At 43.2% G+C, this 126,114-nt stretch overlaps 6 protein-coding genes and 3 non-coding genes across 14 annotated transcripts in view; 4 read left to right on the top strand and 5 right to left on the bottom strand.

Moving 5' to 3' along the window:
* Nucleotides 1-13,290, top strand: part of Matn2 (matrilin 2) — a 144,989-nt gene extending 131,699 nt beyond the window's left edge. For 3 of the 4 annotated variants that reach the window (XM_052747591.1, XM_052747590.1, XM_052747593.1), the window contains 9 exons: nt 1,605-1,727; nt 3,065-3,187; nt 5,338-5,460; nt 7,093-7,506; nt 9,397-9,549; nt 10,385-10,456; nt 10,692-10,826; nt 11,170-11,268; nt 12,979-13,290. In XM_052747591.1, the coding sequence (XP_052603551.1) occupies nt 1,605-1,727; nt 3,065-3,187; nt 5,338-5,460; nt 7,093-7,506; nt 9,397-9,549; nt 10,385-10,456; nt 10,692-10,826; nt 11,170-11,268; nt 12,979-13,034 (1,298 nt within the window). In that variant the 3' untranslated portion in view covers nt 13,035-13,290. The remainder of the gene's footprint in view (nt 1-1,604; nt 1,728-3,064; nt 3,188-5,337; nt 5,461-7,092; nt 7,507-9,396; nt 9,550-10,384; nt 10,457-10,691; nt 10,827-11,169; nt 11,269-12,978) is intronic. The other variant, XM_052747592.1, reaches the window with a different exon arrangement.
* A 6,749-nt stretch (nt 13,291-20,039) lies between these two features.
* Nucleotides 20,040-21,071, bottom strand: LOC128116401 (endogenous retrovirus group K member 5 Gag polyprotein-like). Its single transcript, XM_052747594.1, has one exon. It carries the CDS (start codon nt 21,069-21,071, stop codon nt 20,040-20,042), a length of 1,032 nt encoding a protein of 343 aa, XP_052603554.1.
* Nucleotides 21,072-25,750: 4,679 nt separating this feature from the next.
* LOC128117244 (small nucleolar RNA SNORA28) lies at nt 25,751-25,875 on the bottom strand. Its single transcript, XR_008220735.1, has one exon. It is a non-coding gene; the product is annotated as a small nucleolar RNA SNORA28 (small nucleolar RNA).
* A 2,057-nt stretch (nt 25,876-27,932) lies between these two features.
* Nucleotides 27,933-30,931, bottom strand: Rpl30 (ribosomal protein L30). Its single transcript, XM_052747597.1, has 5 exons — nt 30,907-30,931; nt 30,747-30,799; nt 30,356-30,501; nt 28,707-28,837; nt 27,933-28,018 (listed from the first exon to the last, which is right to left on the bottom strand). The coding sequence occupies exons 2-5, from the start codon at nt 30,765-30,767 to the stop codon at nt 27,969-27,971; spliced, it is 348 nt and encodes a 115-aa protein (XP_052603557.1). The 5' UTR covers nt 30,768-30,799; nt 30,907-30,931; the 3' UTR covers nt 27,933-27,968.
* Nucleotides 28,214-28,345, bottom strand: LOC128117298 (small nucleolar RNA SNORA72). Its single transcript, XR_008220779.1, has one exon. It is a non-coding gene; the product is annotated as a small nucleolar RNA SNORA72 (small nucleolar RNA).
* A 12,417-nt stretch (nt 30,932-43,348) lies between the features above and the next one.
* Nucleotides 43,349-67,260, top strand: Erich5 (glutamate rich 5). Its single transcript, XM_052747396.1, has 3 exons — nt 43,349-43,783; nt 64,163-65,230; nt 66,064-67,260. Exons 1-3 carry the CDS (start codon nt 43,723-43,725, stop codon nt 66,210-66,212), a joined length of 1,278 nt encoding a protein of 425 aa, XP_052603356.1. The 5' UTR covers nt 43,349-43,722; the 3' UTR covers nt 66,213-67,260.
* LOC128117247 (small nucleolar RNA SNORA29) lies at nt 55,884-55,998 on the top strand. Its single transcript, XR_008220738.1, has one exon. It is a non-coding gene; the product is annotated as a small nucleolar RNA SNORA29 (small nucleolar RNA).
* Nucleotides 67,261-77,488: 10,228 nt separating the features above from the next.
* On the bottom strand, nt 77,489-90,115 carry Rida (reactive intermediate imine deaminase A homolog). The gene is made up of 6 exons (XM_052747601.1): nt 89,933-90,115; nt 85,079-85,184; nt 80,530-80,584; nt 80,123-80,191; nt 79,154-79,209; nt 77,489-78,020 (listed from the first exon to the last, which is right to left on the bottom strand). The coding sequence occupies exons 1-6, from the start codon at nt 89,995-89,997 to the stop codon at nt 77,958-77,960; spliced, it is 414 nt and encodes a 137-aa protein (XP_052603561.1). The 5' UTR covers nt 89,998-90,115; the 3' UTR covers nt 77,489-77,957.
* Nucleotides 90,116-90,160: 45 nt separating this feature from the next.
* Pop1 (POP1 homolog, ribonuclease P/MRP subunit) lies at nt 90,161-121,632 on the top strand. 3 transcript variants are annotated; one of them, XM_052747600.1, is made up of 17 exons: nt 90,161-90,267; nt 94,858-95,000; nt 97,369-97,536; nt 98,521-98,696; nt 100,532-100,780; nt 101,593-101,680; nt 102,082-102,269; nt 103,900-104,156; nt 104,436-104,529; nt 106,915-107,026; nt 107,792-107,911; nt 108,076-108,165; nt 112,039-112,154; nt 114,427-114,618; nt 115,971-116,125; nt 119,429-119,773; nt 120,848-121,632. In XM_052747600.1, exons 2-17 carry the CDS (start codon nt 94,859-94,861, stop codon nt 121,488-121,490), a joined length of 3,135 nt encoding a protein of 1,044 aa, XP_052603560.1. In that variant the 5' UTR covers nt 90,161-90,267; nt 94,858; the 3' UTR covers nt 121,491-121,632. The 3 variants fall into 3 exon arrangements, with proteins under 3 accessions (XP_052603560.1, XP_052603558.1, XP_052603559.1); XM_052747598.1 differs by lacking the exon at nt 108,076-108,165; XM_052747599.1 differs by lacking the exons at nt 90,161-90,267; nt 108,076-108,165 and adding an exon at nt 90,368-90,663.
* The last annotated feature ends 4,482 nt before the right edge of the window (nt 121,633-126,114 follow it).

Genomic DNA, 126,114 nt, shown 5'->3' on the forward strand with positions numbered 1-126,114 from the left:
TCAGCCTGGTTTTCACAAGTGCACAAACCTTCTAGTCCCCAGAAGCCACCCAGCCCTATAAACAGTAATGGTGTCCTTCAGTAGTTCAGTCCAGTGACCTCCGAGTCATCCTTGACTCTTCTGTCCTAGCCATATAAAGGTGGACCCTTCACTTCACTGTTGGAAAGAACAGGAGTTGACACAAAATTACCCTTTAGATGAGCTTTATTAGGAGAGATCCTCATGGCCACAAGCATGCTAGGATCAGGCCAGGACATGGGAGAGCATTAGCAGACAGCCACACCAGGGTAGAGAAGCTGCTGGGAGAGAGCCCTCCATTCTAAAGAACAAAGGGCATTCTGGTTCTTAGAGGTTTTCAGGGGAGGTGGCCCGCCTCTGTACCATGTGATCTAGCTGGGCCTGGCACTGACAAAACCAGCTACAGTTCAAGGGTTGTCTGTGGTCTGGGAATCAGGGTGGCTGGGCTTGCTCACAGCTCTAAGAGGGCAGGAGAGAACTACCAGGGAGACAGGCTTCAGGGAGGGGTGGCGTTTCTGGAAGGCAGAGAAGGGTAGCTAGAAGATCTGTGATCTAACGTCAGTCCCAATCATAGCCAGTTCAACCACGTCATCACCAGTGTTCTGGGCCAGCGGGATCATGGCAGTAGGCTGTATCCATCCCCTGTATTCCTTCTCTACCCACACCATTCTATGCTTTCAAAACGCAGCCCAGACTGAGGGATTCTACTGCTCAAAACATCCTGTGACTGCTCTTCTCCCTCAGACATGTCCTGCCTAGTCCTACCATGCTGGGCTCTGTGCCTTCTCTGCAACATGGTGAACATGCTCTTGCAACTGCAGTGTGCAGATGCTCCTTCTTGCCTAGACACCGGCACTCATCTCCTCTCCATCTTCAGGGCTAAGATGCCAAGCCCCAACCCAGCAGCCACTCTCTGTCCCTCTTGTCTTCTATTTCTCCAAGGCACTTTCTTCCCCACTAAGAAGACATGCTTGTCTATTGTTTGTCTTCCAGACCCTCATATACTCCTGACACCCATCGCCAAATGCAAAGTCCCATGGAAGCAAAACCATTTTTTTACTGGTTGTTCTGTCCTTAGTGGCTAGAACAATGCCTGGCCCACAGTAAGAACTCACAACAAATTTGTTGACTATCTAGGTGTGTTCAAGTTTACCTTAGCACTCAGGAGGCTAAAGCAAAAGATCATGAGTTTGAGTTCAAGCCCAGCCTGGGTTACAGGGGGATATCCTGTCTCAAAACAACAACCAAGAGCTTTGCTGACTTTGAATAAATGAATGAATCAGCTAAGTGTTCTGCATACATATGTAGATCCACAGGAAAGTTGGTATTAGACTTATTCTCTCATAGTCATAGACATTTACATTTCCTTTTGAAAACTGTTCCCTTTTTCCTATGGAACTGGATATTTTGCTTTATGTATGTGCTTTGTATATATTAAGAATTTTTGCTCATAGATACTTTCTATCCTGAAATGAACTGTGTGGGAAAAGACACTGTTTTAACTTAAGATGTCTGCAATGTCTTTTATGAATGACTAGGTCACTAATCTATGAGTAATTTTCTTCTATTTCTGTAATTCTAACCAGAACTGGACTCTTGTGCTTTGGGGGACCATGGTTGTGAACATTCATGTGTAAGCAGTGAAGACTCATTCGTGTGTCAGTGTTTTGAGGGATACATCCTCCGTGACGATGGGAAGACCTGCAGAAGTAAGTTTGCTAGTGCTAGTTCATATGGCCATGCCTGAGACCCACCATGCCAACTTCGGTGTGAGACAATTACTCTCAACATCACACAATCAAATGCCATGTGTCTGGATGGGATCCTGGGACAGAAAAGGGGGTGCTGTGTGAAAACTAAGTAATTATATATAATGATATGTTTTAGTAAATAATAACCCGTCAAGCCAGGTGTGGGTTATATGCTTTGATTCCCATTACTCAGAAGGCAGAGAGAGGTAGTTGATCTCTGTGGACTCAAGCCCAGTCTGGTCTACATAGCAAGTTCGAGGCCAGCCCTACAGAGTGAGACCCTCTCTCAATAACAACACACGACAATGAGCCTGGTGATATACCCCTATAATCTTGGCGACTTAGAAGGCTGAGACAGGAGCATGGAAAATTCACAGACTTCCTGGGCTGTAGGCCATACTGGTCTCACTAAATTTAGTGAAACACTGTCTCAAAACAAAAAAAATAAAATAAAATAAAGTAAAAATGGAGGGCTAAAGAGATGGCTTAGTGATTAAGAACACTTGCTGCCCTTCCAGAGGACATGAATTCAGTTCCTAGCACCCATATCAAGTGGCTTACAGGCTTCTCTAACTCCAGCTCCAGGGAATCTTACCCCTCTCCTGGCCTCTGCAGGAAACTGTACTCAGGTGCACATACCCATACACAGACACATAAATAAAAATTAAAATAAATAAATGGACTGGGGATGTAGCTTCATGGTTGAGCATCTGCCAGGCACACACAAGGCTCTGGGTTCAGTCTACAATACCCCAATAATAACAATAACAATCAAAGCAGAGTGTGCAAATCTGGGCAAATGGTTCTCATCTCTGTCAGTCTTCTTTTTCTCAGACTTCTCAAAGCTCTTCCCAAAAAGCTGTGAAGAAAAGATGAGTACCTGCAATCATTACTCTTATTTCCAGACAGGAACGCCAAGATTCCAAGAGGTTATGTGATTTTCCTAACTTATAGATTATGCCAGGGACAAAGGCAAATTTAGATCCCAGTGCTGCTGATCTAAACTGAAGCTTTCTCCTATGTAATCCTACACTTGAAACCAGAGGCCATGTCTGCAGACAGCCGAGGCAGAACTGATCCTGACACTGAGGTCATGCTGGTGAGCGGTGATGGCAATGACACTGAGCAAGTTTGAAGATTCGGCCCAACCTAGAGCCACCAAACTTTACCCCCAGTTTTTCCTTCCTACTCAAGTGGCACTTGAGTCCAGAGGCCAAGATGGATGGATCTTCCAGGGGGAAGTCCAAGTAGACTTTACATTGATGCAGTTGTTTTAATCACTGTATTCTCCTCAGGGAAAGATGTCTGCCAGGCTATAGACCATGGCTGCGAGCACCTCTGTGTAAACAGTGGTGAATCATACATCTGCAAGTGTCTGGAAGGATTCAGGCTGGCTGAGGATGGGAAACACTGTAGAAGTAAGTAGCTTGTGTGAAGAGCCTTTCTCCTGTAGGACTCTGGGTACAGCGCTTCACTTACTCCTCAGTCTTCCTTTGTAGACTTAACGTCACGAACTCAGATTCCAACTTTGGGTGCTCTGAAAGTATTTCCAAGGCGTCAAGTCAGGGATGTCTCAGTGGCAGTCCCAGGTCGTCAGGCTCTTTGCTTGTTTCCTCTCAGCTCTCGGCCTTCTGCATGGTGGTTGGGTGGGTGTGCAGGATCTAGTGTAGGGCCTCACAAGTCGATGGGCAGAATTAGACTCAGTGGTAGCAATGACTACCAGGACCAAAAGGATAATTCCAGTGCTTTTCCTTCTTGGCAGACCATGTATGTGCAGTGAAGGGCAGGAGAGGGGCTGGAGGCAGACTCGGGGTTTTTAGTGTTGGGGGGACTTCAGAGATGTCTCGGTTGGTGAAGTGCTTGCTGCGAAAGCACGAGGACCTGAGTTCAATCCCCGGCAACCATGGAAAAGCAAGCATGGTGGAGTACACCGGTCACCTCGGTGCCAGGAGGGCATTACGGGAGGGTCCCAGACACTTGCTGGCCAGCCAGTCTAGTTGAACTGGTCAGCTGCAGGTTCAGTAAGAGACCTTGTCTCAAAAAATGAACTGAATAGTGACTGAGGAAGACACTGACCTTTGGCCTTCACAAGTGTGCACACATATGTGAGTGTGTATTGCACACACACACACTAGGATTCTCCAGAAAAATAGATAATAGCGTTTATGTGCTGGAGGCACATGTACATGCATGTTGTGGCTAAAAGGAAGAAAGAGGGAGAAAAAGAAAGGGAAATTCATTTCAAGGAACTGGCTCATGGGATTGTGGGGGCTAATGAGGAGGATGTTTGTAAGGAAGGCTGGAAACCCAGTAGAACTGATGTTCAGGTGAAGAGAGTCTTCCCTTCCTCTGGGAATCTTAGACTTTTACCCTCAAGACCTTCAACTGATTGGACGAGGCCCACACACACCACAGAGGGCAGTCTGCTTTACTCAGAACTGCTGCCTTACGTGTTAACCTCATGTACAAGGTACTTTCGCAGCAATCTCTAGACCTACATTTGACAAATCAGCTGGCACCATAACCCAGCCAAAGTTCACATAAATTAGCCGTTAACGCCACCCAAAGCAGCTCAGTGAGGTAGGGATTAGAATACAGGCATAGACTTTCTCCCCGTTCTAGACGGCAGTCCTCTTTAGGGGCTGGGGGTTGATAATACCTACTTGGTTTTGACACTGCTGTATTGTCCTTTCTTGGTTTAAACAAAGTAAGTTCATTTGCTTTTGAGGCTGCTTTGTGGGCAGGTTTCACACAGACTCCCTTGAGAGCATGGGGCATTCCACATGTCAGCAAAGCTAAGCAGGGTAGCCGTCAGGCATTCTTCGGCAGGGGCACAGCTTGTATCTAGTGAGAGTCGCTGTGGGCGGGGCCTGACCACCAGCCTCACCCTGCGCACTGTGTTGCTTCTTTCCTGGAGACCATGCTTCACTCCTCCACGTGTCTGCCTGAGCCACAGTTTTCTATCGAGTCCGCATGTTTTGGTCAATACATTGAACAGTGTGTGAAAGGCACTATTTCTAGCTTTGCAATTAAATCTCAACAATTTCCCACTTCCTAGACGGATCCATAGTTAGAGTCCAATTTCACGTAAGGTTTCTCCTTTTAAAGGGTAGATGAAGCCCAGGGGTGCCTCAGCTGTGCCATCCTCCGGCTGGACACCTTGGATAATCCAGTCGGACTCATGGCATTCCCTGTTTCATTTATCCCCTGTGTATACCTAGCCGTGCCCTAGAGTGTTGTGAGGATTAAAGGGTCATAACTACTTCAAGGAGTTCAAATTACTTCACCTGTGAGACATGCTCATTAGACAACCACATGGGATATTTGGGCTCTCTACTAAAAAATCAGAAGCTAAAGCTTATCTAGTCATTCAAAACCAAGTGACAAGTCCACCCGAGCCAGGAGGAACAGGAGTTCTGAGAGGAGCTGCTCCGTGGACTGCAAAGATGAGCGGTTTAGCCAAGTTGGACTCTTCAAACAGATTACTCCCTTACTCTCCCCTGGCATGACTGTTCACACTGGCTTATTTCTACATAATTGGTTGTTCACCTCCCTGAATTTTCCCCAGGGAAGGATGTCTGCAAGTCGACCCACCACGGCTGTGAGCACATATGTGTGAACAACGGAGACTTTTACACGTGCAGGTGCTCAGAGGGGTTTGTCCTGGCTGAGGATGGGAGGCACTGCAAGAGTGAGTGACCTGAACCAGCTCTCTGTTTCCATTTGGTTTGGGGCATTTTCAGACCCCTTAACCCTGCTTCTCCCACAAACATAGATGTGCACACTGACGGAAGACAGGGCTAAGCTCAGCAACAACAGCCAGAACAGTACATGACAATGGCTGGCTCTGTTCTGTAAGCAAAGGATAGACAGAGGGTCCAATACCCCTGAATCTGCTGGAGAGCCACATGCATGACACCTGAGTCTTCTCTGACTTCCTTTCCATGATTAAGAATCAATCGAGTAATGAGGACAAGCACTTAATGAAGAGAGAAGCCAACCCCCGATGCCCACACACATGTGCGCACTCACAGTAGCATTTTCCACTGGCCACGCATACAAGTATTCTTGCGTATGTGTGTCTTTACTTGCTTTATTATTGTGCTTCACTTTGAGAGATTAGACAGCTGCTTAGTATATAAAAGAGAATATTATAATAACATACTGTAGACTGTTTGAGATGAGATCATTCATTTGGGATTGCTACAATTCTCTTATGCAGCCCCACATAACAAAGTCTCTTAGCATCCAAATTGCATAAAATTTTTCTCTTTTTACTGTCAACCATCTAAGTTGCCCAAAAAGCTTTAGTATGGGTAAAGAATTCAGTAATCAAACATTTTTAAGTCTTAATAGGTCAGTAGGGTACTTATAAGTGTGCTGCCTAATGGATACCACCCTGTTCTTTTATTCTGTCAGTAATAATGTATTGAATACCTATTGTGTGCCAAACATTATGGGCACAAAAATAAATGAGACACAGTATCTACTAAAGAACAATTCAGATGAGGGGAGAAAGACCCATTGTTAAATAATTATCCCCCTATATGATACAGCACATTGGACTTAAGCAACATAGTGTCAGATATCATAATCCTGCTGTGTCCACTGCCTTGCATAAATTAATGTGTTGGGGGTATTTATTCAGAGAGGAGCTGACACAAGTTGGGTTACCCTAGAAGCTTCTTGGGAGAAGTAATGGCTGAGGAAAAATTAGTCATCTCAACTGTCAGTCAAAATACTGTATGTCAATATTGTGTTTATCTGCCTCCCACAGCAAAGCAAAAAACTGCCTTGGTATAGTTTAATCCAGTGGTTCTCAACCTGGGAGTAGCAACCCCTTTAGGAGTCAACCGACCTTTTCACATGGGAAAACACAGATATTTACAATTCATAACAACAGCAAAGTTACAGTTATAAAATAGCAACAAAACTAATTTTACGGTTGGGGTCACATGAGGAACTGTATTAAAGGGTCGCAGCATTAGGAAGGTTGAGAACCACTGTTCTAATCCTTTACCATACTGTATGCACAGTTCCAAGGACTGACTGCTGACAATCAATGTGTGGTTTCCTTTACAGTGTGTGTACTGTGTAACTTATTTAGGGAAATTACTAGTGTTGTTAATTGGTGACTCAAACATAAAAGTGTATCTGGAAACAAGTGTTACTTGTGATATTCCCCACTTGTCAGTGAGCGAGTGAAGAGCAAAGACCGCTCTCCAAACTCAGCCATGCCTCCTGGGGAAGCACGCTTTTTTGTACTCTTGTATGTATGTACCTCTAACTCTGTACCATGTTGCCTTTCCTTTTGTTCCTATAGGATGCACTGAAGGCCCAGTTGACCTGGTCTTTGTGATCGATGGATCCAAGAGCCTCGGAGAAGACAATTTTGAGATTGTGAAGCATTTTGTCAGTGGGATTATAGACTCCTTGGCAATTTCCCCCAAAGCTGCTCGTGTGGGGCTGCTGCAGTATTCCACACAGGTCCGCACAGAGTTCACCTTGAGGGACTTCAGCTCAGCCAAGGACATGAAGAAAGCTGTGGCTCACATGAAATACATGGGCAAAGGCTCTATGACTGGGCTGGCGCTGAAACACATGTTTGAGAGAAGTTTTACCCAAGTAGAAGGGGCCAGGCCCCTCTCTACACGGGTGCCCAGAGTAGCCATCGTGTTCACCGACGGACGGGCTCAGGATGATGTCTCCGAGTGGGCCAGTAAAGCCAAGGCCAATGGTAATATGGGGTGGAGTTGCGGTTTATATTATTCAAAGTTCAGGTCTTTTAAATCCATAACTGGCTTTAGAGGTCAGAGTGTTTGAGTACAGAAAGGCTTTCTGATAACTGCCATTAAAAATACACCTTGACTGTACTGCCACCTAGAGGCCATAATGGGACCCCGGAGATGCTAAATAAACTACTTCTCACAGCCTGAGTAATAGGATTTACCAGCCAGTCAGTGTGTGACCTCCAGTAGAGAGATCACCTCAGCCCACGCTATTAAACTACAACATACAACTGGTCCAACGCCCTGGTATGTTTCTTCCAGAGTCACCCAAAGAATTTTTTTTTTTAATGATTTCTGGAGGCCAGCAAGTTAAGAGCACTTCCAGAGGACCCAGGTTCAATTCCCAGCACCCACATGGCCACGCACAACTATCTGTAACTCCAGTTCCAGGGCATCTGGCACCCTCACACAGATATTCAGGCAAAATACCAATGCACAAAAAATTTAAAAATAAATGATTTCTGGTGGCAACTTTACTGACACAAATACACTTTAAAAACGACGACAACAAAAACCAGGATCTTGGTCCTATAGGTGAACTCCATTCCCCCTCACAGAAAGGCTAATGGTTCCCAACCAATCCATTTTATTGACATTTCTTACCTCACTGTTCACTTAATTTTTCCTCGCCCAAGAGAAAGGGATCCCTGGGTCATCTGAGTGGTTTGTAAAACTGGTTGTTCACTCAAGACTAGCTTGCTAGAGCTCATGTCTAATCCATAAGCTCTGCTAGACTACATTCTTAAAAAGTACGAGGGAAGAATATTTGCCTCCTAAAATAGATTAGCCTTTTATTAGACTCAATAAAACTAGCCCACCTTACACCTCCTGTAAATTGCCCAAAGACTGGTAGGAGCAGACATTTAGTTGTCTGAGTCAGCAAGGTTTATCCAAAGTAACATTCTCCTAATAAATTCGGTCTCCCAGGGTATGGCTGATACAAGCTTAAACTAGTCATTCCCCTTTTGTGGGAAACCACGTACACATCACTGGCGCCCAAATAAGCCAAACTCAGCTATTCATATAGACTCAGAACAAGGTGTCCCCTCACCCCCTGGCTTTCAGGACCATTCTAAAATGCACTCTTAAACCTCTAGTGTGTCAGATTAGCCAAAATAAGACATCAATGCTGAAAACCGTTGGAAGTACAACAGAGCTCAATTGTTGTTTTACTTTCAAATGAGGTAGTGGAGTCTAAAGACTGGCTTGATTTAGAAAAGGTTTTATAGCAACTTCATATCCCTTTGAAATCTAAGAAAGATGTTTTACGTTTCTTCTTTTTCCTGACTGGGATTTCCGATGGTCTGCAGACTCACTCCCATTCCTGCTCAAGATGATGCTCCTCACCCCTAAGAGAGGTGGGCAGAAGGCAGTTCCACTGGACCCCAAGACAGTTACGATTCTCCTTTCGAGAAGAAACCATCCAAGCACTCAGAAGGCTGAGGCAGAGGAATTACATGTTCCAGCCCAGCCTTATCTATATGATAAGAGCCCGTCTAAGGTTCTTATTCGACCTGCCTGGAATTTTCCCAGGAAACCTCTCATTTTAGTAAGCTGTGAGACTTTTCCCTACTACCTAGAAGGCCAATTCAGGGAAAAGCTGCACATTTGCTACTGACCCCCTCTAGAGCTAATCAATAGCTGTCTACCCTCTTCTATATGCTGCATCTCTAGGATCTTTTGTTCATAAGTCTGAAATACCAATGCTGAAAAATATAGAGAGGTGTTGGCATTGATGCTTCAAATCACATCACTTAATACCTAACTGACTTTGGGTATAGCACAATGTCCAGACGCTGGGAATGCAACTGTATCTTATTCTAATTTCTGCTGCCTAGGTATCACTGTGTATGCTGTTGGGGTAGGAAAAGCCATTGAGGAAGAACTACGGGAGATTGCCTCTGAGCCCACCAATAAGCATCTCTTCTATGCCGAAGACTTCAGAACAATGGGGGTGATAAGTGAAAAGCTGAAGCAAGGCATCTGTGAAGGTATTGGAGAATGTGTCTAGGGTCGACCTTAGCCACAGGGCATCATGAACCTAGAAAATCCTCAAACCATTCCTTTGGTGCTCAGAAAACACCTCCTTGCTGACCAAGACAAGTAATACCTGGAGACACTACGGCCAGAGAATGGAAGAGCAGTGAAGACAAATGTGGTAGCTACCATGTCTTGAGCACTTAGCCTGTGCTGAACAGCATGCTAAATGCTAACATGTCTTTCTCAACCCTCAAACCCTAGAGAAGTGATCATTCAGGCAGGGAGCCATTGTTAAAGAAATCAGAAGTACTATTTCAGAAAATTTGTGCAAACAGATGTCTACCCTTTTGATTTCAGACATGTTATGTAGTTTTTCCAGTCCACTAATTAATCCAGTTATGCTTACACATAGGAATTCTACCCATTTCCCCTTTTATTCACATGCTGAGTTCAGACACCCTTAAAATCCAACCTAAATGATGCCTTATCCCTCTAAACACTGGGGTGAAGGGAGATCCAGGGGGAAAGCCTTCCAGATCCCCAAGGGTGGAGTGTGCTTTGCCTTTGGCGCTTTCATTCTCAGTGAAATGTCCAGGCAGGGCCACAGGAATCATTGGATCTTTTAGCAACTTTTTTTCTGCCTTACCTACTTGACATGACGCAGGGAGGGGAGCATTCTTTAGATGTAATTTAAGTCTCTCCAGGGAGATAACTGCTCTACCATGGCCATATATCATCACAGAATCTTTTGGTTACCAAGTAACACCAAAAGACCCTGGGTTCTAACTGTGTCCTAAAGAGCACATGTAAAACGGTCACTCCTTTTGGCCATCTCTCTCCACTCAGCTCTAGAAGACTCTGATGGAAGACAGGACTCCCCAGCAGGGGAACCACCAAAGCAGGTCCACCAGCCAACAGGTGAGCTTCGGAAGGCAGTGTGGTCAGCCGTCACTGGAGCCTTCTGCCTCAGCTACCCTTGCAGATACAAGTTGTACAGTGACAGACAGGAAGGACTTGCTCTGTCCTTTAAACCATATTTGGTAGCTACCACCCCTGTTGACAGTCTATGTCACAGTATGTTTCAGAGCAAAGCATGGTGCTTTAGACCACAATGGTGTGAAGCAGGTTTGAATTCTGTTTTCTCTCTTTACAGAATCTGAGCCAGTCACCATAAATATTCGAGACCTACTTTCCTGTTCTAATTTTGCAGTGCAACATAGGTATCTGTTTGAAGAAGACAATCATTCACAGTCAACACAAAAACTCTTCCACTCGACAAAATCTTCAGGTAATCCAAGTGAAACATCACTACTACATAAGCTGCAGCAGCCTTCTGGCTTGTCAGCAGACTTAGCGTAAAGACGTAGGAAATAAAGGGGAAGTTAAGTAACTAACTAAAAACTAAACTAAAAGCAGCAGTAGTAGCCTTGACCTCTAGTGTACAAAGAAAGCCTCTTCAAGTGCTGAAGCCACCACGGCTCTTTCCCAGCATTTACTCCCCTGGATCTGGATGGATGGAAAAGGCTGACCATTTCTTTCATGGTTTCCTGTGTACTGACTCAGTCTGGTTATTATGTGTCTGGGAAGTGTGGTGAAAGACAGAGGTGAACTCTTTCCATCTGCTTTCTCAGGAAGCCCTTTGGAAGAAAGCCAAGACCAATGCAAATGTGAAAACCTTATAATGTTCCAGAACCTTGCAAATGAAGAAGTAAGAAAACTAACCCAGCGCTATATCCTTTTCCAATAGGATGCTCTGTATGTAATGCAAAAAATACTAGCAAAACTTTACAAATAACTGTGGATTTCATCACAAAGCTAGCAATACTGAATCAGAAGAGGCCTTTTCTATAAAAGGCAGCCTGACAGGTGTTTGAGATTTAAGGTCAAGCCAAGCTTAGTGGCCATGGTCAAGCACTTGGTTGTCATCTGCTAGCTAGTATAGGAAGAGTAACATTAAAGCCAACTAGGCAGTATATAGTGTAAGGGGGGGGGCACTTAACTCTACACAAGGATAAACACTAGGAATGAAGTGCCTCAGAGATCTACGTCTAGGCAGAGTATGTTGTAGAATGAAGAGGCTTCAAGCCCAGTCTAATCTCTAAACCCTCAACCCGAACCACACAGAAGCTGCGTGTATGTGCAGATTTTGAAGAACTGGGTGTTCCCTTTTTCTTTTTGGCAGCCAAGATCCTTTTATATCAACACTCTAGATGAAAATTTCTACCAAAGGAACAGGCCCAGTGACTCATTTAAGCAGGAATGCATGGGGATGACAGAGTGATTGGTGCTTTTACACAGAGAACACATTGCCAGCTGCTCTGAACTTAAAATTACAGTAAGCTCACTAAAGCTGGCTGATACAGATCTCAGTGAGCATCAACTAGCCCATAGAGAAATGGCTTAATTCTGAACGACCCCTGTGCCAACAGGCTTACTAAGAACAGCACATAGCAATTCTCCGTTGGGGGGGTGGGGTGGGGAGGAGGGACTGGTTCCCTATATGGAGTTTTGTAGATTAAGTCTTCGTGACAGTAGATAATACAGATAAAGCTGGGCTGTCACTCTGCCATGGGGTCAGATAGGAGGAATTAAGGGGCTTAACTCCACAACTTCTCCCTGCCCCACTCATAGTGTATTTAAGAAACTACATGTATTTATTACTTGTATATAGTTATTGTACTTTTGTATATAGTTTTTCTTATGTTAGTTATAATCTTTTTCCTTTTTTCTTTTTATTAAAATAGAAAAGGGGAAATATGGTGGTATTTTATTTGTACTGAAATGTGATTTTGCCGAGCGGTGGTGGCGCACGCCTTTAATCCCAGCACTCGGGAGGCAGAGCCAGGCGGATCTCTGTGAGTTCGAGGCCAGCCTGGGCTACCAAGTGAGTTCCAGGAAAGGCGCAAAGCTACACAGAGAAACCCTGTCTCGAAAAACCAAAAAAAAAAAACAACAAAAAAAAAAACAAAAAACAAAAAAACTACATGTAAAAGAGAATAAAAATTCATGGCTACTCACTCCTTAGCTTTTGGCCTTACCTACCATCAATGAACCCCATTCCCATGCCCTTTACTCTGTAAGGCATAATCCATTCATTTTCTTTACATCTCCCAAATCATCAGTTGCAGCTCCCAGAGAGGCACAATGGTAAATTATAAGCAACATGGGTGTGTTAGAAAACCTTTGGAAAATCTTGGGGAAAAGCCAAATTCAAACTGATCTGGCTTTGATGTTTTGAAAATGAGCTTAACATGAACTTTTTTTTTTATGTCTTAATGGCATGTGTTAAATGAATTACTATAAATGTACAAGGGTTTTTAAAAACCAGTTTGTTTTTAATCCCAATTCCTTTTTCTGTAATTTTAGTAGTCAAATCAAATTGTACTTGATTGTAAGCTAAAACAGGCATTCAGATTCCTCTTCCTTAATTTGGGATTTACTAGAAGAAATGACCCAAAGAATGGAAGCCTTGGAAAACCGCCTACGATACAGATGAAGACTGAAATGCTTTTATGGATTTGTACATCATAAAAAGATTTCAAAAACAGAGGTGGAGCCTCAAAGCTCACACCATAGTTAACTCTGTAAGCTGTAAAGCAAAACACAACCAGTACTGAAGACACTGGACTGCTCTACAACAAAGAGTAAATGGAGCCACAGAGGTGTCCAAATTCGATATTGGGGGAGGTGGGGAATCCTTCTGAACTCTCAAGTTTACCATGAGAATAAATAAGCTGTTCAGTGTTCTGTGATGTACTGTGGATATGATTTGCTTCTGCCTCTTTGTGGGGCGTTTACCCATCCACCCCCACAGTTCCCCAGAGTTTTCTTGAGTGCGAGCAGCAGGAAATATTAGATAGAAGGACTTATTGCGGAGAATATCGCGGAGATAAACAGATAGAAAATAAAGGATAGCCTCGAGAGGGCCTGGAACCTATTCCAACGGGCCCCGACTATCTCTGCCCCAGGGTTTTTATAGAGACGCCAAGGGGTGGAGCAAAAGACCTCCTCCCCCAGCACAGCCAAGTGCAGACCATCCCAGACACCTGCACTCAGGCCCGTGGTCCTAATCATCCTCTATGTGGACCTGCTGGGTAAAGCCACGAGGAACCCAAGAACGGGCTCCCACAGGTCCCCCTTTCTTAATATATAAAAAAATAACTATTAATGGCTTACAGCAATCTCCATAGCTGTTACACCTCCCAATATGGGAGTAGAGGATGATAAAGATGGCATTTCTCTTTTGAATTAGGTCCAAGGTGACCACAGCGGTCTTAGCTGCCTCAAGCCCTTTCTAAGCCAAAAACTCTTAAGGTGACTACAAACTTAAAGAATCCCTTAGCTTCATCATTACCATTAACAGGTTAACATAAATATTGCTATACATAGTCACAATTCTCCCAATCTTACAACACAAAGCAAACTCTTAACAGAACCATTTGAATTAGCATATATGGTGCTATATATAGTTAATTTTCTCCGTCTTACAACATTAACTCAATCATTTGAATTTTCTTGCTAACAGAACATAGGAAAAACTTCGATGTATTCACATCAAACTTAAATATTTCCTTAACTCCAAAAAATCAGGGTGCATTAATATCAATAGGGTAAATATAATTTCTGCAAACATAATTCAACCTCATAACTCCTCCTTTTCTTTATAATTTTTTAAGCAAAATCTCAAACCTAGTTTGAAAACCCAAACTTTTCCATTTAAACAGTTCCATTTATAACACAATACCAGTTCTGTAAACAGTTCCACAAAACAATTCATGAATCACCAATTAATAAAGCATATATGCATACACAAAACTGCATCTTGATTCTAGGTAGAAATAAATTTCTTCATTTAAACAGTTCCATTTTTAACCCAATTCCAGAAAACAGTTCCTAGGTCATTACTATGAATAAACTCAAAATTGTCCCATTGCAATGAAATCTCTACTGTTCATTTCATTTCTTAAGTCCCAAAATTCAAATGATAAATTCTGGTACGAGCCTTCCAAATATGAAGAAATCCATAACCAAATTCTTTTTGTAATTTTATCTTATTTTAAGTTCAAAAAGTTCAAACAAGAAATAAATTCTAGTATCAGGCTTTCACTTCCAAATACGAAGAGACGTTTTTCAGCCAAAACTTTTTGCAGTTAACAATTTTTGTTCAAACAAGCGTCTCTGAACTTTTATTCTCAAGCCAGAGACCTTTTTAGGTACAGTAGTATTCTAAACCGCACCGTTTTTGATGTTAGCTCAGGTTTTTCTGTGTTGCGTTGATTTTCCACGGATCTCAGCTGTGGATGCCTTGTGCTGGTTCTGGCCTCCGCCATTCTTAGCTTCTTAGCGGCTTTTGGAACTTTTGAAACCATTCAGACTGCCTACTTTGCAGTCTGCTGGGACACTAACCTTCTGTGTCTCGGGTTCTTTCACCATATACATTAGGAATAGATTCATATTTAACATTTACACTTTTTTACAAATTCACATATAACATTAACATCTACTTATTTATACTCTTTAAGGGAACTATAGAACTACTTTAGCAAATATATTTCTTATTACTTCTTATATACTTCTTATCTTATTTCTTATTTAAACTTACATTTACAACTAGTATGTTCACTTCTTACAAGCTTATTACTACATGTCTTAAGACTACCTTAGATATTTCTTGCAAGCTTATATTCTTAAAGGAACTCTATAGATCTATTTTACAAACTTATATAGGGCTACCATTAGCATATATCTAATTTAGCAAACACCTAAAGATTTCTTAACACAGATCTAACAAGACAGAATTTTTACAAACTCACATATCTTATTTTCATCTTTTTCTATTTCTTATTCTTAATTATTATTACTATCTCTATTAGAAAGATTTTCTTAACTAGACAGGAAGTACGTACATCATTGCTAAAGTTTAGAGTTTATAGTCAGCTTTGTTATAAAGCACTGGGATTTAGTGAGTGTTGTTGTTATAGAATTGTGATAGTTGTTGCTAGGGGACTGTAACCTTCCCAGGATGACGCCACACTCCAAAGTTGCCAGTTCTCTCAGCCGTTCCGGACCGGCAGAGATGCACTGTCAGCGGTAGATGGTTTGTAACTAGAGGCTGTCCCTTCACCCAAATTCATAATAGTTCCCCTAAGTGCTTCAATTCAGACAAACGTTTCTATTACAGCAGTACTTTTGGTTTGTTCTACGGAAAAAACTTCACTTCACAGTGAGGGTGAAATTACCGTATTTAGCTGCTGTAAGGTCTTTGCCAAATACCACACAGCTATTAGGTGATATAAAGTATTTTTCCAAAGGAGCTAGTAAAGCCAAAAGCGGCACAGCTCCGAACTCTGTTTCCTCACTGCCTGCATCAACCAGTGACAAAACCCCAGAAACACTGATCGAGCCACTTTCATTCTGGTTCCTTTATAGGAACATCATTAGAGCTGACCCTTCCTTAGTTCCATGCTCCTTACCAGACGCTCCGGTAACCACCGAGCTTCATTCTCCTCTTGTGAAAAAACACAAACATGTCCTCGACCCCATATTAACACAGGATCGGGACCCTTCCATAATCCTGAGCAGGGATCTTTCCATTTCACTTGAGCAAAAGTTGCTTGGGTGCCACTGTGCCAAAATCTATCTGCGGCAGACTGTTCATAGACATCCATATTCAAAAAGTTCAGAACAAAAAGAGCATGATTTAATGCATTATGTGGCGATAGAGGGTAAATTTCTTCCTTTTTTATATTTATTTTTTGAAGTTGTATTTTAAGACTGCTATGAGCCCTTTCCACAATACCTTGTCCCTGAGGATTATAAGGAATACCTGTTTTATGTACAATTTCCCATTGGGTACAAAATTGTTGAAATGCCTTACTACTATATCCAGAACCATTATCAGTTTTAATAATTTTTGGTAAACCCATATACGAAAAACACTTCAAGCAGTGCATAATTACATGTTTTGTAGATTCTCCAGGTTGTGCACTAGCCATTAAAAATCCTGAATAAGTGTCAATGGTCACATGTACACATCTTAATTTGCCAAATTCTGCAATATGTGTAACATCCATTTGCCATAGATGATTAGGAAGAAGACCTCGAGGGTTTACCCCTAAGTGAGGGACAGGAAAATATTTTGGACATACCCCACATCTTTTAACTATTTGACGAGCTGCTTCTTTGGTAAGATTGAATTGCTTTCTTAAGCTTTTGCTATTTTGATGATGAAGAGCATGTGACTGTTGAGCCATTTCCACTTGGGATAATGCTACTATCTTTGTTAACTTATCAGCCATCGCATTGCCCTCAGCTAAAGGACCAGGAAGATTGGAGTGAGCTCTAATATGGCCCACAAAGCATGGCAGCTTTCTTTTGTGAATAGCGTCTTGAAATTGTTGAAACAACATTTGGACTTGGTTGTTATTAGCGTCAATATAGGGAACAGTTTCTATGACTTGAAGAGCTCTATAAATATATTGACTGTCTGTGTATAAGTTCAATGATCTGTCTTCAAGAACCTGAAAAACCATGTTCACTGCCCGTAATTCCACTATCTGTGCAGAGGCTGGGGTTGTTTGTACTACATAACTTTTTCCATTAATAACATAAGCAGCCTTTCCATTAGAAGATCCATCAGTGAAAACTAACACAGCATCTTCTACGGGGTCTTTCATAACAATTTTAGGAAATACAAAGGAATGCATTTGAACGAATTGCAATAATGGATCAGCTGGGAATTGATTATCAATTTGGCCTGAAAACTGGGAAAAGGCAATTGCCCAAGAATCACTGTTTTGAAAAAGCCAATCAACTTGCTGCTTTGTAAAAGGAACATTAATTACCATAGGTTCTTTACCAAAATAACGTCTAGACTCAATTCTGCTTTTTTGTACCAAGCAAGCTACAGACTCATAGTATGGATTTAATGCTTTAGCTGGTGAAACAGGAAGATGTAGCCATAAGAGAGGCTTGTTTTGCCATAATACTGCTGTAGGAGTATGTCTAGTGGGCAAAATATGTACATACCAAGGTAGGGCGTAATTAATGTAATGTACTTGCTGGTTTTGAATAGCCTTTTCAACTTGCAGAAGAACTTGTCTACCTTTTTCAGTTAACTCTCTGGGTGAATTAGGGTTATTATCTCCTTTTAAAATATCACTTAAAGGTTTCAAATCACCAGTAAATACTTTTAAATAAGGGCGCAACCATTGAATCTCCCCCAATAATTTTTGAAAATCATTTAAAGTTTTTAACTCATCCTTTCTTATTTCCAATTTTTGAGGCTTTATCACCTTAGGGTATAAGACATGTCCTAAATAATGAAAAGGCGAGTGTCTTTGCACTTTTTCTGGAGCGATAATTAACCCTGCACGGGTAAGACAGTGCTGAAGCCGTCCGAAAGTGTCAAGCAAAATTTCTTCATCTTTATGTGCAAGCAAAATATCATCCATGTAATGAATAATATAAGCCTGTTGAACTTGCTCTCTAACTCTTTGGATAGCTTGAGCTACGAATTTCTGACACAGTGTTGGGCTATTAACCATTCCTTGGGGCAAAACTTTCCAGTGGAATCTTTTCATGGGTTCTTTAAAGTTGACTTTAAAGTTGACTGAGGGAACACTAAATGCAAATCTTTGACAGTCTTGGGGAGCTAAAGGAATGGTATAAAAACAATCCTTCAAATCCAAAATAATTTTATAAGTATTTTCTGGTATAGCAGTAGGGATAGGCAATCCAGGCTGCAAAGCTCCCATAGGTTGTATGGTTTCATTAATCTTTCTCAAATTCTGTAATAATCTCCATTTCCCTGACTTCTTTTTGATGAGGAAAATAGAATTCCAGGGAGAATTAGATGGTTCAATGTGACCACTATCCAGCTGCTCCTGTACTAACTGCTGGACAGCCTGTATTTTTTCTTCTGTTAGGGGCCATTGATCTATCCACACAGGCTGATTGGATTTCCAGGTTATAGGATCTGCATGGAGTACAGGCTGCTCAATGACCCTTCCTAAAAATGCTCCATAACGTCCTTATCTTTAGGAGTTAAAGATGACATTTCCATTAACTTTTGGACAGGAACTTCTTGTTCATAGGTAGTTGTATCGGGACTATATAAGTATACTCCCATACGGCTCATAACATCTCGACCCCACAAATTTACCGGCAAGTGAGGGACAATGTATGGTCGAAAAGTCCCTTCATGACCCTCCTCATCTCTCCAGGAGAGCTCATTGCTGCTCTGCTCGGGACACTGAGTTTGACCAATCCCTTGCAGCTGTGTAATAGTCTCCATTTTGGGCCACATAGCAGGCCATTGACTAGCAGATATAACAGATAAATCTGCACCTGTATCTAAAAGACCTGAAAAATTTTTCCCATTTATGACTAATGTAAGTTCTGGGCGCTGTGGTCCTATGGCTTGTAGCCAATAGGCATCTGACGAACCAAATCCAGCCTCTCCTCTCTTATGTCTTTTAATTGGATTTTTTGTTTGTATTTGAGGAAGTAAGATTAACTGTGCAAGTCTCTGACCGATCTTTATTACTGAACTTCTTGTGGGTGAATGAGTCATCACCTTTATTTCTCCCATATAGTCAGCATCAATCACTCCAGGGGCAACTAGAATTCCTTGCATGGTAGTACTACTTCTGCCCAACAATAACCCCACAGAGCCCTGTGGCAAAGGTCCATAAACACCTATAGGGAGGGCTTGCATTCCCATTTCAGGGGTCAAAACTGTATAGATGGAAGAACTGAGGTCTAATCCAGCACTACCTGGTGTTGCCCTATAGAGGTCTTGAATATATTTCTTTGCCGGAGGATTGACTGCTGAATTACCCCAAAGTCTATTTTGTTGGGGCCTGGGGCGGGCCCCTCCGTCCGTTTCCCTGAAACGGACTCTTCTGGGTGTTTGCCCTTGATGTGCATTCACTAGCCTGGTGTTTCCCTCTCCTACATCTTGGGCATAACCCAGGCTCTCTATTTGATCCGAAGCCCCTTCTCTTGCTAGGGCAACTTCTAATATAATGTCCCATCTGTCCACACCCAAAACAACTTCCAGAAGGTCCAGTATCTTTCCCTTGTCTGGAATTAGGGTGTCTTTGCTGGTATAGAACATCCCTAACCGTTTTTCCTTGTAATGCCGCGGCCATGACTATCCCTTGATTGTATGATGGTCCTATATCAGAACAAAGTCGGATATAGTCAGAAATGTTTCCCTTTTTCCTAAAAGGGCGTATCGCGGCCTGACATGCTACATTGGCGTTTTCATATGCAAGTTGTTTTACAAGTAAAAGTCCAGCTTCTGAATCGCTAATCTGCTAGCCGTTTGCATTAATCTGGAAACAAAATCTTGAAATAACTCATCAGGCCCTTGCCTTATCTTGGATAGATCCTCAGTTTGTCTTCCTGATGACGGAAGTGTATTCCAAGCCCTTTTGGCAGCGGCCTGAACCTGCGCATACACCGCTATATCAAAGTTTAACTGTTGACCTGTCTCTCAATATGGGCCTTCCCCAGCGAGCATATCAAAGGTGATAGGAATCTGTTGTGCCCGATTTATTTCAGCTGTGGCCTGACACTGTTCCACGAACTCACTTTTCCACAGCAGATAGTCACCTCCAGATAGACATGCTCGAGCCATTTGTTTCCAATCACTCGGGGGCAAAACTTCTAAAGCCAGGCTTTCTAACAATGCTGTTGTGAAAGGAGCAGTTGGGCCATACTGACTACATGCTGTTTTTAACTCCTTAAGCTGTTTGAAAGGAATGGGAACATGCACTCTTACGATATTACCCTGGCGGTCCTGCTCTTCCAGGACAGGGAACATTTGAAAGCCTTGAATTTCTTCCCCCTTACTAGCAGCTTCCCGGAGGCTAGCTTGAAGAGATGTAGCTTTAACAGAGAGGGTTCGCATTGCCTCAGAGGATCTCTGTGCTACGGCAATTACAGGTGGCTTTTCCATTCTAAAAGACGCCTCCCCAGGTGAGTCTAGTTCCACCCCTACAGAGGGAAGAGGAGAGACTTGGAGAGTTTCTATTTTTTGAGTAAGAGAAGTTACTAGGCTTTTCAAGTTTTTCAGTTCCTCCCTTGTCTTATTCCAAGATTTTTGTTCCTTAAACTTAGCGTCATGGCCAAGAGAAACCGGACCCTGTTTAAGCGGTGCTGTACAAGGGTTTTCAGGTTCTGCTGGCGGAGCAGAGGGTTGTGTCTCCACCTCATCTTCCTTAGGGAATGATCCCTCCTGCTTTTCAGGGTTAGGATCTAAATTATCCCGGATTAATGCCCACAGGCCAAGGGCTTCCACGGGAATATTTTCTGGCCCGTGTTTTTCATAGCCTTTTTTAATTTCAACTCCAACTCTCTCCCAGGAATCCTCATTCAGCTTCCCATATTCAGGAAACCAGGGACACAATTCCTCTACAAACTTTAAGAACCTCTGTACTTGTTGTAGTACCACCTTAACGCCTTTGCTTTTTAGTCTTTCTACAAGTGACTCTTCAAAGGTCTGCTTACTATTTTCCTGCCCCATTTTTATCACGAGGTCTTTATTTTTTTCTTAAAGCGACTCGCAGATAATTCTCACTCTAATCTCCAGGTGATTCTAATCTCGTGCTTCTGAGAGAGGTTAGAGGCTTTAGTTTTTAAGTTTGAGAGAAAGATTAAGGCTTTTTTAGAGATTTTCCCCCCCAAATTTTCCAAGAAAAGCTTTTTAGTTTAAGATTTTTTCTTCCCAAAAGAGAAAGACCAACTTTCCCCAAAACTTCCCAACTTTAAACTTTGGCTTTTTACATCCCCATATTTGCCTCAGGGAGAAATCACTTTCTCCTGCCACTTGGATTCAGCATTTCAGCTGTCCCCAGGTCAAGAAGCTTCCATAGGAAACTTTTTCTTCCCCAAAAGCTCAGAGAGCTTTTACTACCCGAAAAGCCCAAAGAAAGATTTTTTTTCCCAGTTTGCGTTTATAGCCCCCAAAGTTAGGAAATTGTAGAGTTTTTCTGTCTAGTTGCCTTACTTATTTTTTCCTACACAATCTTACACTTCTAAGTTTTTCCTATACTATATTACTACCCTATGCCTTATACTTATTTTTCACAGATAGAAATTGAGAAAGGGATAGAAGATAGAAAATTTTGAGAGAAGAGAATTTCGCTGCAGCATCGGACATCCTTCCAGTCCGCTTTCCTTTTCTCTCGAGGATAAAACCCCTGCCTCTCAATATATATAATAATATATATATTTCCATAATAACACCGGCATGCCTTATCCACTGGCAGGGCTGAACTCAGCACTTTCGCCAAAAACTCTGTAATAAAATTATTATTTTCCTTTATCTTTAGTCCCTATTACTTTGTCTTTAGTCCCTGTTCATTTATCTTTAGTCCCCCCCTTTTTTTTTAGTCCCCCTTTTTTTCTTTAGTCCTTTTTTTTCTTTTTTCTTTAGTCCCTGTTCATGGCGCCATTCTGTGGGGCGTTTACCCATCCACCCCCACAGTTCCCCAGAGTTTTCTTGAGTGCGAGCAGCAGGAAATATTAGATAGAAGGACTTATTGCGGAGAATATCGCGGAGATAAACAGATAGAAAATAAAGGATAGCCTCGAGAGGGCCTGGAACCTATTCCAACGGGCCCCGACTATCTCTGCCCCAGGGTTTTTATAGAGACGCCAAGGGGTGGAGCAAAAGACCTCCTCCCCCAGCACAGCCAAGTGCAGACCATCCCAGACACCTGCACTCAGGCCCGTGGTCCTAATCATCCTCTATGTGGACCTGCTGGGTAAAGCCATGAGGAACCCAAGAACGGGCTCCCACACCTCTTCCTGCCTTAGCACTGAAATCTCATTTGACAACTTAAGTCTCAATTCTGTAGAAAACTGACTCCATGAATTGCTCTGTTTTTGTATTGGAATTTACCTTGATATATATGGACATATGTGTAAGTCACAGGACCTATGTTCCATAATAAGTTGAATTTTTACACATTAAAATTCACTACAGAAAATGGTGTCGAGTAAAATCCCTAGCTTAAATTTGAGATGGGGGGGTTGGTATTTAGCTCAGTGGTAGAGTGCTTGCCTAGCAAGTACAAGGCCCTGGGTTCAGTCCTTAGCTCCTTAAAAAAAAAAAAAAAAAAAAAAAAAGACAAAAAAATTTTGATAGGGTCTTGCTTTTGCTGAGGTGGTAACTCAGGATGCCCCCCCGCCACTCAATTCTCCTGCTTCAGTGTACTGGGAATACAGGCACTTGGCACCAAGCCCAGTCTCACTGTAACTTTAAATATAAAATATTCATAGATGAAAAAAGGCCAATATAACAGGAAAAAAAAGGGTTAGATAATATTTTTTTTTTTTTAAAGCTCATCAGATCAATACAACCACTGTCTGGCTAGTGATGGTTACCAACGTAGAAATACAAGCTCTTGCACACTGCTAGCGAGTGCAAATTGGAACTATAGCAGCTGTTACACCATTTGCTATCAAACCAAGTGGTTTTTTTTATCACATACATATAGGAGACCTGCAGAGGATTGTCACTAAGCAACAATTAGAAATAGACTAAATATCAGAACTGCTTCACAGTATAGTCTATACCACAGAAATACTATTCATTTACAGAAATTCCCCAAATCCCTACCAAGCCATGGTGAATCCCAAAGCTAAGTTTTTTAAAGCAGGATCTCGTGTGTCCTGGGCTGGCCTCAAACTTACTATGTAACTGAGGACGACCTTACATCCTGATGCTCTTGCCTCACTCCTGAGTGCTGGGGTTAAGAGACTCTGCCACCATGTCCAGTTTACACAGTGCTAAGGACTGAACCCAGGGCTTGTGCATGTGAGGAAAGCACTCTATAACTGAGCCACACCCCAGTCCTGAGACCAACCTTAAAAGTCAATGACAATTTGGGAGACAGGCAGGCATACCATTGTGAGTTCTGAGACTGATCTACAGAGAATGTCTTAAAAAAAAATCCAATGACAAAGTCTAGCATTCCAGTAATATCTATGAACTAACATGCACAATTAGCTATTCAGGGATATATGTATATTAAGTACAGGGGAAACTCAGAATATCACCTCAAGAAGGCACTTAGCAAGAAGTGGCAGCTTTAGAAAGACATATAGATACAATAACATTCTTCCCACCAAAGCCACTAAATTTTAGGATATGAATCTTTTATATCCAAAATACCTTAAATAAGTTTATATTGGTACAAGGGTTTTCACTGAATGGCTTTTTACAGGGGAGCTGAGCAGAAAAATATTTCCTCCACCTCAACCTTATCTGGAAAGGTGTTTATGTTGTAACTCAAAATAAGTGTTTTCATCACAAAGTATTATCTGGATGACAAAGACTGAGGCATAAGCTACTCCCAGTTGGCTGTTCCGTTCACGCTCCCTCTAGTGGTACAAAAGTATTCCTACCCCTTTCTCCTGCTTGGTACCATGCAACACAATGAAAAGCTTGGAGGTGCGTGGAGGGGGAGGAGGGGGAAGACCTGAAACCAGTGCATCACTTTACAGATCAGGGACTGGATGAGTATTTGCTGCCAAGCTGGGTTCCCAGTTCCCACATCAGGCAGCTGTGCTCAGTTGCCAGTAACTCCAGCTATAAGGGATTCAACGCATGCTCTTTAAAAAATTACCTTGTCCATTTTGATGTGTGGTGCATGTTTGCAAGTTCCTCATGATAGTTTCAATGTTTAAATTATGTACAGTTTAAGATACTTAGCTTTGCTACTGGTCTCCATCAAGTGTCATCAGCATTGCTTTTGAAAACTTAAGCATTCTGTGTTCCATTTCACTGCTAATTCTGTAAGCCCGTAGTATTCTGTAAAATCAGGTTCACAATTCTGTCTTGTTGGGTTGTCAGAGAATTGAGTACATTCACATTTAGCAAAGCTCAAAACATTTCTTTTTGGTTTTTTTGAGACAGGGTTCCCCTGTGTAGTCCTGGCTGTCCTGGAACTCAAGAGATCCACCTGCCTCTGCCTCCCAAGTGCTGGGATTAAAGGCATATGCCATCACCTGGCAAAACATTTCTCATATATACATACTCTTTTTTTTTTTTTTTTAAGCAGGGCTGAAGAGACAGCTTGGTGGTCAAGTGCACTTGCTGCTCCTGCAGAAGACCCAGATTCAGTTTTGAGCACCCACATAAGTCACAACCATCTCTAACTGCAATTCCACGGAATCCATCACCAGTACCTGGTGCACTAAATTCATGTAGGCAAGACACTTATACAGAGAAGCAAATAAACCTTTGTGCTGGAGATATGGCTCAGCAGTTAAGAACACTTGTTCTTGCAGATGATCCAGGTTCAGTTTTCCAGCACCCACACAGCAACTCCCATCTACTAACTCGTCCTAGGGAATTCAATGCCCTCTACTGGCCACTGCAGGCACCAGGCATGCTTGTAGTGCAAACATAACAGCAAGCCTAACACTCACACACATCAATCTTCTAAAACAATTTCAGGCACATGTGTAAGTGAATGCCATGTATGCCAAGTGCCCATAGATTCTAGAAGAGGGTGTGCAACCCACCCACCTCCCTCTCCCGCCACCACACACACACATTTTAAATGCTCATATTAGCTGTGACATTTTTACTTTTCAGCAAGATGGGGCTTAGGTGGGTTTATACTGAGTAGATGAAGACAAAATGAATTCTTTGTCTTGACTCTCTGAACCAGATGGGAGATAGCAAATTAAATCGTAAATGTATATAAGATATTGAAAAGTTACTATTATCAAGACAAAATGTTTGAAAAGTTCTGGACTAGATAATCACAAGTATAATGGGGACCTGTTTTAGCACCAGAAAAATATTCACTCAAATTTTTATGTAGTATCAAGTTGAAAATGCTGAGTCCCTAGGTCTCTAGGACCACAGTTTAGTGAGAGGCAGATGTGACTAATGCTATTTAAAAAAGCAAAAAGGCTCAATTTTAACTAGGTGGCACCTAGCCTCGACTGGACTACTGGACTTATCTTCAGATCAAATACAGGTAAGCCCAGAATGGGAGCAGGAAACCTGCCACCATGGGCAAAAGCACAGCAACGGTCCAGAGAAAACCTTCCCATGAAACATGACCATCTTCCACATTATACAACTAACTCCATTCATGACTTGCCTAAAATTTGGTTTCTTCTCCACACACCACCATTGGCTGTTGCCACCATTACGTAATTGTAATTCTTTGTCTCTTAAATATTGTTTGAGCCTATATAACGGCTTGTCTCATGAGGAAGAGAACACCGGAATAGGTTAGACTTTCTTGCTATAGCAAGCTCAAATTGTGTCAGATAGTTTGTTCATCTGCCACAGAGTGTTGCTTGCAGTTTTTAACACACTCAATAGCCAACGTCTTTGGCACTCGTCTCCACACCTAACAGGAGTCCACTCGGCTAGAATTCCCTGCAATCCCTCATATTAAAGTACCCAACTGAAATCTTAGTTCATTTGAATTAGAAAGGAACACCTTAGGATGCTGACTTCTACCATCCCCGATGTAGCAGCACACTGGCACTTTGTCACAGCTCCTCCACAGAAACACACCCGAGGAAGGTGTGAACTTTGAACTTTCATTTTAAACCATCCTTGCAGACACAATGACTAGACAAAAGTATGCATAAATTAAAAGCCAAATTATCTTATACCATATTAACACTACCTACAAAGCCCTAGAAACCACATGTTAAAAAAAATTCTAAATGCCTGTAGCCAAGCTTTGAAATTCAGTACACCATACATTAAGAAATTAAATAGGAAGTAGTTAATTTGGAGGGGAAAGTAATTCAAAATTACTCAAAGAGCATGAAAGGTCCACTGTAGGAGACAAACACACTAACTTTAACCAAGACACTGACTCTGAACCATGGAAATAGCTCTAAAAAGCACACCTAACCAATCTGCATACAAGATCTAATACCTGATTTTGAGCACACCAGTTTTAAGTATGGAAACACCAAGAATTGAGAACACTTAAAATCCTCAACTCAGCCAATACTTCTTAACCTGGAAACATTCTAGTTTAAAGTCGGGGGTGGGAGGTTGAGGGAGAAGTCACCATCTGGGGGTGTTGTTGCAACAAGATGGAAGAATCAAAAATGAGAAAGGCTGGTTCTTTACAGCCCCTCCCCCCTGAACTGCTGATTACAAAATGTTAGCGCTGCTCCCAAAATGAGACAGGACAATGAAGCTCCAGTCACTCTTTGAAGTACATCCACCTTAGGTTAACTTCTGAAACCATTTAACATGTTACCTTGAAAGAAACCAAACTCCTCACTGTCACACCAGAGTTATGTAGCTATTACGGATAATCAACTTTGACTCTGGATAGTATAGAGAAAGTATCTTTGATGGATAGAAGGAGAGCCTAAGAAGGAAGCCTTTCTGATACTCCTGAAGCTTCCTTCAAAGGCTTAGCAGATTACATATAGTATACATACCAAGCCCATTTGGTTCTGTATATAACAGAATACCAAGTCAGTATTCTCCCCCAAATTAGTTGGAGTCTCCCCAAAAAAATATTAACATGGGTAGGATCAGGGTCATATGGGATGATTTTGGGGACATTCACTTTTTAGAACTGAAGGATATAAAACACACCTGGACAACCCGATACACTATGAACTGAAGACTAGGCTTACTCTCAAGTTGTACAAGCTTTCTTTCCACAAGCTCAGGGAAGGGCTTTTAACAGCATTTCACTCAATCCCCTTGCTACATAGCTTTGGTCAATCACAAATTTTGCTAAACCAATGCCTCTCAAACACCCTGCGACCAGAATCACAAGCCTGTCTTCACAGGGGCTGGGAATAACAGCTCAGTGACAAAGCTGAAGCTCAAACCTCCAGGATCCATGTAAAATAAATAAATGGTGGATGTGCAGGGTAACCAGCCTGTGATTCTATCACTCAGGAGACCCCATGAGGAAGCTGGCTAGCTAAACTAGCGCTGGAATTGCCAAACTCTACCTAGGTTTAAGTGAGAGACCATGACTCGGTATGTAAGGTTAGGTTAGGTATATAAGGTAAAGAGTGATGAAGGAAAACACCGGTCAACCTCTAGCCTAAACACACCTACCCACAAAAAATACCAAAGAACAAGGCCTTCTGATTAGATATATATCATATAAACACTAATGTGTATTCAACATTGGAATTCTAAACTCGGAAACACCCCTGTGGTCCCACTCATTTTGTTTGCAGCGATACAGTGTTTGTTTAAGAAAACAAAACCCCACAAAATGGAAACCAGGCAATGTAACTTCACCTAAGTCCTGCCACCAGACCTTGTGGTTTCGATGGCTCTAATCCTCCATTCAAGTGTAAGAGAACCAAAAGTTAGGAAGAAAACAACCCAAAGGGACACAATGTTTTTAAAAGGAGCTCTGGTAAAGTTTTATTAAAGAAAAACTTTCCTGGTTTACTTTTCACCAGTCTGTTCTGGCATGCTTCTAATAATATCAGAATCACCTAGAAAATAAAAATAATAGTTTTACAATTCATGTAATGGCAACTGACAGTCACAGAAGGTCCCTGGAGTGGCTGCCTGTTCTTTAGCTTAGGAGGCAGATTAGCACTATCTGCAAATATCACAGTAGTTGCTGTCACTCTTAGAACCTCCGCCATCCTACGATCGTACAGAACAATCACAATAAACCAGACCTAGCTTGTCACCAGCACTGAGAAAACCAGACCTAGGTAAAGAACCAGGCCTGGGGACACATGCATGGTCATACTATAGCGAATGTCTAGCCTGTCCTGATTATCACAGAATCAGAACAGCGAGAATATTCGCAGTGTTCTACGACTTCCAAGTGCAAAACACAGACTGTGTATTTGTAGGCACTCAGCCCAAACTGTTTATTCCCAAGCAACAAAGATTACTTTTTATTTCACCTGCTATTTCCACCTTCTAACAAACTAGTAAGTGTCTCATTAACGAAGTTCATAATCTCAAAGTTAAAAACTTTTTATATTTAGGGCTAAGCCAATTACATTGTACTGGCATGCATCATCAATTCTCTACAAAATAAAATTATGACATCTCTCTTGCAATATTAAAATTCTAATGGTCTGAACTCAGGCACCAAAGCCACTGTCTAGTAAGGAGCACTAACATTAGAAAGGAAGAAAATATTTTATGATTTAAAAAGCATACCTGGGTCAATGATAGCCAGTGTGCATACTCTGTAGTATTTTCCACATGCTGTGCCCAATTCAATGTTATTGCCACTGTAGTGATGAACACCAGTTTTCGCCAACATGGCGTAGTATTCTATTTCAGATTTCCTTTGGGAACAACAAAAAAGTCAAATAAATACCATATCAAAGTACTGATAGATGGTTACCAGAGTAACCAGATCTCTTCCAAGTGTAGCCTGCAAATCACCTACCGAATACTCATTTTGTTTAGGTAGTATTCAATTCTAAGTATGTTGTATTCATGTTTCAAATCACTAAAGTTTAAAATGTGTAAGGTACTTGAAAGGGGGGGGGGTTTGCGGGATGAGGAGGATATATCTAGGTTAGTAAAAGAGGTTGTAACAGACATTTAAAAAATGGCTGGGATAGATAGCTCAGGAAAAGCTGGTATCGCCTACAAAAGACCCAAGTTCAGTTCCCAGCACCCAGACCAACCACCTCACAACTGCTGCTCCAGGGTATCTGACACCCACTCCTGGATTCCCAAGGGCGCATGCATTCACTCTTTCTCACAAACAATTACAAATAAACTTTAAAAAAAAAAAAGGGTTGAACTTAGCAGTGTCTGAAACTTTAACAATAGGTATTATGTACTCCATTTTAACTAACAAAAAAACTAAGGCAAATAAAAGTGAAGGGTAAGAAACTTTAAAAAAAAAGTTAAGCCTTTTAATCACCCACTAGCACCCCGAAGACTACGTAAGGATTGATACTATTACTTAAAGAGTAAACACTTCAGTGCCAGCTCAATGGACACAAATGGTTAGGATCTCAAAGTCCCACAGACCATCAATAGTGCCACAAGGAGCTTCTAAAATGGAACCGGAACCCCATCCTGCCCCCGGCCCCGAGTCTGAGCTTATATTTAACAATGGATGTCTATACTGTTACTATAAATAGTAGGTTAAAAATATAAAGAATAAAAATCCCCTATAAACTTGAAAGGTTTAGAATAAGACCAAACACTCCGAATTCTGCCACTAAGTACAGACACCCGCCGGGCGGTGGTGGCACACGCCTTTAATCCCAACACTGGGTAGGCAGAGCCAGGCGGATCTCTGTGAGTTCGAGGCCAGCCTGGTCTACTGAGCGAGATCCAGGAAAGACACAAAGCTACACAGAGAAACCCTGTCTCGGAAAAACCAAAAAAAAAAAAGTATAGACACCCTACACAAGACTGAAGAGACACTCAACTGCCACCGAAAAATCAAGGGGCTTATATTTTGCAAGTTTCTTTAGCTTATTTACAATGCTCACTATGTTCAAGCTCAAGTAGTTAAGAATAAACATATGTTCAGAAAATTGGACACTGCTAAATGGATGGTTTTATACCTTCACCTCCATAAACCAACCAGAACTTTTCTAAACTAAAACAGGCACATGCAGTGGAGTGTAAAAAAAAAAAAAAATAGGGAAGCACAAAATACAGAGAAAACATGCCCCTGTGCTGCCCTGAACTGTCACGCACTGTGCTTCAAAGGTACGCTTACAGAAGAACACACATCAGAGAGCAACAACCATCCTAATAATCATTCTCCCCAATGCTGGATATTCGTCCACAATGAATTTACAGTCGGCCACACACACTCGGGGTCCCTCCATTACCTCAAAGCTGGACAGTTGTTGGCGAGGATAACCAATTTCGCTTTGCCCTGTCTGATCATCTTCAGAGTCTGTTTGTACCCCAGCACGTACTTTCCACTTTTCATAACAAGTTGGAGCCTAGAGTTGATAGACTCCAGAGACTTTTTCTACAATGCAAACGTTTGAGACTTGAAAACCAGGTGCAGCCATCTCAAAAATCAAATCCAGTTCCAGACTCCTGGAACTGAACCCTTTAATAATGCCTGAGAAGTCACAGAGAGCCTCTCGGGTTCACTCTGAATCCCTGGAACTGCGCGGCATGCTGACGCCCCAGTGTGCTCCTACCAACCCGCCCCGGCCCAGACCCGGCTCTCCACGTGAATCGGCTTCCGGCCCGGTCGGCTTCACTCACCGTCTTCTTTGCGGCCACCATCTTCCTGCCTTAGGTGCGGGACAGCCCCCAACCTAGCACATGGAGAAGGCAAAAGAGAGGATTAGGGTCCGGAGCGCCAAACACCAAGCAGCGGGGCTCCCCGCGCCGCCTAACCCTCCACCCAGCAGAGCTCACTCACCAACACCAGCCGCCAAGATGGCCGGGGAGCGAGAAAGGAAGGAGCTCCCACAATGCAAAGCTCTTCTGGGCGAACAGGGGGACGCTGGGACCGGAAGCGGAAGTAGAAGCAGCTCACACGCGGAAGGGTCCTGGCTTGGAGCGGACTGCCGCCGCCAGTTGCTATGGGAACTGGGTTAGTTTGGTGGCCGGGATGCTGCCTGGCTTGTTCTGAAGCTGCGGGCTGAGCCGGGGAGAGCCGGAGTCGGCTGGGAGCTGGCGAGGACGGCGACGCCGCGGTGTGAGGTGGCGGCCACCAGGGCCTGGCAGCTGCTGAGCTGGCCTCTGGCGGATGTTGCCCCGGGAGGACCCCGGGACGCCGCTCTCCCTGCGCCCGCCCTTCGCGAGCGGAAGCAGCTCTGTCCACCCGCCGCCGGTGGTCCAGGTTGCCGCTCCGTCGGAGACTTCCCCAGACGCTTAGCACAGGGACTGCAATAAACAAATCCAAACTCGGCGAGGTGGCTCAGTGGGTAAACGCGCTTCCCACCCAGTGGATGAACTGAGTTCGAGACCCACGTGGTGGAAGGAGAGCCTACTCCAGCAGTTTGTTCTCTGATCTGCGCTTGGACGCACACGTTCGAATACAAAAGTAGAGAAGTAGCCTTAATAAAAATATTTTTAAAATCTTTTCGCTCTGAAACTTGGACCGTCGTGTAAATGTAACATGAGATATTCAAGGGAAAAAAAAAAAAAAGATTGAAAGCCTTTTCTACTTACTAGCACCAACAAACCCGGGGCTGTTGAGAGTGTGCTGTCGGTAAATGTGAGGACCTGAATTCTATGCCTAAACCTACCCACCCCCAACCCCGCAAAAAGTCTGGCGTGTTTGTGCACGCTTGTAATTCCATTTCTGGAACATGGACAGATCCCTGAGGTTAGCTGGCCAGGCAACCTAGCCTCATCTCTAAACCCCAGGTTCCAGTAAGAGACCCTCTGAAAAAATAAGGTGGACAACTACCGAGGAAGCACACCTGAAATTGGCCCATGGCCTCTGTCCAACTGCACAAGCTTCCACACTAGTCAACATAAGCACACACACAAAAAGGAAGATCAGGTTAGTAAGTAAGCTGCATGGTGTGTTACTTTGCCCTGGAGGTTGGGAGAGGGAAGAACATTAACACCCCCTCCACACACACCCGTAATAATTGGTTTCTTTGTTTTTTGAGACAGGGTTTCTCTGTGTAACAGCTCTGGCTGTCTTGGAACTCGATTTGTAGATCAGGCTGGCCTGGAACGCACAGAGATCCGCCTGCCTCTGCCCGGGATTAAAGGCTTTCGCCACCCTGACATAAAAATAATTTCAAGGGGCTGGAGAGATGGCTCAGGTTAAGAGCACTGACAGCTCTTCCAGAGGTCCAGAATTCAATTCCCAGCAACCACGTGGCGGCTCACAACCATCTAAATGAGATCTGGTGCCCTCTTTTGTTGTGCAGACATACATTCAAGCAGAACACTGTATACATAATAAATCTTAAAAACAATAATAATTTCAAAAATATCCATGAGCCATGCGGTCCTGTTGGCCTATGCCTTTAATCCCAGGAGAGGCAGGCAATCTCTGTAAATTGATCTTAAATTTAAAAAAAAAAAAAAAAGACGCTAGAAACTATATAACATTTACCTAACCACCATACACTCACACACTATGAGATAGAAACCTTGTTATTATCAAGTTTTTACAGCTAATGTATTGCAGAAACAGGAACAGAACCAGGACTGTAAATTAGGTATTTTTACAATTAAAACTTACTCAACTCTTAGGGCCCATTTTGATGTGAATTTGACCAAACCGTAGTGTTAGACTACCATACTATTTGCTTTAACATTTAGGCGATGCCTTCTCCCAACCTCCAGGGCAAAGTAACACACCATGCAGCTTACTTACTAACCTGATCTTCCTTTTTGTGTGTGTGCTTATGTTGACTAGTGTGGAAGCTTGTGCAGTTGGGCAGAGGCCATGGGCCAATTCCAGGTGTGCTTCCTCGGTAGTTGTCCACCTTATTTTTTCAGAGGGTCTCTTACTGGAACCTGAGACTTACAGATTAGGCTAGGTTGCCTGGCCAGCTAGCCTCAGGGATCTGTCCATGTTCCAGAAATGGAATTACAAGGTTATGCAAATCCAGGTATTTGTCTTCTGTTATTCTAGTTCTGTAAACATACTAATCTTTAAATGAACTTTAAAACTAACAAATAGCTCTTCTGAAAATTCAATGAAATAAGCCATTAGAGTTGTGACATCACTGGTTAAAATACCAGCATTCCCCCCCCCCTTTTTTTTAATCCTGTGCTTTTCTTTGCTGACCTGTTTGTTTTGTGGTTGTCATGCTATTATGAGATGGAATGTCTGCTTAAGAGCACTTTGCATTACAGTTCTCTTCAGGTACAGTTTGGGAATGGAATGTTGATGTCCTCCTGTTCACATTATACATTCAGTTACGCATCTTTCTCCCACCTTCCCCCATTCTCAAATATTCTTGGTAGATACTTGATTACAATGAACCACACTCAAAACTGACGTCATGCTAAGACACAGTATAACTCTAACTGCTGTGTGAAGAAACTGTTTCGGACATCATGTACTCACCCCGAATGACACCATGGACTAGCTCCTTTATACTGCTGGTCCTTTAATGTGCTTTCAGAATGACTGGGGTTGTATCTCAGTGGGTAGAGCACTTGCCTACCATGCACAAAGTTCTGGATGCGGTCTCCAGTACCACCTAAAACTGGGTGTGGTGTTGCATGCTCTGTAACCCCAGCACTTGGGAGGGGGAGGAAGCCGGGTTATCCTCAGTTACATAGCAAGTTCAAGGCCCTCCTAAGACCTTATCTGAAAAAATAAAGGTGGGATGGTTAGAGAAGAAACACAATGGCTGTTCACAAGTGTGCAGGCTTCAACACACTTTTAACAACCTTAACTAATGGTCATGAAAATGTCGTAGGCCACATTAATCTTTTTTATAGAGGACAACACTAGAAAGAAAGTGATTAGTTTTTCAAAGGTGAAGTAAGACCAGATATGGTCTCCCATGCCTGTGATCCTAGCAATCAGGAGATAAGACAGGAGAGTTAGGAGTTCAAGGCTATCCTTGTGTGACGAGAAAATTCGAGGCCAGCCATAAAACCATGTGTCAAAATAAGTTAGCCGGGACTGAACTCTGAAATATTAACTGGAATGTGGGGGCGGGGACAATAGAGCCTCGACAAGGACACTGGGAGCAAATCCAGGAGGACAGTCTGCTGGTAACAGTTTTCATGAGAGGAAGACCAGGCTGGCCTCGAACTCACAGAGATCCGCCTGCCTCTGCCTCCCGAGTGCTGGGATTAAAGGCGTGCGCCACACGCCTTTTTTTTTTTTTTTAAGGACATTTGTTTTTACTGTGTCTATTTCAGCACTGTTTGAACTATTTTATAACATGTGTGCATTACTGATTATCACATGAAAAGTTCCTTTTAAGTAATAAATTACTCTTGTTTAGTATTGTATTTTCAAACTGGTGTCTTGTAAGACATCAGTTATGTAACAAGGCCCCAGACTTAATAGGCTCCCAGACCTAAGGACAACTGAGTCCATGATGGAAGTACAATTCAGGCTGTAAAACTCAACACCTAGACAGCCCAAACTAAAACAAAGGTCTAATCTATCCATAGTTCTGGGAAAGTCTCAAAATGTACTAACCTTGCTTTTTGGTTTCTGTAGTTCTGTTTCTAACTGTTCTTGTTAACTGAAGTATGTCAACCAGAACAGGGTTTTTGTGCTTAAAAGCTCACCCTGAGAAAAGCTCAGGGCTACACTGGGATCCCAAACACCCAGTATAGTCACCAGATGGCTAATAGAGACTTTCTATTGGCTTATGCCTATGTCCAAGAGTCTTTTCTGGTGGATACCCCCACAACAAGTTATAGCACAAAATGTGGGCATTGGGATCACCTGAAGCTCTGATTCTTGCCTATGGAAGAGACTTCAGGATGTTGGGACTGAGAATCAGGGTCTAACAAGCAGCTGAGATGACTCCTATAAATTCTAAATGTAAGAAGACCTAAAGAATGAGATAGCCAAGGTGGTTCTGGGCGTGCATCACCAGATAGATCTCAATCAAACATAGTGATGCCTTAGTTTGCACTGAGTTCCATGTTAAGGCCAACTGACTCCAGCTCTCTTCCTTTTCCTAGTTAAGCATAATGTTAGTCTCTAATCATGTCCCAAGCTGAAGGGCAACTTGTTTTGTTGTTGTTGTTTTGACTTGTTCTTCCTCTATAACCTTATGATTTACATAATTTGTTTTCATTGTTTCATATGTTCCAAGAATTGACTTACCATAAACTATTTCATGTTATGTTCTAATAACTATCTGACCATAACCATAACACATACCCTTCCATGATCATATAAAGAAGCTCTACTTCCTGTCTTTGGTTTTTGCTGCTTCATCCTCCTATTATGGGAAACGGGAAGTTTGGCCCAGCCATAAATAAATTTTGACCTTGCAACATCTCGGTGTTAGCTCCCGGTTTTCAACACCATACCATTCTATACTTTCAAAGTTTTAAAAAGTTATGGTTTGGGGCCAAGCATGGTGATGCCAAACCTTTAATCCCAGCATTCAAGAGGCAGAGGCAGGCAGATCTCAGTTAGTTCAAGGCTAGCCCGGTGTGCACACTGAGTACTATAGGGCTACATAGTGAGATCTGTCTCAAAAACTACAGTATGATTTTTATGGGCTGAAAGTGAAGAGCACTGGCTGCTCTTCCAGAGGATCCATGCTCAGTTCTCAACACCCTTGTGGTGTGTCACAAACATCTGCAACTTCAGTCCCAGGGGATCTGCTGAGGGCACCAGGTGGTCCTAGGGTATATAAGAATCACGCCAGGCCGTGGTGGCGCACGCCTTTAATCCCAGCACTTGGGAGGCAGAGGCAGGTGGATCTTTGTGAGTTCGAGGCCAGCCCGATCTACAAAGCAAGTTCCAGGACAGCCAGGACTGTTAACACAGAGAAACTCTGCTCGAGAAACGCGCCCCCCCCCCCCAAAAAAAAGAATCAGGCTGAGCAAGACTTGGAAAGCAAACCAGGAAGCAGTGTTCCTCCATGGCCTCTGCATCAGCTCCTGTCCCCAGGTTCCTGCCCTGACTTCCATCAGTGATGGACTGTGATGTGGAACTGTAGGTTAAAAGTTTCCTCCCCAAGTTGCTTTTAGCCATGATGTATTTTTTTTTTTTTAATTTTCCAGAGCTGAGGACCGAACCCAGGGCCTTCTGCTTGCTAGGCAAGCACTCTATCACTGAGCTAAGTCCCCAACCCCAGTCATGGTGTTTTATAACAGCAATAAAATTCTATCTAAAACATACATATGTTGGGCGGTGGTGGTGCATGCCTTTAATCCCAGCACTCGGGAGGCAGAGGCAGGCGGATCTCTGTGAGTTCCAGGCCAGCCTGGGCTACCAAGTGAGTTCCAGGAAAAGCACAAAGCTACACAGAGAAACCCTGTCTTGAAAAACAAACAAAACCCAAAAATACACATTAAAAAAAGAGAAAGAACTGGTTTTTGGCAGATATCCTTTTATAGTATGGTAAAAGCCAACAAAACATTTTTAGAAAACCCAGCTCGGTAGATTTGGCCTGTGTTGGAAAATTACTGCGATTATGTCTTGATTTTCAGATGAATTCCAGTAAAACATCTGCAGATAAACAGAGAGCTAAGTAGGGCAAATTCAAAAAGGTATCACTAGCTACAGAATCCAGGTGGAGTTTATACAGGTGTTCATTGTCCAAGTCAACATTCTCTTACTTTAAAAATCTCTGTGCTGGGCGGTTGGTGGCCCACGGCTGAAATCCCAGCACTGAGGAGGCAGAAGGGTAGAGGCAGTTGGGTCTCTGTGAGTTGAAGGCCAGTCTGGTCTACAGATCTAGTTCTAGGACAGCCAAAGCCACACAAAAAAAACCTGTCTCAAAAAAAAAAAATCCACACTACAAGGCTTTGTATGTGCTTTGAGAGGACTTTGCCATCCAGATGTTACTACTCCTGAATGCATCTTTGTATCTAGCATTTCAGTGTGATTTTGAGAGCATAACAACAGGTAATTATGAGATAAGAAAATTAACACAAGACTCTTCATTGTTTCTCCTTCACCAAAATTGCTACTCCAAGCTTCTGAAAACAAAACAAGGTAAAAACCACAGGCACCTACATTCATTGTGCTTCCCGTTTTTTCTTTCTTGCTATGAGAATTAGAAGTGACAGGCTGCATTCCTTGTCAGAGCACAAACAGTACTAACAAGTTCATCTGATAGTTATTGGTTCAGTGAGTCTACCCTATCTGTCCAGCGGTTAAAACGATCATACTCATTAACAATTACTTGATGTTCATAGTAAGGCATGCCTCAGTGCTTTGTGTGACTCAGCCTTGTGTTCTTACCAGCCACCCAGCCACGTTAGCCATGCTGATAAATATGATGGTAAGAAGGAGGGATAATGAAAAGTTGGTGAGTGACCAATGTGCACTCATCCAAGCATTCTGAGCACTGAGGGGGCAAGAGAGAACAGCAGCTACCCAACCTTTCTGTCTACCCAATAACAGAGGCAGGAGTGCTTGTCCCATAGCCCTTCCTGCTCAGATGAGGGGTGCTTCTGATTCTGTTTTGTTTAGCAGACTACATTCCATACACTTGAATTGAAAGCCAGCCAGAGTAATGCTTCCCCTCATCTAATTTTATTTGATTTTGCCATTTTCTATCTAAGGTAGCGTAAGTTTTTTATACCCTTTGATACAAAGAACCAAGTAAGAATACTTCCTTCCTGTGTTTGTTATAGTGGAGTGACACTTTTGGAAAAAAGAGTGCTATCTATGAACTTGGTCTTTGGATTACTTTGTTTTTCTTAGGGTCATTTTTTTAAATTTTACTATAACTGGACTCTTGTGTGTTTCAAAGTGTCTGTCCACAAAGTATGGTGTTTTACATGTTATCTCTAATATTTTGAAAGTCTGTTATCTCTTTTTATCCTTAGTAAAAGTAGAAAACAAAGGAATACGGCAATTTGCCTTTAAACCAGAGTGCCATCAGCTCAGTATTGTAACACTGTGTATCAGGTTACTCAATGAAGAAATAAATGATAATGCAATTTTATGATAAAATCAAAACATGGATCTATGGAAAGGAAAAATGACAAAAAGGATTAACGGGGGTGAAATGATTAACTACTGCCTTCGAAATATAAAGCATCAATGTCGACCCTGAAAAATCACAGTAGTGGTTATGATCAGAGAGTATCAGGCCAGACTTCTAACAAGACTAAAGAATAAGGCAGGACAGGTGATTGTTGAGGTCAGTCAGGAAGAGGCATGCATTGTGTAGTGAGGACTTGTGTTAAAACAACAGAAAGAAGTTCAATTAAGGAGAAAAGCAGTTCATTTTGCAGCTCAGCAAATGGACAAGCTATTCAGAGGTCAAGATGCCAGGTCTGTGTAGACCAGTCATGGGAGAAATAGCACTGTGTATTAGTCTCCGGTTCAAAGCAAACTCCAGAGCCCAGGACAGGACGTCAATCTTATCTTGGGTGGTGCCGTAACTGAGTGCTTCATTTACAACTCCACCACTCTATAGGTTTGTCTGCCTCTGGGTAGATGAGTAGAAAGACCAGTAAGTCATGTAGAAATTAACCTGTCTCCTTCCCTGTCTCATAACAAAGTGAGTTCCTTATTGAGGAATGTTATTTTAAGGTATGTTACTTCTGTTTATGTTGCATTTGTTTAACTCTGTGAAGCTGTGTTACTGTTCCTATCTAAAACACCTGATGATCTAATAAAGAAATGAATGGCCAATAGCAAGGCAGGAAAAAAGATAGGCAGGGCTGGCAGGCAGAGAGAAGATATAGAAGGAGAAGTCTGGAAGAAAGAAATCAAGGAACGAGAGAGAGAGAGAGAGAGAGAGAGAGAGAGAGAGAGAGAGAGAGAGAGAGAGAAAGAGAGAGAGAGAGAGAACACTAGGGGTCAGTCACCCAGCCATCCAGCCATCCATGGAGAAAGAGTAAGATTTACAGAAGTAACAGAACGGTAAACATCTAGAGGTATAAGTGTTATGGGATATTTAAGAAAAGCTGGCTAGAAACAAGCCAACCTAAGACCAGGTATTTATAATTAAGAATAAGCTTCTGTGTGTGATTTATTTGAGAGCTGGGTGACAGGTCCCCCAAAAGAGTTAAAACAAACAACAACAGTTCTTTGACAAGATACAATACGGAATGGAAAGTCTCAGGGAGGTATGATGTCTTGTTTTCATTTTCTCTTTCTGACATGGGGCAGTCTTGCTATGTTGCCCAAGCTGGTCTCAACATCCTAGACTCAAGTGACTCTCCTTGCTTAGCCTCTCCAATAGGATGTCTAATATCTTGATGACAGGACCACTGATGAATGATACTGGCAGAGACAGATTGAGTAGGAATAACAAGTTTGATCTAGCATCCATTACAGTAAAAATTACCTGCTCACTTAGGGATGCAGAGATGGCTCAGCAGGTAAAGTGCTTCTTGCCTCAAAAGCACGAGGAGCTGAATTCAGATCCATAGAATCCACATAAAGTTGGATGCCATAGTGCATGTGACGCCAGCGCTCCTACAGCAAGATGGGAGGTAGAGACAGGAGAATTCCTGGAATCTTGTGAGTCAGCTAACAGGATGGATACAGTAGCAAACAAAGTCTCTGCATCAAACAAGGTGGAAAGTGAGGATCAGCACTGGAGATTGCCCTCTAACTTCCACATACACACTGTGCACACACATCTGCACTCATGCAAGCATGCACACACACACACACACACACACACACACACACACACACACACACACACCTTTAAAAGATTAGCTTCACTATTATCCTAAAAGCAATCCATTTTATCTTCCTTGAGAAGGCTGGATGATTGCACACACCTTTAATCCCAACACTCAGGAGGCAGAAGAAGGCAGATCTCTGTGAGTGGGTTTGAGGCCAGCCTGGTCTACAGAGTGAGTTCCAGGATGGCCAGGGCTACAGAGAGAAACCATGCCTCAAAAAACTAAAAAGCAAAAAAAAAAAAAAAAGGTTGCCGGATGGTGGTGGCGCATGCCTTTAATTCCAGCACTCAGGAGGCAGAGGCAGGCAGATCTCTGTGAGTTCGAGGCCAGCCTGGTCTACAGAGTGAGTTCCAGGACAGGCACCAAAACTACACAGAGAAACCCTGTCTTAAAACACCCCTCCCCCCCCCCCAAAAAAAAGGTTGCCGATCTCATCACAGTGTCATTTCAGAGGCAGCATTTGTCATCACTTTTGTGGGAAGTTGCCACTCAGACAGGTAAACTTTGGTAAGGGGAAAAACAAATTGCTGAGTTGCTGAGCCCAATATGGCTTCCATCCCCATTCCTCCATCTATTTTACTCCTGAGCCCATTTATTGAGCAATGGGATGATTCCTGAAAAAGACTGATATTCATTAGGACCTGATTGTTTGCCTGATGTGGTGGTTTGAATAAAAATGGCCCCCATAGGGGGTGGCACTATCAGGAGGCGTGGCCTTGTTGGAGGAAGTGTGTCACTGTGGGGTGGGCTTTGAGGTCTCCTATGCTCAAGCTTTGCTCAGGGTCACAGTTCACTCCTGTTGCCTGCACATCCAGATGTAGACCTCTCAGCTCTTCTCCGGCACCGTGTCTGCCTGTGTGCCACCTGCCATGGAAGACAATGGACTGAACCTCTGAACTGTAAGCCAGCCCAATTAAATGTTCTCTTTATAAGAGTTGCTGTGATCATGGTGTCTCTTCACAGCATTAGAAACCCTTACTAAGGGTTCTGATGACTAAGTGCCTCCACTGGAGATAACAGAAGATACCAAGGTTCAGTTAACAACTTATCCCTGAGGGTACTTCAGACAATTCCTAAAACTGGTTGATAAGGAAAATAGAGAAGTTAACTGAATCCTAGTTTAGCATAAAATGTAGAGTTTAGGGAATTTAAAGTCACATATTTAGTTTTTGTTAATATGTAAATTATATCTTACTAAGAAAAAGTTTTGTAAAGCCTTCACTAGATAAACTAAAAATGACTATTTATTTATTTATTTGTTTATTTATTTGGTTTTCAAGGCAGGGTTTCTCTGTGTAGCCCTGGAACTCTATAGACCAGGCTGTCCTCAAACTCAGAGATCAGACTGCCTCTGCCTCCCGAGCACTGGGATTAAAGTCACCACCTCCTGGCTCATGACTTTTATTTTTAAAAACTTGAGGATAAGCCGGGCGGTGGTGGCGCACGCCTTTAATCCCAGCACTTGGGAGGCAGAGCCAGGCGGATCTCTGTGAGTTCGAGGCCAGTCTGGGCTACCAAGTGAGTTCCAGGAAAGGCGCAAAGCTATACAGAGAAACCCTGTCTCGAAAAACCAAAAAAAAAAAAAAAAAAAAAAAAAAAAACCTTAAAAAAAAAAAAAAAAACTTGAGGATAAAGAAGTTTTCTATGCCATGAACCATTCCCTGCATCCAAACTGATAGGATAAAGATGGACCTCCTAATGTGACTGTTTCTATAGACAGGATTTTTAGAAAGTATTTAGTGCTAAGTGGAGTCAGAATGATGGGTCCCCAAACCAACAGTTCTGCAGTCTTTTACAAGGGAGTGTTAAGACATAGACATAAAGACGATGTGTGGAAAGGAGAGTCATCTACCAGTCAAGGAGACGGCCTTGGAAGAAACCAGCCTGTGGCTGGCACCTTGATCTAAACTCTAGAACTGTGAGCAAATGAATTTCTGTTGTACAAGGTACTCAGTCTATTGTGTTTTGTTATAGCAGCCCCAGCAAACTAATACAGATGATAATGAAACACACTGAGTACTGAAAGACTTCGTGGGTATCTACTGGTGTAAAGGAAAGGGCTTCTTTAAAGTAGAATGGCAATTAACAAATGTAGAAAGAATAATACATTCTACTTATAAGTAGAAGTTCACCATTTAATAATTGGTCCAAATAAGAGATGATAGGTTAAAAGTAGTTATAATAGTTTAATGGGAAACAGAATATTACTTACTTAACCTAACAGTCCCACCCCATAAACTGCAAAGAATACATTGTGACACTGCAGGAGAGAAACCCAGTAAATGCTAATTAACTTCCCAGTATCAAGATGCCCTGGTATGGCTGACTCCTAAAAAAGAATGAAAGGGCTGCCCAAAGGGCATCATGTGGAAACAGTCTTGAACAAATCAAACAAAGCCAAATCAAGAAATGTTGAATAAAACTAATAGCCTGTTTGTTTTGTTTTGTTTGTTTGAGACAGGGTTTCTCGTGTAGAAGAACCCAGGCTGTCCTAGAACTCACTCTATAGACCAGGCTGGCCTGGAACTCAGAGATCCAGCTGCTTCTGCCTCCTGAGTGCTGGGATTAAAGGCCTGCACCACTGCTGCCCGCTAAACAGACTGTTCTTTTTTTTTTTTTTTTTTTTTTTTTTTTTTTCCGAGACAGGGTTTCTCTGTGTAGCTTTGCACCTTTCCTGAACCTCGCTCTGTAGACCAGGCCGGCCTCGAACTCTTAATGTTAAAGCCATCGAAGACAAAGCAGGAGGCTGGAAAGGCGGCTCAGCACTTACGAGCACTTGCTTAAGTTGTTGTTCCAGACAAACCAGGTTAGGTTCCCTGCACCCACGTAGAGGCCGGGCGGTGGTAGCGCACGCCTTTAATTCCAGCACTCGGGAGGCAGAGCCAGGTGGATCTCTGTGAGTTCAAGGCCAACCTGGGCTACAGAGTGAGTTCCAGGAAAGGTGCAAAGCTACACAGAGAAACCCTGTCCCGAAAAACCAAAAAAAAAAAAAAAAAAAAAAAAAAAAGCGGCTCACAACCATCTGTAATTCCACTTCCAGAGGACCCGACGTCCTCTTCTGGCCTCTGTGGGCACAAGGCACACAGGTGGTACACAGTCCACTCAGACACATAAAATAAAAATTAATGGCCCTGGCGTGATGGCGCACACCTTTAACCTCAGCACTCAGGAGGCAGAGGCAGGTGGATCTCTGTGAGTTGGAGGCCAGCCTGGTCTACATAGCAAGTTCCAGGACAGCCAGGACTATGTAGGGACCCTGTCACAAATAAGAAACAAATTAAAAATAAAAATTTCTTAATTAATTAAAAAGACAATGCAGGATTAGTTGAACTGCTCCAGATCACAGCAAACCGAAAAGAAGCAAGGCACCAAAGTCATAGGTGTAGTTCCGGATGCGAGAGCCTGAAGCTGACTGTGGAGGGCAGGTCTAACAGTTCGGTATCCGATGTTGAACTTCCTTGTGGTAACTGTGTTGGAGTTATGTAAGCGGATAAGATTGTCATCGCACATCTAGTCTACCAATCAATAGCCTCTGGCTGCAGCCGCCGCCTCCCCTCCCTGGCTATTTAGGACGATTATTCACCCCATCCCTCCCAGTGCTTCGCTCTCGTCCCTCTTCTCATCTCCTTTTCCCATTTCCCTTCCCGGCACTCTCCGCCTCCTGTCCAGCTGATTCCTTGGTTTTAGTTGTCCCTGCTCTCTCTTGCCTGCTGGTCGTCCAGCTGTCTGGCACTCTGCCCTCTCTGGTTCTATCCACCTGTTCGTTTCTCGTTTCTCGCTCGCCCCTCCAGGTGCACACGGGGTACCCAGGGCCCTGTTGCGCGTGCGCCTTGAACTCTGGGGCAGCAAGATCCCACAGTCGGGAGAAACTTCAGCGGCAGGGTTTGCGGTGAGCATCGCATCCAAGCCCGGCGACTGACGCTCCCGTGAGGCAGGGCCAGGTGACTGCGCGATGGGCTGCTCCAGCAGCGCCCTCAACAAGACGGGCGACAGCAGCAGGTTCCGCAGCGGAGGTGAGCGAGGGTCCCACACCGCACACACTCCGGCTGGGGGATTCTGTGTGCTGGCTGCCCCCGAGATCCAGAGGGTGCAGCCCTGGCTCAACCTCGCCAGCAGGGGGCAAGCTCCTTCCCGGAGGAGGGACTGAAGTGTGTCCATCCGGGTGCACCTGTTGCAGGACTCGGGGCCAAGAGCTGGGTGATGCGTTACTGGGTGGGAATGAGGGTACTTGGCTCTAAATTACTAACTGAGCTAGCCGCCACATTCCCTTCACCATGCAGATGAAAATGTCTCATTCAGAGTTCTATTTTGCTCTCCCATGGACAGGTCAGCATCGTCGGGTGACAGCATGCAGAGAACACACTGTGCATCCCCTCCATGCACTAGATCCCTCCAGAAGTCTTAAAGAGGTCACATACACTTTCCCCTGTCCCCAATTTATATATTCCCCAGGCATATGTGTGTGATGAATGGTAGTCACCACTCATTGTTGTAAAGAAATTCTGTGAGCACATTTTAATCTTCTGCTTACTGTACGCAGATGCTGGAACTGCTCATGTAACTCATGGAAGCTGGAATTGGAACATGAGCACGTGAGACAAGTTATTAAGATCATTCTGACAGTGATAAATATTGTAGAAAGAATAGATGTAGCTGAATGAACTCAGGAGTGACTGGGTTTCACAGCCAGCCCACTTCCTAGATTATAAATTGCTAGCATTTTGGACATTGACAGTTAAGTGGATTCTTCAAGTAGCTTATAGTCTTCATCAAGGTTCACTTTAGGGGGAATTTTATCTTTTAATTCTTTTTTTATCTTTTAATTCTTTTTCACGGGTGTTAGCATCCTGTGTTACTGCAGAAGCCGTGGTTTTGGATTGTTTTGTTTTGTGGCAGAGAACACAAGATTATTGTGCAAGCCACTTCAGAACTCAGCCAGCATGTCCCACTCAGAACCTGTTACTGTTGGTGTTGTGCTGTGTGACCATCGAGATTTCTGTAGATAAGCAGAAAGTGAGGAAGTAGACAAAACTTAAAACCATATGCGCAAATGATTCAAATCCCTTAACCGTGAAGAAATGGAAAGTCTATGCCTAATGCACAGTACCTGCTGACTTTTTCCCCTAAGAGTTCAGAACCCCTCACACCCCAACAGGCTCCATTGAGGTCAGTGCACTTAGAAGTTGTTTTCATGTTTCATGTCTCATTTTATAAAACCAGATGGATTTTTGCACTTGTTCCAATGGTAATTTCTTACTGGTATCCACATGAGAAATGTAAGAAAAACTGATGCTTTCAGGAGATGATATTATCACAGCTTCTCTCATTCACTCTCAGTGATATCTTGAGTTAAAAAGCAGAGGACTTTGTTAGAGTGGGTGTAGCTCAGTGGTGCAGCATGTGGGCAGCATGCCCAAGGCCTCGGGCTCGACGCCCAGCACACACACACCCCAGGAATGTAACGCAAGGAGTGGCAAATGTATCTAATCAATAGAATGGGTGCTTTGCTTCTCTCATTTAGAAGACATTTGATCACTGTATTAACAATTCATATGAGTTAAACTCGTTTTTTTACCCTTGCTTTCTTTTGTTGCAAGTTTTCATAAATGTTGTTCCAGAAGAAATGTTAAACACTTGCCAAAAGTTTAAGTGTATAGAAAATTGATTAAGATATGGCATAAATTGCTTGAAATATATACCGAATCAACCAACAGGTGTATTGCCTCTGAGCCTTCATGGTACAATACACTTGTAATCGAATACTATTGTATGTTCAGCATTTCAACTATGTGATCTTGGAGACCTTTTAAATAATTCATTTCTCTCTACAGCTTAAAATTTCTTTAAATCCTAGATACAATCCAAGCTGGTGTATTGTGCTTTTAGATAAAAATAGTCCAAGTTTATTAAATGCCCGTCATATGCATTCATTAACCACATGCTCCAGTGTCTAGCAATGTTTAGTATGTAATAGGCTCTTGGTGAAAAATAAAGCCAAAGAAGAAGCTTTGGACTGGTGAGCTGTTCCAGTTGGCAAAAGTGCAGGATTATAAAGGGAATGGCCATTAGTCTAGAATGGCAGGAGACTATGAAAGACTACCAAACTCTCCCCTCCTTCTTTCCATTCCTAAATGATTATGTCAGAAACTTTGCACAATACCGATCAGGCTCCATTGTAAGAGTACTCTTAAATCAGACCCCAAGACATTATTATTTTGGGGTGGCTTTTTTTTTTTTGATGCAAGGTCTCACTATATAGCCCTGGCTGGCCTTTCCATCACCATGCCCAGCTTCAGATCTCCCAAATCTTATAAATACTGTACCTTTCACTTCCACTGTGGAACACTAATGCCTCACTTAAGGTTCTTACTGCTGTGATAAGCATCATGACCAAAAGGAATTTGGGAAACAAAGAGTTTATTTCAGCTTACAATTCTCAGATCACACTTCCTCACTGAGGGAAATCAGGGCAGGAACCTGGAGGCAGGAGCTGAGACAGAAGCCATGGAGGGATGAGGCTTACTGGCTTGCTCCCCATGGCTTGCTCAGCCTGCTTTCTTATATAATCTGGGAGCACCTGCCCAGGGGTGGAACTGATCACAGTGAGCTAGACCTACCCACATCAACAACCAAGAAAATGTTCCACAGGCTAGCCCACAGGCCAATCTGTTGGGCCATTTTCTCAATTGAGGTTCCCTTCTCCCAAATGACTCTAGCTTGTGTCAAGCTGACAAAACAAACAAAAACCCAACAAACAAAAACAAAAAACCTAACCAGGACAACTTCTAAGAACAAATTATCAAAGCGATATTTTTCCCTTACTACAGTGAAACAACAAGGAAAAAAAATTCAACAAATTCTTTATCAGCAGCTCATGTGGGAGGCGTTGAGATTTTTAAAATTTGTTTATTTTGTCTTATGTGTATGAGTGTTTCATCTGCACCTAAGTATGTGCACCATGTGCACGCAGTGCCCAAGGAGGTCAGAAGAGAGCATTGGAGTCCCTAGAACGGGAAAACTGTCTGTAACGGTCAGTTACGAGCCACCACGTTGGTGCTGGGAATGAAACCTGGGTCCTCTGTAAGAATAGCCAGTGCTCTATCTAAATCCCTGAACTGCTCTCCAGCCTCCTTGGGAGGTGCCCTAAAGAAGTCACATTTGATAGTCTAGGAAGTGCCATCAAATTCTGACCAAGATCTCCCAAGTGCTCAATTTGCAAGCAGTATACTGTTCTTGGGACCTTTGAGACTCCTGCACAGTCTCCAATAACAGATGAGATGAACTCGTATTGGGTTTTTGCCTCTGATTTATTTTTTATTGAACATCACAAATGATAATTTCATTCATGAGTGCTGCCTAGGAGTACGGAAGCCCTATCTTGCAGAGAAATGAGAGCAGAATGTTGGTTTTGAGTGGCAGGGGTAGAAGGAGGGATGGAAGAATGTAGGTCAAAGGGGACAGAGCTTCAGTTATATAGTGAGATAAATCCAGAGATATAGACATCATAAAGACAATAGTTAACAATATTATATATTCATTTGCCAAGAGAGTAGATGTAGGTGGTTTTGTACATAAAAAAGAAGACAAAGAATCAAGATAAGTCTATTAAAACACCATGGTGCTGGTGAGATGGTTCAGAGGGTAAAGCAGCTGCCTCACAAGCATGGCCTGTGTGCCATGCCCGGAGTCCGTGAAAAGGCACAGGAGATAGCCGAGCCACAGAGTCGTCCTCTGACCTCTGTACATGTATGATGGGTACAGTCAACACCCCCATCATACACACACACACACACACACACACACACACACACACACACACACACTACTGATTTAAAATCAAAGAGAAAACCCCCATGAGCCAGGCATGGTAACACATGCCTTTTGTCCCAGCAGAGGCAAGCAGATCTCTGAGTTCAAGCTATCCTGGTCTGCAGATACAAACAGGGCTACACAGAGAAACCCTGTCCCAAAAAACTGGGGGAGGCAGGGAGGAGAAAACCCCCCATTATGTTATGTACTTATGTGTAGACAATAAAAAAAATTCCTTAAGCTTGCTGTTAGTAATTACCTGTTGAATGGGTTACTTCATTTAATCCTTACAATGCCGTAACTAAGCATTATGCCTATTTCTACTTTACAGAGATGGGTAAATAATTTACAAGGCAGGGCTGCCAAGAGTTGAAATGCGGCTCTGGACCCCGGTGCTTTAGCCAGTTTGTGCTAACTGTAATTAAATGCTTTTGCCTCAGATCACTCTGGACCTCCGTTAGGCATATGGTCACTTTGGAAACAACAAACAAAAACACTAAGAAGTACTTATTCTCATGCCTAAGTGTTATGTAAATATTATATAACATATCATATATTATATATAAATATGTACTACATTACATAGAAATTAGATATATCACTGTTATACAAATCATTTATACATATCATTTATATTGTATACTAGTATATTATATAATATATTAATATTACATGATAATATTAATAACACACTAGTATTATATTTCCATGGCAAGTGACCACATACCTAATGGGTATTTAGAGTGATCTGAGGCATACAATATAAATATATTGCACAAATAAAACATCTATTATAATCCTCAAGGAAGAGCCAGGGAAATAGGAATATTCGGAGGACATTTTTAAACATTTTTAATTTTAAAGACTTGTTTAGAAAGCTACACGTGCATGTGCGTGTAATCCCTGCAGTGCTGGATCAGGTGGTTGGGAGCCGCTCGCGTAGGTGCTGGGAACAGAGCTCTGAACGTGGGCTCTTCACTGCTGAGCTGTCTCTCAACTTCCCACCTTTGTGTTTTGAGACAGTTCTTAGCTGAACCTGAAGATCACTGGGCTAGGCTGGCCAGCCAATGAGCCTCAGAGGTCTGCCTATCTCTGGCCCCTCAGTACTGGGATGATAGGTGCCATCTTCTAGGTGGTTGAGGGGGTCTGAGCTGAGGTTCTCACCCTTGCCTGGCACTTTACTAACTGAGCTGTTTTCCTGGACACAGAAGCCCCTATTTTTTAGGCTCACATGTCAATCAATCAGCTGGCTGACACTGGATAGGTAGATAATAGGCAGCACAGGAACATAACGTGTTCCACTAATGGTGGGGGGTATTTGCTCTGACTCAGTAGACATGAGTCCCTGCCTACCCCAGGTTTTTCCATCACTTCTAAAGCCAGTGCGGCAGGTGTGTGCCTTGGGGACATGGGAAGAGACCGGCCTCTGGCTGCTCCAAGCTTAAAACAGGGCCTGATTGTTACAGTGGCACTGGCATTTTTACTCAGAACCCTGAAAAGTGTGAGGAAAGAGGCTTTTGTTTGGGGAAGAAAGGATAAGTAGGCTGAAGTTAGAATTTCTTAATTTTGTGGGAGCAAATTCTAAGCATTACAGCCATTTCTGACCTGATGGAGTCGGAACATAGCGTCTGTATCCACTTCATAGGCTTCAGTGTCTCCACAGGTCTCTCCACCCTCTTGCCCAGCCCATCTCCATGCTGACACATGAGTAATGACTGCCCCATTCTCTCCTGATATAAATGACACCCTTTTCTGCAGGATTCTCCATCCTTAGGGTTTACAGTTAAGCACCAATGTGGACAAAAGAAATAGATGGGAATTATCGACGAATTCATTGCTGGGTTAATGTGTACATTTCCAGTGACGCTACAATCATCTGTTTGTTCTGAATTTCACTAGTTGCTTGGAGCCTGTTCCCTAGACAATCAGGTAGATTTGAATTTCACATGGTAGGAGAATGGTCTTTGTAAAGGACATAGTCCAGACTTCAACCAACATTTTCACACAGTGAAAGTTAAGACTGAATTCAGTCTTAACCAGATTATTGTTGCATTGTAATTGAAGAGCATCACTAAAATTAACATTAATTTGTATAGTGTTTTTCTTCTGTACAGATACTATATGAATGGGATTCTTTTTTCACGTGCTAGAAGTCTCTGGATTGAGTTTTGAATGCTCAGAATGTCTTTGCATAGACCTAGGTATTACATATGGTTACTTTAGATAAAATATAGGAAATGCAGATATGTGGCTCAAAATGTGAAGTTTTTGAAAAAGGTGTATATGAAAAGTGTTGCCTCCCCTCAGCACCGGCTTTTCAGTCAGCAACGTTTATTAGTTTGGGTGCTTTGTTGTCGGTATGTTTTGTTTTAAGTTCTCACTCTGTAGCTCAGGCTGGCCTTGAATTCACTGCCTAAGTCACCCTGCCCTCAAACCTGTGGCAGAACTCCTGCCTCAGCACTCCAAGTGTTGAGATTACAGGTGTGCCATCCCTACACAGGAAGGTTTTTTGTTTTTGTTTGTTTGGTTTTTGTTTTCAACTGCTTGCTTCTTTTTGTATAGTCTTTCCTTGAGTTTTGTTTTTATTTTTCATTTTGGTATTTTTTCCTTTTATTGAAAATAGATTTTTTTCTCACATATTATATCCTGATTATGGTTTCCCCTTCCCTACTCCTCCCAATTCCTCCCTACTCCCCCTAATCTAGATTCACCCCGTTTCTGTCTCTCGTTAGAAAACAAGCAGTCTTCTGAGGGATAATAATAAAATAAACTATAACATAGTAAGATAAAATAAAAACTAACACATCAGAACAGGACAAAACAAAGAGAAGGAAAAGAGCCTAAGAAAAGGCACTAGAAATAGATCCAGATGCAGAGACCCACCCAAGTGTTCACACTCAGATCCTGTGAAACACTAAACTGGAAGCCATAATATCTACATGCAAAGGATCTGTAGAGTAGAAAGAGAGAAGAAAAATATGAATAAAATATAAATAAAAAATAAAACAAAGTGAAAAAGAAAAGAAAACAACAACAAAAACCCAAAAGCCTGACGGGACACTGTGAGACAAGGAACCTCCAAAGATGCCATTGAGTTCATTTTCTGTTGGCCATCAACTGCTGTGCAAGCGGCTTACCCCTAAGAGTAGTTTGTTGCTTCAGTAAGTCTCCTTTGGAGAAAACTAGATCTTCATTTGCAGGTGGTTATCAATTGGAGATTTCTTCTGGGTTGGGAGTGGGGGCTTCTGTCCACTTCTTTCAGTTCTAGGACTCCATCTGATGCAAAACCATTCAGGCCCTCATTTTTGGTATTTTGAGACAGAATCACACTATGTGGGTCAGGTTGGTGATCCCCCTGCCTCAGCATCCTGGATTCTGGGATTCTAAATGTATACCATCACCCTCAGCTGAGTTTTTTTTTAATGCATTGCAAATATTCTTTCCCTGTCTTTATTTATAAAACATAGTGTCCTCTACCCGCTGTTCTGTATTTTTTCTAGCCTAACTCTATGGAGACATTGTTCTCCCTTCTATACCTGCAAAATAATCTGTTGTGTGGCTTATTTGACCAGTCCCCTGCTGAGGGACATTTGATCTGTCTCCAGCCTTTCTTGTCGTAAACAAGCTGTGGTGAATTCCTTTGTGCATACATCATTTTGAACGTGTGCAAGCATATCTGCAGACAATTCTCAGAAGTGGCGCTGCTAGGTCAAAGGGGGTACACGTTTATAATTTTGATAGAAAACTGCCTAAAAGCCTCCATGACCGTAGCATAAGTGTACAGCCTCAGCGTTAAATCTTTCATGACAGAAAGCTTTCAGACATTTAGGCAGCCACATCAAAACATGCGGAGAGAAGGCAAGGCTCAGGAAAGGGGACTGCTTGACTCCAGCTTCATTTTAAAGCAAACGTCAGTACCAAATACAGCTTGAAAACTGAAGCTGTGTGGGGACGAGCAACTTGTCTTGTACTGGCAGGATTACACGATGGAGCTGAAGCCCATGTGACCCCAAAGCTCCTACTTAGCTGTCAGCCTCCAGTCCACCTGCAGTCTAGCCCCAGCACTGCAGAAACTTGTATCTGACCGTATTATGACCTTATATGTAGGAAAAGTGGAGCCAACAACTATTGAGAGTACAGTGAGTGGACGGATTGACAGGGCTCTGTGACAATAAGAGGACGCAGAAAAGCAGAAGAATGAGGATCCAAGAAACGACAGGAAACAAAAAGTAGCTCAGGCCACACTAGGCTGAGGAGTGCTGGCCTGTGGCGACAGTCTCTCAGGCTTGTAGGAAAGGCAAACAGTAAAACAAAGCTTGATTGTGTAGCATGAAGCCAAGCTTCCTCAAGGCTGGCTCGTCCCAACTCATAGGTAGTCAGTTTCACAACAAATTTGAAAGGGTATCACAGCCCCAGTAGGTTTACACAAAACCTTAGCAATATTTATTTAAAAGCATCAAAACTCACATGTGTGAGATCTGGTGTGTGTAAGTGTTGGTAGGACTGGGTCATAATTTTTTTTAGTAGAAGTACTGGAATGTGGTATTGATATATGCATGTAATGAGTATGAATGAATGTCTCCCATGTGCCTCAGTGACCTCAGAAGGTTTGGTAATTATCTTCTTTGACCCTCTCCTTGGGAATTTCCTTAAAGTTATGGAGTGTATTTGGGGAGGAGTGTTGCATTCTTAGGTATAAGTCCAAGGGTGTCCAACCTTTGCCCTCTGAAAATGAAGATGTGAAAAAAAAAGTCTCTAGGAATTAAGCATTGCAAAGGTAGGTGAAATTTGTTACCAAGTGCTGTCCATGTTGTATGTCTCTGTTTCTCAGCCTTGGGAGTAAACGGCTTACAGTGTGCTGATGATTCTTCAGACCTCAGGAAACATCCAGGCAGGGTGTCAACAGCCCAAGGCCTCGGGGAGCAGCTTCCTTCCTTTGTCATATTCTGTGTACATGAAAGAGGGCATTGATGGCGTGAGCAGGCCATCACTCCATCATTTCCACCAGTACATTCTCGGGCTGAGAGAGCTTCTGCTGTCAGCCGCCCTAACCAAGAAAGACTGGAGCCACAGTGTCCTCCTGAAGGCCTTCTCTTTGATTAGTTCTTTCTTTATTATCATTGATAATGACGATGACTTTTTCCCTTTTTTTTGTTTGTCTATAAGCCAATTTTCTTGTCCTTTTATATTTTCCCATTATTCTGATAAAAAAAAATACATAGTTTCTTTCAGTTAATTCCTTTTCTTTTTCTTGCCCTGGGATAGATGGATATAGGAAGCTTTGGTTACTGTGCACTTGTGTGTATGGGGCACACATGTTTGTGTTTACGTATATGTTTCAACATACCAAGAGACAGCACACATTGACAAATGAGAATGTAGGTTCTGGGGACTGGAGAGGTAGGTCTGCTGTGGATATTGCTTTGTATAAATAAAATGCTGATTGGCCAGTAGCCAGGCAGGAAGTATAGGCGGGACAAGCAGAGAAGAGAATTCTGGGAAGTGGAAGGCTGAGGCAGAGAGACACTGCCAGCCGCTGCCATGACAAGCAAGATGTAAGATACAGGTAAGCCACGAGCCATGTGGCAACTTATAGATTAATAGATATGGGTTAATTTAAGATATAAGAACCGTTAACAAGAAGCCTGAGTCATTAGGCCAAACAGTTTAAATAATGTAAGTGTCTGTGTGTTTACTTTATAAGTGGGCTGTCGGACTGCCGGGGCTTAGCCGAAGCCGGAGAGAAAACTCTCTAGCTACATAGGTCAGAGGTTAAAAGCGTGTACTGGTCTTGTAGAGGATCTGAATTCAGTCCCCAGAACCTTTGTGGGAAGGCTTACACCCTCAACTCCAGCTCCAGAGGATCTCATGCCTTTCCTAGCTTCCTTGGGCACCTATGCTCCGCTCATCTCCACCACACACATAGTATATATACTAGATATATACTTTTTAAATTAGATATATACTAGATATATACTTTTTAAATTAGAGGCTGTGTACTCACATGTGCCGTGCTCATCTCCACCACACACGTATTATATATATATGTATACTTTTTAAATTAGAGGCTGGAGAGAAGGCTCAGTTATTAGGAGTATGGCTGTTCTTTCAGAAGACCCAAATTCAATTCCCACCATCCATATGGTGGCTCACAACTGTGACGCCAGTTCCAGTGATACAGTGGCTTCTGGTCTCTAAAGGCATTGCAATCATGTGCACACACACACATACACACACACACACACACACACACACACACACACACACACACACCCCACACACAATCAAAAATAATAAAAATAAATAATTAGAAAATTTTAAAAATGAATCTTAACAACAACAAAAAAGAATGTAGGTAAGCTGTGCCTACGTAATGGCACACACCTTTAATCGCAGCACTCAGGAGATAGAGGCAGGTGAATCTCTGTGTTCAAGGCCAGCCTGAGTTTCAGGCCAGCCAGGGCTGCATAGAAAGACCCCGTCTCAAAACAAAGCAAAGCCTAGGTCCTGACAAGGGTGGTGGCACATAGTGTAATCCCAACACTAGGAAGGTGTAGCAAAAGAATGATAGTCCCTATTTCAAAAGTGAAGAAAAGGAAGAATGTGGGTCTATGGATGGACTGTCGGGGCTCAAATCCTGTTCAAACCAGTCACTCCTGTGTGTTTGCCTCGTCTGTAAAGCGGGGTTAACAGTGATGTCGTTTCATAAAGTTCTTCTGAGGAATCAGCAGGTTAACATATACAGTGCATCTAGATAGAGCTTAAAAACTGCCCAAGACAAGGGCGGCAAACTGACTGCCAGCCAATGCAGCCCACTTCTTGTTTTCTAAGTTTCAGTGGAACACAGACTTGGGCACTCATTATACATTTCCTGTGGCAGCTTTCTCAGTACAGCAAGACGAGAAAGCTTGTACTTAAATTTCTACATTAAGTTTGCCTTTAGATTTTATTGCATTAGCTGGGTGGTAGTGTCACACACCTTCAATCCCAGCACTCAGGAGGCAGAGGCAGTTGGATCTCTGTGAGTTTGAGGTCAACCTGGTCTACAAAGCAAGTTCCAGGACAGACAGAGCTGTTACACAGAGAAACTTTGTCTTGAAAAACAAAAAACAAAAAACAACCACAAAAAAAATTCATCTACTTTATGGTGGTCAAAAAGAATTTTAACAGAAATTCAGGTAGTTAGAAAACATTGATTTTTAAATTTAACCTCTGTAGGTCTTTTTTAGTTAATTTGTAATGGAATTTTCCCAAGGGTCCTGGGGAAGATGCTATGTCTGGCAAGGGGTTATCTGAAGGAAAGGAATCTATATACACCATGCTCTTTTGTCCATTTACTTTATTTCTCTAGGACAAAATTCCATCTATACAGCTTCAGCTCCATCCTCACATTCGGCTCCTCTCTGTACTTACTGCCTTGTCATAGTCCTAACTAAGCTCCTATGCTTTTGACCTCATCTTCATCCTCTGTTCCTTCATCCTCCATCTTTCCTTCCTTGCTCCTTACTCCTGACTCTGAGAAACTCTGCCTTCTTCTCTTCTCTCCAGTCATGCAGCTCTGTCTACCATCTACAGAAACTGCCTTGTTCTTTCTCTCCCAGCCACGTGACTCTGCTCTGGCCAGGAATCCTGCTCCAGTCTTTACTGCACCTGGTTATGCAAAAAGCCCTATTCTCCTCAGTCAAAAGCTCTGCAATGCTGCTAGGCCTGAAGGCAGGGGGATGGTCTGAGTTTCATTTGCACAAAAAAACAAGGCTATGCATCTACAGCCTGCCTGTCTCCTAGGCTCTGTAGGAATGTTAGTTACCTAGTGGATCAGCAGTAGGTCTGAGAAACTTAACTGTTTGCCATATGGCCTAGTAGTATATGGGCACACAAGAAATTCATAGCAGAAGACAGCTGATATATTAAAAACTGAATAATATCAAATATTCCTTGATAAATGGCTTCCTCTAGAAAAATGCCTTGACTTTTCTAGGTATAACTTTAATATACAGCTGAATCTCTATAATAAATTCTTGCAACCCGCTGCACATTTGTAGTTCAATCACGTGAAATATTGTTTAAGTTCACCTCTGCTCAAAATGAGGACCCTATTAATATCTACTGGTAGGTAGACAAAATCACTCTGGGGTTGGAATTGGAGTCATGGTAGCAGAACAGTGCATTCACACACTGTGATGGGGGATGAGTAAAACCATCCAGAATAGCTCCCTGGTGTTCTTGGATGTAGAATAGGTCTGGGAAGAAGGCAAGGAAAGAAAATGAGTGTGCTGGACCACTCTGTTGGGCAGGTTCATGCTGTTGCACCACTGTTTTCCAAAGTCGCCTAAGAGTAGATTTTAATGGCTATGCTTCTGAGACAGATGAAAGGTGCTGTGATCTGAAGAGGGAGGACTTCTCAGCAGAAGAATTAAAGTAAAAGTTCTAAGAACCTAGAGCCTCCACAGCACAGAACACACCAAGAGCACTTCCTCGGGATACTGTAGAAAACTACCAAGATTGACTGAGGCCCTCGGCATCCTGCATGGCACAGCATAGGAAATACTGACCTGAGTGTTTCTCCTTGCTGGGTAGAAACTTTTCATTTCTGATCAGAGCAGTGAGCTTGATTGAATAGCCTGCACCATAATGTGGATTTCAGGTATGTTAGCTCTGGTTCCAGTCCTACCAGTAATGTGGCCTGGTATTTGGTTTCTTTGTGTGCCTATCACAACGGTGCTTGCAACAAAGGTACTGTTGGTTCAGCTGTCGAAACAAATTTGTCAGTTTATAACAGAGTCAGAGATAATGAGCATCAAAGGATTAGGCCCAGAGCAGGGTAAGATTTGACGAAATAGATGGCTCAGAAAACAGACACATCCTTAAACAGCTTTGGGTGGAATCAATGAGTCCGTCCTCAGCACTTATTACATAATGATATAGACTAGGAAACAGGCTGGCTCCTGTTTGTGGACCAAACTAAAAGTGTCTCACTGCCTGCAAGTTAGGGTGCTGGAGGGCATGTTCTATCTTGTCTACTTTGAGGAGGGGGTTCATGTGTTTAGAGATGCTTGGGTTCGAGGAACTGTAGAAGTACCAAGTTGTAGTTGATGAGAAGGTAGGTATTGAATTTTCCTACAGACAATAAGCCCTAAGGTAGCAGGGAAGAACCCTTCCTTGTGGCCTGCTACAATCCCTATGCCCAGTTCAGAGCCTGCCTATAACAGACATTGATGAATACTTGACAGAAAACAAAACTGAAGCCAGAAGTGGAATGAAACATTTACTTTTTATTTTTAAAATCATTTTTGTTATTTTCAATTATGTGTATGTGTGTGTACTATGTGTTGGAATGTGCACATGGGTGTAGGTGCCTGTAGAGGCCAGAGGTGTCTGATTCGCTGGAGTTAGAGTGACAGGAGACACCTGATGTGGGTGCTGGGAATCAAACTGGTCCTCCTGAAGAGTAGCACATGCTCTAACCTCGGAGCCAGCTCTGCAGCATGGAAACTTTTTTTTTTTTTTTTACAAAAGTTACCAGTGGTGCTGGGCGGTGCAGGTACACGCCTTTAGTCCCAGCACTTGGGAGGCAGGGGCAGGTGGATCTCTGTGAATTCAAGGCCAGCCTGGTCTATAGAGTGAGTTCCAGGGCAGGCTCCAAAGCTACACAGAGAAACTCTGTCTCGAAAAATCAAAAAAAAAAAAAAAAAAGGAGTTACCAGTGGCACTTTTTGAAGTCAGTCAAGTCTGATCATATTGCGGCCATTGTGACCGTGGTTCCATTATCCATCACTGATCATGCTTTAAAGCCCACCATGACAATGAGATACTTTCGTAGGTCAGTATTGACAGCTCACAGTGTTTAGGGGCCTGTGTACCAAAGCCTTCTCACGCTACAGTTCATTCTTTCTGTTGCTAATTGTCAAATAACAAACTTAACTAATAAAAAAAAATAGTACATATTTTAAGCTCATTAGGTTCTTAGGAGAGGTATGCTGATTTAATTCAGATATTGTCTAGATTACCTAACCCTCACCTTCTACTGTGGATTATCAGGTGCTACTGTTAAGCCTATTTAGCAAACTGATTCTAGTCTTATACATTTAACTTCTTGTGAAATGTATTTGCTGTTAAAATTCTATATAAACTGGGTGGTGGTGGCACATGCCTTTAATCCCAGAGGTGGATCTCTGTGAGTTCGCGGCCAGCCTGGTCTACAGAGCTAGTTCCAGGACAGCTAGCACTACACAAAGAAACCCTGTCTTGAAAAACAAAACAAAATTCTATATAAAAATCTGTGCCTGTGTTTTAGGCATGTCAACACCTACCCTCCAGCTTTCCACTTTGGAAGGATTGTGGGGGGCCTGCCACCACCTTACCCTGGGTACTCGCAAGGAGAGAGGAATAAGAAAATATTAGATAGAAAGAGAGACCTAGCCGACAAGAAGACAGAAACACAGGATATAGCTTTGGGAGGATCTGGCTCAATACCCACTGACGCAGAGCTGTATTCAAAGGGCTTTTTTTTTTTTTTTTTGGTTTTTCGAGACAGGGTTTCTCTGTGTAGCTTTGCGCCTTTTCCTGGGACTCACTTGGTAGTCCAGGCTGGCCTCGAACTCCCAGAGATCCGCCTGGCTCTGCCTCCCGAGTGCTGGGATTAAAGGCGTGCGCCACCACCGCCCGGCTCAAAGGGCTTTTTATAACAATGTCAAGTGTAGCTAGAGTTTTCCTGCCTGGCCCACAGTCAGGACAAATCTCTATCACCTGCCAGTCCCACAGCTGCTCAGACCCAACCAAGTAAACACAGAGACTTACATTGGTTACAAACTGTATGGCCGTGGCAGGCTTCTTGCTAACTGTTCTTACAGTTTAAATTAATCCATTTCCATTAATCTATACCTTGCCACTTGGCTCGTGGCTTACCGGCATCTTCACATGCTGTTTGTCATCGTGGCGGCTGGCAGCATCTCTCTGACTCAGTCTTCCACTTCCCAGTTTTATTCTCCTCCTTGTCCCGCCTACACTTCCTGCCTAGCCAATGGCCAATCAGTGTTTTATTTATTGACTAATCAGCAACACATTTGCCATACAGAACATCCCACAGCAGTCAAGGGGTGAGGCAAAAGACTTCCTGCTTGCTAGATAGAGCCGAGTACCCAGGCCAGTGGTCCAATCATCCTCTTATGCAGTCCTGCTGGGTAAAGCAAGCTCAGATCTCACTAGGAAACCTCTGTGGGCTCCCACAAAGGGTGAACTTTGGGGATGCACCCAGCAGACACAGGTGAGTTAACTATTGGGGTCCAGCCCCTCAATAGCCTTCTCCTACGGTCTATGGAAGAATCTATAACCAGCTGATAATCTAATCTTAGATGGTATGAAATGAATCTACGTACACGAAACTCTTTAGTCCATTCACTTTACTCTTCTGAGTCAGTTCTCTGTCTACACAGCTTCTATTCTGCTCTCTTATGTAGCTCCTTTCTTGCCTGATTTCTCTCTACATTTCTCTGCTGTTCCCTCTAGGTGCTATCTCAATTCCTTCAACTAGTCCTGCCCCATCTAGGTTCTCATCCATCTAGTTCTTTTCCATCTCAGCTCCTCTCCCATCTCCTCCTTTCTCATCTCATTCTTCCCCACCTGGCTCTTCCTCATCTTCCATCTTGTTCTTCTAGTTCTCTGTCTAGTAAATGTTGTCCTCAAGTCTCTGAGGTTTACAGTTATATACTCACGCAATAGCAGTGCTTTGGCTAAGGCAAGGTCACCAGGTTTGAATTCCCTCAGGGTCAAAAGGAGGGGTGATAAGATTCACACAAAAGAGCAATAGTTGTCAGCCATGATCTGCAACCCAAAAGGGAAGTGACTAAAGGGGAAATGGATCAACTAAGGGCTAAATTCAGTTAATGTCTAAGCAAAGGGGGTTTTATATGCTCAAACTGTGTTCTTAGAAGTGGTTAGGTAAAGTGTTAGGAGTCTATCAGTGACAAGTGAAAATAAAACTGCCTTATTTTCCTTTGGCTCCTTATATGTCCAAGCTATCTTGGCTGCTGCTGTTTTCTGGCTGGGCGAAGGAGTGCACTCGGTGGCTAGGCAGCCTGAGTCACAGCTAGATGCACCTATCAATTGTTAAAGGGAGATCTGGAACTAGAGATAAGATTTAGAAAAGGAGAAAGTTAAGCTTAATTAGCACATCCATCCACCTGACCTGGGCAATTGTCAGGGTAAATCTTTACCTTCTCTGACAAATGGTCTGTTCTTAAAAAGTCTGGGAAGTTTCTCAGATAAGATAATTTCATCCTGAGAAGGTTCTGGCCAGATGTTGCTAATGATGATAGTTACAGAGAGGCTTGAAATTGGGTGTCTGGCTGTGTTGCTGCCTTTAACACAGTTGGGGTAGGTTCTCCAAATATTCCAGTAGCATAGGGGAAATTGTGTTCAATGAATGATCAACACATTGTTCTAGAAATGAAGAAGCTACAACAGCACTCAAGAAATTCATTGCAGGAAAATGGCTAATATTCAAGAGCCAATGTCACCAGGACTCCTTGAGGCTTGGCTTTGTCCTCTGGAAAGGCCCTTGGCTTCTTCCAGATATTAGCTTTTGCCATAACCAGCTGAATTCCTACTTCATTTTTCTGCGGTTCCCAGCAGTGGGTGAACATGACTTGCTTCATTTCACTGACAGTACTGATCACTATAGTAACTATTTCATCAGGAAATATCACTGGGCAAGCATCTGTGACTAATACAGTAACACACTTCCGTGTTAATTCTGAAGGCAGTTACTACCAGGACAGTCTGTGTGGGAGCAAAAGGAGCTGCTTTATCAGAATGGATTTCCCTGTGGTCCTGGGAAAGATGCTTTATCATGATGGATTTCCCTGTGGTCCTGGGAAAGCACTTTCATTATGCTCACTTTCTTGCTGATGTTTGGAAAGTTTCATTCATGATGAATGAGGTAGGGAAGGGAGATGAAGAGAGACCTCTCTCAGTTTGGTCATATGAGCCCTTAATACTGACAGCCTGTACCTGATCACTCTGGACCTTCCTGTAAGAGTCACACTCAGTCTGTAGAGCAAGGTGGAGAGACATGATTTCTCTGTCTTTGTTTCTATCTCTGCCCCCTCACACCACACACACACACACACACACACACACACACACACACACACACACACACACACACATACCCCTACACCTATACCTATCCTCATTTTGCCTTTATGCCAAAAATGCCTTTTTCCAGACACAGGCAACATGCATTTCTGGTCACAGTCTGACTGCCCCAGACTCTGCCTCTCTATGTACAACCTACATCTGTCTCTACCACATGCCTCCAGCAAAACCATGCATGTCTCCCTCTCAAGCCAACCCTTACCCATAGTTTCTGTCTCTAGGATCCACATGATTCACCAGTGGTACCCAAGACTTTTCCTCTTACCGGCACTGCATCCACCTTTTATCTCTCCTATCTGGGGACCTAGTGTACTGGGGACCTAGCCCTAAGAAGGAGGCTTCTCAAAATCCATATCTGACCTGCCCACTCCTGTGTTGTTTTTTTTTCCACATTTTTTATTATGTTAAAATTAGATTGGGAGAATATCTTGATATGTTGATGATATATCATGCACCTGTTTACTGTGACATTTGAGTAAACTTTGCACATGTGTGCCCACAGATGTACCCATGGGAATCAGCAATTCAGATCATGACTGTTTCCATTTCTCCAAACCTTTCCTCATGCCTCTTGGAATTCTCCGCTCCTGTCCCAGGTCCAAGCCTGCATTGTTCTGCATTCTATCACAGTTGAACAAGTTGAAATAACTTTCTAGTTTATAAAAACATGATCACACAGCAGTGGTGGTGGCACACGTCTTTAATTCCAGCACTTGGGAGGCAGAGGCAAGAAGATTCCTAGGAGTTCGGGGCCAGCCTGGTCTACAGAGTGAGTTCCAGGACAGCCAGGGCTACAAAGAGAAACCCTGTCTCAAATGAACAAACAAAAATATACAGTATATATTTGTCTTCTGTTATGCAGCATTATTGTTTTAGTGAATTGTCAGGTTGTTGCACTTATAAGTTACTTTTTGTCTGTTTGTTTGAGTCAGGTCCCATGGTGTAGCCCTGGGGGGCCTGGAACTCATTATGTGGACCAGGCTGGCCTTAAACTTGTGATCCTCCTGCCTCTGTCTCCTGAGTGTTGGGATTCCAGGTGTGTGCCACTATGCTTGGTAGAGCATTCCATTGTATGAATATACCTCAGTGTGCCCATTCACCTTATGATGAAAATTTAGCTTACAGTTTCTAGTTATCCCAAATAAAGCCACAGTGAACATTTTATCTATACATTTCTCTAAACAACTGTTTTCTCCTGGTAAAATAAGAGGGAGATGGCTGTGCTATATTACTTGTGTGTGTTTTAACTTTGGTGCTGAGAACTGAACCCAGAGTCTTGTGTCCTCTGAACACAGGCAGTACTTCTGAGTTGTACACCACTCCCCATAATATGTATACCTAGTCAACCTGTTAATAATAAAGCCCTGTTCACAGTTCCTGTTATTCACGCTTCATTCTGAGCTCATCAGCGCCACCTACAGGCTCCTCCACGATCTCACTCCAGCCTGGCCTCCAGCGATTCTTCCCTGAAGCCTTCAGACCGCTCTGGGCATTCTTTGGGAAATCCAAAGAAGCTGTTCCATATGGTTCAGTGCTTGCCGGATCTCTTCCCACTGTGTTTATGTGACTGTTCAGTGCTTCACATGAATATGTGATACCAGAGGGCAGAGTCTGTGCTCCTCATGTTTGCTCAGAAACTGCCTTTATATATCACTATGTGTTTAATTGGAAAATTTTCTTTTCTTTTTGTTAGAGTGTCTGTTGAGGTCAGATTGAAAACATGGCTCTCACTTTGTGTTCTCTAAATTATGGCAAAGTGACTATTTTAAATGATTATTAGTGCATAGTTACTGACTTAAAAGGAGATACGAATGTGTAATGGGAAGGGGTGGGGTGATGGTGAAGTAGGTTAGAAAAATGAGCTACAAGGTCCTTTTCTTCCACAGTAGCAGTTACTTGAAATGCCCCAAGCCGAAAGATCGTGAAGTACAATTCATGTAGGTACCTAGGGAAAAGCATTCTTCCAGCGGGTGTGGTGGGGCACACTCATAATCCCAGCATCGAGAGGGTGAAGCCAGAGGATCCTATGTGGGAGGCCAGCCTCGGTCAACAAACAAACAAGCAAACAAACATCCCCCAAACAGCTGAAAGGTTGAAAATATTTGCCCCAGAGAAGGGAAACCGGAAGAGGAGACCCGAGTGTTACTTGGCCCCGTGATGGCCAGGACACAAGTCTTCAGATCGTGCACACATGTAACCGGGCTGGGGAAAGAAAGTAAGAAAAACACCTTTTAAAGTGGGACAGGGACGGAGAGGAAAACATCACCTGCAGACCCACTTTGACTCTAGGGGGTATTTTCTTCTGCCTCCCCTCTCTTTGTGATTTGCTTTTCCTCTCTTCCTTCTCTTCTTCCTTCCTTTTAACTTAGCTGTGATCACCTCTAACACCAAAACCTGGCTTTGTGAGCTGTCCGCTACACAGCAGACCTTGCTTCCTCTTTTTGACTAACCCAGCGCCGAACTTTCGTTTGTCCTTACAGGCTCTGTCACTGGTCAGCACACGGTCTTCAGTCACGGGGCAGTATCTCACCCAGTGGAATATAGTTTTAGATGTTTACATTGTTTTCCAGCTTCTGCTGTTATAAGGAGTGTTTGGATGATCCCCTGCCTCGATTTCTAAAGGCTTTTGGATAAATTGCCGGTAGTAGGAGTACTGGGTCACAAACCCTGGAGTACAAACATGTCACCTAGTTATTTGCTCTAAACTGTCCCAAGTGTTGCACAGCCATTCTTTAATGTGCTGGGATGCCTCACAGGACTCTGAAATGGAGAGGCACTCACTGCCATGTTACATGTCAGGCCCTGGGAACTCTGCCCCCGAGGCTGTGCCCATGTTACATGTCAGGCCCTGGGAACTCTGCCCCCGAGGCTGTGCCCATGTTACATGTCAGGCCCTGGGAACTCTGCCCCCAAGCCTGTGCAGATGCAGGAGGAGCTAGAGCAGCTATAAGTGAATCACATGCTTCCCAGTGTTCTGAATTTCACTTCTCCCTGTCCCCTAACCTGACATGAAACTCAGGTTGAGCTGTCCCTGTACTACTGTTCCCAGGGTGCTAGCCTTGACTATGAGGGCTTCCGTGGGGAGCCTTTCCTTTTCATTGAGGGCTGCTCTGAGTCTAAGCCAAAGGACCACCCAGGGACAGCTAAGGAGGAGGAAGGGTGGGAACAAGAGAAACAAAGGAGCTGTGATGAATTAGAATATGGGACAGAAGTCTTGACGGGATGCTCAGGAGAAAGCTGGGTTTGAGGACCCTAATGTTTAAGGTGAGGTATTTGGATTGATGATATTAAAGGCTTTGGCTTGGAGTGAGGGTTGTGGTTTGATTGAACCATTAAATCTACTTGATGTCAATAAACTTTCTCAAGATAGCTAAATAATAACTCTGTTCTCTCTTTTATACTTATTTTTCAACTAAATGCTCAAAAAGTACCTTCAAACGAGGCTCCTTCCACTGGAGAACAAAGCAAGTTCTGCGTGGCCCAACCCACACCGTGTACACCAGGAAGAGAAGCTGCCCTTTACGGCAATGCGCAAAGGGCTAGCCATGCCCCATCAGAGAAGCCCAAGGCTTCAGTGGTGCCTACCGCCAATGGTGTTAAATCCTGCCACCAACCGTCTCTGGCAAATGATGAGGCCCCAAAAAAGGATGCCCCAGACCAGTCGGGACCCACAAAGGAGACTGGACCTCTAGTACAAGGGGAAGAATCTGAGCTGCCTCAGCCGGGGGGCGAAGATGGTACGCTGGGAATGGAGGAAACGAAGAAAGGTGTGGGGACAAGGACAGAGGCCCAGTCTTTAAAAGGAACCGCTGAGACTGAGCCTCTAGGAACAGAAGCCAGGAGTCAGCCTCCGAGGACACCAGGAGAGAGGGAGTCCCCTGGAGCCGGGGAGGACACTGAGATTCTACAAACTGCTGGAGTGACGAAGCTTCCAGAAACAGCTGAGAGGACTCCGCCTCTGGAAACAGCTAAGGAGCTACCACCTGAAGTGACGGGAAAGAATGCACAGCCCCACATTGTAGAAGCGATTCCCAAAGAGAGCAACTCTGCAGAAATGGTGGAAGGGCATCAGCCTGTGGGACAAGCTGAGCAAAAGGAACTTCAAGAGACCTTGAAGGACAAACAGTTCCAGCTTCTAGACGAAAGTCCCAAAGAGAACAGCTCTCCCAAAGTAGCAGAAGGGGGTCAGTCTGCAGAAAGCAGTGAAGAGCAGCAACCTCGGGAAACACCGTGCAAAGACGAGCAGCCCCAACTTCTAGAAACAGTTCTCAAAGAGAACGAAACACCACAAACGCCAGACAGAAGCCAACTTGTGCAAACTCCTGGAATGAACCAGTCACTCTGTGAAACTCCTGATGGGACCAGGACCGCCCGTGAATCTCAACCCGAAGCAGCAGCTGGAAGCAGGGAGCAGCTGGCCGGAACTGCAGAGACAGCACCAGATGTGGAAATGGCCAGAGAAATTCACACCGATGAAGAGGAGCAACGCATTGAAGGTAAAGGAGGCTAGCTGAGGGTCCGACTGCTAGGACAGGCCCCAACCGGATGGAGGCCAGCTCTGGGGTCCTGAAGTATCTCTCAGGTGGTCGAAGTTCACTTGACCCAAACGAAAGACTTCCACACTTGGGAAACATTCCCTCAAGGCTCAGTTCAGCTCCCAGCAAATTGTTTCTAAAGCACAGGCTGTGTCAACATTTTACAAATTTATTTTATTAGTAGTATCTGCCTGGATGTCCACGTCCATGTGGGTGTGTGCAGGTGTGCACAGGTGTGCAGGCCAGAGGTCAGCATCGTGTAGCTTCCCCAGCTGCTCTCCCTCCACCTTCTGTTTGAATCTCTCCAGCTGCAGCTTACTGACTTAGTTCTCACTAACGGAATGATGACTCTGTCTGGCTCATGCCACCTGACTTTCCTGTATTACGGATGTGCTCTGCTGTACACAGCTTTTTATGTAGGCTCTGGGGAATTTGAACTCAGGTCTTCACAGTTGTGTAGCAGGTACTCTTATCCACTTAGGGAATAGTGTATCAGGAGCTGATGCAGAGGCCATGGAAGGGAGCTGTTTACTGGCTTGCTCCCCATGGCTTGCTCAGCCTGCTTTCTTATAGAACCCAGGACCACCAGCCCAGGGATGGCACCACCCACAATGGGCTCCCCCATCAATCCTGAATTAGGAAAATTCCCTACAGACAGATCTTACGGTGGCATTTTCTCAATTGAGGCTCCCTCCTCTCAGATGACTCTAGCTTGTGTCAAGGTGACACAGAACTAGCCAGGACACACTGCTAAGCAAGCGTCTCTTACTGTCTTCGTTGGCTGATTTTTCTAGGTGAGACAGGAGAGACGGTGGAAGCAAAGATGAAGAACGAGAGAGAAAGTGAAGAAGCTGAAGCCAAAGAAAAGGAAACAGGAGAAGCTGTGGGTCTCGGAGCTGCAGGGGAGAGTGACGGAAGGGCTAGTGCACACAGCGCGTCATAGCAAAGGGCGGGGAAAGTTTGTGGGTGTGGGGGCACATGCCATCTTTCTGTGGCTACGTGGTTTATACAAGGAGTGAGGCTGTAGACTGATAAGGAACAGGAGAACAAATGCTGTTTTTGATTGTGTTATGCCATAAAACTGCTAAGCTAGACAAGTTGTTTTTAGGTACTTAGGATAATTATGCTTTCAAAGTGACAATAGCCAAAGCCAATAAAAACTGTAAGACCATTTAAGAATGTGAAGGTGATTTTCTTCCTTTCGGGATAAAATGAGACCCTGAAAGGAAAGAGTAAACATTTAGATAGAGTGGGGCTAGAGAGAGGAATTAGCAACATTTAAGGAACTCATGATGGCAGAGTTACATAGTTATAATGATGGGATAAGAGTGAATAACCCCAGAACACAAGAGGAACTCCACCTAATATTTCTGTCTTGTGATGGGAATTAGAGCTGCCGCTGAGGTGCCATTGCGAGGTTTGGCATTTTTACAATGAATGGCTCCACATTCTCCAAGTGCCATTTTGAATTGGCTGGTGATTTTATGCTCACTAGAGGTGTTTTGGTTGGTGATTTTTTTTGTTTTTTTGTTATACTTACTAACAGTGAAATAATTTTAAATTACTTGACCTTTAGTGCATTTCTGAGGTAATAGCAAATAAAATGAACCCAGCAAGGATTAAGTCCCAACTTCAGGGCTACTGAGACATCTTAGCAGTTTCAAGTGTTTGCTGCCAAGCAAAGGAGTAGGGGTTGGAGCCTCAGAAACATCTCTGGGTGGGCGTGGGAGCTGTCTGTAAATCCAGCCCAGAAGGCAGTGACTTGTGAGGGAAAGGTAACAAAGAAACAAATAACAACAAAAGCCCACAAGCATGCCCTAGCTCTATTGTTTATGTGGAATCTTCCTGGGCCCTGCTCCCCTTTAAATGACTGCAAGTTAGCATTAGGTTTCAGATATGAGGAAGAGCTAAGAAGTCAAGATTTTAAATGCATTTATGTATCACAGAGTCATTTTTCCAGAATTCTTCCAAAGCAAGCAAGGGACTCTGGTGATGATTGTGTGTGAATCACAATATGGTGGTTAATTTGTTTTTTGTTAAGTGCTCTGTGTTTCTGAATATCAAAGTAGGCCTATGGAAAATTTATTACACAATTTTAATACATATTTTTAAGGTAACCACTGAGATGAACTAACTAGCATCTCTTTGCTTTAGTGTCTACATTAGAATGATGCCTAACTGAGCTGTGACTAACTGACAATATAGAGTAGATCTCACTGTTCTGACGTCAGTGTTAGCTTATGCCCCGACAACACACCAAATAGACAAGAGCAGATGATATCATACTGTCTGCAAAACAGAGGCTGGGCCGATCGCACTAGAACAAGCAGTTTATGTGTCCTTGAATCCAGGCGTTTGGTTTCTTTAGCTCCTCTATATATCTGTTGAGTCAATGGATGACTACCAAGAAACAATATATTGAAAAAGTGAATTTGTGTGACACTACCCCAGTTCTATCTGGTAAATGGGAAAATCCATTTTCTTTTTTTTTTTTTTTCTTTTTTTTGTTTTTTGGGGTTTTTTTGTTTGTTTGTTTTTTGTTTTTGTTTTTTGAGACAGGGTTTCTCTGTGTAGTTTTGCACCTTTCCAGGAACTCACTTTGTAGACCAGGCTGGCCTCGAACTCACAGAGATCCGCCTGCCTCTGCCTCCCGACTGCTGGGATTAAAGGCCTGAGCCACCATCGCCCGGCGAAAATCCATTTTCATGTCAAGATTGCTCAAGTTCAATGACTAGCCTTATGTTCAACATAGTTTCCAAAACAAGATTTTTAGGTCAGAAAGTCTTATTAGTGGAGAGTTTATACAACATATATTTCAAATTATATTTGTTTAATCTAGGAGTTTTTCCTGACTAGGAGATATTCATATAGGTATTCAATAAGTAGAAAATGTCAGAGCAGGTAAATATGTGCAGCAATGGATATGTATTCCAGAATACATACATATACATCAATATATCATATTATATTAATAGTTGACAATTTAAAAAAATTAAATGTAAGGGCTTAGTATAAAATACCTGTGATCATTCTCTTCTGTTTTGTTTGTTTTTTGAGACAGGGTCTCACTATGTAGCTCTGGCTGTCCTGGAACTCACTGTGTAGACCACACTGGCAGTACTACTCTCAGAGCTCCGACTGCCTCTGTCTCCCAAGTGCTGGGCTAAAAGTGCATTCCACTACACCCAGCTATCAGAGATCATCTTAACAGCTGGATCTTCCTTTATAGCATGCACTCAGACAGAAAGATTAAATTAATAGGCACAGGCACAAAAGTCCATTCCTCATTGAGTGGCTTATCTTTTTTCCCCATGTGTGTGACAGGGTCTCACAGTAACCTGGAACTCACTATGTAGACCAGGCCGGCCTTGAACTCAGATATCCACCTGTCTCTGCCTCTTGAGTGCTGGAATTATAGGTCTCTTCCATTATTCCTACCTCAAAACTCTTTCCTTTCTTAAAATTTTGTTTTGAGACAGGGACTCATGCAGCCCAGGATGACCCTGAGTTATTGATCTCCCTGCCTCCATTCCCTGAGTGCATACTATCACGGCAGGTTTATACAAGAGTCATTCTTGAAAGAACTCTCTCTCAGAAGTAAGATATGCTTCAATATAAAAGTCTTACAAATTGCCCACTAGTCCTGTTTTCTCTAGCCTCTCAAGTACTTTCCCACTTTTCGACATCTGTAGACATTTTTGGTACTTTCTGTACTTTTATCTTTAATGTGACTACTGAGACATCAGAAACCTTTTTAAAAATTAAGGATTTGTTTATTTATTTTTGTTTTTTTGAGACGTGGTTCCTCTGTGTAACCCTGGCTATCCTAGAACTCACTCTGTAGACCGGTCAGGCCTTGAATTCACAGAGATCCACCTGCCTCGGCCTCCGGAGTGCTGGGATTAAAGTGTGCACCATTACAACCCAGCAAGGATTTACTTTTAAATGTTGTGTATATATGTGTGTATGGGTATGTGGGTATAAATACAGGTGCCCACGGAGGGCATCAGGGTCCCTGGAGCTGGAGTAAGGAGAGGTTGTGAGCCATGTGACATGAGTACTGGGAATTGAACTCGGGTCCTCTGTAAGAGTAGTAAGTGCCCTCAACCACTGATCCATCTCTCTAGCCTGAAACTTTTTTCTTCTTTTATATTGAAAAAAAAAATGTTTGGCCACTTTGTAGCCCAGTTTTGTCCTATTAGTACAGTTTCTGGGGCCGAAGCGATGGCTCAGTGGTCAAGAGTACTCGCTGCTATTGCAGAAGACAGGAGTTTGGTTCTCAGCACCCACACAGCTGCTCACAACCGTCTGTAATTCTAGTTCTGGGGGATCCGATGCTCTCATAGGCACCAGGCATACATGTGCTGCACATACACATGCAGGCAAAACACTCATACAAGATAAAATAAAAATAAATCTTAAGAAAAGATAACTTTATTAAATTCTGTACCCAACTGGGAAGGAAATGGTGAATAAATGCTTTCTACAATAGGCAATCAATTATTTTGCTAGCCTCAAATCTAGGAAATACTCAGGCCAGACCTTGAAACTCTTGGCTGGAAGTGTTCACCACTTGGGAGGGCCACAGGATGGAAGTGTGTGGTTGACTTCTGTGATCAATCACGGTCCACACCCGTGGTATTCTTTTCCATTTGGCCTTTACATGTAAGAGCTCAAGTGATGCTCATTGTTTTTGAAGAGTCAAAACACCCATTTACTGTTAACAGATGTTTCATTACAAACTTGGCCTTGAATTAAGAGATGCTTTTAAAAGGGAAATGCTTTCTCCGTGCTCAAAGGATCAGAGAATGCTGGGTGGCTTCGTCAAGTAACTGTAGCTGGGTTTACATTTGTGCTTTCAGACTCCAAGCACAGGGTTTCTATAAAGACAGTTGGGTTCCAGCTCTTACCAGAGTCTCTGGCCCAGGGGTGACAATTCCAACTGTCATCTCACCCCAGTGGCTCAGTCGGATGACCAAGGAGTTATTTCAACTAGTAATTATTTTATTGATTAGTTTTAAGTTTCCTGAATATCAGAGGTGTTAATCATTTGAAGTGAGGGGGCCTAGAAACAGGTTTCTATCTAGGTACAAGACATACATGGAATACTTAGGCAATAATTGTATGGAACGTTTTATTAAAATCCTTTTTCTCAGTAACAAGTAAATACATGTTCATTGAAGAAACTTCAGAAAATATAGAGTTCAGAAATAAATGTTATTCATGATATAATCAACTAAAAATCATTGCCTTTAACATGCATGTACATGAGGGGATATTTTCCTTTTGTTTTCAAAACATGACTCTTACTGGACTATTGAGTCTACTGACTGGGAACAGCTCTTCTGGAGTCTGTTCATGAGAACCCCCTAGAGAGATCAGTGAGAGATGGCTCCAGGAAAACTTGCTTTAACAACAGCTATCAATTTGTGCTAGAGAGGAAGCAACTGTGCCTAAGTGTATCTGCACTTGGCGGGCAGTAAGTTATGGCTTAGAGCAGTTTACTAGTGAACTAAATGGGGTATTTGAAACTATGATTATCTTTTCCCCTGGGGCAGGGATTGAACCTAGGACCTTATACTTGCAAGGCAAGCACTCTACCATTGAGCTACAACTCTTGCTTGGAATTCCTTTTAAAAATAATTATGAAGCCTGATGGGTTGCTATTGCCAGGCAAACAGCAGAAGTTGGAGACTCTAAGTCTTTTTGAGGTCTGGCTCATTTTTATTTTTATCCACAGGAGCCAACACAGATTTGGCATTATATGAATACTCGTCTATGACAAATGTTCCTTATCATTGTGTAATCACGGCAGTTTCCTTATAAGTAATTATAATTGGCTGTGGGAGAAATTATGGCCAAAATTTTTATAGAATTATTTTGTATCACTGGCTCAACATTTAGGACTTTGATTAAGCAAATATGTTATTAGAACTAATAAAGTATTTGAAAGCCTACTCTGGTGTATTAGTTTGAACTGTTAATACACAGATAAAAATTTCTTTTGATATATTGTGCCCTTCAGAAAAAAGCTAACTCTATATACTCTGAGGTAATGACTATGACAATAGGCTGAGTGTGGTGGCCCCTTTAATTCCAACACTTGAGAGGCAGAGACAAGTGGATCTCTGTGAGTTCAAGGCCAGCCTGGTCTACAAAGTGAGTTCCAGGCCAGCCAAGGCTACACAGCAAGACACTGTTTCAAAAATAACAAAAATAAAAAGAATATTGCTGTGGAAAAATCCCTCTGAACACTGTGAATATGTATTACTCTCACTGGTTAATAAAAAAGCTGACTGGTCTATAGCAAAGCAGAATAAGGCTAGGCAGGAACCAAACTGAAATGCTGGGGTGGGGTGGGGGGAGGGGAGGAGTCTGAGAGACATGAGCCAGCCGCCCAGGAAGCACAAGACATGCTAGAGGACAGGGAAAGTCACTGCTAGGGTCCTGGAGAAGTCCCACAAAAGACCACCATCTACATATGCAAACAGGCATAAGCGTTTATTATCTTGAGAAAGATTCCAGCATGCTGGGACCAACCATCCTACACAAAGACAAAATAGTGATGCCTTGAGAGGAAAGTATGAGCTCCTTTTAAGCATAGCAAAGGGGAGATCCTAAGGCAGTTAGGTCATTTTAGATATGATTGGCTCAAGCAAGTGGCAATCACATCAGTATGTTCTAATTGGCCAGGGATAGTTAGAGGCTAGTCAGGGTAGTTTTCGATTTTTGGGCAGGCCTGGACAAGTCCCTGGTTTTGTCCTTGAGCTGCTGTGGAGGCTGGCTGTCCTAGCACACACTGACTGTGGGGGCTGGCTCAGTGGCCAGGCTTGGTATGTCCTATCTCCCTGGTCCCTACTGTCAGGGGTATCAGTGATTGTCTTTTGTTTGTGGCCCTCCCAGAAACTGCTTGCTCAGTCTCAGGAAACTGAAATTGTGGCCTGATCTCTGAGACTTTGAGGCCTATTATGGCATCTGCTCAGTCCTCTCAGCCATGAGTCATGTGACAATACACTGATTAATAGAAATGGGTTAATTTAAATGTAAGAGCTAGTTAGTAATAAGCTCATACTTTCCTCTCAAGGCATCACCATTTTGTCTTTGTGTAGGATGGTTGGTCCCAGCATGCTGGAATCTTTCTCAAGATTTTGTAATTAATATAAGCCTCTGTGTGTTTATTTGGGACCAGGCAGTTGAGATAGGAAAACTCATTCTACAGAATATGATAATAGTAAAGAAATATGGGTGACTTGTTTTTGGGTAACTTGTAGAATGTTAACTTTTATTTATTTGTTTATTTTGAAACAGGGCTTCATGTAGCCCAGGGTGGTGTCCTAGAACTCACTATGCAGCCAATGATGACCTTCTAATCCTCCTGTCTCCACTCCTGAGTGCTCATTCTAGGCATGTGCCTGGTTTACTATAACCATGTCTAGAAGGCCAATATTACCATTCTTCTTCATATTTAACAAAATGTAGTGAGTGCTTCTCCTTTGGTCTGGAAAGTCCAGATCCGCCATAAACAACTCAGTTAACATGGGTGCCACATCTCATTTTATTTCCAGATTTTTCATCTAGTGTTTGGTTTGGAAGTCATGATCAAAATGTGAGCAGGGGGTTGGGAGGGTGTCTCTGTGACCTCCATGGGGAGCAGAGAGATGAGCCATGGGAGGTAAGAAGGCAGATTGGCTCAACATGACTCAGTAGCCACTGTTGGTTTAAACTTAGGAAGTGTGACCCCCAAGTCATTTATTTCAGGCATATTTACACACAGTGTAATTTGGTGAAAATTATTCTGGTGATAATTAACTCAATCCCATGTGCATAACAAAGCATACATAAATCTCCTTGAGGAACAAAGTAAGCTAAATACCAATTAGACATGAACTCTTTGTAAAGTCCATGAAGACACTGTTTTAGTCAACATTCTACTGCTGTGAAGAGACACCATGACCATGGCAACTCTTATAAAGGAAAGGATTTAATTGAGGCTTGCTTACAGTTTCAGAAGTTTGGTCCATTGTCAGCATGGTGGGAAGCATGGTGGCACGCAGGCAGGCATGGTGCTGGAGGAACTGAGAGTTCTATATCCAGACAGGCAGGCAGCCCTGGGTCAGGTTTGCGCTTTTGAAACCTCAAAGCCCACTCCTAGTGGCAGACTTCCTCCAACAAGGCCACACCTCCTAGTCCCTCCCTACTTAGCATATCAAAGTGGACCTGGCTGCCAGTGCCTCCCAGCATCTTTCTGTCCCTTTCTGTCCCTCTTACAGGGTACAGCTGGCAGCAGACCCACCCCTAACCTAAATTCCAGCCCAGGGGCTGGGCTGCTCTTCCCCCAGGTGCCCTTGCTATGTAATCCAGCAATCTTGGTTACCGGCCCCGTTTTTGTCTACCCTTTACTCTCCTGGCTCTCCCCTCCCTGTTCTCCTCACATGGCCCTGCTCATGGTCATGTTCATGCTGGATTCTCCTAGATCTCTGCCTCTGGCTGTGCTCTTCCCCTTTATCTACAATAAACCTTCTTCTCCACCACACCTGTGGTAGGGTCCATGAGAAGTGCCATAAACGACCACCAGACACTATGCAGTCAACACGAGCATTTGATTCTCCAGAGCAAAAATTCCAGCATGCAGGGCTCAAACCATCTGACAAAAGGGCAAACGGTCACCCTGAGAGAAGCTCGAGGCCCCTTCTAAACACGGCTGCGGGACTTCCAGCTGTGGTTAAGTGTGCTTTGAAGTGATTGGGTAGAGACCCTTACTGGTACAGGAATCATTTTATGATTGGCTCATGATGTCTGGTCAGCAACTGTGGGTGCTGTGTCAGGGGTCTGTTTGAACGTTTCCTGCTTGTGGCCAGGTAGGACCGTGATTGGCTACCAGACTGAACATACTTCCTGAGGGTCTGATTGAAGCCAGACATGAAGTCAGCATAAGATGGTGGGGTAATATGTGGCAGAGGTCTTAGCAAACTGGCCCCTGGGGAAACAAAACAAAACAAAACAGCTGGCCCTATTAGGACTGGTCCTGTTATAAGAGGGAACGGCTGCTTCACCTAGGAGCAGTCATGTCCATCCTTTTCATTTCTTTTGCTCATTTATCTGATGCTGGCTCAAACACTGACAAATGGCTGAGATGCCTATTTAACATATTAAAGTGGACCTGGCCTCAGCCATTTGTCCTGGGTTTGAGACCTAACAACAGAAAATGCCCAACAAGGGGTTGGAGAGACGGCTCAGCAGTTAGGAGTGAGAGGACTTAGCAGACACCGTAACACCTGCTCAGTCTTCTGTCAGAGGTCAGGCCTCAATTTCAGTTTCCTGAGACTGGGCAAGCAGTTTCTGAGGAAGCCATGAACAAAGGACAATCAGTCTTTAATGCCCCTGACAGCAGCTCAAGGTAATAACCAAATAAGGACAGAGCCTGGGACTTGTCCAGGCCTGCCCCAAAGTGGAGAAGCTGTGACCTTCACCAGCCCTTGCCAGCCCTAGCTTAGGAGGCTCTTGAGCCTCCACAAGCCCTGCAGTGGTTTGAAAGAAAATGGCCCCCAAAGGGAGTGGCACTATTAGGAGGTGTGGCCTTGTTGGAGGAAGTGTGTCACTGTGGGGGTGGGCTTTGAGGTCTCTTTTGCTCAAGCTTTGCTCAGTGAGACAGTTGACTTCCTGTTGCCTGAAAGTCAAGATGTAGCCAGCATGTCTTCCTCCCAGCCACCATGCTCCCCACCATGATGATAATGGACTGAACCTCTGAAACTGTAAGTGGGTCACACCAATTAAATGTTTTCTTTATAAGAGTTACTGTGAGCTGGACGGTGGTGGTGCATGCCTTTTATTTTGTTTTTTTTTTTTTTCGAGACAGGGTTTCTCACTTGGTAGCCCAGGCTGGCCTCAAACTCACAGAGATCCGCCTGGCTCTGCCTCCCGAGTGCTGGGATTAAAGGCGTGTGCCACCACCGCCCGGCAAATGATTCCTTTTTTTTTGTTTGTTTGTTTTTTTGTTTTTCAAGACAGGGTTTCTCTGTGTAGTTTTGGTGCCTTTCCTGGAGCTCGCGCTGTAGCCCAGGTTGGCCTCGAACTCACAGAGATCCACCTGCCTCTGCCTCCTGAGTGCTGGGATTAAAGGCGTGCGCCACCACTGCCCGGCTGGTGCATGCCTTTTAATCCCAGCACTCGGGAGGCAGAGCTAGGTGGATCTCTGTGAGTTCAAGGCCAGCCTGGTCTACAGAGGAAATCCAGGACAGGCACCAAAACTACACAGAGAAATCCTGTCTCAAAAATCAAAAAAAAAAAAAAAAAAAAAGAGTTGCCGTGGTCATAGTGTCTCTTCACAGCAATAGAAACCTTAAGACAAGCCCCTTCTCCAAGGTTGAGGCGGAGGAGTCTCTGACCAGCTAAGCTCCCTGCACAATGTGTAGGGAGCCCCAGGGTTACAGCTTTTTGTGGATCACTGCCCATGCCGGGGTGGGCATTTTGGTTATTCATACTCCTAGAGGCAATAAACTAAGAGGCTCACTAAGGTAGACTTAGATGAAATCATATCTTTGGCATGTTGTTGGTGTCCTATCTAGGGTGAAGAGACATTTGTCCACATATGAAAAAAATCACCTTACCAATTCCATAGTAGCACTGATATAAAACGTTAATTTTAAAAATACTGGTTTGTACAGGCAGTTAAATCACCTAACATCTAGCTACATAAAAGACTATTCTACTGTAGTTACTTGAAAAAAGTTTTTAAAATATAGTTTTAAGTCTATTGTAGCTGGGAGTGGTGGCATACACCTTTAATCCCAGCACTTGGGAGGCAGAAGGAGGCAGAGGTAGGCAGATCTCTGTGAGTTCCAGGCCAGCCTGATTTACAGAGTGAGTTCCCAGACATCCAGGGTGGTTATACAGAGAAACCCTATCTCGAAAAAACAAACCAAACTAAACCAAACCAAAGTCTACTGTAGTTTTAAAACCTATACCTGTATATGGAAGCAAGTTGTAGAATAATGTATATGGTGACAGTTCATTTATGTAAACAGGGAAAACAAAGGCAGATAATCAAGTATGCCAGCTTCACAGAGAGCACCTGGCAGTGGTGCCCCCTGGGAGAGGTAAATGGAAAGGATGTGAACCAGGAGATCAGTCCTTTTCAACCTACGTTACTCATTCTACCATGAGAAGTTACTCATGTGGTTGTCTGAAACGCTGAAGGCTTTAGAGCTGGTACACCATCAGGCCTGGCTATCCCAGAGGCTGAGGCAAGAGTCTAGACAACATAGCAAGGTGTACATGTCTCAAAAATCCACCCAAACAAAGCCTTTACAGTGGAGATGGGGGAACGGCTTAGCAGGCCAAAGCACTGGCTGCTCTTCCAGAGGACCTGGCCTCATCTCCCGCCATCCACATAGTGATGCACAACCTTCTAACTCCAGCCAAAGATGACCTGATACCCACTTCTGGTCTCAGCAGGCATTGCACACATGTGGGGCACAAACAGACATGCAGGCAAACCACCAATACACATAAAGCTTAAAGCACAAACATATGATAATTGTGGTGGTCTGAGTAAAAATGGTCCTCATAGGTCCACAGGGAGCAATACTATTAGGAGGTGTGACCTTATTGGAGGAAGTGTGTCAATGGGGGTGGGCTTTGAGGTTTTAGAAGTTCAAACCATGCCCAGTATGGCACTCTTCCTGCTGTTTGCTGATCTGGATGTAGAACTCTCAGCTCCTTCTCCAGCACCATGTCTGCCTGCATGCTACCATGTCTCACCATGATGATAATGGACTAAACCTCTGAATCTGTAATCCAGCTCCAGTTAAATGTTTTCCTTTATAAGAGTTGCCATGGTCATGGTGTCTCTTAACAGCATTAGAAATCCTAAGATAATAATTATACACAACCTAATTCTAAGTGTAAAAATGTAGAATGTCAGAAATAAACTTTGAGCAATGAAATAGCTGGAGATTTAACTTCACAATTTCTACTCCCCTTTTATTAGGCAGCATTATTATTATTATTTTGTTTTCTGAGACAGGGTTTCTTTGCATAGCCTTGGCTGTCCTGGAACTTGCTTTGTTGACCAGGATGGCCTCAAACTCAGAGATCTGTCAGCTTCTGCCTCCTGATTGCTGGGATTAAAGGCATGTGCCACCATTCCAGGTACTAGGCAGTATTTTTAATGTATAATTAAAGTGTCAAAAAAAAAAAAAAAAAGAGACTACTACCACATGAAGGGAAAGTTACACATCTATTTTTATTTCCATTAGAAAAATATTATCTGTGTAAGATTTTGGTTCACTCTATTCTCCTGTACTATTCAAGTTTAAGTATTTTGATTGAGTTTCCTACATCTAACATGAGAACTAAATATTTCACATGAGCAAATTAATATAATTTAATTAATTAAGTGTGCTCTTTACTATTTGTCATGAACAACAGCTCATTGGTCCCTTTCCTGCTGCTCATCTGAGTAGCTGTGCTGAGCCTTCCCTCACTCAGCACAGAGTATGCAAGTACAATTAGAACATCAGCCAGTGTTCTCAGCAATCTCCAATTCACGTCAAGTCTACATATATAAGGTTATTTCCACGATTACCTCAGCTACTCTGGTCACGTTTATACTTCCCAGCATCATTTGTAAAAATTAAGGTGTGAAAGACATTCCAAAGAAATCCAGAGTCAACATCAGCATGGCCACTTATAGTGATGCTGTGGTGAAAGGTCCCAGGACAGCAATTGCTTCAATTTCAATTCGACTTCCCTGTAAGGAAAACAAAAAAGTTACCATCTCGGTCATCTAATACAAATTAAGGTTCAATAATCCCTTCTAAAAACATATGCAACTAATGGCAACATAGTATTTTTACCTTTAATCTCGTCATAGGGAGCCAAGAATAGAGAGAATCCACTAAGAGCCTGCACAGGCCAGGCTACCATGCTATGCACATCCATATGCATTAGCTCATCCAACACCCACAGCAGCCCGAGTTGGAAACAGGGCACTGGCCTCGGAGAGGCTGGTAAAGCTGTCCCACGTTGCAAAGACAAACAGTGAATGGCCAAACCCATGTCTCTTGATTCCAAGTTTAAAGCTCTTTCAACTACACTCAATGACTCTTCCCAGTGACAGCTAATTGAAACAACAAATGACAGTGCTGGGTGACACAGCGTCTTTACTGGTGAGTTACAGGAAGAGAGCAGGACCTGCTGCAGGGGTACAGTATGGGCAGGAGGCATAGCAGAGAGGCCCTAGTGACCAAAACCACAATGCTGGCATTTGTGTGCCACTGGTTTAGAGAGCATCGCTCCAGTGAAAGGTCTAGACTCTTTATTATATGAGAGCCAGGTGAATCTTTTTTCTATTAGGATTAATAATAATAATAATAATAGCCAAATTCTCTGGCCAATGCTCTAAAATAAGGAGAAACTAGCAAGAGAGTTCGTTTCCCACCTTGCTGGTATGTACAGGAGAGCAAAGGCTGTCCAGGTCTCCACAGAATTCTACACTGTGCTCCATTTTTAGAAGTCCTTACTGAAAGGAGGACACTGAGGCTGAAGTCGGACTGCAGGGTGACACACAGGAGGGCCACCACGCACCACTCCTCCATGTGAAGGCTTTACTACAGAACTAAAACCCTGCACAAATTTCATTCCCTAAGTAACATTACAACACAACTGCTCTTCAAGGTTTTTCTCGTAATTTAAATCTTTGGATTGTGTCATGCCCATGTGTTGCTTTGTAAGATTTCTTAAGTTTTTCCCAGGTACATAGCAGTTATCTGGACTTTACCTTTAGACTATATTTCTGAGAAACAAGAACTATACTATTTTTAAGTGCCCTTTCAGAGTGATGGTTTGTGTGCCCGTGCACTGGCCTTCTTACTGTGTACTTACTCTGGGCAAAGCGGCAACCTGGTACGCAGCTCTGGCAGGAAGGCTGCTCTTGAAATCTGAATGCAGAACGTCAGGTTAGTCTCAGCAGCAGAAGCAAGAGTCTGGGAACTGCCTCATGGCCTGGCCGGTTCCCACACACAAGCGACACTTCAGAAAAGCTGAATTCAGATTGTCTGACAAGATATTCTGCCACATGACTTTACGGCATTTAGTACTTTCCTAAATATTTTACAAAACAATGAAAGACATAATCTGGCATTTTTGTCTTATGATGAGAATGGGTTTGGGCTTTAAAAGGATACCTATGGAGCAGTTACCAAAATAGAGAATGGATCCTTATCTTCAGCAAGGACTTTCCCATTAACTTCGGCCTTCTCTGATATTTTTTCCACACCACACCTTTATTTCATCCCACCAGGAGACAGGGACCCACTTTCCCCACGTTGACAATGACAGCAACAGCAGCATTTGCTGAGTGCCAGCATCTGTCCTAAGTGCTTTATAGGTGACTCATTTAATGATTCCAACAGCCTCCTAAGGTAGCAGAACACTGTCCTCTCTTTACATACTAAGAAACCCAAGCATGGAAATGTTAATAACAACTCCTGATTTGGAGAGAGCCAGAACAAAGACAGTAGCTAGATCATATCATAGCAATAGCAATAAGCCTATCTGTCTAAAAAAGTTTAGGGTAAGGCTTAAAAAGTCAAAGAAACAAATAATAAAATTAAGCTTTAGGAAAAAGAACCTGCAGGGTTTATGTATCTTCTATTTTTCGGAACTTCAAGAGAAATATTATTAGATCTTTTCCATGAGGGCATACTGTCTGTTTCCAAGCAGAAGGTGGACTGTGTCAGGATAAAAGAGCATTTTAACATCTCCGTCACTTTTACTTGCCAATGATACTCATTTATATTAGCAGATTTATTTCCCTTTAAAAGTAAGCAGGAATAAAGACAAATTACTCACACATTTTGTAGATTTCATTGACCGTGCCAAAGTCATTTATGTCAGCCAACAAAACAGTTGTCTTTACCACTAGAAGATAAATGTTTTCATTCATCAGACTCAAAACAAGACTTAGAAAGGCAGTGTATGATTTTATGACTATCTCAATGAGAACAGGACTCAAATGGGACTGAAGAAACGGAATGAAAGTGCTGTTTCCCAGACCATGACATGTTGTCGGGTGTCGTATGTCCTTCACAAAGACTAAGGAAACACCGAACAACACACATCAACAGTGGTAGGGGTGTGGCTCAATGGTAGAATGCTTGCCTGACATGCATGAGGCCATGAGTTGAATCCTGAGCACTGAATATAACACAAACAACAAAACCCAGCAACTAACACTGAACAAAGACACAGTTGCTCACCATTAGTGAAGTCACAGCCTGCAGCTTTCAGAATCTCACCCAAGTTTGTAAGAGCCTGTGAATCAAACCAAGAGAGGTCAGAGATGCCAATGCTACAGAATTACTTTAACTGATGTTTCCACACAGTCAGTTATGTATTGGTTTCCTTTAGTGGACTGAATCTCTCTGAAATGTAGTGAGAAGACTGTATTATTCAGTAGGAATACTGGAATAGAGATGGATATGGTTGGTTAACTTGGGGGTTAAGGCAAGAGGATGAGGAGTTCAAGGTCACCTATGGCTGCATAGTGAATTCAAATCTAGCCTAAGCTTCATGAGATCCTGTCTCAAAACCCAAAACAACCCTTCTCCCCCAAATCCAAAATAAACCTCAAATAATCACACCATTATTATAAGTTTTATATATATGTTTGACACTGAGGTCTCTGGAAAAACCTTATTTTAAAAATTCTAGCCTCAATTTACTCTTCTTCCTCTCCATTTAGATGGTAACAATATAATATTTGATTTTTTTTAGATTTATTTTTAATTGTGTGTGTGTGTGTGTGTGTGTGTGTGTGTGTGTGTGTGTGTGTGTGTGTGTGTATGTTTTGTGTGGGTACATACATGTGAGTACAGGTACTCACAAAGACCAGAGGTGTCAGATTCCCTGGGAGCTAGAATTACCAGCTACTGTGACCTATCTGATGTGGGTGCTACAAACCAAACTTGGGTCCTCTGCAAGAGAAATAGGCTGCTTTTCAGTCCCTAGCCATCTCTCTAGCCCCTTAATATATGAATAAAGCAAACTATTTAAAATATATAATGAAAACCATACCTCATCCCTTCTCTCCCACTCTCCAGAAATAACCACAATTTCAAGTTTTGTATATTGGGCTAAAGAGATGGCTCAGTGGTTAAGAGCACTGGTTGCTCTTTCAGATGACCCAGGTTCAATTTCTAGAACCCACATGACATTTTTCAATTATCTATAACTCCAGTTCCAGTGGATCTGATGTCCTTTTTTGACCTAAGAAAGCAGCAGGCACATACACGGCACACAGGCAGACATGCAGAAAAACACCCACACACCTAAAATAAAAACCAAATTTCTTCTATATCCTTCTAGAAACAGTGATGCCTATACTAGCATAACCATGTTTGTTGTTTTTTGGACAGGATACAGGCTGACCTCAAGCATACTATGCAGCTGAGGGCGGTCTGCAGTTTCTGATACTCCTGCATTCACCAAATGCAGGATTAAAGGTGTACACCACCATGTTTGGTTTTATGTGGTACTGGGGATGAGTCAAGGGCTTTGTGCATACTGGGCAAGCATTTGACCAACTGAACCACAGCCTCATCCACAAATATACCTACATCCCACATCCTTTCTTTTTTTTTCTTTTTTTGAGACAGGGTCTTACTGTGCAGTCCTGGATGTACACATGGTAGCATATGGTACATTTCATCCTGTATCTTGCTTTGCTTTTACCATGTAGCAATTAATAATAGAGAGCTTTTGTATAAATTAGTTGCATAGATCTAGGGTATAGATCCCGTAAAGATAGACGTTTAGGTTGTATTCTATCTTGGGTCTTACAAATGACTCATGGATTAGAACAGAATTCCTCCTGTGTGTTCTCTCTCTCTCTCTCTCTCTCTCTCTCTCTCTCTCTCTCTCTCTCTCTCTCTCTCGCGCACGCGCGCGCGCGCACACACACACACACACACACACACACACACACACACACACACACACACGGAGAGAGAGAGATGGAATTCAGGACTTTGTGTGTACTAGGCCTATATCCCAAGCTTCCACTTTTTTTTTTTTAAGCATGTTGCATGTCATTGTTGATATTTTACTCTTACTAACCAATGCTGACTTTTTTACTTCTGTGGTGGTGACATACTTTGGGGAGAGGAGGGAGGACATTGTCCCTGAAAATAAACTTTCCAGCCTATCAGGACACATCAGCACACAGGTGATAAGGAGGAGACTTCCACTCTTCTCTATTGTTAAACCATCTTAAAGAGGCTGGATTGACGGCTCCATGGTTAAGAGCACTTGTTGCTGTTGCAGAGGACCAGGGTTGGATTCCCAGCACTACATGGTGGCTCATGACCACCTGTAACCCCAGTTCCAGGGAATCCAACAGGCACACATGTGGTGTACATACATGTATGCAGGCAAATTATTCATACACATTGTGGTAGTTTGAATGAAAACATAGGCTCATAGGGACTGGCACTATGGGAGATGTGGCCTTGGAGTAGGTGTGGTGTTGTTGGAGGAAGTGTATCACTGGGGGCAGGCTTTGAGGTCTCAGAAGCTCAAGCAATAAAAACCTAACAAATATAGAAGCTGGTACCAGGGACTGGGTGTCTTAGTTAGGGTTTCTATTGCTGTAAGAGACACCATGACCATGGCAACTCTTATAAAAGAAAGCATTTAACTGAGCTGGCTTACAGTTTCAGGGATTCAGTTCATTATCATCATGGCAAGAAGCATGGTGGTAGGCAGGCAGACACGACGCTAGAGAAGGAGCTGAGAGGTCTACATCTTGATCCGAAGGCAAAAGGAAGTGAACTGTGTCCCATACTGGGTGTACCTTGAGCATATGAGACCTCAAAGCCACCCCCCCACACACACACAGTGACACACTTTCTACAAGGCCACACCTACTCCAACAAGGCCACACCTACTCCAACAAGGCCATACCTATAGTGCCACTCCCTATAGATCAAGCATTCAAACATATGAGTCTACAGGGCGATACCTATTCAAGCCACCATACTGGGGCATTACTGTGATAGGCCAGACCATGCTTTTCTTTGGAGGAATGTGGACTTTGGATTGAAAAGGAGTTGAATGCTTTAAATGGGGCTTAATGGGCCATCCTAGCAGGAACATGGATGATGGTGCTCAGTGTGATTTAAACTGTGGGTACCTGGATCAAGAGGTTTCAGAGGAGAAGAATATTGTTTGTGGCCTATAGACTGTTCTTATGATATTTTGGTGAAAATGTGTCTGTTTTCTGCCTTTGTCCAACAAATATGCCTGAGGCTCAATTGAAGAGTTATGGATTTACAGCTTGCCAGAGGACATTTCCAGATAGCCTAGTACTGACTATGTTGTTTTGTTTTTAGTAGCCACATTTGTGCAGATCTATAAGGAAAAGGAACAGGATGAGCAAGGAAAGTTACAAAATGTACTATCTGAAGAGAAAAGGGGTACCAGGAAGTGGAATAGAGCTAAGTATTCAAGGAGATAAACAGATTAAAGAAAATCCTGATATTAAATGGAATAAAGGGAGTGGTGGCCTCAGGGCAAAACCCCACCAGGTAAACTTCCAACTTGTGAAAAGGAATTCAAAGTTTAGAGCAGGGTGTGGTATTGCACATCTTTAATCCCAGCACTCTGGACGCAAAGGCAGGTGAATCTCTGAGTTTGAGGTCAGGCAAGCTTAGGCAGTGAAGGAAATCATCAAAAACAGAAAGCTGGTAAAGATGTAATTGAATAAGGGGGCCAGCCCCAACAAGCAACACAACTTGGGCAGTTTTGGGCACATGGTTCTGGCTTTAGGGTCAAGGATAGAAGAGAGGGGTTATGGAATCTCTCTCTGACTAAGGAAATCCGCTGAAGCCCGGTATGTGTCAGGGGTATCCCTGAATGGAGGAGGCCTAGAGATGGAGATCTGAGGAGCATTTGACATCAGACGTGGAGATGCAGAGTTTGGAGTTTGCCTGGCTGGCTTTTGGTCTTGCTTTGGCTCAGTATTTCCTTACCAGTATATTTCTTCTTTCCTCCTGTTCAGAATGGTAATGTATATCCTGTGCCATTGTATGCTGGAAGTATGTGATCTGCTTTTTCACTTAAATTTTAAAGGAGATTACAGTTAAAAGATGACATGAATCTCAGAGGAGACTCTGAATTTTGGACTTTTAAACAATATTGAGACTGTTACAGACTATGGGGACTTTTGAAGTTGGACTAAATGCAGTTTGCCTTATGATACAGCTATAAGGCTCTGGGAGGCAGGGAGTGGAATGTGATAGTTTGAATGAAAACAGCCCCCTAGGCTCATAGGAAGTGGCAATATTGGGAGATATGGCCTTGTTGGAGGAAGTGTGTCACTGGGGGTGGGCTTTGAGGTCTCAGAAGCTCAAGCCAAGCCTAGTGTTTCTCATTCTCTTCCTGCTGCCTGTGGATCCAGATATAGAAGTCTCAGCTCCTTCTCCAGCACCATGTCTGCCTGTATGCCACCATGCTTCCCACCATGATGATAATGGACTAAACCTCTGAAACTGTAAGCCAGCCCCAATTAAATGTTTTCCTTGATAAGAATTGCCATGGTCATGGTGTCTCTTCACAACAATAAATCTCTAAGATACACATAAAATAAATAAATCTAAAATTAGTTTTTAAAAAAATCTTAAATCAAGCAGTGACTAACTGAAAACACATCTATCTGTTGATGTCTACCACACTAATCAGGGTCATAGACTATCGATACTGCTCAGTATACAGAGTGGTAGAAAGAGCCTCTAATCTGGAGTGACTCACCTGTTTAGCTTCTTCTACTACTCCTCCTGGCACAAGCTGTCCACTGGAAGGATCCATGCCTACCTGTCCAGAAATGTAAAGGGTCCTGTCCACTAGCACAGCTTGGCTGAAATGAACAAAAGCCAATATACATGTAAAATAGACAACATAAAAGTCAATACTAAAATAGTAACTTACTAAGATACAAAAAGTACAATTTGTAAAATAAAAAGCTGATAAATATGACTTTTAATAAATTAAAGTTTTGTTTATTGAAAGACATCTTTAAGAATGTAAAAAAGTCAGAGGGTGGGAGAGAATATTTACAACATATTTACAATATTTACAGCAAAGGACTTGCACCCAGAATATATGCAGAACTTGTAACTAAATAATAATAAGATACACAACCTGATAAAACACAGGTACTTGATTTTGGTAGATACTCCATAAGATATACCAACTACTAAGGAGTGCCGGAAAGAGGCTATCACAGGTACACAAATCTAACTCTAAGATGCCACTGACATCACAGCAGTGCCAGGAACACGTCACACCCGTGAAGAGCAAAACGCACCAGAAAAAGGAGAGTGCCGGGGCCTTCACACACACTTAACAGGACACACTCCGGAAAACAACTGAGCCATTTCTTAAAATTTCAACATATACTCAACATACTACCCAGACTATCCCATCCCCCAGGCAACTATGTAAATGAGAATGAAAACACATCCCAAACTTGGCATGAATGTTTGGAAACAATGTTCCAATAAACAAAACAAACCACTGATCCAATGGATGACTATACATTGTTTGATGAATCCCAGCAAAGGTACCCCCGGGAGAAAGGCTAGTTACTGCTTGTTGTATAGCTCTAGATGCATTTTGAGAGTACGTCATTCTCCACAGTTTACTGTGAACTTGCGTATGCACATTTTTCATTAATTTTTACAGCTCTGGCATACTACATTATAGAGATACTTCAATCCCCTTTTCTTCCATTGTCGTTTCATATGCGATTACACTGAAACCAACCCCACTCCCTCTAGTGTCTTCACTAGAGCACAGAGGTCTCCTCCTTAAAATAGTATTTTAAAAGTTTTTTGAGACAGGGTTTCTTTGAATCATTGGCTGTCCTCGAACTCACAGAGATCTGCCTGCCTCTGTCTCCCAAGTGCTGGGATTAAAGGTGTGCACCATCACCCTGCTCAAAAATAGTACTTTGGGGGCGGGGGTTGTTTTTGCTTTTGAGACAGGGCTTCATCATGTAGTCCTGGCTGGCCTGAAACCTGCTGTGTAGTCTGGGCTGGCTTGAATTTATGGTGACCCCCCTGCCTCTGCCTCGTGGGTGCTGCATTTACAGATATATGCTACCACAACACACAGATAAAGTACAGACACACACCACCACCCTGGGCTCTAAGGAACTTTCTGTTTGTTTTCTTGAGACAGGATCCCACTCTGTAGCCCCAGCTGACCCTGAACTCACAGAGTCTGCCTGCCTCTGCCTCCTGAGTGCTGGGATGAAAGGACTGTGCCACTATGCCTGGTTTTGAGGAATGTTACGGCAATGTTCTATTCTGAGTCCATCTCCCAGAGTATGTTAGACTGTAAACTTCTGGGGTAGAGCCACACCTCTGTAGCTGTGTAGGGTGACTCTCTGCACACAACATGCATGCTGTCTCTGCCGCTGCTGCTAGGCTAAGCACTCAGCACCAGCAATCCTGGCTGTCACAGGCATGTTCTCTGCAGGACCTCGAAGTGCTGGAGGTGACCGACAATGCAGAGAGCCTGGGTTCTTCTCCACTCTTGGCTTTCCCTCACCTCTATCCAGAAACAGGTAACTGTTGGGCTTGTTAGTGTGTAAGTTTTTCTCGGGTTCAACAATCCCATTAGTTAACACTATTAACTGACCCTTGTGGAATTAGGCCATTTGCACTAGGCCCTTCACAAAATAGCTTCAGTTCTCCCAACATCTTGAAAAAGTTTAAACTCAGGTGCATTATCAATAATCAAAAACTTTATGATAGTAAAAGGAAATCCACTTATTCAGAATATCAAAAGTAATCACTGGAACTGAGGCTACTTGATTTATGTGAATCACCGCAAAGATTTAAAGAGGTTATTTCACAAAAAAACAATTGGCTACTTGATACTTTTTGGGAATGAGAATCCTACTCATCCAGTTGTTAGGTTCCAGAAATTGTCTTGTATTTTTTTTTCAAAGATTTTATTTTGGGGCTGGAGAGTTGGTTCAGTTGTTAAGAACACTTGCTGCTGCTCTTGCAGAGGACGATTTGCCAGGTTCGATTTCAGGCATCCACACGGTAGCACACAACTGTCTATAACTCCAGTGCTGGAGGATCTGGTGCCCTCTTCTGGCCTCTTCAGGTATGTAGTGTACATAGATAAATGCAAACAAAACCTTCATACACATAAAACAATAAAATAGTTTTTATAAATAGACTTTATTTTTATTTATGTGTGTATGTGTTTGTGTGAGTGTATGCCACATTGTGCAGGGTGCCCTGAGGCCAGAAGAGGACATCAGATCCCCTGGAACTGGATTACTGCCAGATGTGGGTCCGGTGCAAGGGCAGGAAGTGCTCTTAACTGCTGAGTCCTAAATTTTTTGAAATACATTTTACTTAGTGTGTGTGTGTGTGTGTGTGTGTGTGTGTGTGTGTGTGTCTGTGTCTGTGTGTGTGTGTGTGTGTGTCTGTGTCTGTGTGTGTGTGTGTGTGTGTCTGTGTCTGTGTGTGGGGTGGATGCACCATGGTAGACACTGGAGGAGTCAGTTCTCTCCTTGTACCACATAGCTCTCAGGATCAAAGTCAGCCATTAGCTGCTTTTACCTGTTGAACCCTCTCACCTGCGCAGGTTCCAGACATTTAAAAGCATTTTTTTCTACTTCCTGGCCAGAAATACACAAGGCATGATGGTCCAAACCTATACTTCCTGTACTCAGGCTGTACTTAGAAGGATCACCACGTGTGAGGCTAGCCTGGGATGTGTGGTGAGTTCTAGGCTGGTTGGGACTAGAGAGTGAGATTGTCTAAACAAATCACACACAGAAAACATCTACCCCAAACCAAACCAACCCTAAAATCAAGGGCAGTAAAACTTTCAAAAACATTCCAGTTAAGCTTCCGGTCCTGATCTGTGCCACATCATGGTTATGCCAACAAAATGGAAAGCCACAGCAGCTCTGATGCTGCAATCCCTCCAGACTCTGCCCTCAGTGTCCTGAAATGTGCTGAGCTGACTAGCTAATTAGTGACAACACCCCATCCATCCCAACGCTGAGGGCTGAAAGGCTCGGCACATTGGAATTCTCTCTAGAGAATTTCACTTGCAGACTGTGACCTTGAAATGGTTGACCTTGAGCTTGTCCTTTTGAAAAATAGAGAGATAACTTAGAGGAGAAAAGTGGTTCCATGGTGCCTGCCACATAACATCCACTAAACTAATGCTTTCTTTTTGTTATATAGGTGAAGGCCTTTCACACTGCATTACTTCTCACACATTTTCGCATCAGTTAAGTATTTGGCATCCACTACACATCTTCCACTTTTGAAATGTTGCAGCTGTAGAAAATCTTCAGCTGATTGACAGTGAAGAGACACGAGATCAGAAACTACTTTTTCAAAAGGAAAATTAGCTCTAGACATACTTTTGTGAATACTTAGAAATTAGCAAGGAGAAAGTTTGCAAAAACACATAAGAGATGATCCAGGGATTTTTGAAGCTGAGGCATTTTGAGAAAGTAAGGTTTTAAGCCAGATGTGTTGGTCCCCATCTCAGAGCTAAGAACGCTGAAATAGACCAGCAGGTACCAGGTAAGTCTGAGCTGCACACACAGTGAGACTCTGTCCTTCACAGCCCCCACAAAACAAAGGGAAAAGAGAGTACCATTTCTATTTAAAAGCACTTCTGGCAAGTGAAGATAAATGTCAAAGGGTGATTTATTTCTTCATCCAGTACATGTATGTTTAGTTATAGTATATAGGGCAATCTCAAAAATCACTTTTGGTGTTACTTGCATTTGATATTAGTGATAAATAAACATGGGCAAACCATTCATAAGCATCACAGTACATGCCTACATGTTGTAAAAACCAGGGATTTGGATAGACATACAGGGATTTGCAGAATATTGCTGTGATATCAGCTGTCCACATGAGTCAAGCACATCTGTTGACGGGTTTACTCTTGTGGATTAAGAAAGGGTTAGGTCAAACTTCATGCTAGTAAAAGAAGCCCGTCACAGAGGACCACATAGTGTATGATTGTTTTTAGAGGGCACGTCTTTAATAGGTAAATCCTATAGTGATGGGAAGTACATACGTGGCTGTGAGGGGCCCGGGGAAGAGGTCATGTGTAGGGAAAGCTTATTTCAGGATGGGTGTAAACGTTTTGATAGAAAGTGGTGATGGCCACCCAACTTTTGAGCAGAGTAAAAGCCACTCAATTGTATCCATTAAAGGAATGTGAATTCTACGGCTTGTTTATTATATCTCAGTAAAGTTGTCACGAAAACCAAAACCAGAAGCTACAACGACAAAAGCCGAGGGAGTGGGTGGTGGGTGGGTGATACCACTTCTAATCATGCCATGCGAGTGGCAAGCATGGCTCCGGAGCCAGGCAGCTCCAGATGGGGGCAAAGTCCCAGGAGTGCAAGCTTCTGGTCACACTGAGGCGCTCCTATTCCCTGAGGGGATCTGGGCGCAAAGTCCCCTTTCTGGACTCAGTTTCCTCGCGCGTTATAAGGGGTTGGTTCTGAGACCCTCTTCCACTCAGACCTCCAGCGGCCGCAGTTCCAAATTCGCGACCCGCGCACACCCGCTCCTTCAGTGCTACCATAAGAAACATTACCTGTAGGCACCAATGGCCGCCGGGGCTTTTGTGGTGCTGATCACCTTTCTGATTACGGACGACATGCTAATCCTCTCACGAAGACCCTCCAGAAGACGACTCTACCACAACTCTTCTCACTCTTCTGACCAGAGCACCCTAGGTACTAGGGTTTTTTTTTTTGCCTCAGGCACCGCCCCGGGCGGGTTCGCAGCGCATGATGGGAATTGTAGTTCGCGCGCGACTCCGGGACACGTGGAGGAAGCAGCGGTGTTGGCGCATGCGTCCTCGGCTCGCTCTCTCAGCCGCTGCGGTGGGAGCGTTCTGACCCGGAGGACCCTCAGAGCGTCTGGCAGGTTGGTGGTGAGGTTTGGGCCCGGCGGGGTCCGTCAGCGCGCGGGGGCCGCGTGTGGGGCCGCGCGCCCGCAGTGGCGGGGTCGGCTCGGGGCATCTTCTCATGCCGAGGTCCATGCTGCCCGGGCGGGCCCTCTTCCAGCCCGGAGCCTCTGGCTGCTGCGCCCGAGCTTTACGATGGTGCTCGCCCGGCCAGGCAGAACCCACTGCCCCCGGGAATGCGCTTGCATCCATTTCCTGGTTCCCTAAAGGACCGGGGTGGGTCGTTCGGGGGAACCAAGCCGAGGTGTAGTGTGTTGTCGGCTGCCTCTCCTCATCCCATGCTTCCGTGACTGGGGACTGGTTTCAAGCTCTTCCTCTAGCTCACGACTTCAGCGATTTCCCATTCACGACCCCAGGTATATAAAGTAGATGTACAGATCAGTTAGCGATAATATATCATATAGAAGTTTATTTTAAAGCAATTCTTTAGTGTATTTGGTGTAATTTTACCATTTACTAAAGATAAAATCGAATTAGCACTCTCTGAAGTAGATGTGCCTGTTTATTTTTTCATAAAGACGAGTCTGGGCGATTTGATACTGCAGAACATAAAGCATGTAAAATGTTTTTCAGAGCTGATCTATTTAATTTTGTAATAGTCAGTGCTGAGATGACATTTTGCCTAAATATGTAGTACAAGCAGAACTATCATTAGGGCCAGTTGTTGGAAAAGTCTATCATCCCAAACCAAATTAATGATTTAAAAACAAACAAGTTAGCAACTCAAACAGCAGTTTTTGAAATTAAACAATGCAACATAACACAATCCAAAGTTGTACTAATTTGGCACATGATGAGAATCCTTTTAGGAAAAACTTAAGCATTTTTTTTTTTTTTTTTTTTTTTGGTTTTTCGAGACAGGGTTTCTCTGTGTAGCTTTGCGCCTTTCCTGGATCTCGCTCTGTAGACCAGGCTGGCCTCGAACTCACAGAGATCCACCTGGCTCTGCCTCCCGAGTGCTGGGATTAAAGGCGTGCGCCACCACTGCCCGGCTAAGCATTTTTTTTTTTTTTTTAAGATTTATTTATTTATTACGTACACAGAAGAGGGTGCCAGATCTCATTACAGATGGTTGTGAGCCACCATGTTGGTGCTGGGAATTGAACTCAGGACCTTTGGAAGAGCAGTCAGTGCTCTTAACCTCTGAGCCATCTCTCCAGCCCAAACCTGTTTTTATAACATTGTTTGTTTTTTCTTTGGTTGTTTTTGTTTTTTGTTTGTTTGTTTGTTTGGTGTCTGTGTAGTTTTGGTGCCTGTCCTGGATCTCTCTTTAGACCAGGCTGGCCTCAAACTCACAGAGATCTGCCTGGCTCTGCCTCCCAAGTGCTGGGATTAAAGGCGTGTGCCACCACTGCCCGCCTTATTTGTTTCTTAACAGGGTAAACATGTATGTACGGTAAAAACCCTGGATTCATAACTTGCCTGGAATCTTGGCTGAGATGTCTCAGGCGGCATTTGCTGGTGTTGCATGGTATGTAAGCATGGATTGTCTAAGCACATGAGTTCTGTGTGCTGAACTGAGGCTGCAGTGAAGACACATGGCACAACACAGCTGAATATTGCCAGAAACACCTCAGATTCATTACACATTTGATTTTTAATTATTCTTGCTAGATTTTTTTTATCACCCCACATTCATCTACATGACCCCATATGGGGTTGTGACCCACAGTTGAAGAAGCTCTGAGGCTATGTATAGCCCCCCCACCCCCATCTCAAGCTGGTCTCTAGGGAGGTCATGCTGTGTCAGAAGGAATAGTACTAGGATAGATGTTCCTATCTTGTTAATGTATGCTTTATAGTCATACTTCATTTATATGTGCATGTTATTATTCAAGAACATTGGGATCTTTTTCATTGGTGTGGGGCTTCATCCTGGAATAAACGAGCTTCCTGCGTGGTCTCCACTGCCTGTTTGGTTCTCTTCTCTTCTTCCCATCTTCGTGCTATAGTCCTGCTGAGTTCTCAATCCTGTGTTCACACAGTGGATTTCCGAACAAAAATTACAGCTCAGATGTTCTTACTGGTTTTTCCTGAGATTGCACATTCTTTCCCTGTGTAGTATATTTTATGGGTGCTCTCAGTCTCCAATTGTTTTGAGTTTTAGGAATAGTGAATGGAACTAGCAAGCCTGGATTGAATCTCAGAATGTTGAGCAGCTTGGAAAATTAAGTCACTAGTGGCTTGGCTACCTTCTCTTGGAGGAGGCACAAGAATAGCACACTCGTCTTTGCCGTGGTCTACATGAATTCTGTGTGTGGGTAGAAGTGAATTCTGATGTTACAGAATTGAAATGCAGGCCTGGTAACTTCTCTTCTGAGTTTTCCTAGCTCCACTGTCCCTACCGGGTACCTTTTCTCCCTTCCCTCCACCAGCCAAACAGTGACTGGCTGTGGCATGGGGGGCGGGTGAGGGCTTTCAGGGCCTGTCTCCGGCTTTATGGGCTAGGCCCGTGCCTGTGTTGGTCCCTTTGATGTGACTGTCCTCTAGGTTCAAAAGTCTCCATTTCTGAGTGTCATCTAGTGTAGGTGTGGAAAAACACATACAGAAATGCATATTTTGTTAAAATAACCTTTCAGGTCTTTAGGTTACATTGCATAGGGTTTTGTTAAAAGTAACATCTCTAGTCAGCCATGTTATGGGTTTATTTCAAAAACAGAAAACAAGTGTTTCAAATTGATTAGAGGGTGTTGAGGTCCAGATTTGGGAACCACTAAGTAAATCCATCAGGTTCTGTGATAGTGTCATTCTTTACGTGTTTTCACTTGAAGTCAAAATCATTCTGTTGCTCTTGTACGTTAAAGATACAGCTAGCTAGCCTCGGCTCAGTAGTCTCAATGAAAATATCAGTAATTTATCTTCAATTTGGAATCAAATGTTTTAGTTATAATTTATTCTGGTGCCTCTTAGTTCATCTAAGAACCAAGATAAAATGTTATAAGTAATTTAATTTTAGTGATCTTATCTCATGTCACTTTATATATTGTTAGCATTTGTATGTAGTTTAATTATTTGGCAATGTAAAATATGCCAGTTGGGACAATTTCATCAAGAAACTTTTCTGTTGTTTGTTTTTTGAGACAAAGTCATGCTGTGTGAAGCTCTGGCTGGCCTGGTACATGCTGCGTAGCTCAGGTTGGCCTCTTCTGCCCAGCCCCCACCTCTAGCTCTGAGTGCTGGATTTCTAAGCACACAGCAGCACTACATCTGGCTAAGAAATGTACTTCTTTCTTTTCTTTCTTTCTTTTTTTTTTTGCATGGGAATTGTGGTGGTAGTGCATGTCTTTTTTTTTTTTTTTTGGATGGGAATTGTGGTGGTAGTGCATGTCTTTAATCCTGGCACTTACAGGAAGCTTCCTAAGTGGATCTCTGTAAATTCGAGGCTAGCTAGGATTACACAGAGGAACCCTGTTTCAAATCTACCCCCTCAACAGCAAAAAGTTTTTAAGAACATGGATAATCCAGATTGGACAAGCCCAGCTCCAGTGCTGCTGTTACACACACAGAAACCAAACCCCACACCATTCTGCCTTCTGCATTTTTATCCAATACTCGCTCTGTTTTACAGAGAGAATCTAAGGCTTAGGGAGACAGTCCAAGCTCATACTTCGGCAGTAAGTGGCCAAGCAGGGGTTGGAACACACACTGAAGTTAGACAAGTACTGCTACTAAATTCCATCACCTCAGTTGAAGGATTCCAGGTGTCCTTTATTCCACAGTAGAGCATGCCATCATTGGCACGCCATCACTGCAGTACTGGTCATTATTTCTCTGCTTTTCTTTGTCCACAAGAGATTAGAGAAGGATCCAGGGCCTCTGCTTCATGTGTGCAAGGGTGGAGGATGGAGAGGGATCCGGGACCTCTGCTTCATGTGTGCAAGGGTGGAGGATGGAGAGGGATGGGGGCCTCTGCTTCATGTGTGCAAGGGTGGAGGATGGAGAGGGATCCGGTCCTCTGCTTCATGTGTATAAGGGTGGATGATGGAGAGGGATCCAGGGCCTCTGCTTCATGTGTGTAAAGGATGTACTTCTTTCTATTGAGATGAGTTTTGGGAATGGGTACCATTCATGACGTCATTGAAATTTCTCTTTTTTGGAATGCCTGCAATAGATTAATATGGTAACATTTTGGTGTCATCAAATTTTGAGTTATATAAGTATTTATTAAATTTATTATTTCTACATTTATTATTTATTTGTGTAGGGGCTTGGGGGTAAGCCACAGTGGGCATGTAGCTGTCAGAGGACAACTCAGGAGTAGGCTCTCTCTTTGCACTGTTCTGGTCTCGGATTGAACGCAGGGCAAGCACCTCACCTGCTGAGTCATCTTGCTGGCCCATTTTAAAATTAAATCTTTTTGTTGTGTTTTGAAATAGGGTCTTATGTAGCCCAGGCTGGCCTTGTGCTGTGTAACTAAGGCTGGCCTTGAACTCTTGAGCATCCTGCCTCTGCCTCCCAAATGCTGATGTGAGCAGCCATGCCTGGCAATTCATTATTTGTGAAATGAGAGTTTTTTGCTCCCTCTTTTAAGTGTATTATTTTCTTTCCAGAATGTCTAATGCAAAAGAAAGAAAACATGCTAAGAAAATGAGAAACCAGCCCACTAGTGTGACTTTATCCTCTGGCTTTGTGTCCGACAGAGGTGGAAAGCATCATTTTGGAGCGGGGAGACCTTCCCAAACTCAAAAACAAGGTAAGATGCACACGCTCTTCTTTCCACCTCATTTTCCGTTAAATTGCTTTTGCCAGTTTTGTTTGCTAAACGTCATCTCAGAAGTAAAACGATTTAAATTGGTTTAAAGAGAGATGCAGAAAACTCTTGTTATCAAAGTTTGTACTTGCAATCTGCCTTGTTAAAGTTCTCCTGTAACCCCAGTTAACCCTTAGATCCCTGGTGTGTAGAGAGGGAACTGCCCCAAGTGTCAGTCCCCAGCTGCTTTCCTCTTCAGCCATTGCCAGAGAGTGGAGACGCTAGAGCTCTGTCTGGGGTTTGACCCTCAGCTGTGGGGTCACCCCACGTGAGTCGCTTAACACTTTTCAATCTCATTCTCTTGTTTTGCAAAAGAAAGGAAGGCAATCGAACCCACCAGTATGAATTGTTTCTAGACTTTAAAATTACAGCCTGGTAAGATGCTCAGTGGGTCATGTGCTCAGTGGATAAGTACTCAGTGGTCAGTACTTAGTGGGTCACTACTCAGTGGGTCAGGTGCTCAGTGGATCAGTACTTAGTGGGTCAGTACTCAGTGGATCAGTACTTAGTGGGTAAGGTGCTCAGTGGGTCAGTACTCATTGGGTCAGAACTCTGGGTCAGTACCCAGTGGGTTAGTACTCAGTGGGTCATGTGCTCACTGGGTCATGTGCTCAGTGGGAGATGCCCTGGCCGTCCAAGCCTGACCACTTGGGTTCCATTTCCTAAACCCATGGTGGAAGGAGAGAACTGATTTTTTTTTTTTTTTGGTTTTTCGAGACAGGGTTTCTCTGTGTAGCTTTGCGCCTTTCCTGGAACTCGCTTTGGAGACCAGGCTGGCCTCGAACTCACAGAGATCCGCCTGGCTCTGCCTCCCGAGTGCTGGGATTAAAGGCGTGCGCCACCACCGCCTGGCGAGAACTGATTTTTGAAAGTTGTCCTCTGATCTTGTGTGCCATGTTTGAGTCTGTGTGATAATGATTCATAAAATTACAATCTGTATGAGATTAAGCTCTCTCTTCTACTCATTACGTGTGTGTGTGTGTGTGTGTGTGTGTTTTACATAGGAAGAGAAGAAAAGAGAAAAGGGGAGGGAAGGAGGAGAGATACTTTTCATCGGAGTGAGGTTTGCTGTTCACTCAGGGTTCACTTGACTTTGTAAGACATGCTTACTGTAGTACGATTGTGCATTTTTAGATCTGTGTGTTTGATTTAAGTTATACTTCTGTGTTTCCTCAGAGAAATATATATAGTTGGTGTATCACTATTTAACCAATGTGGTCATTTCAGACCCTTGTTGAAATGGTAGGTGGAGACGTTCTCACTGGGACAGCAGTAGAGGACGACAGTTCGGAAAGCTGGCTTAAAGAACAGCGTGCTTTAGGCCCAATTAAGTAAATGTTAGATTTAAGTTCTCTCTCTCTCTCTCTCTCTCTCTCTCTCTCTCTCTCTCTCTCTCTCTCTCTCTCTCTTGCTCTCGCTCGTAAGATTTGTTTATTTATTATGTATGTAGTGTTCTGTTTTCATGTTTTTCTGCACACCAGGAAAGGGCATCAGATCTCACTACAGATGGTTGTGAGCCCCCATGTGGGTGATGAGAATTGAACTCAGGACCTCTGGAAGAGCAGTCATTGCTCTTAATCTCTGAACCATTTCTCCAGCACCTATCTTTAATTCTTAAGTGCTAGATTTAGATGTAGAAATAGAGGACTACGACCTTGACATGTGATACACCCTTCCCAAATATTATCTCATTTTAATCTCACAGTGACAAGTCTTTTAATGTGTTTTAAGATTATAGTGACTTAATAATTCACATTCCAGTGGAATAAACAGGAACCCTGTAAAATTCTCCACTAACCTCTCTCCTGTTTGCAAACGTTTATACCATAGCAATTATATGGCTTGGATTAATAATTCATGTTACACTGGAAATCTCAAAAGGAGAAAATGTCCCTGTTCCTGTTAACATGTCACATCAGTGTGATCACTGTTGTTCCTGCTAATGTGTCCCACTGACATGACTACCTGTTGTGCTGTGACTTGGGCTTGTCCTTGTGAAAGTTACCTTCCTACCCAAGATTCTTCTTAAAAAAAAGATAGTAGGACCTGTGAGATGGCTCAGAGGGTAAAAACACTTGGTAGGTGAGCCTGGAGACCTGAGTTCATTCTCATAACCTGTGCTTGTGTGTGTGTGTGTGTGTGTGTGTGTGTGTGTGTGTGTGTGTGTGTGTGTGTGTGTGCGCGTGTGCGTGCGCGCAAGTAATAAAAATTATAGGGTGGTTGTAGGGTTAACAAGTTAATTCTCTACTGTAATCCTATCTCTGGTGTGGGTGACATACTTCTTTTCATTTTGTTTTTGAAAATGTCCTAGATCTTCATTCTGGAGCCTCACAGCAGTGGCAAATCAAGATGAGCCCTCACGTGCTTCCTGAGTCTGATGTGAATGAGCAGTCTTCCTCCAAAACCATGTTTAAGAAGAAAGGAGGCTGGAAAGCAGGCCCTGAGGGCACGTCTCAGGAGATCCCCAAATACATCACTGGTAGGTGTTTGTAAGGAAGAGTGATTCCTTTGTTTCTAGTGTCAACGCATGGCTGTCTGCTGCTCTGCCTGGCTGCCTCCCTTCTTTCTCCTCTGTTCTAACCACTGCTCACCTCTAGCCTGAACTTTGACCATTGCATCCTTAAGCTGGTGTTTCTCCCCCCTTCGGATTCTGTCTGAGTTATCTCAAATCTGTTTGGAAGCTGTTCCCTGACTTCCCTCCCCCTCTGAGAGTACCGCACACTCTTTAGCATGGCCTTCTGCACATCCTGTGGAAAGCGAGATTTAAAGCCCGGCCTCCAGGCTGTGGGCAGCCCCGGCTTCATCACTGACACATTACCTCCATCCCCACTATACCCTACACTCTGTGTTCCTTGAGCACAGCTTAGACGTGTTTCCTGATATCTCTATTCCTTCTTAGATGAATTTGCTTGTTTCTCTAGCACCCAGATTACAGAAAAAGAGATGCACACACAGAGAGAAGCTTGAGATTGATTCTGTATTTCAATGAAGAAAACCAATAATAATTATTACAAATTTTGAAAAAGTAGAAAATGATAAAGGAAAACCCCCCCTTGAAGTCCCTTTTTTTTTTTTTTTTCATTTGTGAATGTTGCGATTAGGAACGGTTACGATTAGTGGGTAGGAAGGTGGCTCATTGCTAACAACATTATCTGGGTAAACACAGAACCTGAGTTTGAATCTCTAGTGCCCATATGGAAAGCTGGGCATGGTTGGCCCGGGGAGCTTTCTGGCCAGCCAGTCCAGCCAAACCAGTGAGCTTCTGGTTCAGCTGGAGGCTGTATCTCAAGGGCATGAATCAGAGAGTGACAGGAACACACAGACGTCTTCCTCTGGTCTCTGCATGTGTGAGTCCAGGCACACGTAGCCACATACCCACATTGTGCGTCATGTGCACATAAGCACAAGCAGAAACTGCTGTTTCAGGACTTGCTGTTAGTAACCTTGCCATTTCCTCCCACAGCCTCTACGTTTGCTCAGGCACGAGCTGCTGAAATCAGTGCTATGTTAAAAGCTGTGGCCCAGAAGTCATCTAATTCACTGGTTTTCCAGACTCTTCCACGGCACATGCGACGAAGAGCCATGAGCCACAATGTCAAACGCCTTCCTCGACGGTTACAGGAGATGGCCAAAAAAGAGGTAGGCATTTCACTTAGTGTTAGTACTTAGGTTAGTAGTTCCTGGAAGTATTAGCAAGTATTGACACGGAACAATTTTAAGGAAGTCAGCATACCTACTGTGACATTTCTTCTTTTTCTTTGCTTGGATATTTTTAGTTTGATCATTGTCTAGCCCTGTCCACCTTCTCTAGCTACTTTGGTAGGTAGTTAGATATGGTAGCTGCTTTTAGTAGTCCTTTAATCCCAGTGCTTAGGAAGCAGAGGCAAGCAGATCTCTGTGAGTTTGAGACCAGCCTGGTCTACCTAGTGATTTTTTTAGGCCATCCAGAACAACATAGTGAGACCCTATACCACCCCAAAACAAGTATTTAAAATACAGCATCTGGAACCCCTCTCTCGTCCGTCCGTCCTTCCTTCCTTTCTTTTTTCTCTCTTTGACATAGGGTCTCACACAGCACAGGCTGGTCTTAAACTGACCTTAAACTGATCTTCCTGTCTTACCTCTGTAGTGCTGGGATTTCAGGACCAGCAGATTGAGTGAACACATCCTTTTTCTGAGTGGTGTGGAATTAGTTAATGATTCTTGGGCCGGTGAGATAGCTCATCCAGTAAAGGCTCTTGCTGCTGAGACTGACAGTCTGAGTTTGATTCCCAGGATCCACATGGTGGAGAGAAAAACTGACTCCCTTAGGATGCCCTCTGACCACTGTGTGTGAGCCATAACCATGCCATGTATGTATGAACACACACACACACAAACCACACACTAAAATTTAAAAATTATTCTGATTCTCTTACCAGATACTTATTTTGGATCCTGTATTTTTAGAATATGGCCAGCTCAGAGTTGAAAGGTTAAAAAAGTAGCATCAATGCTTAGCATGTGCTGTTTGGCTTTTTTAAAGTGAAAAGCTTGAGCTTGGTTTTAATTTTTATACAAATTAATTATATTTGGGCTTTACTCTAAAATTGGTTAAGCTGCCCATGTTTTTACCATGCATCAAAATGAATTTATCAAATGCTTGCTATGTGTTGGTACTGTGCTGTGGGTGAGAAGTCAGCAGGCTGAAGTCCTTATCTTTCAAGGGGTTTACAAACTATAAAGAGTTTGTTTTTAAAGAATGTTAGCTTAATAACGGAAGAGACTAAGTGTGAAAACTAGCCAGGAATTTTGTACTTTCTAGATTGAATGTGAGGTCTGTTTCTTAGCAAAATGTAGCACGCCTAAATGAAATGAGTGAGTTGGGGTTCCCATTTCTGTATTTCCAATCTTAAGTGAAAGTTAAAACAAGAAGCTAGTGTTTGATTTATCTTGCTCTCTGCTAATAGCCACATGAAGCTTTATGTTACTGTGTTGAACATTTTTTTATATTTATTTACTTTGTTCTGTGTGTATGAATGTTTTCCTGCATGTGTGTATGTGTATTATGTACAGCTTGGTGCCCAGGCAATCAGAAAAGGACACCAGAAGTTATGGATGGTTGTGAGCCACCATGTGGGTGCTGGGAATTGAACCTGGGTCTTTTGTAAGAATAGCATGCTGTAAGCCACTGAGCCATCTCTCCAGCCCTGTGTGTTGAAATCTTATTGTATTTTCATAAAGATGAGGTTTGCCCCAGAAGTGAGTGTTAGAACTTTGCTTCCTTTTTCTAGGCTCTCCTGCCCTGAAATCTTCATTTCCCATTGTCTCTGTCTCTAATCACTCGGGAGAAGACTCCAAGCTAGCCAGTTAAACAAAGTGGCCTGTCAGGTCTCCACCCCATCTTTTCATAGTTAGTCGATTGAGTTCCTGATGTTCAACCGTGCTCTGAGGTGCTTACAAACTAGGGTCAGCCTTTTTTCTTTAAACTGTAGGCAGAGAAAGCTGCTCATCAGAAGAAAGAACATTCAAAAAGTAAATGCCACAAAGCCCGAAGATGTCACATAAACCGGACGCTGGAATTTAACCATAGACAGAAGAAGAACATCTGGTTAGAGACTCACATCTGGCATGCCAAACGCTTTCACATGGTGAAGAAGTGGGGCTACTGCCTTGGGGAGAGGCCCACGTCCAAGAGCCACCGGGCCTGCTATCGCGCCATGACGCATCTCTGCCTCCTGCAGGTAAGCTTTGCTCCTGGACTTAGCGCCTTCCCAGTGCTCACTTTTAGAGTTGTTCATGGTGTGATCAGGTCTTTTCTGTGAAGCTACACATCTTACAAGTGAAGCCGGGGACGCTGCTGTATGCTGGAGATGAAGCGGCATTAGTGGGGGAGATAGACATCTGTCAAATTATTGGTCAGATCTGTGGCTATAAGGGATATGTGCCATTCTTTTTTTTTGGGACAGGGTCTCACACTAGTCAATACTGGACTAGAACAGCCTGTATCCAGCCTGTTTCCAGTGCTTTACAGGTGTTCACTCATCATTCAGTCCTTACAACCACAGCATGAGGTAGGAAGATGAGGAGACTAAGTTACCGAGGTCTGGGTAACTCACCCGTGACCACAACTACTGAGCGTGGACCATACAACTACTGAGCGTGGAGTCAGGTCATCCTGACTTTTGACTCAGCTTTGCTTAAGAATATCTGCTAATATAATAGGAACAGGCAGGCTGTAAGTTTTGAGTTGGTGAAAAGCTGGCTTTGGGTGATTTGTTTGGTCTTAGAACAGGTTTTCTTCTTTCTGCCAGCAGTGTTAGATCAGATCCCTTCTGGAGCTGGAGTTACACAGTTGTGAACCACCCAGAGTGGGTGCTGGGACTTGAACTTGAGTCCTCTGAAGAGCTGTGCATGCTTTTAACCTCTGAGACGTCTCTCCTGTGTCCTTCAACGGGTTTTCTGAGATAGCATTGGCTTCCTAGCGTTTTTTTTTTGTTTGTTTTAGCCATGTAATAGATCATAACATATTTAATTATGTCTCTTCTTTGTTCAGGACTTATCATATTACTGTTGTTTGGAGTTGAAAGGCAAAGAGGAAGAACTACTGAAGGCACTTTCTCAGATGTGTAGCACAGACACAGGTAATCTCCTCCAAAGCCGGATGCTGCTTTAATCTTCATGTGTTTATAAATTAGTTGATGAATGTCTACTATGAGCATTTCACAGTTTTGATATGAAAATGTGTGAGATATTCTTATTCCCAGTGAGTATGTTAATGTAAGAAAGGTTGAGTTAATAGTTAGATCTTTAATATTGTTCTTACGTGTAAAGTGAGCCATTATTCTGTGGAGCAATGGCTTGAAACTCAATAAATATTCATTTAACAAGTCTTTTTTGAGAACTTCCTATGTGCCTGGTTTTCTTTTAAGAGCTAAAGTTTCTTCTCTCGTGGAGACAGACAATGGTTAATAGTATGACTCTCAGGAAATAATGCTGCGTGTGAGCACTTGAAATCACAGTATTTTGTTTGTGTTTGTCCCAGGACTGACTTTTGCTGCAGTTCACTGCTTGTCTGGGAAGCGGCAAGGGAGCCTCGTGCTTTACCGGGCAAATAAGTATCCCAGAGAAATGCTTGGGCCTGTTACATTTATCTGGAAGTCTAAGGAGACCCCCGGGGATACTTCTGAGGATAGGCAGCTGTGGATCTGGCTTCATCCTACTCTTCAACTGGTGTGTCATTCTGTTGCAGTCTAGTTATGTAATTGTACAGTGTGTGGGTGGGTACACACGGGGAGGTCGGAGGACAACGTGTGGGAATCTGCTCCTTCCTTCCACTGCCTGGGTACCAGGGATCAAGCTCATGTCATCAGACTTGGTGGCAATCCCAAGCCATCTCACCCGCTTGCTGTTACATTTTTTTTTTAATTTAATTTAATTTTATTTTACAATGCAATTCAGTTCTACATATCATCCACGGATTCCTTTGTTCTCCCCCTTCCCGCCCCCCTCCCCTTCCCCCCAGCCTACCCCCTATTCCCACCTCATCCAGGGCAAAGCCTCCCCCGAGGACTGAGATCAACCTGGTAGACTCAGTCCAGGCAGGTCCAGTCCCCTCCTCCCAGGCCGAGCCAAGCGACCCCGTATAAGCCCCAGGTTTCAAACAACCAACTCATGCATGCAATGAGCACAGGACCCGGTCCCACTGCCTGGATGCCTCCCAAACAGATCATGCCAATCGACTATCTCACCCATTCAGAGGGCCTGATCCAGTTGGGGGCCCCTCAGCCATTGATTGGTTCATAGTTCATGTGTTTCCTTTTGTTTGGCTATTTGTCCCTGTGCTTTATCCAACCTTGGTCTCAACAATTCTTGCTCATATAAACCCTCCTCTTTCTCGCTAATTGGACTCCCAGAGCTCCACCTGGGGCCTGGCCGTAGATCTCTGCATCCAGTTCCCTCAGTCATTAGATGGAGTTTCTAGCACGACAATTAGGGTGTTTGGCCATCCCATCACCAGAGTAGGTCAGTTCGGGCTGTCTCTCGACCATTGCCAGCAGTCTGTTGTGGGGGCATCTTTGTGGATTTCTGTGGGCCTCTCTAGCACTTTGCTTCTTCCTATTACTGTTACATTCTTAATTACCATTGGAAGACAATAATTTAGAAATTTCAGTGGTATAAAAGTTTGGCTGACAGTTTGGTATGACACTTTTTTAATGAATCAATTAAAATTTGTTTCCTTTCTTCCATCCTTTCTTCCTTTTGTTGTTTTTGAGACAGGGTCTGTGTAGCCCTGGCTGGCCTGGATTTGCTGTGTACACCAAACTGGCCTCAAACTCACAGTGATCTGCCTGTTCTGTCTCCCAAGTGCTGGGATTAAAGCCATGTGCCATCATACCTGACTGATACTTCTTTATTTAAAAAAGTTCTTTTTATCCAAAACTGTTGAATAAAGAATGGATATATTTACCTTGAAGATGATGATTTGATAAATATATACACATTATGTAACGATTACCACAATGAGCACACCTGCCTCCACCAATTTAATTTGTAACACTGCATTTAACTTAGAAATATTTATTAAGGATATATTTATTGCTGTTTTATGTGTGTGGGTGTTTTGCTTGCTTGCATGTATATCTATGCACCATGTGTATGCCTGTTGCCCATGGAGGCCAGCAGGGGCTGTCTAATTTTCTGGAACTGGAGTAACAGACAGTTCTTAGCCCCTGTGTAGGTGCTGAGACTTAAACCTGGGTCCTCTGCAAGAGCAGTCGGTGGTCTTAACCACTGAGAGACACCTCTCCAGCCATCTGTTTAAATTTCGAAGATTCAAAGTCAGTGTTTAACTACTTCCTAGGCTGTCCTGGAGGAAATGAAAGCATTGTGTCAGTGTTCAGAACCCGTCAACTCAAGTGTCTGTGTTCCTGAGCCGCTCCTGACAGCAGCCCAAGAAGAAAGCCAGCCTGAACTAGCTGATGACAAAATTGGCAAGAAAAGAAAAAGAAAAGATGATGGAGAAAGTGCTAAACGAACTAAGAAAATGATTGGTGATGGTACTAGAGACCCGTGCCAGCCACGTTCCTGGGTCTCCGCTGCCACGGGGATTGTCATCAGGTAGGAGCTGAGTTCACTGGGACACTCCGGGATAGTTTCAGTGAAGACCTCACTCCCCCTTTTTCCTTTTGGTTTTCAAGACAGAGTTTCCCTGTGTAGCCCTGGCTGTCCTGAACTCAGAGATCTGCCTGCCTCTGCCTCCCGAGTGCTGGGACTAAAGGCACATCATGCCTGGCTGACCTGTCCTGTGTGCTACCATGTCTGCTATGACTTGTCCCATTGTTGCCGGTGGTCTAGACATCATATGTGATCGAAGTTTCCGTTTCATGGTTTCCTCAGTGATTTGACAATGGAGATGAACAGGTTCCGGCTGATCGGTCCTCTTTCCCACTGCATCCTGACCTCGGCACTGAGGGCTGCTCCTCTACACACAGTGAGTAAATAGGACTGTCTGCTAGTCCATCAGATTTGTGAAACAGAACATACAATCTGATAACCCGTTGGGTTGTCCCTTAAACCTGCATTTCCCAACTTGTTTTTGTTAATAAAGATTTTTTTTTCTTTTTAATCTTTCACTTCTAAAAGATTAAATCTCAGTGGGTACGATAAAGTCAATTGACTTATTTTGTTTTGTTTTGTTTTTCGAGACATGGTTTCTCTGTGTTACAGCCCTACTTGTCCTGGAACTCACTTTGTAGACCAGGTTGGCCTCAAACTCACAGAGATCAACCTGCCTCTGCCTCCCGAGTGCTGGGATTGAAGGCGTACACCACCATGCCTGGCTAGCCAACTGAATTTTAATTTATAGACTATTCTTGTGGGTCTTATAGAAGGTAATCTCTCCTCCATAAAAATCTCTGAAATTGTATGCCAGTTTTGTTTTTTTCCTTCTGCTTCTTTCTTTTTCCTTCAGTTTTTGTTTTCTTTTAGTTTGGCTTATGACAGATTTTTTGGAAAGCTAAACGTGTCTACTCAGCACTTCAGATCAGAAGCAGGGATGATGTTCCTTTGTGTTCTCAAGATTGGTAGCCACCAGTCACATGACCCTATTGAACACTTAAAATGTGACTGAATGGCTGAGATACTGAATTTGTACCTTTATTTAATTTTAACTAACTAAACATCAATTTAGGCGGCTCCTTGTAGCTTGTGGCTGGCTGCCTTATAGACAGTGCTGGTCTAGAGCCTGAAGTGTGATTAGGAGTCTCCTTTTGGGTTCAGATCTTGTTTATTTTTCATTCCAGTCAGTTGACTTAGCACTTGACCCTCTCAGGTTGACGTGGGCAAACGTGGTGATCAGGCTGGACAAATGTGAGCTTTTAGACAGTGCGCCCCCCCCCCCCCCCCCCCCCCGTCTCCTTTGCCTTCTCAGCCTCTGCTGCTGTCTTGGCCTAGAGTCTGGAGTGGACTTTCCTGTGTGATTGCCTTCCCAGGATGGACAGTGATCTTTGACTGTTTTGTTCATTTTTGTTATTTTTGGAGATGGAATTCAGGCCCTGTCCATGCTAGACAAGCAGTCAGTCGTACTCAGCCCTGAGCTATGTTCTAAGCCCAATTAATTCACTGCTTGTTGAGATAAGAAAGTCTCAAGTAGCTTCTCACTTTATTGAAGGTAGAACTCAGATCCTGTAGTATGGTCTGTGTCATTTGGACTTTTTTTTTTCTTTTAGTTTTTCAAGACAGGGTTTCTCTGTGTAGTTTTGGTGCCTGTTCTGGATCTTGCTCTGTAGACCAGACTGGGCTCGAACTCACTGGCTCTGCCTCCCAAGTGCTGGGATTAAAGGCATGTGCCACCACAGCCGGGCAGTCATCTTGGACTTTTAATCTCTCCTTTGCCTTTTAGCCATGCTGGCCTTTCACGTTCTAGATTGTGTCACTTCCAATTCTCTTGACGCATACCTATTTTCTTTCTACCCGTTGAGCATTCTGTTGTGCTACTCTTGGTTGGGCTGAAATTTCCTCATTCTTCAGTTCCAGCCTGTCGCGTCCCATCTGTGTTCCCTCTAAAACCCTTCCTTGTGCCCTCAAGTTAACTCACCCCCGTTGTTCTCGAGCACCCTGCACATTTCCTCAGCTTACTAGTATAGTAGTAAGATACACATATAGTATATAGTTCTGGCGTTTATGTAACATCTGTGTCTCTCGTTGGCCACTGCGATTCATGATGGTAGGCAGGCCCGGTCCTTAGCACAGGCCTACAGAGAAGGTCTTCCATGTGCTAATAAGTTATGGAGTAAAGATTTGAATTCAGGCTTGGTTCTAGAGCCTGTCCTCTAAACCACTTAGCTCTGCTCCCTGTGTTCTATGAGGTGAGTGGCACGTGTCTTACAGGTTACCACTTTAGGGTCCGGGGGAGTCTTTGAGCACAAGTCATGGCTCTTGGTTGTCACGTCTGTCCTGTCATGCGTCTAGTACTTGAAATACTCTGGAAGACTTGAGATACTCTGCTCCTGTGTTTTTGCGTCTGAGCCAGTGTTGCTAAGAGAGGTTTCTCTGGTTTGCTGAGAAAGGAGCATTTTATAGCTTAAATTAGAGGTGAAGGTGGTGAGAGTCGGACAGGGCCAGTGCCTTTGTTGGACGTGTGCACAAGAAAGAGTGTGACAGTGCTTAACTAGTGTCTTTGGAAAGCATGGCGGTATTTCCGGACATGTGAAATCTCTAATTAGTGTTTAGTCTGCATCTTTACCAGCTCCTTGTGTCATTCTCACGCCCAGAAATACTTACAACCGTGTTACAATGTAGCAATTATTAGGACTGACTCACCACAGTTACTAGGCCTGGCTCATCATTTTCCTGCTGAGGAGTTCTTGTTTCCCAGGGAGAAGAGGATGCAGAGGAGACACCCCATCACTGGTGGAGTGATACTTGCAAGAGCTCTGACGGCGTTCTCCTTCATCAGAGACAAGAAGCGGTGTTTCAGTTGTTGGGAGGTAGAAAGAGGGAGTATCTGGTTGTGCTGGGGAGGAAGGGAGGGGAGGAGTGGGAGGTGGGTCAGGAGAGCAGTTTGCAGTTGGCCCCTTATGAGTAGTCTTGGTTTTATCGCACCTTTATTTGTTGTAATACAGCTAGAGAAGCAGGTAAGAAGCCCAGAGTCCAAGATTAAAGCATTGCGCTCACGTTCATGAAATAAGAAGGTTGTTCGTATTCTAAATAACTAGCACTTTGAAGTTATAATAAGTGACCAAGCAGGTACTAACCTAATGTCTATCCTTACTGCCCCTCGTGTGCTTATAGCTGATGGAGAGACATACGCGTTCATGTTGTAAGATAATAACTTATGTCCTTTCAATTTTATTTTGCAAGAAACTTTATTTTTCAAGTGTTAATTTATTTTCCAAGCATATTCGTGAGGAAAAGGTGATACATATTTTAAAATAATCACCCCAAGAAAATAGCTTGATTGGAAAAATCTGAAAGATTTCAAAATATAAACAATATTGTATTACTATGTATTGTGACTTTTTTACTTAGAAACACTTTTATTACATTTGTTTGTGTGTGTGTGTGTGTGCTCGTGTGTAGAGGTCAGAGGACAATGTGTGGAAGTCAGTTCTTGTACTCACAGGGATTCGTCTCAGATCGTCACACTTAGCAGCGAGTGCCTTTACTCCCGAGCCATGCATATCGCCTGCCCTGTGTGAGCCTTTCTGTGAGCTTGCTCTTTATGTGTCCCTTCTGTTTCCGCTTTGTTGAAGGGATATCATCACCAGCGGAAATTCCTGCAGGTACTATTCTGGGATTGACAGTTAGGGATCCGAGAATCAATTTGCCCCCACAGCGGTCCAGAGCTTTGCCACATCCGGACAGATACCAAGGTAACGCGCTTGCCATGTTCCCTGTTGAGCTTCAGGTCCCATGAGGTGTATGTCAGAGGACATGGCTCTTTAGGGAAGTGTAAACCACACAGCTGGCTGCTGAAGTGTGACTCTGTTTTCAGTATCTAAAGTGTGTCTCTCTTTATTCTCCCAAATGCCTGGAGCTTCAAAATTTAACTGTGAGGAAGGGCTGTGCACCGGCAGCTGGTCTTGTGCTCTTTGGAAGCCTCTGTCTGACCATACAGATGATCCAGGTTCGAATCCTGGCAAGGCCATCCCAGGTGCTGAAGTATCAGACCACATGGTTTTGACAGAGTAGAGGGGCCCAAGAGAGCTACTTGGCTGGGAAGGTGGGTTGGGGCTGGCCAAAGTTTTAAACTGATCTGGGATTTGCTGAAGTTGTGATGACGTCACATTGGATTCACTGTCATTTGAACACCATTAATTAAGAGAGTAAACTAGCTTGTGAAGTTTGGGAGAAAAACACTTAAGTATATGTCATAACAACTTCACAATTTTGTTTTCAACCTCTCTACATGTAGTTAGATAGCTTACTAGGGACCAATAAAGGCCCTGTCAGAGCTCCATATAAAAGGTGCCTGAGAGGATTTGAAGACACAGGTAAGTTAGTGACTGGAGCCTAAGACTTTGTTGCTGCTGCTGTCTGGTTTAATGCGTATGGTCTAGTGAAATGTGGAAGCTGGAGTGTCTCTTGAGAATTACGAATGGAGCTGTTAATCACCTCAGAGCCACAGGTGAACTCCGCATCCCTCCGGCTACCCCTGTGCATTTTTGGACGGGCACTTCTAACATCTTTTCTAACAGGTTTAACATGAGTCGTTGGTTAAAGGAAGATTAAAGTCTGTCATAAAAAATATGATTCAGTTTCCACTGTAAAATTCATTGTGTTAGACTTTGTTGTAGATTTCATTACAGCTTGGTTTTTGTTTGTTTGTTTGTTCTTTTTTGCTATTGTTTTGTTTTTTGAGACAGGGTCTCACTGGGTACCCCTGGCTGGCCTGGAATTCCCTATGTAGAGCAGGCTGGCCTTGAACTCATGGAGCTCTGTGTGCCTCTGCCTCTGAGTGCTGAGTTCATTAGGACCTGTTTTAAGTACTGTAATTCCTTTGGAGATATATTTTATTTGATGTTGAGCTACATAAAGAAGTATACTTTTGGGTTGGGGATGTAGCTCAGTAGAATGCTTGCCTAGTATGTGAGTGGCCCTAGTTCATTCAGTCCCTATTTGTTTTGAGATACAGACTTGCTATGTAGCTATGACTGGCCTAGAACTTGTTATATAACCCAGGCTGGCCTTGAACCATGTCAGTATTCCTGCCTCAGCATGCTGAGTGCTTCAATTGCAGGCAAGAGTCAAAATGCCTGGCAAGAAGTACACTTTTCACATGAATTAGTTGAATTAGTATTATATCAGTATATCTTGTCTAGGAAGGTAAGTCAAAACGAAGCGTAGAGGTGTACTTTGGTGGACTGGGTCAATTAAAAGATCAGTCCTTAGAAGGATCTCAGCATCAGGACAGCTTACACCTAATTCCTTGACCTAGTGCAGTCTGACAGTATCAGAAGTTGTTCTCTGCCTATTTTGACTTGAACAACAACAATAGCAAAATCAATTCAAATGTTGCTGCCTGAAAAGAAGAGTTTGCCTATTTTGGGTAACAAGCTCCTTATTTTCTTGTATAAACTGCGTCTTGGGCACCTTTTAAAGGAAAAGGTTCCCAGGAGACTGACTTCTCATGCTTTGAAGAGGTTTGCCCGAACATTTGCCTCTTAAGAGTTAATTATTAACGTGTTTTTATAACACTTTTCAACTTCATTAACAGAGCAGTGTATTGTGTAAGTTACTGACCTTTGAGGTGAGATTCTAAAATACCATCTGAGGCTGGAGGTGTAGCTCGGTGATAGAGTTCTTACCTAACAGCACACAGCCCTGGGTTCAATCCCAGCACTGGAAAAATGAAAAGAAACCCTCACAGCACATTTGTGCTGTATGTTCTACTTTATTTACTGTCTGTAGCAGTTGGTGATGTGCTTGGATAGATTATTTAAACTTGTCCCTGCCAGAGAAGAGTGTGGCTCAGTGGCAGTGAATATGCCAAGTGTATGCGTTGTAAGCATGCACTCTGGCTCCCCTGCACTCACTGGCTAGCAGCAAACAAACCAAAGCAAAAGGGAAGAAAGAAAGCACTGAGCAACACTGTATGTGTAGGCTCATTTTAAAGATGTCTCTTGAAATACTCTGTGGCTGTATGTTCTTGCCATACCACCAAAGCCATGAAGGAGTCTAGGTGCCTTAAGACTGGCAGGTGGGCAGTCTTCATTTCCTTTTCCAGTGCTCATGATGTGTTCTAGCTGTGACTTCCAGTGCTCGTGAGCACTCCTACAGCACAGGGCAGCTGTGACTTCCAGTGCTTGTGAACACTCCTACAGCACAGGGCAGCTGTGACTTCCAGTGCTTGTGGGTACTCTTACAGCATAGGGCAGCTGTGACTTCCAGTGCTTGTGAACACTCCTACAGCACAGGGCAGCTGTGACTTCCAGTGCTTGTGAACACTCCTGCAGCACAGGGCAGCTGTGACTTCCAGTGCTTGTGAACACTTACAGCACAGGGCAGCTGTGACTTCCAGTGCTTGTGGGTACTCTTATAGCACAGGGCAGCTGTGACTTCCAGTGCTTGTGAACACTCCTACAGCACAGGGCAGCTGTGACTTCCAGTGCTTGTGGGTACTCTTACAGCACAGGGCAACCGGGGACTTGAGGAGCTCAGTTTAGGGTCATTTTACACAACTCTGTTTCCGCTTCTGGGAAGAAAAATCTAGACATTTCAGCTAGAAGCTGGCCTGTCCCTAATACAGTGAGTTGAAGGCTGCAGCTTCCTTCCCTGCTAACCCTCATTTTTCACTGTGGTTTTGCCTATTCCAGATGTCATGTGATTGGACTCATTCAGGGAGTAGCCTTTTCAGATTGGCTCTTTCCCTTGGTGAAATGCACTCAAGTCCTCCTCCTTCGTCTTTGTAGCGCATTCCTGTTAGTCCATCATCTAGAATGTTTGAAGATGAGCTGGTGCTTTCCTGTGCCTTTGTTCCTGAGAATTCTCCCTCTTGTCTACAACTCAGTCTGAATACCTCAGTTCCACCTGTCAGACCTGTGGTGAGCTCCATTCTGGGTCAGCCAGGACTGTTTGGGGATGGGACTGCTGGTCCTACACTGGCAGCGTGGCCTTCCCTGGCACTCAGCGCTGCACCTTAGACCTCACTCCTCAGTCTCCACGAGGAAGAGCAATTTATAGACGCTGGTGCAGCTCTCTGCGGCTTGCTTCTCAGGCCTGTTCACCTATTTAATTGTCTCCAACTTTGTTCTCCCCTGAAATCTGTCACGCCATTACCTAGTCACTTCCAGCTTATTTTCCCAGCTAGCAGACCCACACAGGTATGTGCTTTTCAGTGAGTTTCTGTGTCGGTATTTTGGAACAATAGCCACCCACCTCCATTGTTTTTTAATTCTTCAGTCTAACAAAATTAGAGTTGAAGGACTTTTTTCTGTCATGTTTAAGTGACTGCGTGTGGAAGTGTCTTGTGTCAGTGTAAGTTCAGTGTGGCTTGCTCAAGAGACAGTACAGTCCACAAACATCACTCACCCTAAAGGAGTAGAGAGGTGTGTTTTACAGACAGGAGCGACTAGCCCAGTAAGTTAGTTATCAGAGAGCCGAGGGAAAGGGTAACACAGAAGGTGTCATTGTCTTAAATTCAAGGGGCAGCTTGCAATTGTATTATAAATTATAAAAATATATAATATAAATCGGATTATGTAAATATAATTATATTACATATAATTATATTTTGTATTATATATTATAATTGTATTATAATTTTATTGTATTACAATTGTATTATAACAGTGTGTCTGCACAAAAGTAAATATCAAAGAAAAGTGCTTCTTAGCTTTTGTTATTTCATGGACTAGGAAACCAATTATAAGAATAACTTGGTTTTTTGTCTTCTAGTTCAGTAAATGCCTGTGAAATACTTTCCTGTCACCACAGTCTGCAGCATTAGAGTTTGGTGGAATGAAAGTGTGGTTTGAAGGCTGTTCCTTTTCCCTCTTAGATAATGAGCAAGTTAGACAGCTGCTTCTGGAGGGTGTGCCTGTGGAGTGTGCGCATAGCTTTATCTGGAACCGTGATATCTGTAGGAGTGTCACAGAGAATAAAATCTCGGATCAGGTAACTAATGTGCCAGGATTACTGGTAAGCTCATGCATGAAGGGGAGAGTCACTGTTTTAGAGACCCTACAAAGTGATCTTATGTTTCAGAGTCCCATGTACTTACTTAAATGTTCACACCCCCCACCCCCCCACACCCAGACAGGGTTTCTCTGTGTAACAGTCCTGGCTGACCTGGAACTCACTCTGTAGACCAGGCTGGCCTCAAATTCACCGAGATCCACCTGCCTCTGCCTCCCAAGTGCTGGGATTAAAGGTGTGCACCACCACCGCCCGGTTGTTATTTATATATTCTTTACTGTGATACTTTGAAATTTTTTTTTAAAGAATGATTTCTAGAAAAAGATCTTTTCCTGGAGTGAAAAACCTTGTGGCTTAAATATGTTTTCTTTGCTCTTGTTCCTCTTAAATGGTCTGTCTTTAAGTTCACAATGATTGAGCTCCCACCAGAGCCAAGAATTGTGTTAGATACTGAAAGGTGACTAGGGTGTTAGGAAGCCTAAGGAATGCCTGGGACACTGAGGCTGGCTTCCTGTGTGAAGGTGCTGATGTTTGAATGTACTCTCAGATGGGAGCTAGACTTCTTGGGGCCAGGGTCAAGGCTGCAGTGGGGAAGGGGGTCAGAAGTAAGAACAACATGTACAATGGCCCAGGCCTGAGCCTGTTCACAATCCCTGGGTGGGGCAGGAGCTGGGAGTTAACAGTGGACAAGGGAGAATGCTGAAGGGACACACAGGCTAGAGTGTGGAGGCCCCAAGGCATTCTGAAGATTTGGACTGACCATGTGGGTTTCACTGGTTTTAAGATTGGCTATGGCGTGACTGGATTTCACTAGCAGTGTGCGGAGGGAAGGTTAGACTGAGGTTGTGCATGAGGAAAGCTGGGGAGAGGACTATAGCCAGATAGCTTTAAAAGAAACACATGTATGTAAAATAGCTGATTGTGGAGAAAGTAAGAAATATACCACATGACTTGGTGGAGGTCTGAATTGTGCAGAAACTGGAGTAAAGGGATTAGGGTTCAGAACACATTTCCAGGGGATAAAATGATGAGACTTGGTAGTTACCAGAAGATGGAAATGGGTGTCTGTACATTAGCTCCTGACATTCTAGTTTGACTCTAGGGTGTCAGCTGAAGGAGAGCCAGAGTCCTGTTGACTGGTTCACTGTTGTGTTCCCAGGTTCTTAGCACATAAGAGGCACCCAGTAAATATTTGAATATGAACGATGAGCTCTGGGGTTTGTGGTGTCATTCAGTTAGATGGGGATTTGGAAGAGGATCATGGGAAAGGCGAGATGTTTGAGAGGCAGTGCACGTCTCAAGAATGATGTCTTAAGAGACAGGTCTTAAATTGCTGGTGGGAAGCTGGGGGCTAAAGGGAAAGTAGTGTGGAATGAGCAGTAAAAGCCCAAGCAAAAGTGAAAAGCTCAAGGCTTGAAGGGTGTTGGCGATGTCAGCTGAGGGACAGAACTCGCTGCACACCTCTGAACTCAGCACACGTGCCTTCCCTCCCGAGCATCTTTCCACATCTTCGAATGAAATCTTAAAGGATGTTGTTCACTCCTTACATTGCATTTGTGCACACACTTTATAGTGCCTTCTATTATTTTAATAATTCAGACCTGCTAAGAAATCTTCTCAAGCAGGGCGTTTTCTCCCAATTGCTCATCTTTGAGAAGTTGTCATTCATTTTTTTTACTATTTTACTTAATGATAACACATCATAATCAAAAGGGATAGAGTATCAAAGTGTAGAATTAATTTTGATACGAGATTAGCAGAATGAACATATGTAAGTTAACTTTGAGTCTTCTGGTATACCCCAGCCCAGAGAGCAAGTTTAAGATAATTTGACCTGTGTGTAGAGGAAAATCTTTATAGAAAGGATATTTTTACTTATACTGACTCATGTTTCCTTATTCAGAGCCTTTTACGTTCCCTTTTAAAAGAATATTTAACTTTTAAATTTGTTCCTATAGTGATCTAGAAGATCTAGTAAGATGATCTAGAAGATCTAATAAGATCTAGAAGATCTAGTAAGGTCTAGAAGGAAGATGTAGAAGGTCTAAGAAGGTCTAGAAAGGTCTAGAAGGTCTAGTAAGGTCTAGACGGTCTAATAAAGCCTAGTAAGATCTAGAAGGTATAGTAAGGTCTAAAAGGTCTAATAAGATCTAGAAGGTCTAGTAAGGTCTAGAAGGTCTAGAAGGAAGGTCTAGAAGGAAGATCTAGAAGACAGTGGCTGTTTGTATTGACCTTTTTTCTTCTCCTTTAGGATTTAAACCGGATGAGAAGTGAATTGCTGGTGCCAGGGTCACAGCTTGTTTTAGGGCCTCATGAATCCAAGATACCTATACTTTTGATCCAACAGCCAGGAAAAATGACTGGCGAAGACCGACTGGGCTGGGGAAGTGGCTGGGATGTCCTCCTTCCCAAGGCTTGGGGCATGGCTTTCTGGATTCCATTTGTAAGTTGCCTTTTGATTTCAGCTAATAGTTGCAGTATTTAAAACACAGTGATTAGCACCTTAACTGTACAGCTACTCTTGATATTTGCATACGTGCTTGCTTTATGTGTTGACCATCCACCTGTCTACCCTTGTCCCACATACTCTCCCCAGGCACCTTCCCACACCCTAGCAATGAACAATATCAAGTTTTTGAAGTAGAATGATTTTTTAAATAGCAGTAACAATAGCTGGGCGGTGGTTGGTGCACACCTTTAATCCCAGCAGAGGCAGGCAGATCTTTGAGTTCAAGGCCAGCCTGGTCTTTAGAGTGAGTTCCAGGACAGACAGGGCAGTTACAGAGAGAACCTGTCCTAAAAACAGATAAAAAATAATATTAACAGTAATACTGCATTTATAACTTGAATAAATTTGTGAGCTCAGCTTTTACAGAAGTATAGAGCATACTGTTGTGGTTTTTAAATGCTAACTGTAAGCATATACTGTTTCTATTTCTTAACTGTCGCCAACATTTTTATTAAAATCCGTGTTGTGTGTATTTTCTGGTTAGTTTTTTTAAGTATTAATTTGCTAGAGATAGTAAGAGACATTCCAATGTCAGACTGCTAGATTCATGCAGGTAGTTAATTTTTGGCAATCATGCCTATTGTAAGGAGCATTCTGTTAATGATTTAGGAAGGTTTTTTGTTTTTTTTTTAAAGAGCATTCTGTTAATGATTTAGGAAGGTTTTTTTTTTTTAAGTTGTTCCACTTAATTTTTTTATTAGGGATTTTTTTTTGTGTGTGTGTGTGTATTTGTCTGTTTTTCTCAGTACTGAGAATTGAACTGAAGGTCTTAGGCAAGCTAGGAAGCACTGTATCACTTAGCTACATCCCCAGATGATTAGGCATCATTTCATTCACATAGAAAGGATAGGTCCTCATGGACTGAGGGGCTCTGCACCCTTTGCCTGCCATCCACTTAGGAAATTAGGCATACAGACTCACCGGCATGCTTCATGTCCCTCATACCTGTCTCCTTCAGGTTACACAGTTAGGATTTTGGTGTTTGTTACCTCCATGCATATCTCATACCTTTATCAAATGCTTGTGTCTCTGTAAGGTACATGTTTTTTATCTATATGCCTTATTGTATATATGCTTCTGTAACCTGTTGTATTTACTGGGTATTGAGGTTTTTTCATGTTGATTCAAGTCCCATTCATTAATTTATACTACTGTATGGTGTTTGGTTATGGGATTATCTTTTTGATGGGTTTTTTGCTTATTTCTCACTTCCCATACAGACAGTTAAACAATTTCACTTCAATTTTCAATTAGTAAACTGACAGGGCCTCTTGACGTTTCTTTAGATCTACCGAGGTGTAAGAGTTGGGGGATTAAAAGAGACTACAGTGCATTCTCAGTATAGAAGGTCACCTAACATCCCAGGCGATTTCCCAGACTGCCTTGCTGGGGCTCTGTTTGCTGAAGATCAAGCTAAGGATCTTCTAGAAAACTATAAAAGGTAAGGAAGGAACTACTCTTCGAGTCTGTCTCCAGGGACAGGAGCGCCTGCGTGAATGGTCTGGTGGCTTGGGGGTCGCTGCAGTAACCCTGTGTGTAGTGTGAGCTTCCTCCTGAGTTCTCTTACCAAGAGGTGGCTAGGAAGAAGATGCTGTAGCCAGGAGCTCCTCTGTGGCCTTTTGAGGCCCTGGTACATCCCTTCTCTTGGTTACTTTCTGATTTGAATGATGGGCATCTGAGCTGCAGACACAAATTTCAGACACTTGCTAATAGATCTTACCACCACCCCCATCTCCACTCTTGTGGAAATTGTGCTTTAAACAACTGATTTTAGAAGGGTACTGATTTATTAAAGTTTAATGAAACCATGGAAGTAGGTAAAACACTTTAAAATGGTACAGTTCTGCCATCCAAACAGACACGTGCTGTCTTTAATATTTTACTATTTATCCTTGTCGCCTTTTTCTTACCTGTCTTTCATTGGCAATGGGTGAATGGGGGCCTTTATTTCTGTTATATAGAGAAGTCCAGGTGAACCACAGGAACCTGTATTCCCACTGAATTGCAGGCTTCTGGAAGCACAGAAACTCTGTCTCCTGTGTGGTGCCTGTGGGTCCAGCCATAGGTGGTGTGCACTAGGCCTCGCTTACGTTTGTTCTTTGATGAGTGAGTGGGTAGCTGAATGTTACAGTGGCTTTGCTGGGAGGACCATGAGGGCTGAGGTGGGAATTCCTGCTCGTTATTACAACCACAGACAGGCAGCACCTGGCTGGTGCTCTAACCATTTGTTGAATGATAGACTGATGAATGACTTAGTGGCTAAGTTGTGACTTGATCCTGCATCAGCTTCCCAGCAGTCAGGTGCTGTATGTCTGTGTACCTCCCAGACTGTGTAGTTGAGGGGCCTGTAACTAAGAATATTTATTTTTCACTATTCAGACTCTTTCATGTATATTCTCCAAAGGTGCACATTTTTCTTAAAAAAAAAAAAAAATGGTATTATTCACACTATTTTGAGACCTGGCCTTTTCATTTAATCATATATTGTATTGGTTTCCCCATATCAATAAACAGTGATCATAAACCAAATGTTGGCAAACTCTTTTTGTAGAGGGCCAGATGATACGCAGTTTTGGCTTTGTAGACTCTTGGTCTCCATAACAAGGTCTCTGCTCTGCTGCCATGACAGGGAAGCAGCCGCAGATGACATGAACAGATGTGTAGTGGAGTGCCAGCCAGGGCTATCTGTGGTCACTCACATTTGGAATTCATAAATTTTCACTGTCATACAATGGGATGATTTTACTTTTTCAATTATTGAGACTATGAGAATCATTCTTAGCTCCTGGGTCATATAAAAACAGATAACAGGCCTAATGGGGGGCATTCGTGAAGCTTGCCAGCTGGTGCAGGGTGGAGCTTGGAGGAACTCTGTAAGGTTACAGCGTGGATGTGCTAGGTTACCTCTGTTTTCTTTTCCTGTGGTTTGAGACACTTCTCCTGTATGCATCTCTATATATCTGTCTAAATCATCCACTCATCTATCACGTATTTGTTTCAAGCATACTATTGAATCCACCACCACTCTAGACACTGGCTCTCGAAGGCACAGGGTAGACTTAAGTCTGCCCCTGACTTTTTGGAGACTTTATTATTATTATTATTATTATTATTATTATTATTTAGAATAACCAATGTTAATTTCTTTACTTTTTAATTTTTTTGATAATTTCATACTCATATCTGCTACCCAATTCCTCTCTTGCCCCACCCCCAGTCCTACTGACACCCTTCTTCCCAAGTCCTCCTCCTATTTTCTTGTCCTTTTTTGTTTTGGGTTTTTTTTGTTTGTTTGTTTGTTTTTTTGACTAACTGAATTTAATTAGGGTTGTCTGTATGGGTATGGGCTATTTACTATGGAGTATGGGCAGCTTAACAATGGCTACACCATTGAAGAAAATGACTTCCCCTTCCTGGGCAGCTACTAAGTGAGTAGCTCCTGGGAGAGCCTGGTGAGCCCCTCCCATATCCCTGCTGGAGTTTTGACAAGCTTGATCTTGGCAGGTCTTGTGCAGGTCTCTGTGTGTCCATGACTGGTGTGGCTCGTGTCCAGAGGACAGTATTGCATGGTACCCATCTCCTCCTTCAGTTCTGTGTCTTTCTGCACCCCTGTTCCCTGGACCTTGGAGGGGATGAGGCACATGTCCTATTTATGGCCAAGCACACAATGGTCACTTATTCTCAGTACTTTGGCAAGTAAGACTGCGCATTAATTGCCACCCACTGCAAAAAGAAGCTCCTTTGACCATGGCTGAGAGCAGCACTAGTCTATAAGTGTAAACGTAAATATTTAGAAAGCAGTTTGACTACAGGTCCATTTAGCACAGTGTTTCTCAACCTGTGGGTCAAGGGCTGACTTTCAGATATCCTACATATCAGATATTTACATTACGATTCATAACAACAGCAAAATTACAGTTATGAAGTAGCAATGAAAATAATTTTATAATGCTTATGTCACCACAGCAGAGGAACTGTATTAAAGGGTCTCAGCATTAGGAAGGTTGAGAACTACTGCTTTAGCAGAACATCAGTAGTTTGATTCTTCCCAAGGGCCTGTGGTTTACAGTGAAGCTTCTCCCTCATTTCTGACCTGGTGTATCCCTGCCACCCTCCAAAACACAACATCACATTGGTTTCCTTGCATCCTTCTAGACACACCGTCTGTACACATAAGTGTGCAGGCAGAGTCTTTACTCACCTTTAGTTTACTTGTCAGGTCAGAAGTGAGGGAGGAGCCTTGTAAATCTCCAGGGATAGCACTGCCCAACCCCAGGGGCACCATGGATGTGAAACTCAGGATAAGCGCCGCAGTCCTGCATTTGGTTTTCAGAGGCCCCACACATTTGTAGATGTGTTATCTATTTAAAAACCAAAGATCGGGCACGGTGGTGCACACCTTTTACCCCCAGCATGGGAGGCAGAGGCAGGTGGATCTCTGAGAGTTTGAAGCCAGCCTGGTCTATAATAGTGAGTTCTAGGAATGCCAGGACTACACACACACACACACACACACACACACACACACACACACACACACACACACACACACACACCAACAACGAAACAAAAAAGACCAAAGAAAACAAAAGGAGCTTCACGAGCAGGGTTGGTGATTCCTTTTTATACTTTCTTTGGGGAGGCTTTTGTGTGTGTGTCTTGTTTGGAGATGTGCTATAATGGTCATGGCTGTTTTAATTCTCTACTCTTCAGTTGTTTAAAATTGATTTCCTTTTTTAATTAGACGCCCTCCTGCCAAAAGGCCCAACTATGTTAAGTTGGGTACGCTGGCACCTTTCCGCTGTCCCTGGGAGCAGCTGACTCAGGACTGGGAGTCCAGGGTTCAGACCCAAGAGAGAGCTACTATAGCCTCCACGCCTTGTGCTCAAGACCACCCAAGACCACTTGGAGTGCCCGGTGTCGCTGAAGAGATCTGTCAGCCATCTAACAAGGCGGGCATATCTGAAAACCAGCACCCGAAGCCAGAAGTCACAGGCTGTCCAGCACAGGCAGCGACTGAGATGGTCCTAGAGCAGAGTGCCAGTGAGAACCATGCTGCTGCCACCAGTGGCCAGCTCTGTGTTCTTAGGTGAGTGTCGGCAGCTGCCACATCCATGGAGTTGTTTCCTGTATTGAACATGCTTGGGGATGTGAAAGTTACCCTTGTTCCTGGATGCTCCTTGGTGACTTTCTAAAAAAGAGAGCCATTTTTTTGATGGTTGACAGAGGGCCTAGGAAAACAGTTCAGTATTTGATTTGAGACATGGAACTCACTGATGAGATGATTGAAAATACTGTCCTAAACCAAGTGACCCTGATTGGCGACAAGCCTCTGTTCTTGGGAATTGCATGGACGTGGGGTGGGCCATCAGTCATGTGGGAATTGTGTGGACATGGGGTGGGCCATCAGTCATGTGGAAATTGCATGGATGTGGGGTGGGCCATCAGTCATGTGGGAATTGCGTGGACGTGGGGTGGGCCACCAGTCATGCGGGAATTGCGTGGATGTGGGGTGGGCCATCAGTCATGTGGGAATTGCGTGGATATGGGGTGGGCCATCAGTCATGTGGGAATTGCGTGGATGTGGGGTGGGCCAGCAGTCATGTGGGAATTGCGTGGATGTGGGGTGGGCCAGCAGTCATGTGGGAATTGCGTGGATGTGGGGTGGGCCATCAGTCATGTGGGAATTGCATGGATGTGGGGTGGGCCATCAGTCATGTGGGAATTGCGTGGATGTGGGGTGGGCCAGCAGTCACGTGGCGTGGTGATGCCGCAGCTTCCCTATGCCATGAGCACTGCCGTTGGTGCTCCCGTGGGCTCAGCTCCGCTTCTCAGCGTTCTGTATGTGCTCCCGTTTTGAATAGTGCTCCTGCCTCACCTCCTTTATCTTAAGATTCTCGTATCCTTCTTTCTCCTCAAACTCTCATCCTCTTGCTTTGGTTTGCTTTAATTTGCTTTGATTATAATCCTAAGGTCTATCTTACTTTTCTGTAAACCTTATTTATTTTTTCTGCCCCAGTTCTGAAGTCTCTGCTTTTTCAGTGTGGCAGAGTTTTTTAGTTTTTCAGAATGGCGGGCACATGAAAAGAACGTTAGTTATAAATACATTGTGTGCTTTAAATGGTTTTTAATTATGATTTTGTATGTCTCTTACTTCGTGTAGGAGTAGGAAATTACTAAGGCAACTCTCTGCTTGGTGTGGGCCCAGTTCTGAGGCCAGGCGGGCTCCCCGCGGAGGCCAGCAGGAATTGACCAGAAAGGCCTGCTTGTCCATCCTGGATGATTTCCCCAGAGCCCTGGTGTGGGTCAGCCTGTCCCTGCTCAGGAAGGGCAGCCCCGAGCCTCGCACCATGATCTGTGTCCCATCCAAGGAGGACTTGTTCCAGCTCAGTCAGGGTCAGTGTTTCCATGGACCCCGGGAATCCAGACACAGCGATCCATTTAAGAACCTGATTCTGAAAGAGAAAGGAAAGAAGAAAATGGAGAAGAGGCAGAACCGAGAACGTGCTGTCTCCAAGGGCCTGGCTGCAGGGGCGCCTCCAGCTGGACGGGAAGCTCTGATACACGGGCTGTGGTCAGGCCCCCTCCCAGGACTAACCTCACACTGCTCCAGAGTCCTCCTGGGCTTTGTCACACAGGGAGATTTTTCTATGGCTGTTGGCTGTGGAGAAGCCTTAGGGTTTGTTAGTGTGACCGGCTTGCTGGAAATGTTGTCCAGCCAGTCGGCAGCCTCAAGGGGCCTGGTGCTGCTGCGACCGCCCACCTCTCTGCAGTATCGGTTTGCAAGAATTGCCGTTGAGGTGTGAGTTCAGGTTCACAGCCTGGTTGGACATGAATTACAACTATTTTTGTCAAATCCCACAGAGTCCTGGCAGTCTTTGTCTTCTGTTTTAGAATACAATGTGCAACTGCTTGGAAACAAGAATTAAAATGATATAATTATGTGGATGATGATCTGTTTACCTTATCCTAATAATCTGAGTGTTTCCATCTTTTCCTGTACTGGGAATATGTTTAATTCTTTAACATGCTAGTTGAACACTTTGTATTGTGCCCGCCTACCCCCATCCCCCCTCAGCCCCCACCCTCACCCCTGCACACGCACTGTTTCTGTTAGGAACAAAAAGCTGTGAGGTCTCTTTGAAAAAATTTCAGTCATATGGTATGCAGCTATGACTGTTTATAAGTTTTTACTCAAGAGAAGACTATAGGGAACTGGGGCATAGCTCAGTGGTCAAGCTTTTGCATGGATGAAGCCCCAGGTTTAAGCCTAGCATCAGAGAGCCAAGGAGACAGGCAGACATTGTAAGTGCCTGGCTTCTGCACCTGAGACTCAGGCTGTGTGGACTATGCTCAGTTATATCCTGGTGAACTGAATATCTTATTCCATAAAGAATTCACAAGTTGGTGCCAATTGTCAGGGGGACTGGGTGTGTGACAAAATGTGTTGGGTCTATGGTATGACCCTTTGATTGCTTTGTTGTTAATTTTTTTTTAAACACCATGGAAATACACTTTTGATGAGATGGTCAACGTTGCCCGGCAGATGCAGCACCAATCTTTAGCCAGAGAACGTCCTGGAACTCTTAAGGAGACCCTGGTTACTGAACAGTTTGTGGACTGCACTATGGATGGCTGCCACCCTTATGACATCAACAGTGGTGGAATGCCCAGCTATTTAAGAAGCAACAAGAGAAAATACTTCAATAAAAAACCCACCTGATTAGCCAGTGGTTGTGGCACACGCCTTGATCCCAGCACTTGGGAGGCAGAGGCAGGTCAATCTCTGAGTTCAAGGCCAGCCAGGACTGCACAGAGAAACCCTGTTTCAAAGCAAAACAACAAAACTCACCTGATTAAAAAAAAACAAACAAACAAACATACATTGTTTTTGAAGGTGATTTCTCAAGGCCATGAAGGTTTGTTTTTCAAATATGTTCTGTTAAATATGATTATCCCCTTCCCCCCAAAAGAACTCAAGGTCAGGTTGGTTTAAGATACTTTAGGTTAAGCAAAAACTTTTTTTTTTTTTTTTTTGACAACATTCTGTAGGATTAGTTACTAAAGACATCGGGACACATGGTGCCCAACGTGGGGCAAGAGTTTCCAACTAAAACCTAAAAAAAGATTCTAAAACAGAGTTTAAAACAGCTTCCTAATTGTCTCTCTCAAATGAACAACAACTGCCGGTTTGAGCTACTGGCGGGTTCCTAACGTACACACTCGACCTACAGTATGGCGGGAATGAGGCCTCTACAAGTGACACATTAAACTACGTGGTAGATTTAGCCTTTGCTAGTACAAAACAAAAAAAGAGGTTTCTGGGCTACACGCTGCTTGGATAAAAGCATAGACCCACAATAACTCCCAAAGCTGGCGGTAAACGTAACACCGCCATGTTAAAAAGCTGAGGTGGGCGGAGCCAGCAGCCACAACTGCTACAATTTAAAACAATAGATTCACAATAAAACAAATTCAGATATAATAGTTTACAATGTATATAAAATATACGTAGGCTTAAAAGAAACAAAAATATATACAGTTATATGAACAAATACATAATTTTAAAAAATAAAGTCTTTAAAGAGACAATAAAATTAATATAAAAAATAAGCCACATAAAAATAAATATTACACAGAAAATCTGGATTGTGTTGTCTTTGGGATTTTTAACTACAAAAAAACATTTGATCATAAAAGATATTAAGTTAAACCAATATGTATATTTTAAAGATACCTTGACTTCAAAATTTGGATATAAAGATATGTTGCTTTGGAAAGGAGACTCTGCTTTTGTTCCCACAGAAAGCCAGAGGCTATGGATTTGTTCCAGATTAAGATACATCAGGTTTGACCAGCCAAGACCCCCTGAAAGGTCTCTGATGACACCATGGCCCAGATGATCCAACATCCAGAATGGTTTGAAGGCAACTGGCTCAGACGATACAGCCTCATGGACTATTCCATAATCCTAAAATTTTCTTTGTGTCCCCATAAGATACAGCGCCCCCCCTCCAGCAAAAGGTAATAAAAAAAGCTATGCCCATGTTCCCAAATTATATGTAATTTTACTTTATTAAGGTTAAAACCTTCCTTTAAAAAAAAAAAAGAAAGAAAAGGGGAAGTGCTATGGAATGGTCTGTATGTCAAATATGTTACTGATTGGTCAATAAATAAATCACTGATTGGCCAATGGCCAGACAGAAAGTATAGGCAAAACAAGAAAAAAAATAAAGCTGGGAAGTGAAAGGCTGAGTGAGAGACACTGCCAGCCGCCACGATAAAAAACAACATGTAAAGATGCTGGTAAGCCACGAGCCACGTGACAAGATATAAATTTATAAAAATAGATTAAGATATAAAAACAGTTAACAAAAAGCCTGCCATGGCCATACAGTTTGTAACCAATATAAGTCTCTATGTTTACTTGATCGGGTCTGAGCGGCTGTGGGACTCAGAGAGATTTGTCCTAACTATAGGCCAGGCAAAAAAACTAGCTACAGACACACAGCAGCTCTCTCAGCAAGGTGGTGGGAACAGTAGGCCACACCTGTGCAGTCAAAGTGTTTGCAAGCAAATCCATGAGAGTCTGTTGAAAGGGTGTCAAGGATTTATTAAGATATAAAATGGGGAGAAAATGCACTCACGGATACAGAACAGAGTAAACAGCCACCGTGGTCCTCCGTTCTGCCCTGGGGTGAGGGGAACCAGCAGTCGGATCTCCGACCACCATCAGAGAGTCTCACAACTTGACCCCCTCTGCTCTTAAGGAGTCACATTACACAAAAAGCCACGCCCTAGGGTTTGTACCCCCAAAGCCATTGGCGGAAGGAACAAATTCCCACAACCCCACCTTTTTTTCTAAATAAGAAGGTTCTAAACCTAATACAAAACTATATACAATAAGAAAAATTATCAGGTATTATCCAGGAGAAAGGGTAATAACCTATCCTGAAGGATCTAAATCTTGTACCTGATATGCTCTTAGCTAAGATACAAGAGTATTGTAACTATAACTATCTAGCCTTCAACCCCATCAAAGACCTGAGAAGGAAAATAATAATACCTGAGTAAGTAGGAAGTGCAAGCAAGCAACTTCTGAAACATGCAAGGAATGACAGAAACAGTTGGCTGCCTGGACAGTCACCCAATGTTTCTCTGCAATGTTGGGGTATCTGCTTTTGGCCACAGGCCTAGAATATCTGACAGACCATTTTCAGAAGCAGGAAATTTTGAAAGACCATCTTACCCTGTCTTGGAAAGGTTCAGGGTTGGGGATTTAGCTCAGTGGTAGAGCGCTTGCCTAACAAGCACAAGGCCCTGGGTTCGGTCCTCAGCTCTGACAAAAAAAAAAAAAAAAAAAAGAAAGGTTCAGCAGTTGCTTTTGCTTGTGTCCTGCTTGTCTGGATTGGACAGCATGCTTACTGTCAGCAGCCGGGGCAAGGGCAGTGCTATGCCCAACAAGCCATTTTTTTTTTGCCAAAAAGAAGACATATTCCATATGGAGTGTCTTCAATGCTCAACATCCTCTTGGATGTTGAGATTGGTGTTGCCAGGAGCAATCATGTCTCACATCAACAGAATTCTAAGTTATTAAAACATTTAAATGCCATATTCTCTAGGTCTATGAAGTATTTGAAGATTACCTATCCATCTGATACCTAGCCATATATATATATGGATCTGTATATCTAGGAAACCTAACTAACATGACTAAGTATGACAAGCATGGGTGACTTCACCTGTAATTCTTACCAACCTAAATAGCTTAAAGACTAAGGCTTCCCACTATAAAAATAAACAACCTGTAGGCAGATGTACGGTATAAGAACAATGACCTTGAATTTGTGGCAATATACAAAAATACCTTAATCAGAGGCAGGAATCAGAGTGCAATACAACAACAATATCCTTAGTATGTATCAATATATAGACTATCCTAAACGGAAATAGAACATACATACAGTATGACAAATATAATTTTACATTTGTATCAATATACAAAAATACTTTAAACAGAAGTAGAAACGTATAATATGACAAGTATGGTTTCATATTTATCAATATACAGATTATCTTAAACAAGTAGAAAGATAATTTTACATTTGTATCAATATACAAGAATCTATACTAGTGCAAAGCTGTTGGCAGAACAAATTCCCACAAGTATTCGCTTGAGGTCATGAAAGGGGGCCGGAAAGAGCCCTATGGGTGCTCCTCAGTAAGTGCTCATTAGGGCTCTTTCACAGGAGAGATCTTTGACACAATGGGTTGGAAAAAAGACCATAGGCCTTACAGTTCAAACTGGACCACGGAGATAGCTGGTGTTTCTCACCAGCCTCTTTCAGTGCCCAACTCCAATGACTGAGAAAAAAAGTAGCGTAAGTGGTGTCTGTAAACAGAAAAATATCACCTGATGTACAGTAGTAG

Source organism: Peromyscus californicus, unplaced genomic scaffold, assembly GCF_007827085.1.
Source record: "Peromyscus californicus insignis strain IS unplaced genomic scaffold, ASM782708v3 Scaffold_20__1_contigs__length_68692818, whole genome shotgun sequence".
Classification (NCBI taxonomy): domain Eukaryota; kingdom Metazoa; phylum Chordata; class Mammalia; order Rodentia; family Cricetidae; genus Peromyscus; species Peromyscus californicus.

What these genes read in the sequence shown, in the direction of transcription:
- Rida (XM_052747601.1), bottom strand. Translation starts at nt 89,997, where the DNA reads ATGTCGTCCGTAATCAGAAAGGTGATCAGCACCACAAAAGCCCCGGCG. An exon ending in AGGCTGTGACTTCACTAATG is followed by an intron (nt 80,192 to 80,529) that starts GTGAGCAACTGT and finishes TTTATCTTCTAG; the next exon opens with TGGTAAAGACAACTGTTTTG. An exon ending in CAATGAAATCTACAAAATGT is followed by an intron (nt 79,210 to 80,122) that starts GTGAGTAATTTG and finishes TTCTGCATTCAG; the next exon opens with ATTTCAAGAGCAGCCTTCCT.
- Erich5 (XM_052747396.1), top strand. Translation starts at nt 43,723, where the DNA reads ATGGGCTGCTCCAGCAGCGCCCTCAACAAGACGGGCGACAGCAGCAGG. An exon ending in CAGCAGGTTCCGCAGCGGAG is followed by an intron (nt 43,784 to 64,162) that starts GTGAGCGAGGGT and finishes ATGCTCAAAAAG; the next exon opens with TACCTTCAAACGAGGCTCCT. An exon ending in AGAGGAGCAACGCATTGAAG is followed by an intron (nt 65,231 to 66,063) that starts GTAAAGGAGGCT and finishes TGATTTTTCTAG; the next exon opens with GTGAGACAGGAGAGACGGTG.
- Pop1 (XM_052747600.1), top strand. Translation starts at nt 94,859, where the DNA reads ATGTCTAATGCAAAAGAAAGAAAACATGCTAAGAAAATGAGAAACCAG. An exon ending in GCCACGGGGATTGTCATCAG is followed by an intron (nt 104,157 to 104,435) that starts GTAGGAGCTGAG and finishes TGGTTTCCTCAG; the next exon opens with TGATTTGACAATGGAGATGA. An exon ending in GGGCTGCTCCTCTACACACA is followed by an intron (nt 104,530 to 106,914) that starts GTGAGTAAATAG and finishes CTTGTTTCCCAG; the next exon opens with GGAGAAGAGGATGCAGAGGA.
- LOC128116401 (XM_052747594.1), bottom strand. Translation starts at nt 21,071, where the DNA reads ATGGGGCAGGAAAATAGTAAGCAGACCTTTGAAGAGTCACTTGTAGAA.
- Rpl30 (XM_052747597.1), bottom strand. Translation starts at nt 30,767, where the DNA reads ATGGTGGCCGCAAAGAAGACG. An exon ending in TGGTGGCCGCAAAGAAGACG is followed by an intron (nt 30,502 to 30,746) that starts GTGAGTGAAGCC and finishes TTTGCATTGTAG; the next exon opens with AAAAAGTCTCTGGAGTCTAT. An exon ending in ACTGGCTATCATTGACCCAG is followed by an intron (nt 28,019 to 28,706) that starts GTATGCTTTTTA and finishes TTTATTTTCTAG; the next exon opens with GTGATTCTGATATTATTAGA.